The 125,719-nt window shown below is 45.7% G+C and overlaps 1 protein-coding gene across 1 annotated transcript; it reads left to right on the top strand.

Annotated features, from left to right (window-relative positions):
• Positions 1 to 36,152: 36,152 nt before the first annotated feature.
• Positions 36,153 to 123,272, top strand: PPP1R21 (protein phosphatase 1 regulatory subunit 21). The gene is made up of 22 exons (XM_044289913.1): positions 36,153 to 36,447; positions 42,671 to 42,739; positions 42,815 to 42,961; positions 44,055 to 44,153; positions 47,497 to 47,661; positions 55,097 to 55,155; positions 64,695 to 64,789; positions 72,921 to 72,973; positions 77,801 to 77,950; positions 79,027 to 79,128; positions 79,223 to 79,311; positions 81,149 to 81,285; positions 84,700 to 84,792; positions 89,038 to 89,165; positions 91,812 to 91,964; positions 99,508 to 99,600; positions 102,029 to 102,244; positions 107,615 to 107,650; positions 109,362 to 109,478; positions 110,927 to 111,025; positions 120,858 to 120,986; positions 122,627 to 123,272. Exons 1-22 carry the CDS (start codon positions 36,391 to 36,393, stop codon positions 122,654 to 122,656), a joined length of 2,316 nt encoding a protein of 771 aa, XP_044145848.1. The 5' UTR covers positions 36,153 to 36,390; the 3' UTR covers positions 122,657 to 123,272.
• Positions 123,273 to 125,719: the final 2,447 nt, after the last annotated feature.

The raw sequence follows: 125,719 nt of genomic DNA, 5'->3' as shown, positions 1-125,719 counted from the left end.
CTGACTACTATGTCTAATAATAGGTGGCACTTTTTGGTTTGTAGAGATCACTTTACTGCAGTTAACTCATTTCAATCCTGCATGTAATGATATCACCTCTGTGTACAGATAAGACAGGATCCACCATAGGTAATTGTCAAATCTTATCTATTCTTTCCTTGTACAATGACCTCTGCACAGGTCACAGTACATGCCCAGAAAACCCTTCCATAGAAGTCAATTATGCCCCCTCCTGACCATTGTGTCTATGGCCTATGGGGCTGCCGTAAAGCAATTTTCGCATTTCTTTCTAAACGCTGTTAGGAACAGCTCAGGCAAGATGGTCGCCCCATAATCATGTTTAGGAAATAGAAAAAGTAAACAAAAGAACAGTGGCTCACCAGCAGGTATTATCTTGGAAAGGTGCTCACTCCAAGGGCAACACCCCAAGCCCTATGTGGCTACAAAATTGAAAATGAAAGGTTGGAGGGCACTCGGATCACTAGAGTTTACAAGGAGATATAGTACATTATTTTCCTATTAAAATTATATTTTTTATTTCAAATTGCAAAATTAATTAGTCTAAAATCAGTTACTATTTCAAATTGCAAAATTGATTGGTCTCAAAACACAGTGGTACACTGTTGCAGATTATTTACTAACGCAATACAAATAAAAACATAGCTTCAAAAGGCTTATGAGCATCAACTTATCAGCAGCAACACTGTAGTCCTTTTTGCAAATAGCTAATCATGTGATCCAACAGCAAAGCTGTAATAGACTAATAGTCTTTTTTCCCCTACGTCCATGACAGCACCCTTGAGACAGTCTCCTTCATCAGGACAGGAAACGGGAACGTTTGTGGAGAGCTTCATAAGGAGGGGATTGCCTATATAGCCTCAGTTCCTGTTTCCTGTCCTAAGGATAGGACATACTGTGGAAAGCTTAAAGGGCTTCTGTCACCCCACTAAACAGTTTTTTTTTTTGTTTACTTATAATCCCTATACTGCGATTTATGCATACATAATCTAATTAATCATTTCGCTTCAGTAGATTCTGTTAAAAACGTACTTTAAAATATGCAAATTACCTTGCTACCAGCAAGTAGGGCGGCTACTTGCTGGTAGCAGCCGCATCCTCCTTTCCTAAAGACTCCCCCTCCGCATGTTGATTGACGGGGCCAGCGAAGGGGATCGTCCTCTGGCTAGCCCTGTCTGCTATCAAGAAAGTCAGGGTGAATTTCTGTTTTGGTTCAGTTCTAGATGACCTCTTGGAAAAAGCCTCTGATAATCAGAGAGGTTTTCCTGTGTCTAATCCCCCTAGAAAGCAGCAGTTTTTTCGGAAAAATAAGAGAAGTTTCGATAAATCAAATTAAAAAGCATAATGGGTGGAGAGATAACAAGGGTAGAAGAGATAGAGGTTTCATCTTTAATTCCAAGTCCTCTTCAGGCCCCAAGTCTAGTCAACAATGACTGTTACTGTGGGGGGAAGATTATCTCATTTTTTTTTTTTTCTTGGCCTTGGGGAAAAATTTCTGCAAGCCCCTGGATAAATGATATTGTGAAAGACGTTTTTTCATCTAGAATTTATCTCTCCCCCTCCGGCAAGGCTAAAAATGACAAGTTTAACTCAAAATTCAGCAAAAAACCTAGCTCTAAAAGAAGTGTTTTTTCTCTTTTAAAGAAAAATGTCCTAGTCCCTGTCCCAGACTCAGAAAAAGGAAAGGGGTAAGTGCTGGAAGTGGTAAACATTTTAATAAATCTCGGATTGCAGATAAACTGGGAAAAAACCAACCTAAACCCTTTCCAACAATGTGTCTCCAATGTGTTATCCAAGATTCAGTAAATCTACGGTGCATCCTCCCTCAGCACAAAATATACAGATTAAGAGAAGACGTGCGAGTCTTGATGGCTTCAAAAAATCAAACTATCAGGCAAGGGATGGCAGTTCTTGGCAGAATGACCTCCACAATTCCGGCAGTAGGTTGGTCCCTGTTTCGCTCCAGGTTGCTGCAGTGGCAGATCCTAAAAGAATGGCAAGGTTTATTGTCCCAACTGGACACCCCTTTCCCTCTCACCCCACCGGTAATACAGTCCTTAAAATGGTGGCTCCAGTCTTCAAATCTGTCTCAGGGCTTCCCCTGGATTCTGCAAGAACAAATGACCATAACCACGGATGCCAGTCCAACCGGTTGGGGGGCCTTCTGCCAGTGGGAGTTGCTGCAAGGAGTTTGGAGTCTAACAGCCAAGATTCCCAAAATATCAGTGAACTAAGAGCGATGCTGCTAGCCTTAAAAGCTTTTCTGCCCAAGTTAAAGGGAATAGGAGTAAAGATATTGTCGGACAATGCTACGGTGGTCTCCTACCTAAACAGAGAAGGAGGGACAAGATCGGGACATCTTTTGTCCTTAACCCCAGAAATTTTCTATTTAATCATTCCTTTCATTCCTTTTATCAAAGCAGTACACCTGAAAGGAACAGAAAACAAAGTCGCAGATTACCTAAGCAGAAACCATTTAGATCAAGCAGAATGGTGCCTGAATCAAGAGGTCTTCAACCAGATAGTTCACCTTTGGGGTCATCCTCAGACCTTTTCGCAACCAAGCAAAACAGGAAATGCAGTCTTTTTTTTTTTTTTTTTTTTTTTTCCCTGAATCCAAGAGATTCTCCCACCAAGCACCTATTTTTTATTCAGTATTTGCTTATATCTTTGTGAAGTTGACTAGCAGTGTGCTGTTACCTGTAGTTCTACTAATTCCAAGAGATTTTCCATCAAGGATAGACTCCTTCTCCCTTCCTTGGCCGGATCAAATTCTGTATGCCTTTCCTCCTCTGGGACTTCTTCCAAGGGTATTGCAGAAGCTGAGGCAGGAACAGACAAGACTCATTCTAATTGCACCCTTCTGGCCGAGAAGGACCTGGTTCTCTTGGCTAAGCATCCTATCCCTGACTGATCCTTGGATTCTTCCGGACAAGTACGATCTGTTATTCCAGGGACCTGTCTATCACCCAGAAGTAAAAAACCTTCACATGGCAGCTTGGCATTTGAGGGGGAAATATTAGAACGTAGAGGTTTATCCAAAGAGGTCATTTCCACCCTATTATCCTGTCGTAAGGAGGCAACCTCCACTATTTATCTTAGAGTATGGAAGACTTTAATATTTTTGGGGACTCCCGTTGATCCTTTGAGTCCTCCCCCTATGCCTCAGGTTCTGGATTTCCTTCAAGAAGGCCTCAATGAAAACCTTAGGCTTAGTACCCTTAAGGTACAAGTCTCTGCTTTGAGTGCCTTTTTTGATTGCCCAGTCGCCAATCATCCTTGGATTAGGAGTTTTTTTTAGGGCAGTTAGTAGGATTAAGCCTTGGATCTGAATCTAGTCCTGTCTAGGTTAATGGAACCTCCTTTTGAACCATTACAGGATTTACCCATTAAAATATTATCTTTTAAAACTGCCTTCTTGGTGGCCATCACCTCAGCCAGAATCCTGGGGAAGATTTCTGCCTTTTCAGCTTCCCCTCCTTATACTAACATCTTGGAGGATAGGGTGCTTATTAAACCGGACCCAGCGTTTCTGCCTAAAGTGGTCTCTATTTCATAGGTCCCAAGATATTGTTCTCCTTTTGTGTCAATCCCCTAAAAATGAAAAAGAAAAACTGCATTGTCTAGATGTCAAAAAATGCCTGTCACATTACCTGAATGTCACCAGTCAGTGGAAGAAATCCTCTAGGCTGTTTGTACAATTTGGGGGCAAAAATAGGGGTAGTACGGTTACATCTAGGACTTTAGCCAGGTGGATAGTAGGGGCTATTGTTTTGACCTATTCCTCAGCAGGGCAGGTCTCCCCTTTTAGGTTTCGTTGCTTATTCAACCAGATCCGTTTCAGTTTCATGGTCAGAAAGGGCCAATGCATCTTAAGAGCAGATCTGTAGGGCTGCCACATGGAAGTCTCCAAGTACCTTTTTTCGTCACTACAAGTTAGATTTAGACTCTGATAGTCTTTCCTTCAGTAGAAAAGTATTGCAGGCGGTAGTCCCCCCCCCAACCCATATGGAAAATAAAAATTATACAGTACAGACCAAAAGTTTGGACACACCTTCTCATTCAAAGAGTTTTCTTTATTTTCATGACCATGAAAATTGTAGATTCACACTGAAGGCATCAAAACTATGAATTAACACATGTGGAATTATATACATAACAAAAAAGAGTGAAACAACTGAAACTATGTCATATTCTAGGTTCTTCAAAGTAGCCACCTTTTGCTTTGATTACTGCTTTGCACACTCTTGGCATTCTCTTGATGAGCTTCAAGAGGTAGTCACCTGAAATGGTCTTCCAACAGTCTTGAAGGAGTTCCCAGAGATGCTTAGCACTTGTTGGCCCCTTTGCCTTCACTCTGCGGTCCAGCTCACCCCAAACCATCTCGATTGGGTTCAGGTCCGGTGACTGTGGAGGCCAGGTCATCTGGCGCAGCACCCAATCACTCTCCTTCATAGTCAAATAGCCCTTACACAGCCTGGAGGTGTGTTTGGGGGTCATTGTCCTGTTGAAAAATAAATGATGGTCCAACTAAACGCAAACCGGATGGAATAGCATGCCGCTGCAAGGTGCTGTGATAGCCATGCTGGTTCAGTATGCCTTCAATTTTGACTAAATCCCCAACAGTGTCACCAGCAAAGCACCATCACACCTCCTCCTCCATGCTTCACGGTGGGAACCAGGCATGTAGAGTCCATCCGTTCACCTTTTCTGCGTTGCACAAAGACACGGTGGTTGGAACCAAAGATCTCAAATTTGGACTCATCAGAACAAAGCACAGATTTCCACTGGTCTAATGTCCATTCCTTGTGTTCTTTAGCCCAAACAAGTCTCTTCTGCTTGTTGCCTGTCCTTAGCAGTGGTTTCCTAGCAGATATTCTACCATGAAGGCCTGATTCACACAGTCTCCTCTTAACAGTTGTTCTAGAGATGCGTCTGCTGCTAGAACTATGTGTGGCATTGACCTGGTCTCTAATCTGAGCTGCTGTTAACCTGCGATTTCTGAGGCTGGTGACTCGGATGAACTTATCCTCCGCAGCAGAGGTGACTCTTGGTCTTCCTTTCCTGGGGCGGTCCGCATGTGAGCCAGTTTCTTTGTAGCGCTTGATGGTTTTTGTGACTACACTTGGGGACACTTTCAAAGTTTTCCCAATTTTTCTGACTGACCTTCATTTCTTAAAGTAATGATGGCCACTCGTTTTTCTTTACTTAGCTGCCTTTTTCTTGCCATAATACAAATTCTAACAGTCTATTCAGTAGGACTATCAGCTGTGTATCCACCTGACTTCTCCACAACGCAACTGATGGTCCCAACCCCATTTATAAGGCAAGAAATCCCACTTATTAAACCTGACAGGGCACACCTGTGAAGTGAAAACCATTTCAGGTGACTACCTCTTGAAGCTCATCAAGAGAATCCCAAGAGTGTGCAAAGCAGTAATCAAAGCAAAAGGTGGCTACTTTGAAGAACCTAGAATATGACATATTTTCAGTTGTTTCACACTTTTTTGTTATGTATATAATTCCACATGTGTTAATTCATAGTTTTGATGCCTTCAGTGTGAATCTACAATTTTCATAGTCATGAAAATAAAGAAAACTCTTTGAATGAGAAGGTGTGTCCAAACTTTTGGTCTGTACTGTGTGTGTGTGTATATGTATGTGTGTGTGTATGTGTGTGTGTATATGTGTGTGTAGTGTATATATATATATATATATATATATATATATATATATATATACTCTCAACTAAAGAATTATTAGGAACACCTGTTCTATTTCTCATTAATGCGATTATCTAGTCAACCAATCACAAGGCAGTTGCTTCAATGCATGTAGGGTTGTGGTCCTGGTCAAGACAATCTCCTGAACTCCAAAATGAATGTCAGAATGGGAAAGAAAGGTGGGCTACAACAGCAGAAGACCCCACCGGGTACCACTCATCACTACAAATAGGAAAAAGAGGCTACAATTTGCACGAGCGCACCAAAATTGGACTGTTGAAGACTGGAAAAATGTTGCAATCAACTGCAAGATGCTATCCTATCAATATGGGCCAACATTTCTAAAGAATGCTATCAGCACCTAGTTGAATCAATGCCACGTAGAATTAAGGCAGTTCTGAAGGCAAAAGGGGGTCCAACACCGAATTAGTATGGTGTTCCTAATAATTCTTTAGGTGAGTGTATGTGTATATATAATATATTATACACACACACACACACAATCCAAGAAAATCCATGGCACTTCCTTAAGTAAAAGAGTGGATTGTAGCTATTTGGAAGCCTGGATCGCTTCATCAGCAGCTGGCACCCGCCATCATAGAACACTGCTGTGCTGTTCACACTTGTTGGACATATTCATATATATCTCAAAAAGTAAAGAAAAATTAAAAAAATTTAGGACAAGTTTTCGCATATTAACTGAGGCTATAGTGGCAGAGCCCCTATTTATGAAGCTCTCCACAAGCGTTCCTGTCCTGATGAAGGAGGCGGTCTCTCAAGGGTGCTGTCATGGGCTCATGGAAAAACTATTACCGGTAAGTAATCCTGAATTTTCAACAGGCCCAGTATAGCTGAATACACAGTTGATTATAGTGGGAAAAATTTGGTTGAATACAACATGTAGCAGATTCAGTGTAGCTGAATACACAATTGATTATGGTGGGCACAATGTGGCTGGATACAAGATGTAGCAGATTCAGTTTAGTTGAATATAAAGTTGATGTGGCAAATTCTGTATAAATGAGTACAAAGTTAATATAAAAAAATGAATGTGGCTGAGTACAAAGTTTGTGGCAAGTTTGGTACAGCTGAGTATGGAGTCACTGCAGTGAACTCTGTATGGCTGAATACAAAATTTATGGTTGCTGCACTAAGTACAGAGTTGCTCCAATGACCTCAGTATGGCTGAATACAAAAGTAAGGTGTTCTCAATTATAACCGTTCGGAACACATATAGCAGCACCTGAATATATTTGTGTCTACGTTACCACTCCTCGGAGGCTCGCTAGGTTGCAGCAGTCTGTTTCCCGGCGGCTGGGTACAATCCGCACGCTGATACAGTGTCCCACGTGATGTTGCAGCGTCCAACGTGACCGGGAGATGATTTTTGATTGGTCGCGGGGCGTCCCAAGTTTTTCCCAGTACGGAGTGTTTGAATAGGAGAGGTATCTGTAATCTGTTTCGTGGTTCAGATGGTTCTTCATCCAAAATGAGGTGATTTGGATCTGTACTTTTATCTTAAAATCCCGAATCTTATGCTACCATTTATAAAACCAAACGCGTTTCGGGACTTGCGTCCAAAGTCCATATTCTTATTGGCGAATACGTCCAGCCTATAATGTTTAGTAAAGGTATGAGCCCTTTTCCAAGTGGCTGCCCTGCAAATTTCGGCCCAAAAGGTGGACACTGCTCTCACTCAATGGGCTCTAAGAGAAGGGGGAGGTTCTTTACCGGAGGCAGAATATGCCTCCGTAAATGCACTCCTTATCCAACGCAAAATGGAGCTCTTAGCCGCTTTTTTGCCTTTGTTAGGGCAAAAAAACTGTATAAACAGATTCTTGTCAATCCTCCATTCTTTAGTAACTTCAATATAATGAAGAACAGTCCTTCTCACGTCTAGATTATGGAATTTCTCTTGCTCATTCCTAGGATTGACACAGAATGAAGGAATGACTATATCTCGGGGACTGTGGAAAGTCGTTACTACCTTAGGTAGAAAATTGGGGTCTAGTTAAAAAATTTGCTTATCTTCTAAGACCCTAAGGAAGGGGCTCCTGGATGGACAGGGCCTGGAGCTCACATACTCTCCTAGCAGAAGATATTGCTACTAGGAAAATGGTTTTGAGAGTAAGCCATTTGATAGACAGGGTATTAAGGGGTTCAAACAGGGAATCAGACAACCCTAAAAGAACCGTATTTACGTTCCATGGAGCCACCATATTCTTAATTCTAGGCTTCAACCTGTCTGCTCTTTTCAGGAATCTAAAAATCCAGGGAACCTCATAAAGACTAGTATTATAGAGGGCACCCAGGACAGACACCTGTACTCTTGGCGTGTTTGGGGAGAGATCCATATCCAACCCATCCTGGAGAAATTCCAGAATGAGAGGAATATTGGTTAAACCTGTCACCACTCCACGAGGCAAACTTCTTCCAGACCTTAAGATATGCTATAGAGGTATTTGACTTTCTGCTGAACATTAAGGTATCCACCACCCTCTGGGATAGACCTCTACCTAGGAGGGTGAATTGTTCAGTAACCAAGCTGATAGTTTGAAAAGCTTTGGGTTCGGATGGTAGATTGGACCCTGCGTTAGGAGGTCTTCCGTCTGCAAAAACAGGATCTTCGCGGCTGATGAATCTCAGAAGACCGAACCAGCCTCTTCTGGGTCAGAAGGGAACCACCAGAATCGGGGTACATTCTTCAGTCAGGAATTTCTGTAGAACCTTCGGAATCATCGGAATTGTTGGAAAAGTATAAACAAGGCCTGACGTCCAATTCTGGACGAAGGCGTCTACCGCTACGCAGGGATCCCTTGGATTCAGGGAGAAGTAATGCGGCACCTTGTTATTTTTGTTTGAGGCGAACAGATCCAGATCTGGGCTGCCCCAATAAAACTGGATCCTCTGAAAGGCTGTTTGAGAAAGACTGTTTGAGAAAGAGACCACTCACCTGGATCCAATCTCTGTCAACTGAGAAAATATGCTCTTAGGTTGAGAGAGCCTTTTAGGTGCACTGCTGCAAGTGATCTTAAATTCTTCTCCGCCCACGAGAATACAGTTGCAAGAAAAAGTATGTGAACCCTTTGGAATGATATGGATTTCTGCACAAATTGGTCATAAAATGTGATCTGATCTTCATCTAAGTCACAACAATAGACAATCACAGTCTGCCTAAACTAATAACACACAAAGAATTAAATGTTACCATGTTTTTATTGAACACACCATGTAAACATTTACAGTGTAGGTGGAAAAAGTATGTGAACCCCTAGATTAATTACATCTCCAAGAGCTAATTAGAGTGAGGTGTCAGCCAACTGGAGTCCAATCAATGAGATGAGATTGGATGTGTTGGTTACAGCTGCCCTGCCTTATAAAAAAAACACACCCCAGTTCTGGGTTTACTTTTCACAAGAAGCATTATCTGATGTGAATGATGCCTCGCACAAAAGAGCTCTCAGAAGACCTACGATTAAGAATTGTTGACTTGCATAAAGCTGGAAAGGGTTATAAATGTATCTCCAAAAGCCTTGCTGTTCATCAGTCCCCGGTAAGACAAATGGTCTAAAAAAGGAGAAAGTTCAGCACTGCTGCTACTCTCCCTAGGAGTGGCCATCCTGTAAAGATGACTGCAAGAGCACAGCGCAGACTGGTCAATAAGGTGAAGAAGAATCCTAGAGTGTCAGCTAAAGACTCTGGCATATGCTAACATCCCTGTTAACAAATCTACGATACATTAAACAAGAATGGATTTTATGGGGGGATACCACAGAGGAAGCCACTGCTGCCCAAAAAAAACATTGCTGCACGTTTACAGTTTGCACAAGAGCATCTGGATGTTCCACAGCAGTACTGGCAAAATATTCTGTGGACAGATGAAACCAAAGTTGAGTTGTTTGGAAGAAACACACAATGCTATGTCTGGAGAAAGAGGCACAGCACACCAACATCAAAACCTCATCCCAACTGTGAAGTATGGTGGTGGGGGCATCATGGTTTGGGGCTGCTTTGCTGCGTCAGGGCCTGGACGGATTGTTATCATCGAAGGAAAAATGAAATTCCCAAGTTTGTCAAGACATTTAGCAGGAGAACTTAAGGTCATCTGTCCTCCAGCTGAAGCTCAACAGAAGATGGGTGTTGCAACAGGACAACGACCCAAAGCATAGAAGTAAATCAACAACAGAATGGCTTAAACATAAGAAAATACGCCTTTTAAAGTGGCCCAGTCAGAGTCCTGACCTCAACCCGATTTGAGATGCTGTGGCATGAACTCAAGAAAGGGATTCACACCAGACATCCCAAGAATATTGCTGAACTGAAACAGTTCTGTAAAGAGGAATGGTCAAGAATTACTCCTGACTGTTGTGCAGATCTGATCTGCAACTACAGGAAACGTTTGGTTGAAGTTATTGCTGCCAAAGGAGGTTCAACCAGTTATTAAATCCAAGGGTTCACATACTTTTTCCACCTGCACTGTGAATGTTTACATGGTGTGTTAAAAAAAAACATGGTAACATTTAATTCTTTGTGTGTTATTAGTTTAAGCAGACTGTGATTGTCTATTGTTGTGACTTAGATGAAGATCAGATCACATTTTATGACCAATTTGTGCAGAAATCCATATCATTCCAAAGGGTTCACATACTTTTTCTTGCAACTGTATCTGTCTTGAGAGACCCTGAAAATGACTGTCCCTTGTTCCTCCCTGAAGATGGCCACTGCTGTGGAGTAGTCCGAGTGGACCAGTACATGACTGTTTCGTGACCCTGTCTGTGATGCTTTTAGACATTCCCATATCGCGCAAAGTTCCCTGTAATTGAAAGTCATCCTTCTCAGAGGTTCAGTCCAAGTCCCCTGCAAGGAGATTGTGGCTGTAAGAGCACCCCAGCCCCAGGAACTAGTGTCTGTTGTCAGTGAGAAAACCTCTTCCTGATTCCAGAAGACCCCCGTCTGTAGATTCTTGTCTCTGAGCCACCACTGTAAAAAGCATCTTACCTCCCTGTTTAACTCTATTTTCTGGTCCAGGGTGAATTGTGACTTATTGTTCCTGAGAATAAGATCCTGTAGAGGTCTCATGTGGTATTGTGCCCAGGCAACCGCAGGAATGCAGGATAAGAGACGTCCTAGCATCTTCATGCCTTCTCTGATGGAACAAATGGGACTCTTCAAGAATTGTTGGATTCTGAGCTTCAGGTCCTGGACTTTTCGAAGAGGTAGAAACGATTTCTGTAGGACAGAATTTAGAAGGATACCCAAAAATATTCTTCTGTTGTCGGGAAGGAGGTTGGACTTTTACCAGTTGACTATCCAGCCCAGGGCCTGAAGATGAGAAAGTACCATCTGAAGATGGGAATGAAGGAGATCCACATTTACTGCTATGATTAAAAGGTCATCTAAGTATTCCTTTCTGGCTTAGGGAGGCCACTACTTCTGCCATGACTTTGAAGAAGAAGCGAGGGGCAGAAGATATTCTGAAAGGAAGGCATTTGAACTGGTAATGATTGATCTTTCCCTCCAGCTGAACTGCGAATCTTAGATATTTCCTTGACTTTGGTTGGTTTGGAATGTAGAAATAAGCATCCTTGAGGTCTATTGTGGCCATCATAGCCCCCTTCTTGATGAGATTCACAGCGGATCTTACGGTCTCCATCTTGAATCTGCGATAAGTGATAAATTTGAGTGGCTTCAAGTTTATTATAGTCCTGAATTTCCAGGTTGGTTTCCGGACTAAAAATAATGGTGAATAGTGACAACTCCTTTTTTCTCGGTTGGGAACACATTCCACTGATCCTAGTCATAATAACTCTTATGCCGTCGGACAGAAAGGACATTTGAGATGAGGGGTGCCAGGTTAAGGTGAATTTTTGTGGAGGAAGAGATTCCAATTCTATCACGTAACCCTCTGTTATAATTTTGACAATAATGGGGTCTGTGATCTGCTCCCAGGTGTGTATAAAAGAGCTGAATCCCCCTTATTAAGATTGAAAAGGAGATTCCTTCCTTTCCCCCTTTTGTATAGCTCCACCTTCCTGATTTACCTTTATCTGTTTTGGAATCCTGATGTTGTGGTCTATTCCGAAAAAAATGCCTCTTATTTTTGGATCTGTCTACAGGAAACCCTCTTTTGCGGTCAGGTGGTGTTTTCCAGGATTCTATCCAAGTCGGGGTCAAAGACCTATTGGCCATGGAACGAGAGAGAAATCAACTTATTCTTGGATGTCATATCACCTGACCAGGCCTTCAGCCAATGGACTCTTCTAATGGTATTGGATAGGACCACTGTACGGGCAGATGATCTTACGGACTCCGCTGAGGCGTCTGCTAGGAAGCTTAGTGGCCATCTTTTATAGGGGACGACTATCCAAGATTTGCTCCCACTGGGTTTTATTAATTAAATGGAACTCTAGCTGCTCCAACCAGACTTTTAACGTACGGGCCACACATGTCGCATCTTCTCCCACTTTTAAAAGAGCTGCCGTAGCTCCCCAAGTTTTCTTTAGGAGACTTTCCGCCTTCCTGTCCATGGGTTCTTTCAATTGTGTGGTGTCTTCAAAGGGAAGAACCGTGCGTTTTGCGACTTTCGCCACTTGAGCATCGACTCTAGAGATGGACTCCCAGTCTGCGCAATCTGCTTCGTCAAATTCTAGGCGCAGACCATTAGTAAATCTGGGACACTGTTAATTTTTTTTTTCTCCCTAAATATTAGAACTTCACAGACTTAACCTTTTCACTGCTAGACCGGCTCATAACATTGTTTCTTGCCCCTTTTCTTGGTATATGCATGTGTATACTTTGTTACTCAGAGGATATTAAATATTACATCACCTCCGGTCAATCAGGACATTTTCAGTGGAGGAAGTCTTCATCCCTTTGACAGAAATCGAGTGAGTGGCGGCCGCTTCCTCCTCGCAGCTGTCGCTAAGCAACAAACAGGAGTCATCTCTTTCTCTGTGAATTTAACCCTCCGGATGAACAAATGTTATTTTTATTCCGTCTCCAAATCGTCTGTCTAAAATTAGGCATTCCATTATCTGATCACACCAGTTAATACGAATTCAGATGAGATGATGCGTGACATTAATTTTTTTTCTTGCCGGTATCTTACCATCTAAGGAACTCCTTTTGTTTTACAGTATCTTCAGAAAAAGTACAAGGCTGCACTCTAAGCAATGCCTGTAGTGAAAAATACCCATTATGGTATATTCACACTGCAGAATCCTTCTGGGGTCCCTGAGGGGCCACATTAAGCTCCTCCCCATCAGCCCACTAAGCTCCACTTTCAGCAGTGCAGCCTGGGCACTTCTGCTACTGGCTGTACAGCCAGGAAGGGCCCCCTAGGCCCGTGTGCACCTGAACCACCCCTGTAGTAGTTTTTTATTTTTTTTCCAGCCAACTGCTTGTAGCCAGCAGATGGCCGCCTGATCTGTGGCGGCGGCCCCAGGCATTGTCTTGAATTGCTTGGCAGTAAAATCCTCCACTGCTCCCAGTGCATATGTTAAATGGACCTATAGGCCCACATTCAACTGACGGAGGCCAAAGGAGTTTTATATATATGTAACGCACCAAGACCGAGTTGTTGGAATGGACTAAAACTTTCTATGTGTGAATGTAATGATGATCTATGTGATTACTAAAACCTCCTTTTTCTCTAATATTATAATGTCCTGTTGGGCCGCCTGTAGTCTGGATACAAGGTGAGAGGTGGGCACGGAGGCATACAGGTTCCATATGGCGGTGTTCCTCAACTCCAGTCCTCTGGGCCCACCTAATGGTCGTGTTTTCAGGATTTCCTTAGTATTGAGCAAGTGATAACTAGTGTCAATGCATCAGGACTTGCCACAGGTATTCATTCTGTGGGATATTCTCAAATCGGTAGGTGGTCCCTGAGGACTGGAATTGGGGAACACTGCCATATGGTAAACTGCAGCACCTTTGCCCATTGAGGTTGCATCTGGGCCTGTGGAGCCTTTAAACTCATAGGTTACTGAAGCTGGAGTCCCAGCTGGTCCCGTAAATGCTTGATTGGCGATAGATTTGGTGACTGGACAGACCAAGGAATTGTTGTAATGTGGTGGGGACATTCCTGGGAAACCCTTGCTTTGTGTGGGCGAGCATTATTCTGCTCAAATATGCCAGTTGGAAGCTCTGCCATGAGAGGAACACATGTGGCCGCTGGATGTCCTGCACATACTGCTGAGGTGCTAGTGTCTCTCCTACCACTACTAGGGGTGACCAACTGTCAAATGAGATGGCTCCCCAGATCATCCCACCTGCAGTTGGGGCAGTGTGTTGCTCCACAGCATAGGCAGGATTGAAGCATTCACCATGAGGACTCCATACTCAAACCCTGTCGTTGGATCCTAAACAGAACCTGGATTCATGGCTAAAGGCGATATGGTTTCAGTCCTTAGCAGACCAGATTTCATGTTCACGAAACCACTGCAAACAAAGGTGACAATGGCAAGTAATAGGCACCATGAAACCAGATTTCCTTCTGAAAAGCACCTGGAAATGGTCCGGATAGAGACAGGTATGTAATGCAGGTGCCACCTATGTCTGGATGGTGGAAAAACAAAAATGTGGGGGCTGCTTTTGCTTGTTTGCAGATCAAATGATCCTCTCTACTGGTGGTCTGTCTGGGCCTGTTTGCCCTCATGTAAACACTGCTCCCAACACCTCCTAACCGCTAGGCCAGAATGGGTTAGATGGCAGGCAGGTCATCAAAATAACCATCCTGCTTCTCTCGGTTAAATGATGCATCCCGTGACTTGGTGCAAAATGGCTTGGTGTAAGATGTAGAGGCATGTCTAGCATTCAACAATCTATCACTAAGAGGTACATTATCCAGAAGTAGCCTCTGAGAGTCTATTTATAGGGCAGCTGGGAAGCATTTTTACGCCCTCTTGTGGTAAGACCCAGTGTCGAATCTGACCACACATTTAATCATGTAAAACATGGGGGTGTATGGGTGACCATAGCCCCTGAGTTAGTGCATACGTTTAAGGTTCCTGATTACCTGTACGGAGCTCTGGTCCCATTCCATTGGTGACCTTCATTGGATAACGTTGCACACAGTACTGCACATAGAAGCATAGAATGTGTCGGCAGATAAGAACCATTTGGCCTATCTAGTCTGCCCAATATACTGAATACTATGGATAGCCCCTGGCCCTATCTTATATGAAGGATAGCCTTATGCCTATCCCATGCATGCTTAAACTCCTCCACTGTATTTGCAGCTGCCACTTCTGCAGGAAGGCTATTCCATGCATCCACTACTCTCTCAGTAAAGTAATACTTCCTGATATTACTTTTAAACCTTTGCCCCTCTAATTTAGAACGATGTCCTCTTGTAGCAGTTTTTCTTCTTTTAAATATTCTCTCCTCTTTTACCTTGTTGATTCCCTTTATGTATTTAAAAGTTTCTTTCATATCCCCTCAGTCTCGTCTTTCTTCCAAGCTATACATGTTAAGGTCCAGTAGTGGCAGAGTTGATGCGGGTTTTTCAGATCCTTTATCTCCCAGGTATGGTACAGAGTGTGAGAATCCAGTGTGTCATTACGTATTCACAGCAAGCTTTTATGCATCTGAATAGCATTTGAAGGCGTGATGAAACCATAATTAAATATATGCTGGATATTTCCATGATCTAACACACCTGGTACTACTGGTTGATCCATGCATGTGATTTGATGTGCAGCACGTCTGAGGGAATTATGAGCAGGACCTACTGCTATTCATCTGATGGCTGACTGCTAATTTAAGGGACATCTGTCAGCAGGTTTGTCCCTATGACACTGGCTGACCTGTTACATGTGCACTTGGCGGCTGAAGGCATCTGTGTTGGTCCCATGTTCATATGTGTCCTCATTGCTGAGAAAAATGATGTTTTAATATACGCAAATGAGCCTATAGGAGCAACGGGGGCGTTGCCGTTACACCGAGAGGCTCAGCTCTCTCTGCAACTGCTGCGGTCCTCCTGCACTTTAATTGACAGGGACAGGTGGTGTGGTTATTTCACCTCCTGGCTCTGTCAAATTGGAGAGTGTGTGGCAGTTGCAGAGAGAGCGGAGCCTCTAGGTGTAATGACACTGTCACCCCTCTTGCTAATAGAGGCTCATTCACATATATTAAAACTTAATATTTCTCAGCAATGTGGGCACATATGAACCTTGGGACCAACACAGATGCCTTCAGCTGCCAAGCGCACATGCAACAGGTCAGCTAGTGTCATAGGTACAAATCTGCTGACACATGCCCTTTTAAAGGGTTTATCTGAAAATTTGATATTGATGGCTTATCCCCAGAATAGGTAATCAATATCAGATCAGCGGACTGACACCTCTGCAAATCAGCTGTTCAAAGAGGCCGCAGCGCTCCGTGAGAGCTTAAAGGGGTTGTGTCACCAGCAAATAGCATTTATCATGTAGAGAAAGTTAATACAGGGCACTTACTAATGTATTGTGATTATCCATATTGTCTCCTTTGCTGACTGGATTCATTTTATTTCATCTCATTATACACTGCTCGTTTCCATGGTTACGGCCATGAAATCCATAAGCACACTGGTTTACTGCAGACCCTGACTCTCTGCACTTATTTCCCACTGGGGTGCACCACACCTTACCATCCTTTCTGGCGGGCATCAACACTTTGTGACACCTCGACCCCAAACCCGGCCACTGTAGGGGAAATATGAAGCGCAGGACACACAACTTTTTTTTTTTTTTGCTTTGCTTTGCTTTTGCTTATTGTGTCTTTGTTAATCAGTTGTGTGTTTTTTCTTTCTTTTCAAAAATGTAGCATGCTGTAGCAGTTGGCTTTTTTTTTTTCAGGACTTTTCACATCACCTTCTCTACAAGAGAAAAATGCTCCAAAGAAAACGCTAGTGGTAAGACACCCTGGGCGAAATTTATAAAAAAAAAAAAAAAAAAAGTAGCCCATAGCAGCCAATCAGGTTCCACCTTTCATTTTTAACAGCTCTTTTGGAAAGGCTCAATCTGATTGGTTGCTATGGGAAACTAAGCCAGTTTTCCTTTTCACCAGTTTTGATAAATCTCCCCCAGTGTGTGCCAAAAACATCAGAAAAACTCCCATAAAAACAAGGCAAAAAATGAAGGTGACAATAAAAAGAAAAACCAAAAAAATGTAGTTATCCTGTTGTTTTTCAACTGGTAAAAAAAAACAAAAAAACAAAAAATTCATATGTGCGGGGTCCCAGATAACTTCTGTTCTCTGCTGAGGAAACCAGGCTCTGATCTCCTGATTCAAGGTCTCAGTATGCTCAGATCTGCTGAACTCAGACCGTCCATTTATCGGAGCACCCGGCCCCATATCTGCTTGGCAAAATCAGACCCTCTAATATTATAATGGAGGTCTTACATGCCCATGCCATGACCCACATTTAGGCCTCATGCACACAACCGTATTTTTGGTCTGCATCTGATCCGTATTTTTTTTGCGAATCGGACGCGGACCCATTCATTTCAACTCTGTATGCATCGTATGTCAGTGCTGCTGTCCCGCAAAAAAAAAAAAAAAAACCCACCATGTCCCGTTTTGTGGACAAGGATAGGACATTTCTATAGAAGGAGAAAATAAAATGGTGGCAAGCACGTGGTCGGTATCCGTATTTTGTGGATCTGTGGTTTGCGGGCCAGCATTTCGTACTCCAGTTTAAAATAGATGGACTTAACCGCTCCAAATTTTTTTTTTAAGGGTGCATGCCTATTAGTAAATGTGGAGCATTTTAAACAGTCCTAACGTCATGAATAGTTGTGACAATTTGCACCATTATCTGGCACCACGTTGCATCGGGAACGGTCGTATCCATAGGGCACCGTCATCTGGAGTGGACCGAGTACTGCATACGCCCATGACCTCACAGAAGGTTCCTCTCCTGGGAGCTCCCACTACTGCCATGGCTCTACTGTACAGATTGATGGTGCAATTGATATCATTTCTGTATACTTCTTGCTGACGTACTCTCAATTGGGTGAAGAGCTCATTTCCGAGGCGAGAGGAGCACATACAAGCTGCACCGGGCGCTTCTGATAAAGTGGCCGTGACATCGTAGAAAGACTTCTACACAAAGGGGGCATCATTATTTCATTCCATCCATTCAGATGTGTGGAGAGTGAATACAATGAGAAGAAATATGGGCTGGGAACGTTGCGCCGTGCACCTCATAGTCATCCATCACTCCGCACAGTAGCCTCAGGTACTTCATCCTCCTCCTGACTCTTAAAACCTGCCACTTGGAAAAATAGCGTTGCCATCGATTAAGTCTCTTTCTCATGTCAGTGAATTACGGACGTGTGCTGTTTGTGGTCTCCATGGATGGCTCACTTAGGCCTTATTCACACTTCAGTAATTCACGGATGTGTGCCGTCCATATCCTCTCTTTGCTCGCGCTGCGGTGGAAGCTCAAGACAGGACCTGAGCTCTAGCAGGCACTGTCCTCCAGTCAGCAGCACAAGCAAATTTTTTTTTTTTTATTAACACGGGGGAAAGGGGTTGGGGTAAAGGCTGCACTAATGAGCGCTCTGCAATGGAAGTGCTCATTAGTAACAGTCAGCAAAGGAAAATAATACTGGCAATTAATATTGCCGGTAGGAAAAAATTACCGACATCGGCAGGGCCACTAATATACCGGCCGGGTGGCAACTCTTCTCACAGATCATTGTTCGTAGATACTCTGAAAACTAATTTTCAGCCTAGTGGTGTCTGTGGAATACGGATGACACACGGAGGGCAAAAAAATGTCTGGGATTCTCAAGGACGTGGGGTGGGGTGGCACTACAATGCAAGAGCTGAAGGACCTGTGATCAGTTCAGGAGAGGATGGAGCTCAGCAGTGAAGAGGAGAAGTGGTAAAGACCTGTGATGATGTCAGCATCATGTGATCAGTTCAGGAGAGGCTGGAGCTCAGCAGTGGAGAGGAGAAGTGGTAAGGACCTGTGATGATGTCAGCATCATGTGATCAATGCAGGAGAGGCTGGAGCTCAGCAGTGGAGAGGAGAAGTGGTAAAGACCTGTGATGATGTCACCATCATGTGATCAGTTCAGGAGAGGCTGGAGCTCAGCAGTGGAGAGGAGAAGTGGTAAGGACCTGTGATGATGTCAGCATCATGTGATCAATGCAGGAGAGGCTGGAGCTCAGCAGTGGAGAGGAGAAGTGGTAAAGACCTGTGATGATGTCACCATCATGTGATCAGTTCAGGAGAGGCTGGAGCTCAGCAGTGGAGAGGAGAAGTGGTAAAGACCTGTGATGATGTCACCATCATGTGATCAATGCAGGAGAGGCTGGAGCTCAGCAGTGGAGACGAGAAGTGGTAAGGACCTGTGATGATGTCACCATCATGTGATCAGTTCAGGAGGGGCTGGAGCTCAGCAGTGGAGAGAAGTGGTAAGGACCTGTGATGATATCACCATCATAATATCATTACAGGCGAATGCAGACTAAGGGTACTTTCACTTGCTTTCTAGCGACAGCACTGCAGCGCACGCTGAGAGGCAGCCGGACTAAAGGTACTGCATGCAGTACTTTTAGTCCGGCCGCCTCTCGCGTGCGCTGCCGGCGGAACTCCGCCACTGTCCCCATTATAGTCAATGGGGATGGAGCGGCAGTCCGGGGGCACACGTGAACTGGCATCAGGACGGATCCGACAGACTGTTCACCCGCCGGAACAGCCTGAGGACGGCGATACAGATGACTGGAGATGAGCGCTTCCACAATGGAAGCGCTCATCTCCCTGCCGCATATTACACTGCGAGCTGTCGGCTGCCTGGCGCCCCTGTTGCTATGGCGCCCTGTGCGGCCGCACAGCCCGCACACCCCAAAGGCCGGCCCTGAACAGGGGTCATCAAACTGTGGGGGGCGCTAGGTGGCCATAATACTGCATGGGGAAGCACTATGGAGGCATCGTATTGTGTCTGAGTACGAAAGAGATATCATACTACATAGGGGACCCCCAAGAGGGCATCATAATGAATGTGGAGCCCTCAAAGGGGGGCATAATACTGTGTGGGGGCATGGTATTAGTTAAGAGCCACTAAATGGCATAACACAGTATGGAGCAAATGTTAGCGAGACTGAACATATTCTCTAAATAATATGAGCATGTAAATTATAGCTGGTAATACTGTAAACAACTTCATAAAAGTAAAATAATCCTCTATTTTCATTGCGTGATTTCTTTCATTAATTTTAATATCCAGCTACAGAGGAAAAAGTTGGACCTGTGGAAGTCTAATGGCTGAAATCCCCACCAATCAGATCTTTATTTCATATCTAATTGATATATCATAGTTTATAAAGAGGGGAAACCCTTTCAATGAACATCATAAGCCAGGTGCCTCCAGTTAATGTGATCTTATGCTCCCTCTAGTGGCATATATTACTCATTGCATGTTAAAAAATACCTGACATTAGTGTGGTATAGAGCTCCCTCTAGTGGACAGTTAATGTATAGGCTTATAATGTTACCTTTTCGGGAATTCGGGAAAAAAGGTTTTTTTTCTGTGAATTAAAAATATTTTTGGGACTAAAACTTAAAAAAGTAATTGTGTAATCTGTACTAAAATAGTACAGTACAAGCAAAGCATAGGAGATTACACAAATCTCATGTACACTTTGCAGATTTTTACTGTGCGGAAATACCTGCTGTACGGATTTCCAAATTTGCAGCATATCAATTATGTTTGTGGTTTTAGCTGTGGATTTCACCATTTTCCACTGAAGGGTGAGATCTGGGGCAAATATGGTGCGGATATGGTGCAGAAATGCACATAAATCCACATGGAAATCTGTGCAAATCTTATGTGCAGATCACCCGCACTTGTCTGTAGGCGGCCTAAGGGTAGGAACACGCAAAGAGGCCACACTGCTGTTGGGTACTGCTTGGCCGTATGATCCGCAGCTGGCAGGGCTGCCAACCAGAATTTTTTCTTTTTTTCTGGACAGCTTTTCTCAAAATTACTGACAGCCAACATTTTTTACGGACAAATTGGAAAACTATTGTCACGAGGGTGTCTAGAACCACGCCTGACTCCGTTGTACCCGGGGTCAGGAGGTCGCAGCGGTTGGCTGCACGCTCTATGTAAGGTAGGGATGTTTCCTTATTGTAGCTTTCTGGGTTTGCTTTGCAAACCCTTTTGGCTCACTCAGGGATCCGTAGCTCCTTCTCTCAGCTGTTCCTTGTCCAGCACTCCCATCCTCCTTATATTCCCCTCTCACACTTCTCTGGTTGCCAGATATAGAGCTTCCTGCCTGGACATCTATCCTGACCCACTGGAGCTGTGTTGCTGCGTTCTGATTGTTGCTTTAGAACGCTACCCTCCGGATCCCTGTTGGACCTTTGTGGACAGTTGTTGTCATCCACCTGGGTGTTTGTGTTTGTCTGTCCTCTCCCTGGTGTTTCCCTCTTAGTGCAGTGGTGAGGACTAGCGATCCCACCGGCCCGTTCATTATCTAGGGTTCATTTCAGGGAAAGCCAGGGTTTAGGCACGTGATCGCCGCACGGGTGAGGAACCCGTCTAGGGACGTCAGGGCAGTCAGGTGCCAGCCGCAAGGAGAGTTAGGGGTCACCACCCAGGGCCGGCCTTTGGGGTGTGCGGGCTGTGCGGCCGCACAGGGCGCCATAGCAACAGGGGCGCCGGGCGGCCGACAGCCCGCAATGTAATATGGGCAGGCGAGCCCCCCCCCCCCCCCCCCCCCCCTCCTGTACTCAGCAGGGGGCGCCCGGCGCCCGTTGCGGTAAAAAAAAAAGTTGCTTATATAAGTTGGGGGCGGCTGGCGGCGCCCCTCATTCTGCGCCGCCTGAGTGGCTTGCCGCTCTAAAGAATCCTGCCTGCGCCTGTTAGTGTAGCGTGGCCGAGCTCTGTTAGGTCCGCGGTACAGGAGCTTTTGTTTCCTGTACCCGGCCGGACTGACAGGAAGTGCTCACTTAGTGTGCACTTCCTGTCAGTCCGGCCGGGTACAGGAAACAAATGCTCCTGTACCGCGGATCGAACAGAGCTCGGCCACGCTACACTAGAGGTACACTAGAGTGACAAGGGGGGAGGAAAGAAAGAGAGAGTGACGAGGGGGGAGGAAAGAAAGAGAGAGAGTGACAAGGGGGGAGGGAAGAGAGAGAGTGACAAGGGGGGAGGGGGGAGGAAATAATGAGAGTGATGGGGGGGGGAGGAAATAATGAGTGATGGGGGGGGGAGGAAATAATGAGTGATGGGGGGGGGGGAAATAATGAGAGTGATGGGGGGGGGAATAATGAGAGTGATGGGGGGGGGGGAATAATGAGAGTGATGGGGGGGGGAATAATGAGAGTGATGGGGGGGGGGAATAATGAGAGTGATGGGGGGGGGGGGGAATAATGAGAGTGATGGGGGGGGGAATAGTGAGAGTGATGGGGGGGGGAATAATGAGAGTGATGGGGGGGGGAATAATGAGAGTGATGGGGGGGAAATAATGAGAGTGATGGGGGGGGGAATAATGAGAGTGATGGGGGGGGGAAATAATGAGAGTGATGGGGGGGGAATAATGAGAGTGATGGGGGGGGAAATAATGAGAGTGATGGGGGGGGGAATAGTGAGAGTGATGGGGGGGAATAATGAGAGTGATGGGGGGGGAAATAATGAGAGTGATGGGGGGGGGAAATAATGAGAGTGATGGGGGGGGGAAATAATGAGAGTGATGGGGGGGGAAATAATGAGAGTGATGGGGGGGGAAATAATGAGAGTGATGGGGGAGGGAAATAATGAGAGTGATGGGGGGGGGAATAGTGAGAGTGATGGGGGGGGAATAATGAGAGTGATGGGGGGGGGGGGGATAATGAGCGTGACAAGGGAGGGCGGGTGGAATAATGAGTGACAAGGGAGAGGGGGGATAATGAGAGTGACAAGGGAAGGGGGGGGGGGGGAGAGAATGACAATGGAGTCCCCAGAGCCAGACTGCAGCCAGAGTCCAGATCATCTTATTGTCCTGGTGGTAAGTAGACAATGCAATATGTTTATTATTTAATTGTTTAGTTATTAATACTACATTGGAAACAAATTTTCTCAGCTGGACACCGGCCGACACTGTGCATGCGCTGGGAGCCTCACCAGCGTTTAGGGTAGGGAAAAAGCACTGGCCCGTACGTAATTTTTCCCTTCCCTAACCGCTGGTGAGGCTCCCGGTGCATGCGCAGTGTCGGCCGGTGTTCAGCTGAAAACATCCATCCGATCACTGCGCATTGGCCCATAGTTTTTCCCTACCCTAACCGCCGGCGAGGCTCCTGGCGCATGCGCACTCTGCTGTGAAATTTCCCTAACCTGTCGTTGTGCGCCTGCGCGGCGCTGCACACCTCCTCACGTCATGTCCGGTGCGACCGGAAGTGACGAGGGTAGGGAAATCTCACGAACTAGGGAAGTATAACATTACACCGGCCTTTGGGGTGTGAGGGCTGGTAACTACTTGGTTGGATAGTCAGCCAGCCTATGCCATGATGCCAGCAACAAGCAGTGTTTTTTTTTTTTTTTGGGGGGGGGGGGGGCGCCACAAGGTTAGCTCGCACAGGGCGCCTGAACACCTAAGGCCGGCCCTGTCACCACCTTTCCCTCTCCCTTGGGCAGGGCTTTCCCTGTGTTACTCCCTGTGCGTGACGCCGGTCAGTACATTATATCTGGCCCTTATTTTTGTGTAGGTAAAAAAAAAAAAAAAATTTTTTTTTTTTTTTACCTACTTAGAATCCAGTATGGATCCAATTGCTGCTCTGTCCGAACAATTTCATGGCCTGTCTTTGGAGGTGGCAGGATTGAAGGCGTCGATCCTCCAGCAACAGCAGCAATTACAACAGACCGCAAGCCCAGCGGTTGCTACTGGTAACCAGGTTGTTGCGGAACCCAAGGTCCCTCTCCCTGACAGATTTTCTGGGGGAAGGGACAAGTTTTTGACTTTCCGTGAGGCCTGTAAATTATACTTCAAACTGCGCCCTTACTCCTCTGGTAATGAAGATCAGCGGGTGGGGGTTGTTATTTCCCTGCTGCAGGGGGACCCGCAGTCCTGGGCGTTCTCTTTACCTACTGATTCTCAGGCGCTTCGGTCAGTGGATGAGTTTTTCGGGGCCTTGGGTCTCATATATGACGACCCTGACCGAGTCGCACTGGCTGAATCAAGATTACGGAGACTCTTACAAGGAGAGCGGCCGGTAGAGGAGTATTGCTCTGACTTCAGTAGGTGGGCTACGGATACCCAATGGAACGACCCGGCTCTCAGGAGTCAGTTCTGCTCTGGGTTATCCGAAAGGGTTAAGGATGCGCTTGCATTGTATGACACCCCCTTTTCCCTTGATGCAGTTATGTCCCTTTCTATCCGTCTAGATAGACGCCTTAGGGACAGGTTGAAAAAACCGGAGCCATTGGTAACCCCTCCCAAGCAGCAGTTAGTCTGTACGGACTTAGACGAGCCTATGCAGCTAGGAGGTACTACTTGTCAGGTCCATCCTCCTGAGGTTCGCCGTAAGCGTGGGGTTTGTTCTTTTCTGTGGGGAGAGGGGTCATTTCATTAATGTCTGTCCTTCTTTCCTCAGAAACAAAAAACCGTCGGAAAACTACTAACCCCAGGCTGTGTGGAGGATGTCAGCCGGGGGGTATACGTCTCCTCCATACGTACATCGCAATTTGTGTTGCCAGCGGTTATTGTTTTTGGTGATAAGACGGAGACTATTTCTTTCTTTCTAGACAGTGGAGCAGGGGTAAATTTGATAGATGCCCATTTTGCCCGCACTATGGGTTTGTCTCTCTGTACGCTACAGAGACCTATTCCCATATTTGCAATTGATTCTGCTCCTCTGTCTCAGAGAAATCTCACCCACATTGTTCATAATTTACACCTTCGGGTAGGGGATCACCATAACGAGATGCTCTCATGTTATGTTCTGGAGGGGCTTCCCACTCCGGTAGTGCTGGGTCTTCCCTGGTTGGTAGCGCACAATCCAGTGGTAGATTGGCAGGCCAGGGAGATATTGGAGTGGAGTGAGCCGTGCAGAGAAAATTGCTTAAATAGTAATTGCTTAGTCGCCTCCATAACTACCCTACCTACATTTGTTTCGGACTTTGAGGACGTTTTTTCTGAAAAGGGTTGTCAGAAGTTACCACCTCATCGTCCTTATGATTGCCTGATTAACCTTATTCCCGGCGCAAAATTACCCAAGACCAGGTTATATAATCTTTCAGGTCCAGAGAGACAAGCCATGAAGGATTATATCTCCGAGAGTTTGGCTAAGGGACACATCAGACCCTCTTCTTCACCCGTGGCTGCAGGGTTTTTCTTCGTGGGGGGGCCTGCGTCTTTGCCTAGATTTTCGTGAATTAAATCTGATAACCATGCGAGACCCATACCCTCTTCCTCTCATTCCTGACCTGTTTAACCAGATTGCGGGTGCTAGGTGGTTCTCCAAACTCGATCTTAGGGGGGCCTACAATCTGATTCGTATTAAAGAGGGGGATGAGTGGAAAACTGCTTTTAACACCCCTGAGGGGCATTATGAAAATCTAGTTATGCCTTTCGGCCTGACCAATGCTCCTGCCGTCTTTCAACATTTCGTTAATTACATTTTTAGTCATCTAATCGGCAGGTTTGTGGTAATATACCTAGATGATATCTTAATTTATTCGTCTGATCTGAGAACACATGAGGAGCATGTCAGACAAGTACTACAGGTACTACGGACGAATGAATTATATGCTAAAATTGAAAAATGTGTTTTTGCCGTTCAGGAAATACAGTTCCTAGGTTATTATTTATCTGCGTCAGGTTTCCGTATGGATCCTAGGAAGGTCCAGGCAATTTTGGATTGGGATCTTCCTGAGAACCTCAAAGCACTACAACGGTTCTTGGGCTTCGCAAATTTCTATAGGAAATTCATTAAAAATTATTCGGTGATCGTAAAACCTCTTACTGACATGACTAGGAAGGGGACTGATTTTTCTAAATGGTCTGACGCCGCTAAAGTTGCTTTTGCCTCTCTAAAAGAGAGGTTTACCTCAGCACCTGTACTAGTCCAACCTGATGTCTCTCAGCCTTTTATTGTTGAAGTCGATGCATCAGAGGTGGGAGTGGGGGCTGTACTGTCTCAGGGTCCGTCTCCTGGCAAATGGCGTCCTTGTGCTTTCTTTTCTAAAAAACTATCTGCAGCAGAACAGAACTACGATATTGGCAATAGGGAACTGTTAGCTATTAAACTTGCGTTTGAGGAGTGGCGTCACTTTTTAGAGGGGGCAGTCCACCCCGTCACTGTGTTTACGGACCACAAAAATCTGCTGTACCTCGAATCAGCTAAGCGTCTCACCCCTAGACAGGCTAGGTGGTCGCTATTTTTTACCAGGTTTAACTTTGTGATTACCTATCGTCCTGGGGCAAAGAACACCAAGGCTGATGCACTATCTCGTTGTTTCCCTGGAGGGGGTAATGTGAGTGATCCGGTACCCATTCTACAAAGAGGAGTGGTTGTCTCTGCGGTACACTCTGCTTTGGAGGGGAAGGTGTTAGAGGCCCAGGGGGACGCCCCGGTCTCTTGCCCCTCAGAGAAATTGTTTGTACCGTTGAACCTACGTCTCGAATTATTAAAGGAACATCATAATTCGGCACTTGCTGGGCACCCGGGTAGTAAAGCAACCTTAGAGCTATTGTCTCGTCGTTTTTGGTGGCCAAGGTTGCGTCAGGATGTATTGGATTTTGTGTCTTCTTGTTCTACCTGTGCGCGCGCAAAAGTTTCACATACACGTCCTGCAGGGTCTCTATTACCACTCGTCATTCCCAATAGACCATGGACACATCTGTCTATGGATTTTATCACTGACTTACCTTTGTCTGCGGGTAAAACAGTTATTTTGGTAGTAGTGGACAGGTTTAGCAAAATGGCACACTTCATTGCGTTACCCGCACTACCTAATGCTAAAACTCTTGCTCAGGTATTCGTCAGTGAGATCGTGAAGCTTCACGGAGTCCCCTCCGATGTTGTTTCGGATCGGGGAACCCAGTTTATTTCTAAATTTTGGAAAGCTTTTTGTTCCCGTTTGGGGGTTCACTTGTCCTTTTCCTCAGCTTTCCATCCTCAGTCGAATGGACAGACTGAGCGTACCAACCAAAACCTGGAGACATATCTAAGATGTTTTGTGTCTGAAAACCAAGAGTTGTGGTCGTCATATTTACCGTTAGCAGAGTTTACCATAAATAATCGCCGTCAGGAATCCACTGGCAAGTCACCATTTCTTGGTGCATATGGTTTTCATCCCCAATTCTGTACTTTCAAAGAGGGGGGGTCTTCTGGGGTTCCCGAAGAGGAACGGTTTTCGTCATCTCTTTCATCGTTATGGCAGAAGGTGCAAGCTAACTTGAAAAATATGGGAGGTAAATACAAATGCATGGCTGATAAGAGACGGTCGCCAGGTCCGGACCTAGGAGTGAATGACTATGTGTAGTTGTCTACTAGGAATATCAAATTGAAGGTTCCCTCTTGGAAACTGGGTCCTAGGTTTATTGGTCCTTACAAGATTGTAGCCATCATCAACCCCGTGGCTTTTCGCCTGGAGTTACCTCAGACTTTTAAAATCCATAATGTCTTTCATAAGTCGTTACTCAAAAAATATGTTCCACCTCTAGAACTGTCACCGCTGCCACCCCCTCCTGTTGTCGTGGATGGTAATTTAGAATTTCAGATATCCAAAATTATTAATTCTCGTCGGGTCCGCCGCTCTCTCCAATATCTGGTGCACTGGAGAGGTTACGGTCCCGAGGAAAGGATGTGGGTTCCTGCGTCTGAGGTAAATGCCGACAGGCTAGTTCGGATTTTTCATGCCTCTCATCCTGAGAGACCTGGTCCTGAGTGTCCGGAGGCCCCTCGTAGAGAGGGGGGTACTGTCACGAGGGTGTCAAGAGCCAAGCCTGACTCCGTTGTACCCGGGGTCAGGAGGTCGCAGCGGTTGGCTGCACACTCTATGTAAGGTAGGGCTGTTTCCTTATTGTAGCTTTCTGTCCTTGTCCAGCACTCCCATCCTCCTTATATCCCCCTCTCACACTTCTCTGGTTGCCAGATATAGAGCTTCCTGCCTGGACATCTATTCTGACCCACTGGAGCTGTGTTGCTGCGTTCTGATTGTTGCTTTAGAACGCTACCCTCCGGATCCCTGTTGGACCTTTGTGGACAGTTGTTGTCATCCACCTGGGTGTTTATGTTTGTCTGTATTTGTCTGTCCTCTCCCTGGTGTTTCCCTCTTAGTGCAGTGGTGAGGACTAGCGATCCCACCGGCCCGTTCATTATCTAGGGTTCATTTCAGGGAAAGCCAGGGTTTAGGCACGTGATCGCCGCACGGGTGAGGAACCCGTCTAGGGACGTCAGGGCAGTCAGGTGCCAGCCGCAAGGAGAGTTAGGGGTCACCACCTTTCCCTCTCCCTTGGGCAGGGCTTTCCCTGTGTTCCTCCCTGTGCGTGACGCCGGTCATTACAACTATAGTGAATGATAAAGATTATAAGTTGTGCATGTCTACAGCTCAATATACTGATAAGAACTCATTACCAGCATTTACTGTGAGTTGGAAAATGGTGATAATTACCACCAAAATCATCTAGTCAGGTACCACCAGCCTCAAAAAAATTCCAAACATCTATTTTTTTCACGGACAGTTGGCAACCCTGGCAGCCTGCACTAATTAAACTAATTAAAACGGCACTGATGGTCTGTATTGTTAATGGCCACACGATACATTAATACTGTACAGCCATTACAACAATGCAACAGTGCCGTCCTAATTAGTTTAAGTAGAGCCCACCGTGGCTCACATGGTTATGTGGTACTGACGGGTTATTCGGTCATCCACAGGATTGGTCATCAATATCAGATTGGCAGAGGTCCGACACCTGGGACCCCCGATGTTAGAAGAGACCGGGCACTCAGTGAGAGCCGTCGCCCGTTTCTAGGCCATGTGACTTCAAAAGCCACGTAGGTGCAGCGCAGCCCCATTAAAGTGAATGGGACTTTTTTGCAGAGTCACGGAACAGACATACGGACGTGGACAGCACGCAGTGTGCTCATGTGGACCAAAACAATGGTCGTGTGCATAAGCCCTTAGAAAAAGGAAGAGCCAAGTGTATGCAGTTTCATTTCCTATTATCCAGGGACTCTTATGGATGTGTGTACCCGCTGGGGGCACTTGGTGGAGGGTCCTAGTCATCTGCCCCAATAATCAGAGTTTCATTGCATACCCAGCCAGGCGATATGCTATAGAAACCCTTTAGAAAAAGGCGCTACTTCAGAAACTGCACCATTCTAGTCCATAGGCTTTGTCTACCCCTGGAACTCCTTTGAATCGGTCTGAATTAAAGGGGTTGTCCAAGTTAAAAAGAAACTGAGGCAGACCCTGTAAATGGGCTAAAATAACGTAAGAATCGATAGTCAACACTTTCCTCCCCTGCTTCTTCCAGCGGTGATGTTCTGTGCACACAGGTGACCATGCAGCCAATCACTGGCCTAAGAGGTGTAAGGGATGCCACTGCTGAGGCCAGTGATTGGCTGCAGCGGTGACCTGTGTGCACTGAACGTCACCGCTGCAGCCAGGAGGACAAACAGCAATGGGGCAGCCTGGAGTATAGCGCAGGAGAGAAAAGGAGTTAGCAGGGAATCTAGACCTTTTACAGAGGCTGTCCTAGTTTTTATTTAACTCGGACAACCCCTTTAATATTTTTTTTTTTATAGGCTTTATGTCAGAATGCTCAGGTACAAAAGTCACACATTTTGGCCCAAGTCTAATTTACACGTAGGTTTGTTTTTCTAATGCATTCTTACTCCAGCGCAGTTAGGACTAAAAGGATAATGTATTAACGTGCCCCTTTTTTTTTTTGAGTGTCTGTCACTGGTTTTTATTTTTTTTTCTCACCAATTTACAAAAATTTGCACGCCATTTGTTACATGGAATACCAAAGGATTTTCAATCTAAAGTCTAACCTCATTTATTATAGAGGTCTCTGACAGTCTACTCCCTCAGGGGACTGGGATACACTTGCAACTTTCTGGGGTGACTTGTGACTTTTTGGTAAAAAAAAAACTGCAATGATAAATCTGACTAAAAATTTAGCTCTGCCCACAAAACATCTGTCCAACCCTGAGTAAAAACAAGTGCATGATAAATTTGGCGTAAAATGACCAAAATCACTCCACAATTCTAGCACAGTGCACTTGATAGGTATGAAATGACGGTCTTAGGCTACTTTCACACTAACGTTAATATTTTCCGGTATTGAGATCCATCATTGGGTCTCAAAACTGGAAAAAATGCTTCCGCTTTGTCCCCGTTCATTGTCAATGGGGACAAAATGTAACTGAACAGAACGCTCCAAAATGCATTCCGTTCCGTTCTCATACCGGAGAGCATGCTGCGGTTTGCTTTCTGTCCTGGGATGTGGAGCAAGACAGATCCGGCATGACCCACAATGCAAGTCAATGGGCACGGATCAGTTTTCTCTGACACAATAGAAAACAGATCCGTCCCCTATTGACTTTCAATGGAGTTCATGACGGATCCGTCTTGGCTATGTTACAGATAATACAACCGGATCCGTTCATAACGGATGCAGACGGTTGTATTATCAGTAACAAAAGCGTTTTTGCCGAACCCTGCCGGATCCAGCAAAAACGTGTAAAAGTAGCCTTAGCAAATCCCTGCTATATCTTTTTAGGGTGAGAGCTCCAAATTCCTTGCTACCCCTTCACAAGCAATAGAATTTTTCAGGACCCGCTAAAACTGTCTCTAAAGAAAAAAAAAAAACATACCTTCTTAACCCCTTTAGGACACAGCCATATTTCACCTTAAAGGGGTATTCTCATCATAATGATCACTGTTAAAGGGTTTCTACCACTTCGGTGTCACATATTTAGCTGTCAGACACTAGCGATCCGCTAGTGTCTGCTCTGCCCAACCATCCTAATATAATTGCTTTTGGGGCAGCCGTTTTGCAAAAAAAAAGAACTTTTATTAATATGTTAATGAGCCTCTAGGTGCTATGGGGGCGTCATTAGCACCTAGAGGCTCCGTCTACCTTCAGAAACTGCCGCCGCCGAGCGCGTCCCTCCAGCCCGCCCATCTCCTCCTGAATGCGATCCTTCTTGTGAGCGTATGTATTCTGCGCATGCGCAGTGAATGTCTGACCGCTTCCTTGCTCAGACATCTCCACTGCGCCTGCGCGATGACGCCATAGTGCTCCGAGGAACAGGCGCACTGGAGATGTCTGAGCAGGGAAGCTGTCAGACATTCACTGCGCATGCGCCGAATACAGGCGCTCACAAGGAGGATCGCATTCAGGAGGAGATGGGCGGGCTGGAGGGACGCGCTGGGCGGCGGCAGTTTCTGAAGGTAGACGGAGCCTCTAGGTGCTAATGACGCCCCCATAGCACCTAGAGGCTCATTAGCGTATTAATAAAAGTTCTTTTTTTTAGCAAAACGGCTGCCCCAAAAGCAATTATATTAGGATGGTTGGGCAGAGCAGACACTAGCGGATCGCTAGTGTCTGACAGCTAAATATGTGACACCGAAGTGGTAGAAACCCTTTAAATCTTTTAATGATTTGATAGTGATAATTTTTGTAAATATACTTAATTAACAAATTCCCACTGTTTAGCATAAAATTCATCCCCACTTACCTCATTGTTGTGACTCGGTCTCCCCTGGTTACAGCCACCGCTCTTCTCCAGAATCCCGGTGGCCGCGCTTGCGCAGAAGACTCCTTCTTTTCTCCCGGCCGGGCCGCTCGCTGTCCTGAACGAGCATGCCGAGGCCGCGCATGCACTATGGTGATTTCTTCGCGGCCAGAATTGTACAGAGCTGCGAACGCGCACGCCGGCTCTGTACTATACTGGCCAGAAATAAGTCACCATGGCGCATGCATGGCGGCGTGCGCGTTCAGTCCAGCGTGCAGCCGGCCGGGAGAAGACTTCAATCAAGATGAAGCCCACCCCCAGCCATAATCCAGGAAGTGAACGGCGCGGTGGCAGCAGGTAAGTATAAAAAGGCGAAGTGGGAATACCCCTTTAAGGACCAGGCCATTTTTTGCAAATCTGACCAGTGTCACTTTAAGTGGTGATAACTTTAAAACGCTTTGACTTATCCAGGCCGTTCTGAGATTGTTTTTTCGTCACATATTGTACTTCATGGCAGGGGCGTAGCTATAGGCTCATTGGCCCTGGTGCAAGAATTCAATTTGGGCCCCCCCTACCCTCAATACCATTTCCTAACACCACCAGACCCCTGCACGCCCAACATGCCCATGCCCATATTGCTGATGATATAGCTGCCGCTTGTGCTGGAATCAGTCTATTGCCGAATGCACACAGCCGTGAACGGTTCGTGGTATCCCGGCCCGGATTCCTGCTGACAGCAGGAGCGCACTGACGCCGTGCGCTTCATGCCGCCACTGTACTTCAGTAATACACTCGTATAGATCATACGAGTGTATTACTGTGGTACAGTGGCGGCATGAAGTGCGCGGCGTCATAGCAACCAATGACGCCGTGCGCTCCTGCTGTCAGCAGGAATCCAGGCTGTGATACCACGGACCGCTCACGGCCTATATGTGTCATTCTGCAGCATGGGAGGTACATGGTTCTTAATTTTCCTTCACTTATCCTTTCAGTTTGCTTCATCATATGCCCGCCATTATTGCTCACACAGGGCTGGTCAGCACTGGAAATATGGGATTGCAACTGCAACCCCTATGGGTGCAGTGACTGTCACCATATTGCTGTGAGTGACTGATGATTATAGCTGCCGCTTGTGCTGGAATCAGTCACTCACGGCAATATGGTGACAGTCACTGCTTCCATAGGTGTTGCACTTGCAATCCCATATTTCCAGTGCTGACCAGCCCTGTGTGAGCAATAATGGCGGGCTTGGTGGCGATGTTAATAACCCTGCTGGCGTATGATGAAGCAGTGATGATGATGATATAGCTGCCGCTTGTGCTATGAATGTGATGGTCTATGGGCCATAGACCATCACATGATTCATAGGACTCTGCTGTGACATCTAACAGTACTTGTAGGATAGCAGTAGTGGGTCCTCTTACTTGCAGAGCTTATTTGCAGCTGCACATGTGGCTAGAACGGTGCTAGTAAGAGGACGCACTACTGCTATCCTATGTGATGGTAGTGTACTCTAGCTACTAGCAAGCATCCAACTGCCAGAGCAGAGACTGTCTCCGAGTCTCTGCTAGTCACGTCGCCACAGCCGCCCTCACCTCACTCACTCGGCACGCAGCTTCTCCTCCGCCGCTCCACTTCCGGACAGTACTGCCAGACCAACAGTCCTGGGAAAAAAAGTGTGGGAACTCACCCAAGATCCAGTGCCTGCGCGTGAAGTCACAACACGCGGCGTACGCAAAGGGCAGGGAAGGTCGGGAGGAGGAGCAAGCAAGTGCCTTATTTTTCGCCCTATAAGATGCACCTAGGTTTTAGAGGAGGACAATAAGAAAAAAATATTTTTTATTACACCTCAGGTCAGACCTCCAATGTTAATCATACCTCAGCTAACAGCCCCAATAAGATCCCCAATAATAAGAACCCAATAAGACCTCAGATCAGACCTCAGCTCAGACCCCAATATGAATGACCCCCAATCAGACCTCAGATAAGAGCCCCATGCCTTATAGCAGCCCCCAGTAGCCTCATAGCAGCCCCCAGTGCCTCTCGCTATGCCCCTCACGGAATACCTTGGGGTGTCTTCTTTCCAAAATGGGGTCACATGGGGTATTTATACTGCCCTGGCATTTTAGGTGCCCTAAAGCGTGAGAAGAAGTCTGGAATATAAATGTCAAAAAAAATTTACGCATTTAGATTCCGTGAGGGGTATGGTGAGTTCATGTGAGATTTTATTTTTTGTCACAAGTTAGTGGAATATGAGACTTTGTAAGAAAAAAAATAAAAATTTCCGCTTACTTGTGCTAAAAAATCTTCTATGAACTCGCCATGCCCCTCAAAAGTGATCTTTATAGTGCCGCAGCGATTTTACGGTGTTTTTGCAGTGATGAGAAAAAAAAATAATTCTGTCACTGCGGTGGGGCGGACTGAACGCAAGTGTGCGCACAAGATCAGGACTGATCGGGCGAACACTGCGTTTTTTGTAGAGCCTATAGAACATGTCCTATTCTTGTCCGCAATTGCGGACAAGAAAAGGCATTTTCTATATAGTTCTGGAAATGTGCGGATCCGCAAAATGCGGAAATCACATTGCCGGTGTCCATGTTTTGCAGATCCACGGTGTCCATGTTTTGCGGATCCAATAAGTGACCGGGGGGGTGTGTGTGTGTGTGTGTGTGTGTGTGTGTAGTGTAGTGTGGTGCTACTTATTACAGAGCTGCCTATGTCCTCTGGTGGTCGATCCAAGCAAAAGGGACCACCAGAGGACCAGGTAGCAGGTATATCAGACGCTGTTAACAAAACAGCGTCTGATAATACCTTTCATGGGTTAAAAAAATCGCATCTACAGCCTGCCAGCGAATGATCGCCGCTGGCAGGCTGTAGATCCACTGGTTTACCTTGCGATCCTGTGAACGCGCGCGTTCACAGGAAATCTCGCCTCTCGCGAGAGGACGCATCGGCGCCTCCAGGAGAAACAGCAGGGTCGCCGCCAGGACGCAATCCTGCGTGTGGCGGCCCAGAGAAGGTAAAAAAATTGTGGATTTTGGAAATTTCCTTAAAAATTAGCTTTAAAAAAATCTAAGCCTTCTAATGTCCTAAAAAATAAAATGACATTCAGAAAATAATGCCAACATAAAGTAGACATACGGGAAATGTGAATTCATTACTATTTTGTGAGGTATCGCTATCTATCTTAAAAGCAGAGAAGGTAAAATTAAAAAAATTGTGAATTTATTCACATTTTCAGTAAATTTGGGATTTATAAATCTGATAAATAAAGGTAAAACATATCGACTCAAATTTAGAAGAGATGCTTTGAAAAAGATTTTTCAGCCGCACAGTGTCCAGGAAAACACGGATGACACACTGACTACACACGGATCCATCACGGACATCTCCACCTTTTCACGGATTTCAGCACGGAGTTGTGAATGAGGCTTAAGTCCGTTCCAAAGTTACCGTAATACCACATAAAGTGACACGTCAAAAATAGGCCTGGCACGAAGGTGAAAAATGGCTGTGTCCTGAAGGGGTTAAAGGGATGGCCCATCTCATACATTGTATATGCCATCAACTTTAGGCTCCATTCACACGTCCGCAAAATGGGTCCGCATCCTGTCCGCAATTTTGCGGAAAGGGTGCGGACCCATTCATTCTCTATGGGGACGGAATGTGCTGTCCGCATCCACATTTGCGGATCCGCACTTCCGCATCCGTGCTTCCGTTTCCGCAAAAAAATAGAACATGTCCTATTCTTGTCCGCAATTGCGGACAAGAACAGGCATATTCTATTATGTCTGCAATGTGCGGTCCGCAAAATGCGGAAAGCACATTGCCGCTTTCCGTGTTTTGCGGATCCGTGTCTCCGTGTATCCGCAAAACACATTGCGGATGTGTGAATACAGCCTTAGGTAGGTGAGGGTCCCAGCTCTGGGATCCGGTCCTGTCTCCAGAGGTGGGTGCCCAAAGTGAAGGAACGCTCATCGTGCATGCTTGGCTATTCCAAAAATAGCTAAGCGAGTGCACTGGACTATTTTCCGGAGTCCCATAGAGGTGAGTGGCGAGCACATGCCCTCTCCTTCACTCCGGGCGGGACCCTCACCTACCTGACATTGATGACTAATTATCCCACTGATATACCGCCAATGTTTGAGATGGGTTTTTGCTGAGGTTACGGTTTTGCAGGTGAAATGCATAAATAAAATGTGCTCCACCCGTAAAACTGCAATGCGCAGAAAGCCACAGAAAAAAACGCATGACGTTTTTTCCAACGCATTTTAAACCGCAATGTCAGAATACACCTTTATCAGGGTTCTAGCAGGCCATACACCTGTTTGTCCATTACCAGGTCATATTTTATACCTGTGCAGTAAACAATGAAGGTTTCAATTGCATGACAGCAAGTGGTGATCTTGAAAAATGAGGAATTGATGCAGGAAGTATAGTGTAATATTTTTATTATACAAAAAAATGAACTTTATTCCCTGAACATACCCCAAAAAAGGTCCATTTACATAAAAAACCTCCATATTTAAGCAAAATTTTCCTAAAACATTACATTTTCTGTGACGAAGCAGAAAGCAGCTGAATGAAGCTGCACAGAGCGCCACTCAGTGACGCCGCCACCAATCACAAACCTTTTCACATATGCCGCCGGTCAGGCCACAGATGAAAGCTGGTCTGTCATTGGTGGACCACGCCGAGCTAATCGATTGGCTGCTAGTGACGGCTGTGGGCGGTGCCCACCGGGCATCAGGGAAGTGTTTTGCTATGTGACTTCCGGTACACACGGTATCCATCTATTCCACAGCGCCACCCACCGACCTGTACCGGCTCAGCGGTGAGGTATGGTCAGTACTGGAGCCCGGACCTCCAAGATACCGTATCGAGGAACCGCAGCCTCAGGTGTCGCGCTGTCTGTTGGGCAAGGGGCTTCATCCCACTGACACGCCTCCTTCCTTCATCCATCCATTCAATACACAGAGAATGGCCACTGGGGAGATACAGGGCAAGTACCAGAAGCTGGCACAGGAGTACTCCAAGGTGAGGAGGGCGCAGTGCCACCCCCTATACACTGCCAGGACCATTGGAACCGGTGTAATGCACCAGCAGGGGTTAATAGTCTGTATGTTAGGTGGTAGCTTCTGCTGGGTGCTGCCCCCTGCTGATGACAGCTTGCACGGTGTGACCTTTGCTTACATGACACATTGCAAGATGTTCTCCCTGAGAAGTTGGCTTTACTGGTGGGACAGTGGTGGTGCCACAGACAGCTTTATGTTCCTGGTGGTTCAGTGATGGCACCATGCCCTGCACTATGTTCCTGGTGGTTCAGTGATGGCACCATGCCCTGCACTATGTTCCTGGTGGATCGGTGATGGCACCATGCCCTGCACTATGTTCCTGGTGGATCGGTGATGGCACCATGCCCTGCACTATGTTCCTGGTGGATCAGTGATGGCACCATGCCCTGCACTATGTTCCTGGTGGATCAGTGATGGCACCATGCCCTGCACTATGTTCCTGGTGGATCGGTGATGGCACCATGCCCTGCACTATGTTCCTAGTGGATCGGTGATGGCACCATGGCCTGCACTATGTTCCTGGTGGTTTAGTGGTGGTGCCATGGACTGCACTATGTTCCTGGTGGTTTAGTGGTGGTGCCATGGACTGCACTTATGTTCCTGGTGGTTCAGTGATGGTACCACGGACAGCTCTATGTTCTTGGTGGTTCAGTGATGGCACCATGGCCTGCACTATGTTCCTGGTGGTTTAGTGGTGGTGCCATGGACTTCACTATGTTCCTGGTGGTTCAGTGATGGCACCACGGCATGCACTATGTTCCTGGTGGTTCAGTGATGGCACCACGGCATGCACTATGTTCCTGGTGGTTCAGTGATGGCACCACGGCATGCACTATGTTCCTGGTGGTTCAGTGATGGCACCACGGCATGCACTATGTTCCTGGTGGTTCAGTGATGGCACCACGGCATGCACTATGTTCCTGGTGGTTCAGTGATGGCACCACGGCATGCACTATGTTCCTGGTGGTTCAGTGATGGCACCACGGCATGCACTATGTTCCTGGTGGTTCAGTGATGGCACCACGGCATGCACTATGTTCCTGGTGGTTCAGTGATGGCACCATGGACTGCACTATGTTCTTGCTGCTTCAGTGATGGCACCATGGACTGCACTATGTTCTTGCTGCTTCAGTGATGGCACCATGGACTGCACTATGTTCTTGCTGCTTCAGTGATGGCACCATGGACTGCACTATGTTCTTGCTGCTTCAGTGATGGCACCATGGACTGCACTATGTTCTTGCTGCTTCAGTGATGGCACCATGGACTGCACTATGTTCTTGCTGCTTCAGTGATGGCACCATGGACTGCACTATGTTCTTGCTGCTTCAGTGATGGCACCATGGACTGCACTATGTTCTTGCTGCTTCAGTGATGGCACCATGGACTGCACTATGTTCTTGCTGCTTCAGTGATGGCACCATGGACTGCACTATGTTCTTGCTGCTTCAGTGATGGCACCATGGACTGCACTATGTTCTTGCTGCTTCAGTGATCGCACCGTGAACTGCACTATGTTCCTGATGGTTCAGTGAGGAGGCTGTGGACTGCACTATGTTCCTGGTGGTTCAGTGATGGGGCTGTGTGCATTATGCCACTGCTAACTGCACAGTTGCATGTGTGTCATTTTGCAGACTGCTGCCATCACTCATCCAACAAGGATGGTATGAAAACGGCCAGCACTCTACCCTCCAAAGCTAAGGGGTTACTAGCTGGAACCCATCTACCTGGAAGCGATGTGTGCTCTCTGGTGCTCTATATATAAAGGGCTAATCCATAATTCTGAATCTGCATGATGTAATTTCTCAAAGGTGGGTAAATATGCTACAGAGAGGACCTGTCACCTCTCCTGACACGTCTGGTTTTGCAAATACTTGGATTACCCAATAATTAATGATTCTGGAACATCTTTCTTATAACTGTTGTCACTGTTATTCCTTCTAGAAATGTATGAATAAATTGTGTGTTAGCAGTTCGGGCTATGTCCCTGCACAGTCTGACATTGTGTAATTGGTGCTTACTTTGTCAGATAATGTAGGGGCACACCCCTTTCATAAGAGAATGGTAACGCCCACTTCTTAATTTATTCTTACACTACCAGGAGGAATAGCAGAGGCACAGCGCAGAGTTCTAAGCAAAGATGCTCCAGAGTTTTTATTTTATTGGGAATACAAATATTTACCCAAACATTACCATAAATATTTGTATTTATGTGAAATAACAATTGGGGGGCATCTTTTCTAAGGGTACTTTCACACTAGCGTTATTCTTTTCCAGCATTGAGTTCCGTCCTAGGGGCTCTATACCGGAAAAGAACTGATCAGTTTTATCCCCATGCATTCTGAATGGAGAGTAATCCGTTCAGGATGCATCAGGATGTCTTCAGTTCAGTCTTTTTGACTTTTCAGGACTGAGATAAAAACCGCAGCATGCTGCAGTTTTATCTCTGTCCGAAATTCCGGAACACTTGCCTGAATGCCGGATCCGGCATTTTTTTCCATAGGAATAGCATTCAAAATACTGCAATGCCGGACCCGTCCTCATGCGCAGACCGAAAAAATGTGAAAAAAAATAAATGCCCGATACGTTTTTCCGGATGACACCTGAAAGACGAATCCGGCATTTCAATGCATTTGTAAGACGGATCAGGATCCTGATCAGTCTTACAAATGCCATGAGATGGCATATGTTTTGACGGATCCGGCAGGCAGTTCCGGCAACGGAACTGCCTGCCGGATCACGTTGCCGCAAGTGTGAAAGTAGCCTAAGATTGCCGCACTGCCTCTATTATTCCTCATGGAATAGTATGATCAAACTGACATCTAGGTCTTTCCCTTATACTGTTAGCAATGTGGACAGTTGGACAGTGTCAGGACACAGCCCCTCTGGTAAGACCCAGTTGTCTGTTGATTCAGAAATGTCTAGGAGGAATAACAGAGGAATGACGTGACTTAGGGATGTAAGAAAAGATGCTCCGAATTGTTATATTATGGGGAATACAAGTATTTAATGAAGCAGATGTGTAATGGGAAATCTCGGCCTGTAGTAAGTGAGTTGTGTCACTTCAGTAAATAGCATCTATTATGTGGAGAAAGGTAACACAAGGCACTTACTAATGTATTGTGATTGTCCATATTGCTTCCTTTGCTGGCTGGATTTATTTTTCCATCACATTATACACTGCTCGTTTCCATGGTTACGACCGCCCTGCAATCCATCGGGGTGGTCGTGCTTGCACACTGTAGAAAAAAAGCTCCTGTCTTTCTGCTGGCCGGGAATGTAGGCGTGCTCATAGGCTGGTGTTTTTTTCCTCTAGTGTGCAAGCACGACCACTGCTGATGGATTGCAGGGTGGTCCTAACCATGGAAATGAGCAGTGTATAATGAGATGGAAAAATGAATCCAGCCGGCAAAGGAGGCAATATGGACAATCACAATACATTAGTAAGAGCCTTGTATTCACTTTCTCTACATGATAAAGGCTACTTGCCGAAGTGAGACAACCCCTTTAAGGCAGGCACCTCCATTGAGAACTGTGGCGGCAGCCAAGCTGAACGAGGCACTTTGGTTAGTCAGTGAATCTGAGTTTAGTTAATTCTTCTACAAAAGAGTTAATTGTTAACCATAGAATGTCCACTGAACGTTTTGTGACTAAATATAAAATCTTTGGTTAATTTCAAGCTGCTGTTATCCCATCAGGTCGGCTCCAGGCGATGTGCCCGATCAGGGTCTATGGCGGGCTCTGCTGGGCAACAAGCTATTGGCACGTGGCAGCCATGGGTTATGTTATATTCATGTTTAGGAAGGCTCGATGCCATGGGTGTTGCCTCCCCTTTCTTAGGCCAGACACACGCGGGGGAGTCCTGGAATCTGCTGAATTAGGGCTCATGCACACAAACGTATTTTTTTTCCGAATCTGATCCGCATTTTGTGCGGGTCGGATGCAGACCCATTCAATTCAACGGGGTCATGTGCTGTCCGCATTTGTTTCTGTTCCATTACATCCGTAAAAAAAATAAAGCATGTCTTATTCTTATCCGTCTTATGGACCAGGATAAGACAGTTCTATTAAGGGCTGGACCTTCCGTTCGGCAAAATGCGGAACACACACGCCCGGTATCCGTGTTCAATTTTCAGATCTGCGAAACAGGCTTGTGCATGAGCCCTAACACTGACATAATGCTGTCAGTGTAAGGCTATATGCACACGACGACTGTATGAGTTATTTTTTTCTTATTTTTTTTCGCGGATCCATTGTAACAATGCCTAAAACGGACAAGCATAGGACATATTCTATATTTTTTTTTTTTTTTTTTTTTGCGGACCCATTGAAATGAATGGGTCCGCATCCTATCTGCAAAAAAAACTGAACTGACATGGAAACAAAATACGTTTGTGTGCATGAGGCCTAAATCAGTAGACTCAAGGACTCTCAGGGTCACACAAGAGGTCAGAACGGGACCTGTCACTGACGCACGCTGTGAGTTAGGCCTCATGCACACGACCATTGTGTGTTTTGCGGATGCGCAAGACACGGATGACGTTCATGTGCGTTCTGCAATTTGCGGGAACGGCGCGGACAGCCATTCATTTAACTGCCTATTCTTGTCCGCAAAATGGACAAGAATAGAACAGGTTATATTTTTTTTTTTGCGGACAGCACACGGAGTGCTGTCCGCATCTTTTGCGGCCTCATTGAAGTGAATGGGTCCGCACCCGAGCCGCAAATACTGCTGCTCCGATGCGGACCAAAAAAACGGTTGTGTGTATGAGGCCTTTCTCACATTGGACTCACTCGTGTGTTTGGCCTTAGCGTTTTTGGTGCATATTTTACGGTAAAGATGTTAGATGTTAGCTGACGGTCTGCAGGAAATATGAAACGCAGGCCTTTTTTGCTACTAGTGTGGTGGCATTTTTGGGTCTCTGCTGTTTTGACATCCCCTCTATAGGGAGAAAAAAATGCAATAAAAAAGTTTTTTTTTTTTTGATATTTCTTTCCTTTAGCAATCAACCCCAGAGCGCATTGTATGTGAAGGGGCCCTTAAAGCGGTAGTCCAGCAGGGCAAATTATTTTTTTCCGTAAAGTGATTAGAGCAGTTAAAAAAAAAAAAGTAGGAGGCTCAATACCCGTCCTGGCTGATTCCCGTCTGAGGCTCATGAGGTCTCCGCTTCCTGGTCTGGGCCCAGGACACAGGATATGACAGATGACTGCTCAGCCAGTGTTTGGACGGGTGGGCCTTTCCTGCATGTCGAGACCAGACGAGGAAGGGCAGACTGGTCACTTGCTGCTTAGAGACATGTCACCGCTGAGGCCAGTGAATGGCTGCAGCAGTGCACATGACCATGGATGAAACATTGCACTTTCAGCTCACTGGGGACCGAAAAGAGCCTTGGCGCTGGAATGGAACACTTTCCCAGCCCCAACTAAAAATGCTTTTGGGGTCGGACAACCCCTTTAAGGAGCAGTACGGGAAGGATAATGTATCACTCACTTCCGGTATGGACGCAGCTGAATCTAACTTCTTCTAACTGGAAAACCCCTTTAAAACTAGAAAACAAAGTCTATGCCTGCTATGAGCATTGGAGTGCGATCGTCATTAGATAGCTGTCGTATGATGATGCTGTTACTGGAAGAGAGCAGCCATCTTTTTCTAATCCTGGAATAGCCCTTTAACTATCTTTATTTAAAGGGCTAGCTCAGTTTTGCTTGCCTAGACCCATGGGTTGCAGCACATTTTTGGGATATCAGGTCCTGTGATGGCAGTCATCCTTGAACTGTTCCAGATCGCAGTGCCCCTATAAGAAAAGTCCTCCCCCCACACTTCTCTCTGTTATTCCACCAGGAACATGCAGTTCTGTACCCAGTCTGCAGCCCTATATGTGTCCGGGCAAAGAGGTCCTCCAGCCACGTGTCCCCCTCATTTTTTCCCCCCTCTGACTTGCTTTCTAACTACATACGGACTTATTTGCAGACAGGCATCCAAAAAAAAGCTGCCCATGTGCGTCTATGGAAATGCAGAACGCAATTGAAGTTGAGCAATCGCAACGCTTCTGTCCGTCCTGAGGTGTGTGATGCTCTTGGACCGGACGTTTTACGGTAGAGTCCGGGCCTAAGATGCGTCAGCACCGGAGAGCACACATGACTCCATCTGAGATATTAAATGCATAATCTTCGGTGTTTTTCAGCTCAGGGCGCAGAACCAGGTGTTGAAGAAGGCGGTGGTCGATGAACAGGCGAATTCGGCGGCGTTAAAGGTACTGGTTCACTATTAATTGTACATAGACGCGCACGTGTGGTGCTGTAGTAACGCTGCTGGCTTCTTCCACCAGGAGCAGATGAAGATGAAAGAGCAGTCCCTGAGGAAGCAGCAGCAGGAGATGGACAGCCTGACCTTCAGGAACCAGCAGCTAGCCAAGAGGGTGGAGCTCCTGCAAGAAGAACTGTCAGTGATGGAAACCAAAGGCAAGAAGGCCAAGGTGCTGAGATGTTACCTTGTGACCTGTGTTCCCTATAGTAGTAATTACTGTCTGTCCCATCCCTATCATGTCGCCTGTCGAAATTTAGAAATTCTCCTGTTCGCCGTGGGAGCTCTTGAAATCATGCATACTGGTAGTTTTCCCATGTAAACAGGACCTGTCGGCTCTCCTGAGGTGTTTTAGTAATGTACGGTAATAATGATTCTGGGACACGTCTTACAGCCCTCCTGTGTGCAGTTCTTCTGTTATTCCTTTTGGAAATATATGAATACATTGATTGTTAGAGTTCCCCTTGTCTCTAGGGAGAGTCGTTACACCGTCTGCCACTACCAGCACTGATTGGACTGTGGCAAAATCCGTAGAGAAAAGCCCCATTGACAAGAGGAATGGTGACACTCAGTTCTTATATTTCCAGGAGGAATAACTGAGGATTGCTACAATGCTCAGTGGTAAAAATAGATATACACCACCATTTTTATCATGTAGGGGGCATATACTCAGGACATGGCGTGCTGCCCAGACATGCTCCGCTAAAGGGGTTGTCCCATCTGACACATTGGGGTCATATTTCTAGGATATGCCACCAATGTTGGGTACGGGTCCCACCTCCGAGACCGCACCTGTCTTCAGAACGGGCCTCCAAAAGTAAAGGACTGAGCACCGTGCACTGTGAGGCTGCGCTTTCACGGTGCGCTCTCCATTTATTTCTATGGTAATTCCAAAAATAACCGATCAGACAAACTTGGCTATTTTTGGCAGTCTTATAGAAATGAATGGAGAGCGCACAGTGCCAGCGCAGCCTCTGCTCCGCGCACTTCTGTGGGACTGCTGGAGATGGCAGAGGTAGCGCTCAGATATTTTTAGCAGTTCCATGTAAAAGAATGGCGAGCGGCTGCTCACTTCAAGGGCCCCTTCCTGGAGATAGGAGTGGGTCACCTATCTGACATGTCACCAATGTCTCATAGGAGACAACCCCTTTTGTGTTTACCATTAAAATAAATGTAAGGAAACTTTTTTCCAAAGGTTTTTTTCCACCACGTTTTTTTTTTTTTTTTTTTTTTTTTTTTTACTCTTGTGTCGTTTCGTTCTCTAGAAACACGTCGAGTCCTCTCAAATGAGTCAGGAACAAAAAAATGTCTTTGATGAGGACCTTCAGAAGAAGATCGAGGAGAACGAGAGGCTGCACATACAGGTGGGTAAGAATTTGTACATTTCTACAGCTTTTACTTACTCGTGAGACGGTCATTAGTGCAGCCTGCCGCGTTCGTACGGTGCTATGACGGCGCACCGGTGACAGCTGTGTTACACTCTCTCACCTTATTAGCTCCTCCAATATGCGATCTCAGGGTGCAAAGTGGTTGCTAGGGCTGCCTGGTGTGATGGCTCCCAGACCTGCCATATAACGCCCCAAAATAGGTATTATATCATTTAATACAGTAACTGACATAATGCAATAAACTAGAGAAGTTTTTATATGAGTGATTGTAGGATCGCATGTTCAAGTACCCAAGTGGGACGTAGTCAGAAAGAAGGTAAAAATGTTTGGAAAACAAACAAAAAAAAAACAAAGAAAACAACGGATCATATGGTTACACAACATAAAAAATAAAAAAATATACATAATTGGTTTCGTCTCTAATGACACGTTTTTGGTGAACAGCATAAAAAATGTATAAAAAAAAATGACAAAAGTTCATTATTCTTCATTCCACATTCCAAAAGATGCAATAAAATACAATCAAAAAGTTGTAACACAGTTTATAAAGCTAAAAAAAGACATCTGTCCATCCTGTCATCCTGCAAGTTGATCCAGAGGAAGGCCAAAAAAAACAAAACCCTTTGAGGCAGAAGCAAATTTCCTCACTTTAGGGGAAACGACCCCTCTTTAGTGACTATAACCTGTAATACTATTACACTCCAGAAATACATCCATACAAGTTGTAAAAAAAATGAAAATATACGTCGCTTTGCAAAAACAAGCTTTCTCCCAATACCATTGATGGGGAAATAAAACTGCAGCAATGTGTATAAGTAGCGATATTGATGCCTTTCTAGGCTTACATAAAAAGAAAAAAGGCTCCAGCACCAGTGGCAGACGTTTCAGCAGTCCCGATCTTTATTCACCAAAATTGTTCAGAGTAAATACAGCATACAGTGGCACTGATTCCCACTTAATCCCAGTAGATTAACGCGTTTCGAACAGTAGTGTCCTTAGTCATGCCACTGGTGCTGGAGCCTTTTTTCTTTTTATGTGGACTTACATCGGGACTGGCTTGGGTCCGCCCCGTGCACCGCTACACAGGATGATATAGGTGAGCTGGCTGTAACCCTCTTTTCTGCCTTTCTAGGCTTCCCCATTTGAAAGCGTCAGTAATGTTTTTATGAACCTTTTTATTAGTAAATGATAAAAACAAAACAAAAAAACACTAGGTTCATTTTATGGCTAAAATCTATAAGGGTCCATTCACACGTCCACAAATGGGTCCGCATCCGTTCTGCAATATCGGGAACGGTTGCAGACCCATTCATTCTCTATGGGTCCGGAAGAGATGCGGAGAGCACACTATGTGCTCTCTGCATCCGCATTTCTGGAGTGCGGCCCCGAACTTTCAGGCCGCGGCTCTGCCAAAAAATATAACATGTCCTATTCTTGTCCGCAATTGCGGACAAGAATACGCAGTCTAGTGGGGGTGCCGGCCGGGTGTATTGCGAATCCGCAATACACTACGGACGTGTGAATGGACCCTTAGAGACTGGTTGACTATTAGCACAGGGAATATAGACCAAATGTGTTACTCTGCGATTCTATTTATTACTTCTAGTTGGCTCAGGGCGCTGCCGCACATTCAGGCTTTTTCTTGCAGTTTTTGAAGCCAAAATCGGGTGGGATCATAACAGGAAAGAAAGTGTTAAGGACAGATAACCGGCTGAACTGGATGGACAGATGTCTTTTTTTCAGCCTTATAAACTTCGTTATGTTACTATGTTATGACGGATACTACTTCTCCACTTTTCTGAATCCACTAATTTTGGCTTCAAAAACTGCATAAAAAAACCTGAACGTGCAGCAGCCTAAGCCCTAATTCAGACAACAGGAGAGTGCTCGCCCCGACCCCTGGACCGGCACTGGAACCTATTCCTATGCTACCTATTGCCTCCTACACGCTTGTTTGGTCCTTCCTCCTACTCGTTTCACCAGCACATCAAGCTGACGCGTCAGACAACTGGCAGCGTGAAGACATATTGTTAGTGCCACAGGCAGTGGCCTGTAGGAAGAAGGGCCAAGCACATAGGGTGCAATAGCAGTTCTTGAATGTATTAGATGACACTGACCTAACGCTGTCAGTATTATCCAATACATTCCTGAACTGTAAGGGTTACACAACATCATAAATCAATATAATGCTGTGTGACTCCGGCAGTGATGGAAGTTCAGGCCGGGTGCCTCGCTGCGAGACACACTCGATCGTCTGAAAGGGGCCTAAGGGTGCACCCACAGATGGCAGAAGATGCCACCAGAAAATCTGCAGCTGTGGATTATATTGCAGATTTTAAGACACAAAATAGGATGTGGATTACTATGTGAATTTTGATGCATATTTCTGTGCGGATTACATCCCCCATTGAAATGAATGGAGACGTTCGGCTAAAAAAATTTATTTACGCTGCGGAATTAACCAATGGAGGAATTGAAGCTTTTCAGCGCCATAGGATAACATGTGGACATATTGATGCTGTGGATTTTCTGGCCTAGTTTCCTGCCATGTGTGAGGCACCTATATAGATCTGTGAACCTGGTGTTCTTTTGATCATAAACTTAAAAAGGTTATGTTTTAGTCCCCCCCCTGATTTGACTTTTTAAATCTTTAAATGCATTGACACAGTTTTGTCACTTAAACTGGCATAAAAACCAAAGCCAAAAAAACATGGTGGAACCTGGACCTTTTTGTAGATTGCACTAAATTTGATGTAATTTGGAGCATATGGTTTTAGAAAAATCCACTGTGCCTGCGGCTTAAGACGTCAAGATCATGACACAATTCTGTCTCAAAGTAAGCCAGCTAATAGTCGGTATAGAGTCGGAGAAGAGTGTATATCCCCGCACCACATGTATCATCCAGCCCGATCCCCTGTGATAAATCGGATGCAGGTCCAGGCGGCCGGTCTAAGTGTACAACATCCATAGGTGTACAGGTAAATCTTCCCCAGTGTGTCCACTACTATATTACATAGAATATCAGCGGGTACCTCAGATGTCTCCTTACTGCGACATGTACCTAGAAGCTGCTGGGCCCTAAGTGCAAGGTCCAACAGAGATGCCCAATTTCCATGTGCCATTTATAATATTGGTGTGATTTGGCAGATGGTGCCAGGACACTTGTTGTGATGGCTGCCTCTGAGCTCCTGGCCTCCTGCTTGTATGTGGTCATGGACGTGGGCAGCCTTGTATACCCTATAACACTATTGCTTTGAAAGCTTGTCTCAGTTTGTGGCTTTCTTAAGAACATTTTTTTGATTACTTTATGTGGTTTCAGTTCTTTGAGGCCAGCGAGAAGCATCGGGAGATAGAGGACGAGTTGAGGAGTCGGCTACAAGTCTTGGAGTCGGGCGCTGCCCAGCACCAAGCTGTGGTGGAAGGTCTGAAGCAGAAATACATGGAGACTATTGAGAAGTTGCAGAGCGACAAGGCAAAGCTGGAGGTAAGCAGATCCGGAGGGGAAGCTCTACTTCCTTCCCTGAGCTCGGGTTCATGGTATGCTGCTGACTGCAGTGATTCTGGGAGAGAGGAGATGGAGGGTTACTGTTTGGCCTGGTGCATATTAGTTATTTCATACTTAATTACAGAGAGAGATCTTAAATATTACAAACTTGTGACCCTTGAAGACACTATATATGAAAGCTTCCTTGAAGACACTGTCTCCAATGTGAGAGAGTGGGCTCAGACAGCCTTTACTAAGTGATGGCCTATGCTCAAGATAGGCTATCATTAGCTGATTGACAGGATCATACACCCCTCCGATCAGCTGATCGGGCGTAGCTCCATTGAGGAAAGTCGGCGCCGACACTACACAGCTCTGTTACTACAGCACTGCTCCCATTGCAGTCACCACTAAGGCTGGACAACCCCTTCAAACCCTCTGTCACCACATGCCTGTTGCTGAAACCTCTATAGATCTGTGCTTGTCGGCATATTCTGCTGATATTTTTCTCATCTCAGTACATGCCACCATGCCAGAGAAGGAAGGCCTTTTTATGTTTTGCAAATTAGCCCCTTGGTATACGAGGGCATTGCTGTTGCACCCAGAGGCTCCCCTCATTTTCCCTGGTGGCTGCATCCCCACTGTTATGACTGACAGGGCCAGGTAGTGTAGACGTAGTCAAGCCTGGCTCTGAAGCCTTGTGCCTGCGCATTCGCCACACGTTTAGTGTATAGCTGAGGATCGCCGGGCAGATGCTCAGATACTCTAGCCATTTACTGTGCGTATCAAGATGGGACAAATATCATTACAATATGCTGACAAGTGCGGATCCACAGAGGCTGGTGGTTTTAGTTACAGAGATGTGGTGAAAGATTCCCTTTAAGGAATTACTATTTTACAACTTTATTTTATGCTTAGAAGCCATTAGCATACTCCTGTATGCTCACACATTATTCTCTGTTTCACTATGAGACAGGCTGCTGTAAGGGCAACATGTAGTGTGACCTAACAGCAGGATTATTAAACAGACAGCCCTGGGGTCCTTTCTAGAGCCCAAGGCTGAATGCAGATGGGCCCCGCAGATTCGGATGAGGATACTGAGAAACACATTGACCCAATCAAATGCGTAAGTTGTCTTTGATTGTGCTGCAGTCATGGCCCTAGGTAATCAAATGGTTAAACAGCCAGGATTGGAGCTTCCTCTAATCACAGGGGCCTGTGTTATAAACAGGATCTCTTAAGCGATTGGCCAGATAATCGCTATTGACCGTTTGTAGGAAGGCTCCTTAGTGATTATCTGCCTGTGTAAAGGTGCCACCGATTACCCGATAAACCCGAAACGCTCGTTCATCAGGCAATATAATCGTTTGTGTGATCACCTACAGTTGCAAGAAAAAGTATGTGAACCCTTTGGAATTATATGAATTTCTGCACAAATTGGTTATATAATGTGATCTGATCTTCATCTAAGTCACAACAATAGACAATCACAGTCTGCTTAAACTAATAACACACAAAGAATTAAATGTTACCATGTTTTTATTGAACACACCATGTAAACATTCACAGTGCAGGTGGAAAAAGTATGTGAACCCCTAGACTAATGACATCTCCAAGAGCTAATTGGAGTGTGGTGTCAGCCAACCGGAATCCAATCAATGAGATGAGATTGGAGGTGTTGGTTACAGCTGCCCTGCCCTATAAAAAGCACACACCAGTTCTGGTTTTGCTTTTCACAAGAAGCATTGCCTGATGTGAATGATGCCTCGCACAAAAGAGCTCCCAGAAGACCTATGATTAAGAATTGTTGACTTGAATAAAGCTGGAAAGGGTTATAAAAGTATCTCCAATAGCCTTGCTGTTCATCAGTCCACGGTAAGACAAATTGTCTATAAATGGAGAAAGTTCAGCACTGCTGCTACTCTCCCTAGGAGTGGCCGTCCTGTAAAGATGACTGCAAGAGCACAGCACAGACTGCTCAATGAGGTGAACAAGAATCCTAGAGTGTCAGCTAAAGACTTACAAAAGTCTCTGGCATATGCTAACATCCCTGTTAGCGAATCTACGATACGTAAAACACTAAACAAGAATGGATTTCATGGGAGGATACCACAGAGGAAGCCACTGCTGTCCAAAAAAAACATTGCTGCACATTTACAGTTTGCACCTGGATGTTCCACAGCAGTACTGGCAAAATATTCTGTGGACAGATGAAACCAAAGTTGAGTTGTTTGGAAGAAACGCACAACACTATGTGTGGAGAAAAAGAGGCACCGCACACCAACATCAAAACCTCATCCCAATTGTGAAGTATGGTGGTGGGGGCATCATGGTTTGGGGCTGCTTTGCTGCGTCAGGGCCTGGACGGATTGCTATCATCAAAGGAAAAATTAATTCCCAAGTTTATTAAGACATTTTGCAGGAGAACTTAAAGGGGTTATCCCACCTTCTAATTTCATCGCAGCGTCTCCTGTTCGCTCTGTGTACTAACGCCTATTTCCTGGGGCGTTGTCCTTTCTATTGATGGGCAGCTCGTCAGCGCTCTGCTGATCAGTTGACTCCACCTCCCTTACTTGCGTGCGCTCTCCCGTTATAGCCGAACTTCATTCCGGGAGACGCCGCAGCGCTTTCTCTACCCTCTCACGTCCTGCATTCCGGACCTGCTGGCACAATAATTACTACCGCACAGAGTATGCGCGGCTCTGTTTCAGAAGCAGCACAAGGGAATGAAGAACCGCGCATGCCCGGCCGGCGGCGTGCGCGTTCATGGAAGAAATGCAGCCACACACTGGATCAAAGGGGTTCAACTTGCCCCCCATGCGCGGCCATTGCATTCGGCCGGCGAAGGGTGGCCGTAGCTAAGGGAGGACACAGTACATCAATGAGGTAAAAGGGGGAGGTTTTTAGCGAGAAGGGTAGGAATTGGCTTAAACATTATATTTTGTAAAATGATCATTGTCGCAGCGTGGACAAATTAAACTATGATCCTTTTGATGGGATTAACCCCTTTAAGGCCATCTGTCCACCAGCTGAAGCTCAACAGAAGATGGGTGTTGCAACAGGACAACGACCCAAAGCATAGAAGTAAATCCACAACAGAATGGCTTAAACAGAAGAAAATACGCCTTCTGGGGTGGCCCAGTCAGAGTCCTGGCCTCTACCCGATTTGAGATGCTGTGGCATGACCTCAAGAAAGCGATTCACACCAGACATCCCAAGAATATTGCTGTAAAGAGGAAAACAGTTCTGTAAAGAGGAATGGTCAAGAATTACTCCTGACCGTTGTGCACGTCTGATCTGCAACTACAGGAATTGTTTGGTTGAAGTTATTGCTGCCAAAGTGTCATGGATGGTGTAACAGAAAACAAGAAGTTACAAATAAGGATCCGACTGGCTTGATCCGAAACTAAGGAACAAAAGGGTGACCCCTATTTAAGCCCTGAAACTCTCCCTGTCTTCTCAGCCCATGCAAAGATCTCTATGATAGAAAATTGCATGCCCTCGTGCCTCGACTGTATGACACCTGAACACCCTATATAGTGAGGGGACACGACCACCGGCTCCCTACACTTAATATGGAGGAAGTCAGGGTCACCTAGGATCAAGCAAACAGGAAAACACAAATCAATGAACACTTATCTGTAGAAGGATCAGTTGTAGCATCCAGCATGTACACACTCCAGGAAGTTGTATAAACCGCAAAGTGATGCAGTATGGGAAGGGATATAAAGGGATGCAATCAGTGCAACTACATAACAGCTGAGAGAGGCTAACGAGATGACAAAACGAAAGAAAAACAAAAGAACCTCAAGCAGGAGGTTCTGAAGAACGTCTGTCAGAGCTTCTCAGATGTCTGGTGGTGACAGTACCCCTCCTTCTACGAGTGGACTCCGGACACTCAGAGCCCACCTTCTCAGGATGGGACCTATGGAAAGCCCTGATGAGACGAGTGGCCTTAAAGGGGTTATCCCATCATAATGATCACTGTTAAATCTGTTAATGATTTGACAGTGATCATTTTTGTAAATATATTTTATTAACAAATCCCCACCGATTAGGATAAAATTCATACCCACTTACCTGATTGTTGTCTCTCGGTCTCCCCTGGTTACGACCACTGCTCTTCTCCAAAAGCCGGAAGGTCGCGCTTGCCCAGAAGACTCCTTCTTTTCTCCCGGCCGGTCCGCTCGCTGTTCTGAACGCGCACGCTGCCGCGCATGCGCGACGGTGACTTCTTCCCGGCCAGAATAGTACAGAGCTGCGAACGCGCACGCCGGCTCTGTAGGAATAAGTCACCATTGCGCATGCGCGGCGGCGTGCGCATTCAGTCCAGCGCGCGGCACGGCCGGGAGAAGACTTCAATCAAGATGAAGCCCGCCCCCAGCCAGAATCCAGGAAGTGAACGCGCGGTGGCAGCAGGTAAGTATAAAAACGCTAAGTGGGATAACCCCTTTAATGTCCGTCACTGGGACCCACATCCTCTCCTCAGGACCATAACCCTCCCAATGAACAAGGTACTGGAGAGAACAGCGGACAACACGAGAATCCACAATCCTAGAGACCTGAAATTCAAGATTACCATCAACCACAATCGGAGGAGTAGGCAAAGACGAGGGTACAATGGGTTGGACTTAAGGTTTTAATAAGGACTTATGAAAAACATTATGGATCTTCCAAGTCTGAGGAAGATCAAGATGGTAGGCAACAGGATTGATGACGGACAAGATTTTGTAAGGCCCAATAAACTTAGGACCCAACTTCCAGGAGGGAACCTTCAATTTGATATTCTTAGTAGACAACCATACCAGATCACCAACATTCAGGTCCGGACCAGGCACACGTCTCTTATCCGCCACACGCTTATATCTCTCACTCATGCTCTTTAGATTATCCAGAATCTTTTGCCAAATAGATGACAAAGACGAGGAGAATCTGTCCTCATCAGGTAAACCAGAAGACTCCTCTCCAGAGAATGTCCCAAACTACGGATGAAACCCATATGCACCAAAAAATGGTGACTTATCAGAGGACTCCTGACGACGGTTATTTAAAGCAAACTCAGCAAGGGACAAAAAAGAACACCAATCCTCCTGATTCTCCGCCACAAAACAGCGCAGATATGTCTCCAGATTCTGATTAACGCACTCCGTCTGGCCATTCGACTGCGGGTGGAAAGCAGAAGAGAATGACAACCGAACCCCCAAGCGAGAATAGAAAGCCTTCCAGAATCTGGAAACAAACTGAGTGCCCCTATCAGAGACTATGTCTGAAGGAATACCATGCAATTTGACAATGTGATCAATAAATGCCTGCGCCAGCGTCTTAGCATTGGGCAGGCCAGGAAAAGGAATGAAATGCACCATTTTGATAAAACAGTCCACCACCACCAGAATCACAGTCTTCCCCGAGGAACGAGGCAGGTCCATAATGAAGTCCATGGACAGATGTGTCCAAGGACGGGAAGGAATGGGTAACGGAAGGAGAGGACCTGATGGCCGTGAATGAGGGACTTTGGCACGAGCGCAGGACTCGCAGGCTGCCACAAAACCCTCAACCGACTTACGAAGCGCCGGCCACCAGAATCTCCGAGCGATGAGATCCACTGTGGCTCTACCCCCCGGGTGCCCAGCAAGGACAGTATCGTGGTGCTCCTTAAAAACCTTGTGTCTTAAAGCGAGAGGCACAAACAACCTCCCAGGAGGACAAAGATCAGGAGCCTCTGCCTGGGCTGCCTGAACCTCTGCCTCCAATTCAGGATAAAGAGCAGAGACCACCACACCTTCAGCCAAAATGGTACCCGGGTCTTCAAAATTCCCACCTCCCGGAAAACAACGTGACAGGGCATCCGCCTTCACATTCTTAACCCCAGGGTGGAACGTGACAACAAAATTAAACCTTGAAAAGAACAAAGACCATCTGGCCTGTCTTGGGTTGAGACGCTTGGCTGACTCCAAGTAGGCTAGATTCTTATGGTCGGTAAACACGGTAATAGGGTGTCTGGCTCCCTCTAGCCAATGGCGCCATTCCTCAAAAGCTAACTTGATGGCCAACAACTCCCTATCTCCCACATCGTAATTTCTCTCTGCGGAGGAGAGTTTCTTCGAGAAAAAGGCACACGGTCGCCATTTGGCAGGAGAGGGACCCTGAGACAAGACCGCACCCACTCCCACCTCAGAAGCGTCCACCTCAACTATCATGCGAGTGAGCACACAATTTCAGTCAGTTTTGACTGCGATTGCGTTGCGTGGTTCAGTTTTTTCCTCGCGAGTGCAATGCGTTTTGCACGCGTGTGAGAAAAAACTGAATGTGGTACCCAGACCTGAACTTCTTCAATGAAGTTCAGGTTTGGGTTAGGTGTTGTGTAGATTGCTATTTTCCCATGTCATAAGGGAAAATAATACATTCTTAAAACAGAATGCTTAGTAAAATAGGGATGGAGGGGTTAAAAAAAAAAAATATAATAATTTAACTCACCTTAATCCACTTGTTCGCGCAGCCCGGCTTCTCTTCTTTCTTCAGGACCTGGGTAAAGGACCTGTGATGACGTCACTTCTCTCATCACATGGTCCATCACATGATCCATCACCATGGTGATGAGCGCAGTGACGTCACCACAGGTCCTTTTCCTCACAGGTGAAGACAGAAGACAGAAGAGATGCCGGCTGCGCAAACAAGTGGATGAGGTGAGTTTAATTATTATATTTATTTTTTTAACCCCTCCAGCTCTATTATACTATGCATTCTGTATTAAGAATGCTATTATTTTCCCTTATAACCACGTTATAAGGGAAAATAATATAATGATCGGGTCCCCATCCTGATCGTCTCCTAGCAACCATGCGTGAAAATCGCACCGCATCCACACTTGCTTGCGGATGCTTGCGATTTTCATGCAGCCCCATTCACTTCTATGGGGCCTGCGTTGCGTGAAAAATGCACAAAATAGAGCATGCTGCGATTTTTCATGCAACGCACAAGTGATGTGTGAAAATCACCGCTCATGTGCACAGCCCCATAGAAGTGAATGGGTCCGGATTCGGTGCGGGTGCAATGCGTTCAACTCGCGCATTGCACCCGCGCGGAAATTTCGCCCGTGTGAAAGGCCTTAGTAAGAAACATTTTAAATGGCACAATAGTGGCTGAAATTTTTTAGGCTGTTTTTTAGTTAGACTTGGTCATAAAAAAACATTTATATACAATTTGCAGATTCTGAAAGCGTGAACCACTCCATGCCATGATGGGGGATAATTACATTGAGTAGTTTATTTTTGCATGGACTATAAAGAATTCCCTACTGGTTATTACAACTGCTGATTTCTTGACATCACAATATTTTTCGCTCATGTATTGCTCACATTCCTCGTTTATTGCACTCTGGGTATGAGCTGTGATGTGAATCATGACAATGCACTTTCTTGTAATTTCTACCACCTAGGTAAAAGCTCAGAGCCTGGAGAAAGAGGCCAAGGAATGCAGACTGCGCTCAGAAGACTGGTAAGTGTTTAACCAATCTGGAGCAGAGATCAGATGTCTGTTTTAAGTACAGGGTAAGGGCTCATGCACGCGACCGTATGTATTTCTCGCCCAGTTTCCTTGGGGGACACAGAAGACCTTGGGTATAGCTCATCTCCATAGGAGGCGTGACACTAAGTGAAAACTGTTAAGCCCCTCCTCCACAGCTATACCCTCAGCCTGGAGAGAGAGGCTGCCAGTTGCGTGTCCAAGTTTTTGCTTAGTGTCCAAGGAGGCAAGACACTCCCTGCTACTGCAGGGCTGTTTTCTCCTTTGTTGTTTTTAAAATTTTTTGATTTTTACTTTTTTATTTTCTTTTGTTCCAGAATACGGGACAACAGAGACGCACTAGACCTCTCTGTTTCTCCCGGGGTTGAGCTGCGCCAGTGCCGGCATCCGCACTGCTGCCTCCCCCACAGAAGGCAAGGTGGACCAGGGCAGCCCAGCTCCCCTGCATCCCGCCAGCGTAAGGGTCGCCCGCACGCCAAGTCCCTCTTCCAGCGTCCTGCCACTACGGTGCCAGTAGCTGAAGGGGCGACCCTGCTGGAACGGACCGAGGGTGAAGACGGCTGTGGTGAGAGAGTGGCTTCTCCAGCCCTACGACCCCCTCCCCCCCACCCCGGTCTCCTGCTTGACTGACCCCCATACTGGTCTGGCCATCCTAGTTTGTTTTATTAGTTCCCTCTCCTCCCCTCCACTATAGGTGCATCCACTGAGGGGTTATGCTGGCGTCCCTATCATGCCGCCCAGGGAGCTGCCTCTCTCCTTGCAGGGTCCCCCATCCCCCCCTATCGCTTACCGGTGCGCAGGCATCCCTCCTTGAGACGGCTCAGGGCCAGGGCCCTCTCCTGACTGCTGCGGCGTAGGGCCCTTGTTTCCGGTCCGCGGGGTGGGCTCCCGCGGCCGGCATGACTGCGGTGTTCAGCGGACCCCGGCCGACCGCAGGTGCTCTCAGAGAGGCTGTCTTCCGGTCGGTCGGGCGCCGCAGAAAGGTTCTGTCCCGGGCTCCTTCTCCGGGCCCCCTGATTCTCCGGCCCGCGGGGTGGGCTCCCGCGGCCGGTATTATACATGCGCCGCTTCGCTCCCTCCAGATCCCGGCCGGTACCTCCGGGCACCGCAAACTTTAGGCACCGGCTTCGCGGCCTACTAGGCCGCAATATTCCGGCCTCGATTGGAGGGGGCGGGCATTCGCAGGCGCGAATTCTTCCCGCCGGAGGTCCCCCCGCCCCCAGGGGATCGCTGCACCGCCCTCAGGTCCGATCTGTATTAACCTCTTGGACGCTGACGGCTGCCATCTGGAGGAGACCCTAGGATGGCTAGCCTCTCAGTGAGGCTGTGCTCTTATATGGTGGCCCCTTCCTGCCTAAAAGAGGCTGTGTTTTACAATAATAAATAGAAAAAAAAAATAAAAAAAAAAAAAAAAAATATAATACTAATAGTGAAGTGTGAATATATATCATATATATGAAATATCTGTATTTTATGTTGGCTGCGCAGGATACTGCAGCCTGACCTTAGAGCGCTGGCCGTATGCCTGCCCCTATTCTATAGGTGGCATGTTGCGCTCCGTGGCACTGGCCAGGTATACATGTTTCCCTTTCTAGGCGGACCCTTGCCCTCTCCTGGGGTACGGCGCTGGCCAGGTGCAGGCCGCCTTTTTCTATAGGCAGAATTAGTCGCCCTCTCCAGTCGCGGTGCTGGCCATGTGCATGACCCCCCATTATAGGCGGCATACTGCACTCTCTCTGGCTGCGGGCTGGCCTTGTGCATGACCCCCTTTCTGTAGGCGGAATACTGCCCTTTTACCGCATACGATGCTGACCATGTGCACGACCCCCTTCCATAGGCGGAACGCTGCACTCTCGCTGGCTTTGCTACGGCCATATGCGTGACCCCCTTCCATAGGCGGAACGCTGCACTCTCGCTGGGTTCGCTACGGCCATATGCATGACCTCCTTCCATAGGCGGAACGCTGCACTCTCGCTGGGTTCGCTACGGCCATATGCATGACCCCCTTCCATAGGCGGAACGCTGCACTCTCGCTGGGTTCGCTATGGCCATATGCATGACCTCCTTCCATAGGCGGAACGCTGCACTCTCGCTGGGTTCGCTACGGCCTTATGCATGACCTCCTTCCATAGGCGGAATGCTGCACTCTCGCTGGGTTCGCTACGGCCTTATGCATGACCTCCTTCCATAGGTGGAATGTTGCACTCTCTCTGGCTTCGCTGCGGGTCATACGCATGACCTCCGTCCAAAGGAGGACTGCTGCGCTCTCTCTCTCTCTCTGGATTCGCTGCCGGCCATATGCATGACCTCCGTCCATAGGCAGAACGCTGCACTCTCGCTGGATTCGCTGCCGGCCATATGCATGAACCGGCCATGTGCATGACCTCCTTCCATAGGCGGAATGCTGCACTTTCTGGATTCGTTGCCGGCCATACGCATGACCTCCGTCCATAGGCGGAATGCTGCACTATCACTGGATTCGCTGCCGGCCATGTGCACGACCCCTTCCTTGGATGGTGTGCTGCACTCACTGGAATCGCTGCCAGCAATGAGCATGTATCCTTTCCTCAGGCGGCATACGCACAACACCGCTGACTGTGGTTGTTTTCTCGCCAGTGCGTTGCTGGCCATGTGCATGTCCCTCATCCTTGGCGGGGTGCTTGCATTTTTGCTGGATGCGGTGACAGCCGTGTGCATTACCCCGCCCCTTTCTGGGTGGAATACTGCTCTTTCGCCGGATGTGTTGCGGGCCATACACGGCCCTCCTCATCCATGGGCGAAACTTTGCACCCTCACGTGACCCATGGCTGTCCGTGATATGCTGTGCGGGATTCTTGCATGTTCTCCTTCATTGTGGAGTAGTTGCACTCTCACAGTATTCGGTGTTAGGTGGGTTATTGCGCACTCGCTTAATGGTTGGATAACCCCGTGCATGTCCCCCTTTCCCTGGGCGGACCTCTTGCGTTCCCGCTGGGTACTGTGCGGCCATGTGATTGGTCACCTTCTGGGCAGACTATGGTATGTTCTACTTCTCTGAAGTTGTTACTGGCCTTGGGCATCCCCCCTTTGGGACGGGCCTTTGCATTCTTACCAGCTGCAGTGTTGCCAGATACGTTTCCCCCTTTTCTGGGGGGCCTGCCTGCGTTTCCATCGCATGCCATACTGATGTCTTGTGCATAACTCCCTTTCAGGTTGCACTTTGCACTTCCGTTGATACTGTTGGACTCTGTGGCTGATCTCCTTCACTGGGTGACTATTTTTTTGCAGTGAGCGGTATTTCTGGTGCGCTCTGTCCGTTGTTTGGGCCGTGTATGCCTTCTCCTCCCATAGGTGGGTTGGCCTTCTCACTGCTTGCGGGGCTGCTCGTACGTATGCCTCACTTCCTCCTGCGACATTCCCTTTTTTTCTCTTGGGATGTGGTGCTTGTCACGGGCCTTGCGCTCTTCTCTAAAGAGATCATTCTGTCCACCTGTATAACCCTTGGGTGCTGTCATACAAGCATTAAAGAATGCCATTGTATTCAAAGGTGTATTCTTTAGATATGAGTAGATGGGCTCTACTGCTCTCTACTTCGCCGAGCTGGGTGGTGCTCGTTCTCTGGTTTGGCCTGTATATTGTGGTCCCGTTGGTCGGCATCCACCATGTCCGTTGGCCTTTCCACCTGGGGAGTGTTCGTGGTTCTCCCGTGCACTCGCTTCCCGGCGCAAGTGGTCACTGGGTCGAGAGTGCCGTTTGCAGTGCCACTCGATTTCGGCGTTGGCTCTGGCGGGGCTGCTGTTCCCTCGCCTGCTACTGTTTCCTCCTCTTCGGGTGTCGTGCAGTATGGGTCTTTTCTTTTGGCGCCCCCTCTGCGCTTCAGGCTGGTCCGCTACCGGGTTCGGGCCGCTTTTCTCGGGATGGTCACCCAGCTTCTCTTGGGTGCTCGCTTACCCAGGTCCGTAGGACCTCCACCTTGGGTTCTTCAGGGTACTCGCCTTCTGCGTGGCAGTGAACCGGGCGTCTCAGTGAGCGGGGTTCTGCCTTTGAGCTGTCCTATGGCTTCCCTGTTGCCCACTCCTCCTTTCGGTTGGAGGGTGTTATGCCGGCCTCTGTCTCGACTGCCTTTTCTCGCCGGCTCTGCTTCGCTCCCGCTCGGTTCGGCTCGGCTCCCTCCGGTGTGGCTTTTGCCCCGGCCGCGCTTCAGTGGCGGTTCCTTCACTGTCCTCCCCTCTGGGGAGAGGAGAGCTTGGTTGTTCATGTGGATGGTTCTGATGTTCCTCTTGGCCTCGTACTGTCTCCCTTGTTCACTCTGGCTGTAACTTGGGAGGTGCCCCCATTCGGTCGAGATTGTCATTAGATCTCCCACACCGGGACTGTGGGACGTCTTCCTGTGGTGGCTACGTCGACATGGACTTTAGCCTGTCTTGTCCTGGCGGTTGCTGGGCGGACCCTTCGGTTCCTTTCCGTCTGTCCTTCTGCTCCCCCACTCCGGGTGGTTACAGGACAACGTTGCTCGGGGGCCGACGGGACCAGTTTTTGCCGACCGTTCTGCCCGTGTTACGGGTCTGCGCCTGTTCGCATTGGGTTTTCACCCGCTTGCCCAGGCGACTCTTGCGGGCTCGCTAGTGTTCGCTCCTAATGGTTCTGTCTTTCTCCAGTCCGACCTAGATCTGGGACTGGGACTCTGTTGCTTGAAGTGTCAAGTGTCAGCGCTGTCCTTCCCCTTTCAGCGTTCCCCGGCCCTCTGGGCCTGTCAGGACCCTCTTCCATGGAGCGGCTTTGGGGTTCCCTTGTACTGCCCCTGGGTACCGCCCTGGGCATTGCATTCTGGGCTCTTGGCACTCCAATCTTTCCCTTGGAGCCGTTACAGTAGTTCTCTCTACTCCTTCTGTCCTGTACGGTTATGTTTCCGTAGCCGTCGTGTCTCTGGCGGGTGCCTGGGTGGCGGCCCTTCTTGTTCCGGGCCTTCTCTTTCCTCAGGACAGGGCTGTTCTCCATCCCGTCTCTTCCTTCCTTCTGAAGGTGGTGTTTGTCTTTCATTTTGACGAGGCTTTCGTCCTCCCCTTCGACACTTCTTCCGATTTGGGAGTTGTTTGGGCCTTGGGGTTTTTACTTGGAGATCTCCGGCTCTTGTCGACGTTAGGTCACTTGGTTTTCTAGGAGGTCCGCGCAACGGGTTGGTGGCCTCCGGGGTGGCTTTCCTCCGCTTTCCCACTGTGGTTATTGCTGTGGTTACCGCACCAAGGGCAGGGTTCTGCTTTTGGTGTCTCCGTTCATTTCACCAGAGTTGTCGGTGCCTCCTGGGCCGGAGGCATTTGGCTTCGGCCATGCGTCTGTGCGAGGCGGTCACTGGTCTGCCTTACAGCGTTCTACAGGGTGCATACTCTGGCTTCGGCAGGTGCTGCCTTGGGCCGCCTGGTCTGCGGGCGGCGGTTTCTTGATGCCTTCGGGTGCTTCGCCTTGGTGCTGTGGTCCCTCCCCCTTTTGGACTGCTTTTGAACGTCCCAAGGTCTTCTGTGTCCCCCAAGGAAACTGGGCGAGAAAACGAGATTTTTGTATAACTTACCAGTAAAATCTCTTTCTCGCTCTTTCCTTGGGGGACACAGCACCCACCCATTCTTTGGTTTTTCTCTACACGGTTTCCGAGTTGTTTTACCCGTTGGGTAGTTGGCTTGTTGGTTCCACTTTTGGACTTTGCCTTTTTTCACTACTTGGACATGCAACTGGCAGCCTCTCTCTCCAGGCTGAGGGTATAGCTGTGGAGGAGGGGCTTAACAGTTTTCACTTAGTGTCACGCCTCCTATGGAGATGAGCTATACCCAAGGTCTTCTGTGTCCCCCAAGGAAAGAGCGAGAAAGAGATTTTACTGGTAAGTTATACAAAAATCTCGTTTTTCCGGTCCGCAAAAAATACGGATGACATCCGTGTGCATTCAGTATTTTGCGAAACGTGAACAGCTGGCCCCTAATAGAACAGTACTATCCTTGTCCGTAATGCGGACAATAATAGGACATACGAAAATAGAATGCACATGGAGTAACTTCTGTTTTTCTTGCGGACCCATTGAAGTGAATGGTTCCGCATACGGTCCGCAAAAAAAAACGGAACGGACATGGAAAGAAAATACGTTCATGTAGATGAGCCCTAACGGGGTTTTTTTTTCCCTTAAAAAAAAAAAAAAAAAAAAAAAAAAAGTCAAATAAGATTTTTTACTACTGTGCTGTTGAACAACAGTGGAGCAATACTGCTAGAGATTAGAATCTTAGCTTTAAAATGAGATCAAGAACATGGCTCTAGTCACAGTCTACCCTGAATTAGGGTAACATCACACGATGCGGATTACGTGTTGTTTTTCCGCCCTGATTTTGGTGCAGAAAAACTGCAGTGTAATACGCATCATGAGTTATGGATCAGCAAAAACGCTTCCGTCATAATAATACAACCATCTGCATCCGCTGTGAACGGATCCGGTTGTATTATCTCTAAAATAGCCATGACGGATCCGTCTCTAAAACCATCAATGGGGGACGGATCCTTTTTTTTTGTTTTTTTTTTGTCAGAGAAAGCGGATCCGTGAGTCATGACGGATCAATCTTGTTCCGCATCCCAGGACGCACTCAAAAACGCTTCTGTTTCTGTGTGCGTCATGGGAACGGAATGCATTCTGGTGCACTCCTTCAGTTGAGTTTTGTCCCCATTAACAATCCTATCAGTTTTGTCTCCTAATCCTATGACGGATCTCAATAGCGGAAAGGGAAAGCGCAGATGTGAAAGTAGCCTAACACGTCTGCTTTTTTCTTGTGTGGAAATTAACCTGATGTGCGAATTTAGAAATCCGCAGCCTGTCACTTCTTTGTGCGCTTCCGCACCTTCTATAGAGGTTTTTTTTTCTCATAGACTTCAATAGGGTTGTTAACATAGATAGAAAATCTGTACAAAAATTTACCAAAAATACAATAAACATACGATTAATGGTTTTGTTGCAGATTTCTTCTGTATACAAATCCGCACCGTGTGCAGGTACAATTAAGCGGGTTGAATTGATCGCTGTACTTGCTGCTGTCACTGTTTGCAGCTTTTTAATGTGCGGCGGCGGTGCGATCGGGTCTCCATGGGGTTGTGGGGGGGACCCGATGGCATGGAAGGCAGCGTGATGCCTTCCTGAGGCATCTGCGCTGCCTTCCGGTGAAGAGCCTGTGAGATCCAGCCCCCTGGATCTCACAGGCCCCGGAAGCTGTATGAGTAATACACAGTATTACTCATACAGCCAATGCATTCCAATACAGGATTATTGGAATGCATTGTAAAGGAATATACCCCAAAAGTCCCAAAGTGGGAAAAAAATAAAGTGAAATTTTGTTTTGAAAAAATAAAGTTTCCCCCCCAAAAATTAAAAGTTTCAAGTAAAAATAAACAAAAACGTCATTTTCCCCAAATAAAGTAAAAAAAATTGGTAAAAAATGAACACCATAAAAAATAAAAACTGTGCTAAATAAACCATTTTTTTTGTTACCTTACATCACAAAAAGGCGTTTGCCCACCAAAATAGTACTAATCTAACCTTCACCTCATCCCGCAAAAAATGAGCCCCTGCCTAAGATAATCGCCCAAAAAATAAAAGAACGATGGCTCAGAATATGGAGACACTAAAACATAATTTTTTTTGTTTTTAAAAAAGCTGTTATTGTGTAAAACTTACATAAATAAAATAAAAAGTACACATATTTGGTATCGCCCGGTTCTATAAAAATATCACATGACCTAACCCCTCAGATGAACACCATAAAAAATAAAAACTGTGCTAAATAAACAATTTTTTGTCACCTTACATCACAAAAAGTGTAATAGCAATTGGTCAAAAAGTCACATGCACCCCAAAATAGTGCCAATAAAACTGTCATCTCATCCCGCAAAAATCATACCCTACCCAAGGTAATCGCCCAAAAACGAAAGAAATTATGGCTCTCAGACTATGGAAACACTAAAACATGATTTATTTAAAAAAAAAAAAAAAAAAAAAAAAAAGATACATATTAGGTATCGCCGCGTCCGTGACAACCTGTCAGATGAATGTTGTAAATAACAAAAAATAAAAACTGTGCCAAAACAGCTATTTCTTGTTATCTTGCCTCACAAAAAGTGTAATATAGAGCAACCAAAAATCATATGTACCCTAAACTAGTACCAACAATACTGCCACCCTATCCCGTAGTTTCTAAAATGGGGCCACTTTTTTGGAGTTTCTACTCTAGGGGTGCATCAGGGGGGCTTCAAATGGGACATGGTTTTGTTTGGCTGTTAACCCTTTCTTTGTAACTGGAAAAAAAATATAAAAATTGAAAATCTGCCAAAAAAGGGAAATTTTGAAATTGTATCTCTATTTTCCATTAATTCTTGTGGAACACCTAAAGGGTTAACAAAGTTTGTAAAATCGGTTTTGAATACCTTGAGGGGTGTAGTTTCTTAGATGGGGTCACTTTTGGGTGGTCTCGCAAAGTGACTTCAGACCTGAACTGGTCCCTAAAAATTGGGTTTATGAAAATTTCTAAAAAATTTCAAGCCTCGTAACATCCCCAAAAAATTTAAATATCATTCCCAAAATGATCCAAACATGAAGTAGACATATGGGGAATGTAAAGTAATAACTATTTTTGGAGGTATTACTATGTATTATAGAAGTAGAGAAATTGAAACTTGAAAATTTGCAATTTTTTACAAATTTTTGGTAAATTTGGTATTTTTTTTATAAATAAAAAAGATTTTTTTTTACTTCATTTTACCAGTGTCATGAAGTACAATATGTGACGAAAAAACAATCTCAGAATGGCCTGCATAAGTCAAAGCTATTTTAAAGTTATCAGCACTTAAAGTGACACTGGTCAGATTTGCAAAAAAGTCCGTAAGGTGAAACAGGGCCGAGTCCTTAAGGGGTTAAAGGGGTTGGACCCATCTCATACATTGGAGGTATATCGCTAGGATGCAAGACCAATGTCTGATAGGTGCGAGTCTCACCTTTTGGGACTCGCACCTATCTCTAGTGAAGGAGAGCCCTCTATTCATTTCTATGGGACTGACGAACATAGCTGAGCACTTGCTTTGCTTTTTTCGTCAGCCCCATAAAAGTGAATGTAGTGGTGGCCGCACTTACGCAGTGCACTCCTGATTAATTTCCATGGGACTTCTGAAAATCGCAGAACGCGCCGCTCTCCTATTTTTGGCAATGACATAGAAATGAATGGAGGGCGTCTGCGCTTGCACAGTCCGCTATCCTTCACTTTGAGGGCTCCGTTCTAGAGATAGAGGTGGGGCTCACACCTACCAGACAGTGATCCTAGTGATATGCCACCAATGTATGAGACGGGTCACCCCCTTTAAGTTGCACAAATATATACATCTGCTTTCATTGTAGGGAAACGGACGTCGTTGAGAACCACACCGTGTCTTCACCACCTTATCTGTCACATCCGGAGGCTTTATGATGCAATATTAAAGGTTTGTGTTTCCCGCATCTGACTTTTTATTTGTCTCATCAGCCAGAGCCAGTTGAAGACGCTTCATTTAGATCTGAGCAGTAGACTGGAGGAGTCTCTGGGTATCATCAATGAAAAAGTGCCATTCAATGACACAAGTAAGTAGGAGCGTGCTATTCAGTGCTGGTGACAGAGCGGTTTTCTTCTCCAGCGCAGCGCTTCATCGATCTCCAGCTGCTATAAATGCTGCTTTTCTAGTGATGTATAACTTGTTTAAGTAAGCTGTGAAAAGGGAACTGTCAGATTCACGCTGAGCAACCGCCAGTATGCCTAGGCTTGGATTTAACATCGCGTTGTTTGTGTTAAAGGAAATATTAATTATTATTTTGTGTTAATATCAACAAATTAATATTCCTAAATAGGCGAGTCGTCTATTGATGACTCTGCCTATTTATTCCTTTTAAAGAAACGACCTCTGTTGCACTTACACTTTTTCCCTGAACTGCGTGCGCTATATTATTACGGCGGCGACTACTACAATAAATTACTATACGCAGTACTTTGAATAATAAAGGAATTTATTAAAACAATAACACGTTTACAGTCTAATTATTGCTATAACTATATATATTCATATAAATAGATATACTTCTAGTCGCACACAGTAATATATTAACAACACTACAATACACCTAAACTACGCTGCACACAGCACAATATTCTAATATTCCACCCCAAACTGTACCTAAACATTAATAATTACATACACGCATCAATAGCATCGACCCGACCAACCTGGCTGTACACTCGGTCCCCATGGGGAAACAAGGGGTTAAACACAATATTTGCTGTAATGGTACAGCAGTCCTCCCCTGTCAGTGGGGAGGGCTGGACTTGCAAAACTAGATTTTTGATATTACAGGCTCATGAACAGAATGCAAGCTCTACAGTGAGGACTGACACACTGGGCATGTCATTCCATGTGCTCTTATTGCATAATGATATCAAGGAGTAGAGGGGGGTCCACACTTATGAGCCACTTTAAGAGCTGCTTTGGCAGACCCGACCCGTCCATTGACTACATAATCGGCCGTTCATTTCATTGGCTGACATTACGGTATATTTTCCCTGCAGCAGAGACTTGTGGCTTACTGCAGCTTCCTTCGGTGGAAACAGCCGAGGCCAGACGCATACTTACCCATGACTTGTAGACCCCCTAGTTTTGGTCTTCTGAATGGTGTTTCACAATAATTAAAGGGCTTCTTCTGCAGGGCAAAATTGTTGGGAAAAGGCTCAGAGTGGGTTAAAACATAAAAGAATTGATCCCCACGATCCCCTGCATTGCCGGTGTGACCAGTGATTGGCTGAGCAAGCGTTATATGGCCTGTCCTGTGTGCAGAGATGAGACCAACAGGGACCTGGTCAGCATTGGATCAAGAGTGGAGCGGATTAGTCAGGTATCAGTTCTTCAGTTTTTGATCACTTTCAAAATAATTTTCCCTACTGGGCACCCCTATTTAACCCTTTTGCTACCAGCGCTGTACATGAACAGCGCTGGAGCGATAGACAAACATGGCGCCCGCTTGCACGTGCAGCGGGCGTTATGGCCGGCAGGTCACTGCTGTTTGAAACAGCAGAGACTTAACGCGACCGGCAATAATGCCGATTGCAGTAATTAATGCCTTTAGATGCCGTGATCAAATGAGATCATGGCATCTAAATGGTCAAAAGCCTGTTACCGGCGTCCCCTGTGGCCAGTGAGGATACCGGTAACTTATTTAAATGCACTCAGCCTCGCAGTGGGAACAAAACCCTTAAAACGGTGTAGGAATTGCGTTTTTTTTTTCCAATTCCACACCATTTGAATTTTTTTTTATCGCTTCCTACTACATTTTATGCCATAATTAATGGTTGCATTAGAATGTAAAACTTGTCTCCCCCCCCCCCCCCCCCCCAAAAAAAAAAATAAGCCCTCATACAGCTATGTGAACCAACATATAAAAAAGTTATGGCTCAAGAAAGATAGGGAAGAAAAATGAAAATGCAAAAACGAAAACACCTCTGGCATCCTATGGGTTAAATTTTTTCTTTTTTTTTTTTTCTTCAAGATTTTTGAACTGACGAGCTATCTTCTTGATAGGTCATCAGTATATGATCACTGGGAAGGTCTGACACCAGGGACTCCCACCGATCAGATGTTTGCGAAGGCACTAACGCATGCAGTAGCACAGCGGGCTTCTTACAGCTTTGCCGATGTCACGTGGCCTAGGTGCAGCTTTGGTCCATTGAAGTGAATGGGGCTGAGCTGCGATACCAAGAACAGCTGCTATCAAAGCGATGGCTGAGTGCTTGGTGAGCAGAGAACAGGAGCACTGCTGCCTTCTCAAACAGCTTATTGGTGGGGGTCCTGGGTGTTAACCCCCCCCCCCCCCCCTTCCCCAATTGATCAGATACTAATGCCTCCTTTAAGTTCACATGTAAACGTGTAAGGGACAGGTCAGAAAGCCGCTGGCTTCCGGTGGAAATTGTGGGACAATATCTGCGTGAGATATAAAAGGAGCACAGTTTCTGATCTGTGGGCAGCATGTTATAGAGCAGGAGGAGCTGAGCAGATTGATTAGTTCTATATTGTGCTCAGTGGCCTAGATCCATTAAAGGGGTTATCCTGGAAAAGATAATGGATAGGTCATCATTATCACATCAGCGAGGGTCCAGGTCTTGGCACCCCCGCCCATCAGCTGTTTCAGGGCGCCGCTGCGCTCACCGACGCTAAGATCAGTGGTGCAGGCTCCCGGCAGCTTTCCAAGTACAGCGCCGTACATCGTATAGTGGCTGTGCTTGGCATTGCAGCTCGACTCCATTGTCTTGAATGGGGCTGTGTGGCAACTAGGCCAGGTGACCTAGGTACAGTGATGTCACTGGCCTAGGAAGATGCTGCGGCGCTCAAGGCTGATCCGCAGGGGTTCCGGGTGTCGCACCCCCTCAGATCTGATACTGATGACCTATCCTGTGGATAAGTCCTAATTATCTTTTTCCTGGATAACCCGTTTAAAGCAGACTTAAAGGAGTTGTCCGGTTACGGATATTGACTACCTATCGTCAGGATAGGTCATCAGATCTGCAGGGGTCTAACTCGTGGGACAGAGGGTGATCAGCTGTTTGAAGGGAACGCAGCACTCCTGTGAGCGCTACATTTTCTTTACTTTTTACCTGCTCGCCGTCACCGTTGCAGCAGATGTGATTACAGATTCTTCATCCCAGTCTTATGAGTCCAATCTGGGACTGGTGGTTATTTCTGTATTCACCCTACTACAGAGAAGGCTGACAGACTCTGAATAGGATCGCCTACTGGACCCCTAAGCCTAGAAAGAGCAGGGAACAAAATGGAAACATTTACAAGTTATACTGAACCTTCTCTAACAGAACTATAGATCGATGTGCTCTGCTCCTCCTGCTCTACAGATTGGATAGCATGCTCATCATCACAGCTTCCCTTTTAAAGCAGATCCTTCGGCTTAGTATGCCGCTCTGTGTAAAAGCAGCTACAGGTCCGCAGGAAAAGGGCCACAAAAATTATTTTGCTCCCAGGAGCACTGGAAGAATATACTGATGAGCTAGTTTAAGCCTGGTTATATTCATGAGCAGCGGTGTGCCCCCCACTATTCAAGGCTGTGATTGACAGGCCGAATGCAGCCCATTAAAGGGGAGTTCAACATTTATGGCCGATCCTCAGTATAGATCATTCTTAGGATAGGCAATCAGTATGGGGGTCTGACTCCAATCAGCTGTTTGAAGATGAGCTTCTCGGCCTCTTCCTAGGCCGATTATTTCACGTTCATCGGTCACGTGACCTATTTGCAGCTCACTCCCATTCCAATGAGCGGGCCTGGGCTGCAGTACCAAGCACAGCCACTATCAGTGTACGGCGCCCTGCTTGGTATGTTGCAAGGAGGCTGCAGTGTTCACCGGAGCGTCGCAGCGTCTCCAATTGTCTGATCAGTGGGGTTGCTTGGGAGTCTGACCCCACCCCACCGAACAGACATTGATGACCTTGCTGAGGATAGGCCATCCTGGAAAACCCCTTTTAAGTCTTCTTTAATGGGTCTAGAACAGAGAGCACAATGAAGTAGTATTCAGATGAACGTATCTCCTGCCTGTAATGCATATATAATCTCGTTTATATCCTATTTCTCCTGCCTTGCAATGGAAGTAAAGAATAATTAACAATTTATGAGGCAAGTCACATAAGGTCTATGAGGACACACCGCGCAGTAGAGGTAGAAAATAACAATCCATCAGTCCCTCTCTTGGCTGGAAGGCTCCATTTCCTTAAAAAAATAAAATCCAAAAAAGTCCTGCTGAATAATTCATGCCCCTGTCTCTAAAGCACATACCCCGCTCTGGATTATAGAAGTAGAGTATGACTCAGGGCGTACATACTGCATTTTTTTTTTTATACTATCTCATTATAGGGTTAACCCCTGAACGCCAGGCAGGCATGCAGGCAAACAAGAAGTTCTTACTGCTCTGAGGTGGAAGCAACCTTAGCAGATGAAATGGCGCATCAATAATTCAGGAGGCTGCGAAATTGGCATTTCTCGCCTCTGCCGCCATTTATATTTCAATAAATCTAGCATTAACTATGGACTTTTTATATATATTTTTTTTTAGTCCTGCTCTCGCTCGTATCATACAGCAGTAAGTCTGTGGCGGAGACTGCACGTTCATTACCGGTACAGCGTCTGTGGACAGGACCTGAGCAGTGTGACAGCCATGCATAATACAGGAGGACACGCACATCCGTGTTTGTCTCCGAACTAATCAGAGAAATCAAAAGTAACATAAACCTATGAGGGATTCAACAAAGCTAGCGACCAATGTAATAACACAAACCTGTCCATCTCTGAAGTTGCCTTAAAAGGGGTTTATCCCATGAGTACTGTAAAAAAACTAAAACACGGTATCTTAGAGAACATGACAATTCTGACAAACTTAGAACCAGCCCTGCACCTCACACGGATCCAAAGATCTCCCCATCCATTGCTCGGCTAGATTTATATCAAGCTGACAGCTCAGGAGGTGTGCGCTTAGGGTACTTTCACACTAGCGTTATTCTTTTCCGGCATAGAGTTCCGTTCTAGGGGCTCTATACCAGAAAAGAACTGATCAGGCATATCCCCCTGCATTCTGAATGGAGAGCAATTCGTTCAGGATGCATCAGGATGTCTTCAGTTCAGTCTTTTTGACTGATCAGGACGGAGAAAAAAACCACAGCATGCTACAGTTTTAGGCCTCATTTACACTTGCGTTGTCCGGATCCGGCGTGTACTCCACTTTCCAGAATTACACGCCGGATCCGGAAAAACGCAAGTGAACTGAAAGCATTTGAAGACGGATCCGTCTTCAAAATGCGTTCAGTGTTACTATGGCAGCCAGGACGCTATTAAAGTCCTGGTTGCCATAGTAGGAGCGGGGAGCTGTATACTTACAGTCCGTGCGGCTCCCGGGGTGCTCCAGAATGACGTCCGAGCGCCCCATGTGCATGGATGACGTCATCCATGAGCGCCCCGGGAGCCGCACGGATGGTAAGTATGCTGCTCCCCCGCTCCCCACTACACTTTACCATGGCTGCCAGGACTTTAGCGTCCCGGCAGCCATGGTAACCATTCAGAAAAAGCTAAACGTCGGATCCGGCAATGCGCCGAAACGACGTTTAGCTTAAGGCCGGATCCGGATCAATGCCTTTCAATGGGCATTAATTCCGGATCCGGCCTTGCGGCAAGTGTTCAGGATTTTTGGCCGGAGCAAAAAGCGCAGCATGCTGTGGTATTTTCTCCGGCCAAAAAACGTTCCGTTCCGGAACTGAAGACCTCCTGATGCATCCTGAACGGATTTCACTCCATTCAGAATGCATTAGGATAAAACTGATCAGGATTCTTCCGGCATAGAGCCCCGACGACGGAACTCTATGCCGGAAGACAAAAACGCAAGTGTGAAAGAGCCTATACCTCCAGCCCAAAAAACTGAAGACTTGCCTGAATTTTTTTTCCATAGGAATGTATTAGTGCCGGATCCAGCATTCAAAATACTGTTATGCCGGATCCATCCTTCCGTGCGCAGACCGAAAAAAAGGTGAAAAAAGGATGACACCGGAAAGACGGATCCTGCATTTCAATGCATTTTTCTGACTGATCAGGATCCTGATCAGGGTACTTTCACACTAGCGTTTTTCTTTTCCGGCATAGAGTTCCGTCACAGGGGCTCTATACCGGAAAAGAACTGATCAGTTTTATCCCCATGCATTCTGAATGGAGAGTAATCCGTTCAGTTTGCATCAGGATGTCTTCAGTTCAGTCGTTTTGACTGATCAGGCAAAAGAGAAAACCGTAGCATGCTACGGTTTTCTCTCCGGCGAAAGAAAACTGAAGACTTGCCTGAATGCCGGATCCGGCATTTTTTCCCATAGGAATGTATTAGTGCCGGATCCGGCATTCAGAATACCGGAATGTCGTTCCGGCATGCGCATGCGCAGATCGGTAAAAATGAGAAAAATGTACAAGACGGATCCGTCGGTCCGCATGACAAGCGGAGAGACGGATCCGTCCTTGCAATGCATTTGTGAGACGGATCCGCATCCGGATCCGTCTCACAAATGCTTTCAGTCAGCAGCAGATCGGCGGATCCGGCGGCCAGTTCCGACGGAACTGCCCGCCAGATCACACTGCCGCAAGTGTGAAAGTAGCCTTAGTCTTACAAATGCCATCAGCTGGCATGCTTTTTGCCAGGCAGTTCTGGCAACGGAACTGCTTGCCGGATCACTCTGCCGCAAGTGTGAAAGTATCAGAGGACGTGTCCCTACTGCAGCCGGTGGCAGTTGAAGGATGGAACTGAGCATGTGCGTCCATCTCAGTGAGCAGGACACAGAAATTAGAAAATGAGCAGGAGGCGCTATACAGATAGATTTCAGTGAATAAATCGGTGGCTATGCTACATTTTTAATTACATGCAATTACATAAGTAGTCAGATCCAGGCGTGGGTTTGAAAAATGGAGAATATTTTTCGGACGACAGCCCTTTTAAGTATGCAGTGGATTATCCATTACTACACCTCACGGAGGAACCTCACTGCATCTGCGTGCCACGTTCTGACAGTCATGTACATACAAAAGACATGTGGATTTTGTATGTATCATGCATATGTCATTGTGATACCAGGTCATGAGACAGTTGCAATGGGTGTTCCACCAGTTTCGTGACTTAAAGGGGTTTTAAATATCGATGATCATGGGGGTCCGACACCCAGCACCTCCGCTGATCAGCTGTTGGAAGTGGTCTGGAGAACGCTGCAGTCTCTTCTTTAACCTGTGATGACATATCCATCTGTCACATGGCCGTTGTGCAGCTAAGTCCTATTCTAGTAAATGGGATTAGGCTACAATACCAAGCACAGCCTCTATACCATGGATGGCGCTGTGCTCGGTATGATATGAAGAGGCAACTGTTCGCCAACAGTGACGGGTGTCGACATGTCACTTCTTGGTGCAGTCGCGGCTTTAAACCACAGCACGACCGCCGCAGGAAGACATCGTGTGAACAGGCCCTTATAGAGCCCAGCAGCCGAATCATTTACCTTTGCGTTCTATTGAGTGAAACAACCATGAAACTTTATGTGTAGGTTCTTGCTACTGTTTAGGGGGGAGGGAGGCAGCGACACAGTGAAAAGAGGTGCAAAGTTTACGTATTCTAATTTGATCTTTGTTCATGAAGTCGCTGATGACCCCCTGAAGTGTCCATCAAGGTTACTCCATGTCCAGTGTACCTAAACCGTGTCTTGTGGCCACACACATTAGATGAGGATCAGGCAGATGAATTTCAGCTTGACCGATCCTTTTCTTCCTCGAGAAGGAGTCTGACAGCAGCGTCTAATCAGGAGTGATAGCTGTCGGCCCAACAAGCATTTGCCTGACGGCTGTCTTATGCGTACGACCGCCCTTGTTGTGAGAAATTTGGGGAATAAACGCGTCTTGTGCAGCCATATAGTGTTTATTAGTAGGAACGCCGCTGTCCCATTTTGTCTGGAGGATGTGTTCACGGCTCGATCAGAGTAGGAGTTCCCATGGTCGTAGACCGCTGTGAGCTCTTCACCGATGCAGCGCCGCTTTTATTGTCATCCCTTCACATCTTGCTCTTGTGCAGTAATTGACCTTGCGTCTCCACACCGTGTATCTGATTGCTAATGTGTGTTCCTTTCTTTAATAACCTATATAAATGATGTCTCTTCTCCACTAGGAATTAGCGATTTCAATGCCCTGAATGTACCGTTACACAGCAGGAGACAGCAGGTTAGCGCTTATTTCTTTTCCCGTCTTGTTTGCACTTACCACTTGTGCATTACTTTTTGAGTGATTTAAAGAGGACCTGTCGCCTCTCCTGACATGTCTTTTTTTTATTAACGACTTGCACTCCCCATGTAATAACAATTCTGGAGCATCTACGGTATCTTATAAAAACCATGTTGTGCCTGTGCTCTATTATTCCTGCTAGAAGTTAGGAATGAATTCCTAGCAGTGGGCAGTGGAGGTCCACATGGGTGTTACCAGTTGGGTGTCCGTCCTTGCACTGTCAGCGCTGATTGGATGGTGTCACAGATTGTGCAGGGATCACACTAGGGATCGACCGATTATCGGATTTACCGATATTATCGGCCGATATTCAGGATTTTGAACGTTATCGGTATCGGCATTTATTTTGCCGATATTCCGATAACGTCCTGGGAACACAGATCGCGCTGCTGACAGCGCTCTCCGTGTTCCCTCAGCAGCAGCACAGGGGAGAAGGAGCAGTGTCTCCTCCCCCTGTGCTGCTGCTGCCGCTCCAGCCAATGGGAGGACAGGGGACAAGAGGAGGGGAGGAGCTATGGCCACTGCGCCACCAATGAAGCTTAATCTCACATTAATTCATATACAGGAGACGGGAGCTGCAGGATCACATAGCCAGCTCCCGACCTCTATGAGCTGTAGCTGCGATCTGCGGTAGTTAACTCCTCAGGTGCCGCGGATCGCAGCTACAGCTCATAGAGGTCGGGAGCCGGCTATGTGATTTCTGCAGCCAGCTCCCGCCTCCTGTATATGAATAAATTAGAGATTAAGCTTCATTGGTGGCGCAGTGCGCCCCCCCAAGCCCCCCGATATCAGACATTGGTGGTGCAGTGCGCCCCCCCTCCCCCCCCAATATTAGGCATTGGTGGCGCAGTGCGCCTCCCCCCCAAGCCCCCCCAGTATTAAGCATTGGTGGCGCAGTGCGCCCCCCCTCCCCCCAGTATTAAGCAGTGGTGCGCCCCCCCCACCCCAGTCGCAGTGCGCCCCCCACAGGATTCCCTCTCCCCTGCTCCTCCGATCGGAGCCCCAGCAGTGTAATGCTGGGGCTCCGATCGGTTACCATGGCAGCCAGGACGCTATTGAAGCCCTGGCTGTCATGGTAAGCTCCATGCTGCTGTGTGCACAAAGCACACAGCAGCAGGGACAGTGTGAGCTCCTATTCACCCTGATAGATCTCTATCAGGGTGAATAGGACAAGGGTTCTAGTCCCTAAGGGGGCTAAAAGTTAGTTTAAAAAAAAAAAAAAGTAATAAAAATAAAAACACCAAAATATTAAATATAAATGAAAAAGAAAGATTTACAAAAAAAATAAAAATACACATTAACAATAAACATTAATTTTCAGCAGATTTGTGGGAATTTTTTTTTTTTTTTTCAAAAATGAAAATTCCCAGAATATCGGTATAAATTATCGGCTATCGGCCTGAAAGTTCACAAATTATCGGTATCGGTATCGGCCCTAAAAAATCAATATCGGTCGATCCCTAGATCACACCTCCCCCGCCCCCGGAAACCCACATTTTCACCTTCATCACAAACTGCTGGCAAACTTCTAGCAGGAATAATAGAGGAATGGCACAAAATAGAGTCATAAGAATAGATGCTCCAGAATTGTTATTACATGGGGATTGCAAGTAGTTACTAAAAGCAGAAATGTCAGGAGAGGTAACGGGTCCTCTTTAAAGGTAAATGAATGTTTTTGCCCCTACTTAGCTGGGTAAAAAGTTGTTAAAGGGTTTTCTGAGATTTTTTCTACCTGATGACCTATTCTCAGAATAGTTCATCAGTATCTGATCGGTGGGGTCTGACACCTGGGACCCCCCACCTATCAGCTGTTTGAGAAGGCACTGTTGCCCACAGTAGAGCTGCAGCCTTATCTCTGCTCTCCAAGCACAGCGCCACATTTTGTATAGTGGCTGTGCTTGGTATTGCAGCTCAGCCCTATTCACTTCGCTCAACACTACATGTGACAAATGGACTTGACATCACACGTGCTGTTGAGCGAAGCCGCTTTGTTCAAAACTTTGTTTGAATGCTGTACAGAGACCCGTCTCCGTACAGCATTCAAATATATGGGCTTCGCGGAGGTGAAATTCATTATGTCGGAAGTCTTATGAGACATTGTTGGATAACTTCAGACTTTAATTACTCAAATGGAAAACCATTTTAAAACTTGAATCCGAACCTGGCTTCGGTTCCAAGGTACAAACTGCAACCGAAGCAAAGTTCAGATCCAAGTTTTAAGATAGTTTTCCAGTTTAAAAATCAAATACCGAAGTTCACTTCGGACATAACGAATTTCACCTCCACGAAGCCCATACATTTAAATGTTGTACGGAGACGGGTCTCCGTACAACATTAAACCAAAGTTTTCGGTTAAAAAAATCTTGGAAAACCCTATTAAGGGGGGTCCATTTGAAAAACATGGCTGCTTTTATCTAAAAATATCGCCATGTGTGTTTGGTCTTACAGTTCGGTCTCATTCAAATGGGACTGATCTGAATCTCCACTAACACAGCTTGTGGACAGGTATGGCACTCCCTGGGCCCCCTTTAGGGGCAATGTAACGTGAGAAAATCTCACCTATAGTTTTATTTTAAGCACATATATAATTCATATACGGTAAGTGGGTGTTCTTGTGTTGTATGGATGGCCCAAGTCCACCAGAGTAGAGCCGTACTTCCCTGGAAGAGGAGTAATTGTCTATGATGTCCATATGCTCTCTTTGGGTACATGTCCTGATGGGACAGTCCCTTTAATACATTTTTCCCAATGTTTTCATGCATCGATCCAGTACTCGGTATTCTGAAAGTTTCATTATAACAAATCCCTGTGTGTAAAATAAAAGGATATTGAAAGCCATTTCTCTGCGTCCTCACATATGTGCTCTCAGGCTTTTATACGGTCGTAAATTTCCATGCTGAGGTTTCTTATCTTCGTAGTTTACATTCACTATTGAATAATTAATCAATGGTTGGTAAGGGAATGCACATTAATCTCCATGTTATCATCACAGTAGTATTTGATGTTACTAATGCTATCTGAGCTTTTAAGTTCTAAATCAAATTTTCTGAGAGAACATATCTAAAAAAAAAAAATCTGTATTTATATAGCATCAACATATTCCATATTCCACAGCGCTTTACAACTTAGGGGTTCATGTACAAACAAAATCAGTACATAAGGAACATTACATAACAACAAACAAGTCAACAATTAAAATGAGGAATGAGGGTCCTGCTCACAAGAGCTTACAATCTATAGGAGATAGGGGTGACAGATAAGGTATAAGTGTGTGTGTTATAAAGTGGTCCGGCCATCTTAACCAAATAGGGGAGCAGATATAAGGCTGCATGAGCCGTCACCAAACAATCTCTGTAGTGCTTCTGAGTGCATGGGTTGTAGAGGATAGTGTTTGATAGATCAGACTCTGAAGATTGAGGCTGAAGGGAGGTGGGGTGAAGGGAGAACAGTTAAGGTGGATTTAGACAGGTAGGTGGCTTTAGACAGGTTCCCGACAATCTGCCCATCTAAAGGGGCAGCCAATCACCCGATGAACTCGCAAAATGCTCGTTCATTGGGTGAAACTGTATTTCGTGCAGGCACCTAAATGATTGTTTCTGGGCAGCAGACAGTGCTGCTGAAACAGCGATCTGCTGCCCAAAAGCAATGCAGCTGTATGAGGACGAGCGGAGGTGATCGTTGCTTCATCTTCACTGAGCGACCAGCCAAATGTCTGGAAGGAATGCTTCTTTCCCGACAATCGGCTGCTACTCGGCCCATGTAAATCCTGCAGAGAGTCAAATGCTGCAGAGAGATCCAGAAGAATAAGTAGAGAGTGGTCACCGTTGCATTTAGCAGTTGTCACTTTGGTAAGGGCAGTTTCTGTACGAGTACTGAAACGAAATTGTATGGGGTCGAGAAGAGAGTTAACAGAAACATAGTGAAAGAGGTGAAAGTAGACTGGGCATTCTAGAAGTTTAGAGATGAAGGGGAGATTAGAGACACCTTTAAAACAGCTCCAGTTTCTGTGTATAACTAAGGGTGCATTCACATCACTGTTTACCTTTCCGTTCTTCTGATCTGTCAGAAGAAGAGAAAGAGAAAAAATAAAAAGGATTCTGTAAAAAAAAAAAAAAAAAAATGGTTTCTGTTGCATCAGTTATGCATAGGATTGCAGTGGATCAGTTTTTTTTTTTACAGGATTCAGTTGAAAAAACTGTTTACTCCGAGAAAGTCCCCGGTGCATACATCAAACGTATCCATAAGCCCACATTCATTCAAAAGAGGTCTCCGTTGGGCTGGTATACATTTTTATTTTCTCAGCTGTATGGCATGATGCAGTCTGCTGCACTATTCCATACAGAGGCATGCAGTGAAAGATACTGCATGCTATGCAGTTTTTAACATAGGATTCAGTGGGCAACTGATGCCACTGCATGTTGGAGGACAGGGCTGCTGGATTTTAACATGCCTAACCCTTTTGTTTTCAGGGAGATAGGCCGCCATCTTATGTGTCTGGAAGCAGCTTTCTCCCTGTCCTCCTGTGTATGGAGAGGTTGGGAGAGACTGTTCAGCAGACCACTGTATATTGTATGGCAGATCTTAGATTTTCTGTTGACCTTTTTATGTTTTCTGGTGACCTATGTAAAGCTAAGCTGTTTGCCCACTAGGTCACTGGCTGGCTGTATTTTACACTGACGTCACGTGTACATGACATTGACATCTAGAAAGTTCTCCATGTTTATCTTGCTGATGAACCAAATTGTTGAGTCTGCTTTCTTTTTCCAGCTGAAAGCCCGGGAATTAGCGGGTCAGGCTCTGGCCTTTGTCCAGGATCTCGTCACTGCCCTCTTGAACTTCCATACTTACACAGAACAGAGAGTCCAGATCTTTCCCATAGACTCTGCCATCGATGTCATCTCGCCATTAAATCAAAAGGTACAGCTGACACGTGCTGCGTTTACTCCGGGGGGGACACTGGCTGTCATTGAAGAGAACAAAAGTTATTTCATAGTTCTCTTTCCTGATAAATGCCCTGGATTTAGTTGGATCTAATTTTTAGGACATACTTGCTGTATAGTACCTTCACTTTGTAGCTATTATTTTTTAAAATAATTGTCGGAACTATAAAGAAAATTCTTTATATAAAAGAAAGGATCAAAGGGAAATAATCCTAGAGGTGAACATATAAAACACCTAAAAAAGACGGGTTGTATCTGGTATTGCAGCTTAGCTCCATTGAAGTGAATAGGGCTGAGTACTACCAGGTGGACAGGTGTGGAGCTGTTTTTGGTTAAAAAAGAAAACAGCCGTCTTTTTCTAAACCTGGACAACCCCTTTAATTTCTAAGAAAGATTTGCATTTAAAAATCATCTGTAAATCAAACCTGAGATAGCAGCCATTTTCTTATTCATACCGTCCTGGGGGTGCAGCATTATGGCATTAGGGAATGTATCACTGCATAAATAGACAGTTTTGCCATTTAGGAGTCTGGGACAGCTGTGTGATGGACGTCCTGGAAGCTTTAATGGCAGCCATATTGGTTGTCACCCTCCATACCCAGAAGCTAAAAAAACAAAATCTAAATTAAAGCCTTTGCAGTTTGACAGACGAGGACGCCTCAATCGCTTATCTTTACTGCTCTTTTTTTATCTTCTTTATTTTTATAGGTAACTGAATTCAACAAAACTTGCCTCGCATTGTGTCAAACTCGCCAGTAGATGGCAGTGTTTGCTTACAGCTGAATATTTCCCTCATTTCTTTGTGTGTTCCTATGACCATAAGATTTCATCTTCTTACCCGTTAATCCCATTACATACTATGGGACCTATTTTCTGTGGAAAACAATGCAATTATTACACACGCCTAAGCTGAGTTTGAGCAGAATTCTTCTGCAGGATTAGTGCCGTCCGCGATTTCAGTTTGATGCACGTACTTGGGCAGTGTAACTGGCAGTGCTGGTGCAAGGTGTAATCGTCCTCAATTGCATGCACTAACGCCCCGTTTTTTTGCAGTTCTCTCACTACCTCCATGAAAATGCCTCGTACGTGCGTCCCCTGGAGGAAGGCATGCTCTTGTTGTATGAAAGCATCACTGAAGGCGCCGTTACAGTCCTGGTAAATATCTCCAGCCTCATTATTTTGCTTCCCTCTCGACCACCTTATAAGTCTCTATCCAATTTACATGTCAGATTTCCAATTCCTTTCCCAGGAAACCGCGGTGAAGCTGAAAATGTTTTCTGAGCACTTTACAACCTACGTCTCTTACCTGCAGAAGATCCTTCCGTACCAGTTACAGAGGTATTCTGTCCAGTTCACACCCATTACATTTATAATGGAGTTTGCCTTGCCCATGTTAGAAGGATCCTCTGCCTTTTAGCGGTACGATTGCCTTGGTTTGCCGCCATTGTCACTGGGAACATGGCTTGCCTGATTGTTTGCCCACAGCAGAGAGAACGTAATTAAACCATTAAACCTATTCCCACCGGCTCTATACGAAAGCTTTGCCCAGCATTGTAATGTGGCAGCAACTGTGAATGAACCTTATTTTATTTTTTAATTTCCACGCCCGCCTTTCGAGGTTTTAGACGCAGCTATCCATCCTCTGACAAGATCCTTTCAATGCAATCCGTCAGCTTTCGGTAAGGCCTCATGCACACGACCGTTGTGTGCATCCGCGCCCGTTCCGTCATTTTTCACAGTTTAGCGGAGGTCCTATTCATTTCTATGGAGCTGTGAAAAAAAAACTGATAGTCCTCAGTTTTTTTTTTCTCCGCGTCCGTGAACCGTGTCTCCAGTCCGTCAAAAAAATATAACCTGTCCTATTCTTGTCAGTGGAAAACGGAGGACGGACCCATTCAAGTCAATGGGTCTGTCAAAAAAAGGCCTAAGGCGGACGTGGAACACATTTCCAGTCTGTACAGATCCACTGGCGTCCTCGGCCAAAATGGTGACAGCGGATGAAAGCAAAGATTGACGGCTCTGACAGTTACTAAACGGGAATGATTAGATGTATATAAAATAGGACACATGACCGCTGCAGGTATATCAAGTAGATAAAGGCCTAAGGCAATAGAAACTCTGAGCATCTGGTAATCCTGGAATTTAGAAAGCCCACCATATACCAATCAGAATTTTCACGAGGTCAGATACAGAAGACTGAGCACAGTTAATGGGGTTATCCTATGATTAATGTAAAAATTGAAAATCATACATAATCTAGTACATGAAAACCTCTTTCTAGCAAAACTAGAACCAGCCCTGTACCTCGCATGGATCCAGAAATCTCTTGAGTTGTTCTACTAGATTTATTTGAAGCTGTCAGTTTAGGAGGGCGTCCCCTTTCTCAGGGGTGTGTCCTGTCTGCTGCAGCTGGTGACAGTTGAAGGCTGGATCTGAGCGTGTGCTTCCGTCTCAGTCAGCAGGACAGATAAATTAGAAAAAGAGCAAACAGCAGGTGGCGCTATACAGATAGATTTCAGGGAATAACTCAGTAGCTATAATAAGTTTTTAATTCCATGCAATTGCAAAATTAATCAGATCCAGGAGTTGGTTTGAAAACTGTACAACATTTATCTTTTTCGTGGGACAACCCCTGTAATCAACTCTGAGGCTGATCTGATCAGGGGGTGTCTGAAGATATCATAGGGCCACAAAGCAAAACTCAGTAATGGGGGTCCTTACTAAGTTTTGATATGGGGTCCTGGCAAATCTGTGTACGCCCCTGATCAGATGAGCCTCAGAGTTAGTCATCTATATCTGACCTTGTGAAAATTCAAATTGGTGCAGGTTTCTGGATTATCAGATGCCAAATTAAGACTTCTATTCCCTCAAATGTTTATTAACTTATACCTGCGACTGCCATGTACCATTTAATATAATGTTGGAAATGGGGGAGTAGGTGCTACGAGGTCAGACCCTTATTGGTCATAAAGTGATGGTATATCCTATCAATAGGCCCTCACTTTATGAAATAGGAATTCCCCTTTAAGTGCACTGGAGAGATTGATTGGTAGAAACCATATCTCGCTGGCCTTGACCCTGAAGGCTATAAGATATGTAAGAAAATCTTTGATAGAATCTCCTTTGATGGAATCTCGGTTTTGTTTTTCCCTTTTTCCATTATTTCCACCGCAAGTTTGGAGGAGGAATCAGCCATTTCCCCTTGCACAACAGCTTTACGGGAACGCAATGTGGAGCTGCAGCGGGACATAAGGAGAATGTCCGCACTGTTCGAGAAGCTGAAGACTTACATTGTCCTCCTTGCCTTACCCAGTGAGTACAGATACTAGAGAAGAAGCGAATGTTTAGAAGATCCACGATCCATGTTCCCTGAGCTTCACGTCTTATCCTAAAAGACACAGTGCACATCAGGCCTCCCATGGATCCCCTGTGGAGGGATTGTTTGGGGGGGAATGGTAATTGAAGGGTTATGACATTCTAATGAGCACCCCACCCCAGCATCATCTTTCTAGCCATGAATGCACCCCTACATATTATATCTTCTTTTAAAGTGAAAGTCCAACCATTTAAAGGGGTTAGCCCATCTGGGACATTGATGGCATATCTCTAAGACAGGGATCAACAACCTCCGACTCTCCAGCTGTTATGAGACTACAACTCCCAGACTCCTCCTTTCACTTTTTTGGGCGGTTCAAGAACAGCCAAGTAAGTGTGTATTCTGGGAGTTGTAGTTTCACAGCAGCAGGATATGTAGAGAATAGGGCCTCCGAAGGAAAAGCGAGTGCACCGTGCATGCACAGCTGCAAGTCTGTTCACTGCTGTGGGACCGCTGGAAATAGCCAAGCCAGTGCTCAGCTATTTTCAGAACTCCCATAGTGGTGAATGGAGGGTGGCCATGCAGGTGCGGCTGCTCTCTGTTCGCTTCGGAGGTCCCGTTCTGGAGATAGTTCCCACGTCTGGGACCTGCTCCTATCTGACATTGATGGCATATCCTAGGGATATGCCATCAAATGTCCCAGATAGGAATATAAACTGTCAGGCAGGCAGTGTGTATTCTTTTAAGGGCTCATGCACATAAACGTATTGTTTTTGTTTTTGCGGCCCATATGCTGAACCACTCGCTTCAATGGGGCTGCAAAAAAATATATGGAAATGACACTGTGTGCATTCTATGTCCGCATGGCCGTCCAGTAGAAAAATGGATCGGGTCCTATTATTGTCCGCATTACAGACAAGAATAGGACTGTTCTATTATAGGCCGACCGTTTTGCAGAATGCACACGGCCGGTACCCGTGTTTTGCAGATCTGCAATTTGTGGACCGCAAAACAACAGCAGTCGTGTGCATGAGCCCTAAAGAAAAGGTTGCTGTAGACTTGAGCTATATATGTAAAATAATACACATAGTAGACCTCTCATTGGGGATGGGAAATTTGACATTCAGTAATCGGGGAAAACTGGGTGATATCTTCTCTGACCTAGCAGAACGGGAACACAAGAGCATACAGTGAGGAACAGAAGTATTTGAACACCCTGCGATTTTGCAAGTTCTCCCACTTAGAAATCATGGAGGGGTCTGAAATTCACATTGTAGGTGCGTTCCCACTCTGAGAGACCGAATAAAATAAAATAAATCAGGAAATCACATTGTATGATTTTTAAAGAATGTATTTGTCTTGCACTGCTGAACATAAGTATTTGAACACCTGAGAAAATCTGTGTTAATATTTGGTACAGAAGCCTTTGTTTGCAGTTACAGAGGTCGAACGTTTCCTGTAGTTCTTGACCAGGTTTGCACACACTGCAGCAGGGGTTTTGGCCGACTCCTCCACACAGATCTCCAGATCTCTAGATCTGTCAGGTTTCGGGGCTGTCACTGAGCAACACAGAGTTTCAGCTCCCTCCAAAGATGTTCTATTGGATTTAGGTCTGGAGACTGGCTAGGCCTCTCCAGAGCCTTGATATGCTTCTTACGGAGCCACTCCTTGGTTATCCTGGCTGTGTGCTTCGGGTCGTTGTCATGTTGGAAGACCCAGCCACGACCCATCTTCAATGCTCTGACTGAGGGAAGGAGGTTGTTGCTCAAAATCTCACAATAAATGGCCCCATTCACCCTCTCCTTAATACAGTGCAGTCGTCCTGTCCCCTTCACAGAAAAGCACCCCCAAAGCATAATGTTACCACCCCCATGCTTGACAGTAGAGATGGTGTTCTTGGGATGCAACTCATCCTTCTTTTTCCTCCAAACACGACGAGTGAAGTTTAGACCAAAACGTTCTACTTTGGTCTCATCTGACCACATGACTTTCTCCCATGCCTCCTCTGCATCATCCAGATGGTCATTGGCAAACTTCAGACGGGCCTGGACATGTGATAACTTGAGCAGTGGAACCTTCCGTGCAATGCATGATTTGAAACCATGACGGCGTATGGTTCTACCGACAGTGACCTTTGAAACTGTGGTCCCAGCTCTCCATGTCATTGACCAGCTCCTCCCTTGTGGTTCTGGGCCGATTCCTCACTTTTCTTATCATCAGTGATACCCCACGAGGTGAGATCTTGCATGGAGCCCCAGTCCGAGGGAGACTAACAATCGTCTTTAGCCTCTTCCATTTTCTAACAATTGCTCCAACAGTTGATCTATTTTCACCAAGCTGCTTGGCAATTGCCCCGTAGCCCTTTCCAGCCTTGTGGAGGTCCACAATTTTGTCTCTGGTGTCTTTTGACAGCTCTTTGGTCTTGCCCATGGTAGTAGTTGGCGTCTGACTGACTGTGGGGTGGACAGGAGTCTTTAAAGAGCTCAGACAGGTGCTACTAAGTTAGATTAATGAGTGGAGTAGAGGTGGACGTTTTAAAGGCACAGTAACAGGTCTTTGAGAGACAGAATTCTTGCTGTTTCTCAGGTGTTCAAATACTTATGTTCAGCAGTGCATGACAAATACATTCTATAAAAATCATACATCGTGATTTTCTGAATTTTTTTATTCTGTCTCTCAGAGTGGGAATGCACCAACAATGTGAATTTCAGACCCCTCCATGATTTCTAAGTGGGAGAACTTGCAAAATCGCAGGGTGTTCAAATACTTCTTGTTCCTCACTGTACATTTACTGAAGGGTATAGAGGACAATGTAATTAAAGTTTATTGAACTTGGCATCTGTAATAAGCCTTATGTACCACATTGCTAATTTGTTTATACCCAGGGCATCCATAGGCGAGCAATGCATGAATATTTAAAGGGCAGCAAATTTTATAATTGTCTTCTAGATCCCACGGCATTCCATACATAACCTACATTTTCTATTCTGGGCTATTTAGCTCTTATTGTCCGAGTGTCTGTAAAATGAAACATAAAGCAGCTTTGCAATCAGTGGTGATTACAAAATTCCTATCATTTTAGAAGAAAAGGGGACATTTCATACTATTATCCACCTTTTTCCTATGCAGCTTATATGAAAATATCATCTTAGTGACACGTCCCCTCCAGCCATAGCAAATGAATTCTGTTTGTTCATAGTCATAAATGTTCTCGGAGTATTATCTGGCGTTAATATTTCAGTCCGCCTCACATCGCGGTCGGCGCCGCTGCCTCACTGTCCTTAATTTGCGAGCTACAATGTCTGCAGTCTTTCACCAGAATGAGGATTTCTCCAGGGTCTCTCTGCAATATTAATGACCTGGTTCACATTTTAATATAATCTATTATTATTTTTTACTAATTACTCCAGGCACGAAACCAGAGGGTTTGCTGAAATCCAACTACGGTTCCATACTGACACAGATCTCTGACTCTCTCCGTGGACTTCATGATATTATAAAAGGTAATGTACAGCAAGCCCCTTGATGCTCTCTAGTTATCATCTTCAGGGCCTGGTTTCCAGAGAGAGATATTATTATTTTTTTTAGACACCAATTATCAGCTCATAATCCCTAAATACATCACTGTCCCAAGGCTGTAGTTTCTCTTCTCGTCGCTCAGTGACTAGTGGATTTTCCAGCGAGACTTGCTGAGTATAGAACGGACTTGTTGCAGTCTATAGCTTATGATACAATGGTCTGGCATTTGTATACGCCGCCAGATGAGACCTTGATAAAGGATTAATAGGTCAGGCTGAGTTTACACGCAGCAGTTTTGGCCCCAGTCAGACATTTCCTGGCGTGCGTCCGAGCTCTATATTTACAAGAAGCAAGGATGGGAACAGGAAAGACGTTTTCATCACAGCCAGAAAAAAATCCCTACTAGTGATAAAAGGGTTTCCGATCTGCGGTGATTTATAGCTGTGATCTGACTTGTTTGAGCAATGGCAAAAATGACAAATTTCAGTCCAACGATGATCAAAAAAATGGTTGGGACGCATTCTCATACTAAAGCAAATATTTTTATTTTTGTATATTGTTTTTATTTTTCAGTTGTAGATTTTTATTTTTATTTTATGCTGGGGGAAGCCATCCTTTATGAGCTGCAACTGTGGACAGCAGTTCAGAGATGTATTTTACAGCAGCTATGTAGACATGAGAAATCTCAGGACACAACTCTATGGGACTTATATGGGGGATTGTTGTGGGCATGTTTTTGCGACCTGTGCAGAAGTCACTGTGCAGGGAGGGGGAGGAGGTGAGCTGTGACCATCACCTAAGATCAGTGTGTTATTTGCCTTCAGATTGTGGCCTTTCCTTCAGGAAGTGTCAGCCTTTTGACAATGATATTATCGTGGCCAATTGGTTTCTCTACAGTGGGGAAAATAAGTATTTGATACACTGGTGATTTTGCAAGTTTTCCCACCCACAAAAAGAATAGAGAGGTCTGGAATTTTTATCCTAGGTACACTTTAACTGTGAGGGACAGAATCTATAAATAAAAAAATTAGGGATCGACCGATATTGATTTTTTAGGGCCGATACCGATAATTTGTGAGCTTTCAGGTTGATAGCCGATAATTTATACCGATATTCTGGGAATTTTCATTTTTGAAAAAAAAATAAAAATTCCCACAAATCTGCTGAAAATTAATGTTTATTGTTAATGTCTATTTTTATTTTTTTGTAAATCTTTCTTTTTCATTTTATATTTAATATTTTGGTGTTTTTATTTTTGTAACTTTTTTTTTTTTTTTTTTAACTAACTTTTAGCCCCCTTAGGGACTAGAACCCTTGTCCTATTCACCCTGATAGAGCTCTATCAGGGTGAATAGGAGCTCACACTGTCCCTGCTGCTGTGTGCTTTGTGCACACAGCAGCATGGAGCTTACCGTGGCAGCCAGGGCTTCAATAGCGTCCTGGCTGCCATGGTAACCGATCGGAGCCCCAGCATTACACTGCTGGGGCTCCGATCGGAGGAGCAGGGGATCCTGTGGGGGGGGGGCGCACTGCGACTGGGGTGGGGGGCCCTATGCGCCACCACTGCTTAATACTGGGGGGGAGGGGGGGCGCACTGCGCCACCAATGCTTAATACTGGGGGGGGCTTGGGGGGGGAGGCGCACTGCGCCACCAATGCTTAATACTGGGGGGGGAGGGGGGGGCGCACTGCGCCACCAATGTCTAATACTGGGGGGCTTGGGGGGGCGCGCTGCGCCACCAATGAAGCTTAATCTCTAATTTATTCATATACAGGAGGCGGGAGCTGGCTGCAGTATCACATAGCCGGCTCCCGACCTCTATGACAAGTAGCTGCGATCCGCGGCACCTGAGGAGTTAACTACCGCAGATCGCAGCTACTGCTCATAGAGGTCGGGAGCCGGCTATGTGATCCTGCGCAGCCAGCTCCCGCCTCCTGTATATGAATAAATTAGATATTAAGCTTCATTGGTGGCGCAGTGGCCATAGCTCCTCCCCTCCTCTTGTCCCCTGTCCTTTCATTGGCGGCAGCAGCAGCAGCACAGGGGGAGGAGACACTGCTTCCTTCTCCCCTGTGCTGCTAAGGGGAACACGGAGAGCGCTGTCAGCAGCGCGATCTGTGTTCCCATACACTATCGGAATATCGGCAAAATAAATACCGATAGCGTTCAAAATCCTGAATATCGGCCGATAATATCGGTAAATCCGATAATCGGTCGATCCCTAAAAAAAATCCAGAAAAATCACATTATATGATTTGTAAATAATTAATTTGCATTTTATTGCATGAAATGAGTATTTGATACAATAGAAAAACAGAAGTTAATATTTGGTACAGAAACCTTTCTTTGCAATTGCAGAGGTCAGACATTTCTTGACCAAGTTTGCAGACACTGCAGCAGGACTTTTTGGCCCACTCCTCCTTACAGATCTTCTCCAGATCTTTCCGGGCTGTCGCTGGGCTACATTGAGTTTCAGCTCCCTCCAAAGATTTTCAATTGGGTTCAGGTCTGGAGACTGGCTAGGCATCTCCAGGACCTTGAAATGCTTCGTACGGATCCACTCCTTGGTTATCCTGGCTGTGTGTTTCGGGTCATTGTCATGCTGGAAGACCCAGCCACAACCCATCTTCAATGCTTTTTCTGAGGGAAGGAATTTGTTGGCCAAAATCTCGTGATACATTGTCCCATCCATCCTCCCTTCAATACAGTGCAGTCGTCCTGTCCCCTTTGCAGAAAAGCACCCCCAAAGTATGATGTTTCCAGCCCCATGCTTCATGGTTGGGACGGCGTTCTTGGGGTTGTACTCATCCTTCTTCCTCAAAACACAGCGAGTGGAGTTGACACCAAAAAGTTATATTTTGATCTCATCTGACCACATGACCTTCTGCCATGCCTCCTCTGGATCATCCAGATGGTCATTGGCGAACTTTAAATGGGCCTGGACATGTGCTGGCGAGAGGAACTTGCGTGCCCTGCAGGATTTTAATCCATGAAGTGTGTTACTAATAGTAATTTTTGAGACTCTGGTCCCAGCTCTCTTCAGGTCCTCCCGTGTAGTTTTGGGCCGATTCCTGACCTTTCTCAGAATCATCCTTACCCCACGAGGCAAGATCTTGCATGGAGCCCCAGACCGAGGAAGATTGACAGTCATCTTGTGTTTCTTCCATTTTCTAATAATTGCGCCAACAGTTTTTGCCTTCTCACCAAGCTGCTTGCCTATTGTTCTGTAGCCCACCCCAGCCTTGTGCAGGTCTACAATTTTGTCCCTGGTGTCCTTAGACAGCTCTTTGGTCTTGGCCGTGGTGGAGAGGTTGGAGTGTGATTGAGTGTGTGGACAGATGTCTTTTATACAGGTAACTAGTTCAAACAGGTGCAATTAATACAGGTAATGAGTGCAGAGTAGGAGGGCTTCTTAAAAAGAACCTGTCACCTGGATTTTGGGTATAGAGCTGAGGACATGGGTTGCTAGATACCCAGTCCCCATAGCTCTGTGTGCTTTTATTGTGTAAAAAAACAGATTTGATACATATGCAAAATAACCTGAGATGAGTCAGAGCTTGAAAATATGTCTCTTCTCTGGTCACACAAGTAAGATGACTCTAATGTTAATTTGCATATGTATCAAATCAGAGCTATGGGGACTGGGTATTGCGGATGTGCTAGCGGCCATCTAGCAACCCATGTCCTCAGCTCTATACACAAAATCCAGGTGACAGGTTCCCTTTAAAGAAAAACTAACAGGTCTGTGAGAGTCCTAATTCTTGCTAGTTAGTAGATGATCAAATACTTATTTCATGCAATAAAATGAAAATGAGTTATTTAAAAATCATACAATGTGATTTTCTGGATTTTTTTTTAGATTCTCTCTCTTACAGTTGAAGCCCACGATAAAAATTGTACCAACGATAAAAGTTACAGAAAACTTGCAAAATCGCCAGTGTATCAAATACTTATTTTTCCCACTATACGCTTCCGTTTTTTTCCATTTATGTTGTGTCTTTCTTGCTGGAAAAGTAGAATATCGTATAAGGTGATCAGATACTGCAGTATGTAAGCTTTTCCTCTCGCCCCATGGGCTAGTGTATAACACACAATTGGGCTCTGTTGGTAATACATAGGATCTTTGAATGATAACTATATAATATCTGTCACTTCCCATAGTCATAGTGCTCCTTACACGAGAGGGCTTGCTAGTTTATGTCTATTTTTACTTATTTATGTCATTGCAGAGCTTTCCAAGCACTACAGTCATAAAGCTGCACTCGAGCAGGAGCTGCCAGGAGCCACCGATAAACTTAAAACCACAAATGATTGCATCTTGTCTTCGCTCGTTGCTCTAACCAATGCAACAAGCAAGGTATGTGATATTGCTGCGGTTATTACGGCGGTTTCCATTTTATCACTGGATAGAAACTTATAGTTAAAGGGCTTCTGTCACCCCCCCTAAAGTCATTTTTTTTTTGTTGGCTACTTAAAATCCTTATACTGCGATATATCACTAAATAATGCTCTTACTCATTTTTGTTTAGTAGGTTCTTCAAAAAACTGACTTTTATACTTTGTAAATTACCTCCTTTCATAAAGATGCTCCCTCCTCATGTTGATTGACAGGGCCTGCGAACACGCTCGTCCTCTGGGTGGCCCTGTCTGCGTTCAAAATTTCGCACCTGTGCCGTACCGGTCTTCAGTCGGCTCAGGCACACTGAGAGGAGGACGCTCGCTCGCCGCTCCTTCCTCAGTGCGCCTGCGCCAGGTGTAGCTGTGACATCATCGACGCAGGCGCATTGAGGATGGAGCGGCCGAGCGAGCGTCCTCCTCTCAGTGCGCCTGCGCCGACTGAAGACCGGTACGGCGCAGGTGCGAAATTTTGATCGCAGACAGGGCCATCCATGGGACGAGCGCGTTCGCTGGCCCTGTCAATCAACATGAGGAGGGAGCGTCTTTATGAAAGGAGGATGCGGCTGCTACCAGCAAGTAGCCGCCCTACTTGCTGGTAGAGAGGTCATTTACATAATATAAAAGTCTGTTTTGTGAAGAAACTACTGAACAAAAATGAGTAAGAACATTATATATGGATAAATCGCAGTATAAGGATTTTAAGTAGCCAAAAAAAAAATAATGAGTGTCATACTTTTATTTTTAAATGACTGTGCCACATGGACTTTAAGTAGGTGGGCATCCTCTTCGTTTGACTATTTCTCTCACTTTCTTTGCTAACAGAGCCGTACAGCCACACTATCGCTGTAGAGAGACATTAGCCATAGTACCGGTGTTAAGGCCTCATGCACACGACCGTTGTTTTGGTTCGCATCCGAGCCGCAGTATTTGCGGCCTGAATGCGGACCCATTCACTTCAATGGGGCTGCAAAAGATGCGGACAGCACTCTGTGTGCTGTCCGCATCCGTCGCTCCTTTCCGTAGTCCGCAAGAAAAATATAACCTGTCCTATTCTTGTCCATTTTGCGGCAATGATATCAATGGCTGTCCGCACCGTTCTGCAAATTGCGGAATGCATACGGACGCCATCCGGATACACAATTTGTGGACCGCAAAACACACAACGGTCGTGTGCATGTAGCCTAAGATGGTCAGTTACTGTTCGTCAGCTTCTTGAATTCCCCGTACACATGCACACTGCTCATTGGGGAGAGCAGAATTGGCTGCGGGCAGACACCGCTTTCGACAACTTATTTCCCATGAGAACAAAGCATCAAGCTTTTTAAAATGCAAAATGCCCAATCGTATATACACATTAGGTGCTTGCCGATCCTGCCAACATTGGTGGGCTCGGCTGAGATCTATGTATAAGAACTTTTTGTGAGTTCCTCATCAGTAAGATTCATTGCTCACTCTCGCTGTTTTTGTAAATTCTATAACCTCTATAACCTAAATTCTATAACCTATAATGGAAAGCGAACACATATGGTTGGCTAAGCAAACGGGAACAGGAACCCCCATTCTCTTAATTGAAAAGAGCCCCAGCAGTTCTACCTTTTTTCTGATCAAACATTTCAATGTAGACGTGCAATAAATATTATTGGAGGATAGAAGAATTGGACAAATGGATGTTTTTTGCCCAATCCTTCTGTTCTGTCGGGAGAGAAGCAGCCACCGGAAGTCTCATCTAGACATTTATGGCATTTTGATAGAGTATGCCATAAATATCTGATAGGAATAGACCCCAGAGGTGAGGCCGCCACCTATCTGGGGTGCCGTGAATGGACAGCATAGTGCAAAGGGCCCCATTCTTGAGATAGCAGCGGCTCCCAGTTGTGTGACCCACATGACATATCTTGATGTCCCAAATGGGAGTACTCCTTTAGGTATCAGGTTGCTAGATCTTTTTGTTCTTGGTGAGAAGGGTTGCTGGCAGAGGTGTTCGGCAGCAGCTTTCTCCCCAGTCAAGTCACAGGCTGTGCTCTGCCAATTTTAGGTACTGTATTAATCGCTCTATAAAATGCATTAAGGTTTTAGAGGAGGAAAATTAAAAAATATATTTTTTATTACATCTCAGCTTAGACCCCAATTAGACGTCGGATCAGACCCCAGATCAGAACCCCAGTGTTTATTAGACCTGAGATCAGACAAAAAAATAAAAAAAATTAACTCGCCTCTCCTGTTCTGGATGCCGCCTCTCCTGATTTCCAGCTCTCTTCCTGCTGCGCTGTGACAACCTGTGACGTCACCAGGGAGCAGTGAGTGTAAAGAACACTGTACTCGCCTCTTCCGGTCGTCTTGTACGGAAGCGCTCATTAATATTCGCCCTGTAAAGTGCACTGACCATTTTCCCTCGCTTTTTAGCGCAAAAAGTTTCTTATAGGGCTAAAAATACGCTCTATTTGGTCTCCAGCTGTCTGAAGTTACTGATAGCAGGGGACAATGGCTTGTATTCCCCTGCACCGCACATACAGATATGTTCTGTACATTTAGTGCCCCCCGTGTTACAGTGTGTAACGTTTTGTCTTCTAAAAAGACCTGTTTTTTACATTTCCTTCTCAATTAGATTGCAACCTTTTTCACCAACAACCTGGACTACTTCATGACATCCCTAAGTTATGGACCAAAAGGAAGGCCAGGCTTCACCAATCCGCTCTCAGCCGAAATGATGCTTCAGTACAAGCAGAAAGCCACCCAGTACATGAAAGCTTTAAAGACGGTTTGTATACAAAGTGCGGTCTCTTCCCTCCACGTCTTTAACCCGCATTACTTCCTGATTAGAGAACAAATATTGTCTCTTCAAAAGCCGACATTGCGTTTCAGGCCGGTAGTGAGACATCCACCACGGGTCATTAAATATTTAGATCTCCAGCAAAGCGGATACTGCTGACAATTTGTGCTGAACAAGTCTAGTCCGCAGCATTAATTTGTTTTCATGCCAGCAAAATGTCGGCTATAGAACCATTCTGAGCCTTGTGATATTTAAGGTTTTCATTATAATTGGGTAGTGTCAGCCGAGAGAGCCGCTTTTTACCTAGAAACCGTGCAGCCATTAATTGTCGGAATGAGTCGATTTTATTTTTAGGGCCCTTATCTTGGATAATATTTCTTCATCCTTCCCTATAACGATCAGGTTTTGAGCTCCATTTTTTCTTTTTATATTTTGCATGTGTGGTAAGTAGAGAATGAAACTATTTTAGAGATGACGGTAATTGCGCAGGAGTTCAGTGTTGCGCTTAGTTTAAGGTCAGATACAGTTTTTAAAGAGCTTGAAGCTTGGCTGTGGATGATGAGAGTGGCAGTTATGTAGTCCTTACGCGTTTTCGGAGCAGTTGCACCCATAAAATATTGATATGTGGTTGCCGTTAGCATCCTTGTGCGAGTATGTCATCAGGCTTTTTCTATTCTATGAGCAAAATCTTCCTGAAATAAATTTTTCACGGTCAGTAACAAGACACTTCATTTAGACCTGTTCTGGGTAGGGCTTTCTCGGGTCCTGTGTGCCGGGTGGAGATTTTAGTTTCTTCCTACCACAGTAGGGGGTCATTTGTCAAGCTGAAGAACACCTAAATTAGGCGTATTTCAGGCGCAGATTGCGGCGCAACCGCAAGGTGACTTCTCCCTGTGCACGCCAGGTCTAAAAAAGTGGACGGGAAAGGGGACGGGCCAGGGGGCCCTTCTCATTCACCATTTTGTACTCCTGTTTCAGACTAGATGTAAGACAGTTCGGAAGCTGTCTTACATTTAGAAGCGGTGCTGGATACGCTGAAGTTATGAAGAGGCCGGCGCCTCTTCATAACTTCGGCGATACACCGCCCTCGATGGGGCTTTATTTAGGCTACTTTCACACTTGAGTTTTACCTGATCTGGCAGGGATCATCAAAAACGCTTCAGTTTTTGATAAAATCACCATCTGCATCGGTTATGAACGGATCCGGTTGTATTATCTTTAAAATAGCAATGACAGATCCGTCATGAATTCCTTTGAAAGTCAATAGGGAACGCATCTGTTTTCTATTGTGTCTGAGAAAACGGATCAGTCCCCATCGACTGGCATTGTGGGTCATGCCTGATTTTGCTCCGCATCCCATGGCGGAAAGAAAACCACAGCATGCTGCGCTTTTGCTCTCCGGTATGGGAACGCAACCAAACGCAACAGAATGCATTTTGGAGCATTCCGTTCTGTTCAGTTCTGTCCCCGTTGACAATGAATGGGGACAAAACGGAAGCGTATTTTTTTTTTCTCTCCGGTATTGAGATCCTCTGCCGGATCTCAATACCGGAAAACTTAAATGCTAGTGTAAAAGTAGCCTAAGACCGGCGTCTAAAACGTGCCCTGTGTTTTATAACTGATTGGTGGGATGATGCAGGTCAATTGGATGTAGGGGGTTCATCTGCCAGGACGCCGTCCTACCTGGAGTACGTGTTCATTTTAGTCCCCGGAGGAATGCAGGGTATGGTTTCACTAAGTTGAATGGAGTTTGCCGAAACCTGTGTGCTTATAAACAAAATAACAGTTGCGATGAATGAAACAGATTTTCAGTTGCAGAAACTTTTGCAAAAAATCTACCGTGTGTGGATATGCCCGACTTCTCGAGTATGCCAGGGTATTCACCCCCTTGACTAATGTCTTCCTTTGTGAAACGACTGAGGCAGAAGTGTAGGGGACGTGTCCTCAGTAGTGCCACTGCCACAGTGTAGTGTGTGTGGCTGGGTAGATTGCCATTGGATTACAGAGCACTATAAGGCTACCCGCACATGGGTGCAGGTTTCCGTACCAAATCCAAACCAAAAACTGCATGTGTTACTTGCAATTTTTTCAGTGGATTTGTGGCAAATCTCACCTTTGCATTGCAAATAGTGAAATCCGCAAAACAAAACGCACAGTTGCGGATTTCTATATCTGCATGGAGGGTCCGTTTCCGCACTGAAAAAAATGCTAAGTGTACATGGGATTTGTGTAATCTCATTCACTTTGCTGTTACTGTATTACGTAGCGCACGTTTGCCCACAGATGTTGCAGCTGGGACTGTAGATCTCGCACACTCCTAGGTTGCCGAAGCTGGTGTCCCAGCTGGTCCCATAAATTGGAGATAAATCTGGTGAACGGAGAGGCCATGGAAGTTGTGTAATCTGCCGGAGACATTCCTTGGAAACCCTTGCTGTGTGCGAGCGAGCGAGCATGATCCTGCTGAAGAATGCCAGTTGGAAGTCCTGCCATAAGAGGAACACATGTGGATGCAGCATGTCCTGCACCTATCGCTGAGCTGTTAGTGTCCCTTGTATCACTACTAGAGGTGACCGAATGTCATATGAGATGGCTCCCCAGATCATCCCACTAGAAGTTGGGGCTCCACAGCAAAGGTAGGACTGATGCGCTCATCACAAGTCTTCATTCTAAAACCTGACCGTTGTGAGAACCAGGATTTGTTGCTGAAGGTGGGTTTCTCATTCATGACACCACTGCAAACTATGGTGATGGTGGCTGGCTGTCAATGGCAGGACACTTAATGGGGGCCGTGACACCAAATTCCCTTCTGCTGAGTGCCTGGAAATGGTCTGTGCAGAAACAGAGGGGCCACCTGTGTCTGGATGGTGTGCTTGATCCTCTATACTGGTAGTTTGGGCTGTCCGGAGCCTGTTCGCCATGTTCGTGACCTCACTGTAACCACTGCTCCCAATATCTCCTAACAGCTAGGTCAGAACAGCTTAGATGGTGGGCAGTTTGTCAAAACAACCACCCTGCTTCTGAAAGTATGTCAACTGGGTAAAGTGTAGTGTGTAGTAGAGTTGTGTCTAGCAGTCAACGGTCGCTCACCATGAGGTACACGACCCACAAGTAGCCTCTGGGAGCCCTTTTAAGGTACAGTGGAGGAAGCACTTTTACCCTCTCTGGTGGCAAGACCCAGTGTCTAATCAGACCACCACTGTAATCATTTACATAAGCTGCCCGAGGCATTACTACATACTGAGTTTTGTATCAGTTCTACATGTCTGGGCGCATAAGTTTTTTGTCAATCAGTGTAATAATCAAAATGGGAAAAGCATTTTGCCAGCAGGATGAATCCTGTTATACCAGACACAGTGCCTGGTAAGGTTAATCCTGCTGATGAAATGATACCTGTCTTGGAAAAATTGGTTGCAACGTTCCCTAGAAAAAAAGACTGTTATTCTTTATGCAAATAAGGCCTTCAGTGCACGGAGGGGCGGAGCCTAGCCCTTTGGTGCATAGTAGCCTTGATTTGCATAAAGAATAAAATTATTATTATTATTTTTCTTTCTCGGGAACGCCATAGGTATTATTTAACCAGCAGGATCAACTCTACCAGGCAGAGTTCCTGGTGCAATAGGGTTGATCCTGATGACTGATGGCCTTTAAATGCTGGATGTTTCTGTTTACATAAAGGGATGTGTAAAGGATCCATTTAAGCGATACGCATATGGATACGGTTTGGCAAGAAACTATTTAGTATATTATAGGAGCAGCATGAACCATTAGCAGAAGACGGGATGGATCCATAATGTGGTTTACACCTAATGCAGCAGAAGTCCGCTTTGGTGAAACTGTGGCCTTTTTACTTGTTTTTAACTGAAACCGTAGCCTGATGAGATGCAACCAATCCCTCCATTCATAGATGTCCTGCATACCAGTGTACAGCCTTAGGGCTCATGCACAGGACCGTATGTATTTTGCAGTCCACAATGCGGATAAGAATAGGACGTTCTATATTTTTGCGAAACGTACTTGCGGACATGTGGAAATTTAATTCACACGGAGGTGTTTCTATTTTTTTGGCGGACCCAAACGGACACGGAAAGAAAACACGGTCTATGGGAGGCCTTTCTCCACGGCCACTCCTATAGCCCGCTAGCACACTCAGGTCCTGGGCAGCGGCTCTCATGACCCTAACCCTTCTCCCTCAGCGTCAGCTGGGTACCTTTTAGGGCTCATTCACACACCCTTTTTTCAGCTTTTTAAATTAAAATAGAAACTAAATGTCATGCCTTTTTCACAAGACTTTTTTTTTTTTTTTTTTTTTTTTTTTGTGTCTGGCCTTCATATAGAGAAGCCTATAGTGCATTTCGGGGGGAAAAAAAATGCATAAAATACCTCAAACCAAAACGCTTTGTACGTAGTGCATTTTATATTTCAATGTAATGTCTCATTTAATGTAACTGCAGCATTTTTGGCCCAAAAACCCCCAAAAAATGAACGCCTTTTGTAAAAGCAATCCAAAGTTTAAAAAAAACAAAAAAAACGGTTTTGCGGTCTGTCACTGAGATGCTATTTTCCTGGCCTTTGGTCTGCCGGCTGCCGCCTGATTTCTTCCATTAGCCAGCAGATTTCTGCGCCTAACTGACTGTAAGTGGCCACTAAATGTACAAAGGGAGACTAAAGATTAAAGGACCGGTTGCAGGCTTCTTTTCTGTGTCCGCAGTCTTGTCGTACCTTAGCGTCTTACCTGATCCCTTAGCTCATTTATTTTCCTGGTTTTATGGCGCGTTGTTTCCAGCCTCCTTCCCTGTTGCGCGGTAGTCTGTATTATTCTGTAACCGGGCTCGTTATGTCTATATTTCCAATTAACTCCACAGTAAATTCACTGACTGGAAATCCTGTCGCATCCAGATGCCGCACACCGTCTCCCCCCTCTGCTTCCCTGACATTAGGCGGGCGTTATACGCCGAGCCCTGATGTACACTGCCACCTCCGTCCTCCACGTGTCACCCCACCTGTCACTTGCAGATGATTAATGTTTCTATAATTTTGGGTTCCTAAGAATATCTGGTTTCCCTGCGACGCATTTACTAGTATTGCCCCGGTATGTGTTCCCCCAGAAGTATTGTATTCCTGCTTCCAATTGGTTACGGGTTTGTCACTTAGATTACACTTGTGTCTTACCAGTTTGAGGGGTTTTGCCATGATCGATGTAAAAAAAAAGATCAGACATCATATAGTACATGACGATACCAGCCCTGTACCTCACATGGATCCAGAGATCTCCCCCATTCACCGCTCCAATTGCTCTGCTAGATAATCTTAAGCCTGGCAGCTCAGGGGATGTGTCCTTTCTGCTGCCGCTCTCTCCCTGTAACTGCCACAGCGTCTAACAGAACATATGGCTGGTGGCAGCTGAAGATTTAAACTGAGCGCGTTCAACCAGCTCAGTGAGATGGAAAATTCAAACGGTAAGGGCTCATGCACACGACCGTATGTATTTTGCGATCCACAAAAAATACGGATGACGCTCATGTGCATTCAGTATTTTGTGGAACGGAACAGCTGGCCCCTAATAGAACAGTCCTATCCTTGTCCGTAATGAGGACAATAATAGGACAGGTTCCATTTTCTTGTGGAACGGACAAACGGAATGGACACGGAATAACTTCAGTTTTTTTTGCGGACCCTTTGAAATTGAATGGTTCCGCATAGAGTCCCCAAAAAATAAATAAAAAAAGGAACGGACACGGAACGAAAATACGTTCCTCTGCATGAGCCCTAAGGATGTATTAGACCAGCAGATGTGGCTGATGATTGTCGGAAGGGAAGCGTTTCTTCCTGGCAATCGCCTGCTCATCAGCGGAGGAGACCACTGCTATTACATGCAGCTATCTCCTCCACAGTACGTGGAGTAAAAATCGCTAATGCCATCGCTCGTCCCCATACAGAATCATTGTTTGTCAGCAGCAGACCGTGATTAGACGGCGCGATTTTTCAGCACTTGCTCATTGATCGGGTAATCGGCAGCACACAGGCAGATCTTCGCTAACGAGTGTTCCTATGAACAATACAGCCCTGAGTGACGCTGTACAGATACATTTTATTGAATCACTCACTGATTGTGCAAAATTTTTAATTATATGAAATTACAAAAATATTCCTATCCAGGTGCTGGTTTGAAAAATGTAGAATATGTTTTGAGACGCAATCCCTTTAAAGAGCTCACGTCAGTTTTAGTAAACACTCGGGCACCTATAGACTTTGTCCCTTTCCTCTGTTATTTCCATTTTTTTCTCATTGACAACCCCTGTAAAAGTGGTGAAGGCAAAGAGATACGGACATTACTTCATTAAAGGAACAGTAAATGTAGAAAATTCACCCAAAAAATTTAAAATAAATCCCAGCACTTTCTCATTTCAAGGGTTTGTGCCACAAAATATATTCTACATTTTTTTAACCGTCACTTCGATCTGAATACTTTGATAGTTGCATGTCATAAAAAATTTGGTATAGCAACAATAAAACAACCCAACTTTATATCATGCATCAGGCGTATTTACCACCAACTAGGATGTTCAGAATGGGCAGAGCCGCGTCCACGGCATGCCCGCGATGTGGGCAATTGGAAGCAGGCTTTCTGCATATGATGTGGAGCTGTAATCCGATAGCTACGTTTTGGAAGGAAGTCACTGATTTTCTTTCCTCTCTGTTGCCGGCGCGGGTGGATGGCATCCCTGCTGGGGGTATGGAACGAAGAAAATTGGGATCCCTACATGACTGTATTCCTGAGGGAAGCAAATGCATTGCTCTGAGATGGTATAGTCCCAATACACCAATCAATCAGATCTTACCATATGTGACACTAGTATTCAAACACCCTAATAAGCCACAAAAATGTTAGAATCTGGGGTCTCTGGTGTGAGTGACCACAGGCCCTACTGTCGGCTCGCGGTAACTTGGGTCAGATGGACTAGAGGGCTTGTCTGATCGTACAATTAGTTGCCACGCTAGACAGGGAAATAAGGGGTTGGAGGAAATGCATTGGCTGATTAGCATTAATGGCCAAATGTTTATGTATTTATGACGGAACAAAAAGAAATTGAGAAAATGACATAAGTTCACCCTGTATTTGACATTGAGAGTGTTTGCTATCATTGTTCATTTCACTTTTTTTAAAAAAAAATTAAAATTTGGTATAGCCATTGAGCTATTCAATAAAATGCTGGTTTGTTCTGGTTTCCTTGTTTATTTGTCCATCTCACTGAGCTGGTCGAACGTGCTCAGTTTAAGGCTCCATTCACTGGAATGAATGGAATTGCGGACCCATTTATTTCTATGGGGCCGCACAATGGGTGCAGGGTGTCTGGACCCCCCCCCCACCGATCAAATATTGATGGCTTATCCTAAGGACCGGCCGTTATAAAAATCCTGGACAACCTCTTTGATGTTTAGATATGGATTCTTTGGGAACATACAGGAGGCCAAAATAAGATCAGAAAGTGCAGCTGCTGCTGTTGTCCTGATGTCCTGTCTTCTCTTACAGCCTTGTCCAGACTCCGTGCCTTATGAGGAGGCGTTGGTGAATCGCAGAGTGCTCCTGAGCTCTACAGAGAGCAGAGAAGGCCTCGCACAGCAGGTACGTCCAAAATCTGTGCTAAAGCTTAATGTCCAGTGATCCTATCACTGGATGTAGGTGGTGGAGGTCATGATCACATCGTTATTGGAATACCTCTTCATCTAAGAGTACAACATAAGGCCGTATTCACACAGTGCAATCATATTGCTTTTTTGGCTTTACATTGCCTCAACCAATTTAACCTTAATTTCAGGAAAAATTACAGCAAAAAATGCTATTATGAATACAACCTTATAGTGGTAGTCCCTACTTTTAATGCCAGGATATTGCCAGTGTGACTGCCCCAGTAACAGGAGAACAGGAGGTCTGTAGTCGGAAGGATATACAGTCTGATATATGCAAGCCTGATCCCACAGAGGGGGGGGGGGGGGGGAGAGCCACAGCTCATGGTAGACCTTTAGCCAAGAGCCTTGCTGCCAGGGTCTCTTCATGGTCAAATAATCATGTAGTCATCAAGCACATTTTAGGTCCTCATCAAGCAATCTGTCGCCATAATCGTAGACTGTTATCCATAGTAATACATGAGTAGTACTGCAGGTAAGTTCATGTCACTATTTTTTATTTTCCTACAGACTCAAAGCTGCTCTGAAATATACAGTAAGGACTGCTGAGCCACGGCAGCATAATGGAGAGGACTTCTGGGCAGGTGCACTGCAGTCCTGACGGTGTATTTCAGTGCAGCCAGCATTACATGCTGACAGCGAGGGAACAGTAGGAAAATAAAAAGTAGACTCTATCTGTAGTACTACTCATGAGTAACTGAAGATACTTACGCAAGATCATGGTGACATATTCCCTTTAAGGTGGCCCTACATAGGATATAACAGCTGAACTTTATTTTCTGAATTGAGGTGACCATAGGTAGCTGATTTCTGAACACTTGCAAGCTGGTTTTGGCCAAGTATGCATGTGTTCTCGACGGGGAAAAAATAGGCTGCTGCCAGACACCTCTGATGGAAGATTATCTGGCTTTAGAACAAAAGATCTGGAGAATAGGGGAGCAGAGACCCCCCTTCCCCCATACACATTAGAGGGTCAGCTCTTAGTCAAATGTACGATTTAAATGACAAAAATACGTAGTCTCAAAAGGCAGGAAATGCTCAACCCCAAATGTAGTGGAGCAGATACTGCGCTTGTGGTCTGTTGCTAAGGGCGATCCCCAGCAAAAGAGGCATACAGTGGAGGATGCCCGCAGCAGACCAAAAGTGCCACAGAGACCTCCTACACCAGATGGTAAAATGTGTGGATGTGGAATGATAAATGGAATAAATAGTTACAAGAATAGGTGCACTACTGTGGTGGATGCAAACAGTAACATCTGACTAAACCCTCACACTGATGTTAAAAATGAGACTTTAGCCAGTATATCCTCATATTAAGGACATACCTGAGCCCGCGCACCACGCCAAGGTTTCTCAAGTGGCACGGGACCTAGCGCTAAACCTACCTGTACCGTATGGGTAGTAGCAGGAGCCAGTGGGCAAATTTCAGCAGCGTAAGGTCTGACTCACAGCAAACAGGGCTTAGGTATGTCCTTAATATAAGGATATACTGGCTAAAGTCTCATTTTTAACATCAGTGTGAGGGTTTAGTCAGATGTTACTGTTTGCATACAACACAGTAGTGCACCTATTCTTGTAACTATCTTAGTCTAATGCGCCAGAGTTATTTCAGTAGAAGTACCAGACAGCGATCTGTGTTTCCAGTGACCATGGTCAGCCTTGCTCTCATGCTTTAAATTGTCAGCATACTGCCTGGTAGGGCTCATCATGCTGATTAAATTGGTACCTCTCTTCTGTCTGTATACTAAACCGCTCCAGAGATATTGCCTTTATATTCATATACAAATGAGCAGGTTGGAACACCCGGGGGTAGGTCTGAATCCTCCGAGCACTGCTTTTTAACACCCCCTGTGCTCTGCACACTCCCTCTTGCTGTGTCCTAGCACGTACAGTACACATCATATACACTACATACTGTAGCTCCAACTTGCATATGAATAAAATGTTTAGCAGACAAATGAGAGGTATCATTTTAATCAGCATGATCAACCCTACTAGGCAGTATGTCTGATTTAGTAGGGTTGATCTGGAGACTTTTCCTATGCTCCAGGTCTGAGACTGGAACATTGATGTGGGTTATACCTGTTGCTAAATATGGTTGAAGGATCACTAAAGCTTTTGCTTGCCACTTTCTGGGAAGAATGAGAGGCCTTCTTCTATTCAGGACATGCTAGAGCTAGACCAAAAAGACCAAGCATCACCCCTTGTATAGTCACACTGGTCGTACATGTAGGAGCGTTGCTGGCCAAGGGATTTTTTGGCCAGTTCTTTTCTGAATGTGCATGTGAATCTCCATGAATATGGGGGGCAGGTTGACCTCTCCTGCTTTCTGCCACTTGGTCTACACCACTGTGATGTCTCTGTAGGTGCAGCATAGTCTTGAGAAGATGAGCAAACTAGAGCAAGAGAAGGAGCACTGGATGCTGGAGGCGCAGCTGTCTAAGATCAAGCTAGAGAAGGAGGTCCAACGGATATCGGACATAGTGAAGAATGTGAACAAAGGACAGCTGGCTGACCCTGCACAGGAAAATGCCTTGTTACATGTGACAGACAATGCTGTTGAATTAAAAACTACAAGTTTGGTAAGAAGTAATCTGCTCTTATACATTCCGCAGGTGACAGTGGGGTAGATATACTGTCTAACTGCGAACTTAGTGGTTATCTGAATTCTAAAGGTCCCCCCCCCAATGTCTGGGCCTGTGGTATACATTATACTTACCTGCTCCCCGGCACCCGCGTCTCTCAGGATCCATGCACGGCCTCTGCTGTATCTTCCCATCACGCGGAACAAAACATCCGTCGACGGGCGGGAGCAGCCTATAGCAGGCCGTGCCATTTTAAATTGGAATCTGAAGTGGGCTTTTGATACCCAGGTACCAGCCAGTACCAAAGCCCACTTGAGATTTCTATTTTAAACTGTAGTAAGTCACCGAAGTCTCAAGCGACTTCGGCGGATACAAACCTTGCCTACACTGAGCCAGTCAGGGGCGTAACTAGAAGTGACTGGGCCCCACAGCAAATATTTGTAAGGGCCCCCCCCAGCGCACTTCGCATCTCCCTCCTCCTGTGTAAATCCCACTCCTTTGGCACAGTGTAGCGGTATACTGTATATTGTGGGGCACAGTGTAGCGGTATACTGTATATTGTGGGGCACAGTGTAGCGGTATACTGTATATTGTGGGGCACAGTGTAGAGGAGTATATTGTGGGGCACAGTGTAGAGGTATACTGTATATTGTGGGGCACAGTGTAGAGGCATACTGTATATTGTGGGGCACAGTGTAGAGGTGTATATTGTGGGGCACAGTGTAGAGGCATACTGTATATTGTGGGGCACAGTGTAGAGGCATACTGTATATTGTGGGGCACAGTGTAGAGGCATACTGTATATTGTGGGGCAGAGTGTAGAGGTATACTGTATATTGTGGGGCAGAGTGTAGAGGTATACTGTATATTGTGGGGCACAGTGTAGCAGTATACTGTACATTGTGGGGCACAATATAGCGGTATACTGTACATTGTGGGGCACGGTGTATGCTATGTGTGTATAACATAAACATATTTCATATGAACACTTACAGTTACTTGGCTTTGCCCTTGGGGATCTCGGACGCCACTTCCACACTTTGGCCGGGGGCTCGGCGGAGCTGATGTTGTGTTTTATCCTAATGAGAAAGATTTTATAATAAGGATTTGGAGAAGGGGCAGAGGGATAGCAGAGCAGGGAGAGGCCGGTGCTGCTACTAGGGGGCTCATACCAAGGGGGAGTAATAAAGCCCACCATAATACCCCCCCAGTAGAAATAATTCTCCTTATAATGTGACAGTGCAAAAATACCCCCTTGTAATGCCCCCAGTTGAGCTAATGTCCCCATAGTGCCCCCATAATGTGCCAGTATAAACTACCCCTATATAGTGCCCCCAGTAAATTCCCCCATAGTGCTCCTCTCCCCCCTTCCTGCTAGTGCCCCCCATAATGTACCAGTATAAAATGCCCCATATATAGTGCCCCGGTAGATGCCCCTCAGTGTCCGGCCTCTGATAGGCTGCCTGCCTAGTGTCCCCCATAATTCCCCCCAATAATGTGCCAGTAAGTGTCCCCATAGATGCCCCCCCATCATGTGCCAGTATCAAGTGCCTCCCCCCCCCCACATGTCCCAGTATCATAGTGCCATCTCCCCACATGTGCCAGTATCAAGTGCCCCCCCCCACATGTCCCAGTATCATAGTGCCATCTCCCCACATGTGCCAGTATCAAGTGCCTCTCTCCTTCCCACCTCCCATGTGCCAGTATCATAGTGCCAAACCCCCCCATGTGCCAGTATCAAGTGCCTCTCTCCTCCCCCCATGTCCCAGTATCATAGTGCCAACTGCCATCTCCCCCCCCCCCCCAAAAAAAAAGTGCCAATATCAAGTGCCTCTCTCCCTCCCCCTCCCCATGTGCCAGTATCAGGTTCCTCTCCCCCCCCCCCCATGTGCCAGTATCAAGTGCCAACCCCCCCTCTCCCCTCCAGGTGCCAGTATCAGGTGCCTCCCCCCCCCCCCATGTCCCAGTATCATAGTGCCACCCCCCCCCCCCACAAAAAAAGTGCCAGTATCAAGTGCCTCTCCCTCCCCACCCCCCACCCCATATGCCAGTATCAGGTGCAAACCCCTCTCCCCCCCCATGTGCCAGTATGAGGTGCCTCTTCCCCCCCCCCCATGTGCCAGTATCAGGTGCCAACCCCCCCTCCCCCCCCCAGGTGCCAGTATCAGGTGCCACTCTCCCCCCCCCCCATATGCCAGTATCAGGTGCCACTCTCCCCCCCCCCCCATATGCCAGTATCAGGTGCCACTCTCCCTCCCCCCTATGCCAGTATCAGGTGCCACTCTCCCCCCCCCCCCTATGCCAGTATTAGGTGCCACTCCCCCCCCCATATGCCAGTATCAGGTGCCACTCTCCCTCCCCCCATGCCAGTATCAGGTGCCACTCTCCCTCCCCCCATGCCAGTATCAGGTGCCAACCCCTCTCCCCCCATGTGCCAGTATCAGGTGCCTCTTCCCCCCCATGTGCCAGTATCAGGTGCCAACCCCCCTCCCCCCAGGTGCCAGTATCAAGTGCCAACCCCCCTCCCCCATGTGCCAGTATCAGGTGCCAGTATCAGGTGCCACTCTCCCCCCCCCCCCATATGCCAGTATCAGGTGCCACTCTCCCCCCCCCCCCTATGCCAGTATTAGGTGCCACTCCCCCCCCCATATGCCAGTATCAGGTGCCACTCTCCCTCCCCCCATGCCAGTATCAGGTGCCACTCTCCCTCCCCCCCATGTGCCAGTATCAGGTGCCAACCCCTCTCCCCCCCATGTGCCAGTATCAGGTGCCTCTTCCCCCCCATGTGCCAGTATCAGGTGCCAACCCCCCTCCCCCCAGGTGCCAGTATCAAGTGCCAACCCCCCTCCCCCATGTGCCAGTATCAGGTGCCAGTATCAGGTGCCACTCTCCCCCCCCCCCCCCATATGCCAGTATCAGGTGCCACTCTCCCCCCCCCCCCATGCCAGTATCAGGTGCCACTCCCCTCCCCCCCTATGCCAGTATCAGGTGCCAACCCCTCTCCCCCCCATGTGCCAGTATCAGGTGCCTCTTCCCCCCCATGTGCCAGTATCAGGTGCCAACCCCCCTCCCCCCATGTGCCAGTATCAGGTGCCACTGCCAGTATCAGGTGCCTCCCGCTCCCCCATGGCAGTAACAGTCGGGTATTAAAAAAAATAATAATAAACACTTCTACTTACCTCCATGTCAGCGATGCGATGCGATGCAGCCTCTTCCTGTGTCCCGCCTTGTATTCTGTCCCGCCCTGTATGTCCTTATATGGAGTCAGTGCTTGTATTTCAGAAAAAGCTTCTGCTGGGATTCAAACCCACGACCTTCTGCTTCAGAGGAAAAGCAGCTAACCACTAGACCAGACCAGCTGCCTTGCTCCTCACTGAAAAAAATATGAGACTTCTACTGTTATAGCTGGCTCACATCTATACACATGACAGCTGCTCATATATAGAGATATAGCAGAGCTGAATGTGCTGAGACAGCTGTCATATACAGATATAGCAGTATCTCAGATATATCTCTATATGACAGCTGTTCCAGCACACTCAGCTCTGCTATATCTCTATATGATAGCTGCTCCAGCAAACCCAGCTTTGCTACATCTATATATCTCTAAGTATTGCTATACAGTAGATAGATATATAGAGATATAGCAGACCTGAGTGTGCTGGGGCAGCTGTCATGTGTATAGATGTAGCAGAGCTGGGTGTGTTTTGGCAGCTGTCATGTGTATAGATGTAGTAGAGCTGGGTTTGCTGGGGCAGCTGTCATATATAGAGATATAGCAGAGCTGATTGTGCTGGGACAGCTGTCAAATAGAGATATAGCAGTGCTGGGTGTGTTGGGGCAGCTGTCATGTGTATAGATGTAGCAGAGCTGACAGTTTTGGCAGCTGTCATGTGTATAGATGTAGTAGAGCTGGGTTTGCTGGGGCAGCTGTCATATATAGAGATATAGTAGAGCTGAGTGTGTTGGGGGCAGCTGTCATGTGTATAGATGTGGCAGAGCTGGCTGTGTTTCGGCAGCTGTCATGTGTATAGATGTAGTAGAGCTGGGTTTGCTGGGGCAGCTGTCATATATAGAGATATAGCAGAGCTGAGTGTGCAGGGACAGCTGTCATATAGAGATATAGCAGTGCTAGGTGTGTTTGGGCAGCTGTCATGTGTATAGATGTACAATTAGCCAGCTATAACAGTAGAAGTCTCATATTTTTCAATGAGTTGTAATGCAGCCTTTATGGCTGTGAGGGTAAATGCTTTGCCACTGATACACTGCTAGATTGGAGGTTGTGGGTTCGAATCCCAGACCAGGAGACTTTAGCAGACAGTAAAATTAGATCACACTAGCGGCTGCTGTGAAGGGGCCCTGAACACGATATTTAACTAACTTGAAAATAAAACTGTCACACACGCTGGCAGCCCGGGCCCCGAAGCAGCTGCTTCCCCTGCTTACCCGGTAGTTACGCCACTGGAGCCAGTACATTTTAGTACTGTACGGAAACAGCATTAAAAACGACGTTTTTGAACGAATAGACTTCTGATCTATGATCCAAAGCTTGATTCGCTCAGGCCTAATCTTTTATTGCAGTTCAGCCCTAGTTACTTGAAAGAGGATGAGTTGTAATGCCAGGCCCAACCCCTGGACAAGGGTGGCGCTGTTTATGGGAAAAATACAGACTCCTCCCCCCCCCAAGGGTGTGTATAAGGCCTCATGCACACTGTATCCATTTTGTGGTCTGCACTCCCCGCCCGCACTATTAGAATAGGACATGTTCCATCTTTTTTTTTGTGGGGCCACAGAAAAGACATATAGATGCTGACAGTACAACATGTGCGGTCTCATAGGAATAACTGGATCCGCATCTGATCCGCAAAACATGCGGATTGGGTGCAGACCAAAAATACGGTCGTGTGCATGAGACCTAAATCTCATATCTGCAAAATACAAATGTGGTCTATGTGCCGTCCGCATTTTTTTGCGGATTCATTGACTTCAATGGATCCATGGCCCACATTTTGTGGACATATTCTTTTTGCAGAATAGACAGATGCGGAAAGTACATGGCTGATCTGTCTGCTTTCCGCATCCATATGTTTGTTCCACAAAAACACAGAAGGTGTCCTTTACTTGGCAGAAAAATGCGGACCACGTACCTGTTGGTCAGTGGGTCTGCAAAAAACACGCATGCAACATGTATGGTATCTGTATTTTGCGGATTCGCAATTTGCAGAATGCAAAATGTATACGGTTGTGTACGTTAGGCCTTAAGGTGGCAGTCCAGATTTTACCTGCTTCCGTTTATTTTTTTATATTTTAATTTAATGGTTTGAAAACTGTAATAAATCTCTTATCTGTTTTTCTCTTTCTTTATAGATTGGCATGTTAACCATGAGTAGCGATAATCTGCAGGTACGGAGCATGACTTTACTTCTGTCTAAATTTCTCACATCACGTTAGAGCCTTCCATCAGACGTGCGTGTCGGGAGGCCAAAGGCTGCTTTCACATGAGCAAGTTTCAATGCATTGAACTCGCAGCATGTGTGTGCGGCAGCTCCCGTCCTGCCCTCCCAGCACTGACTGGGTCGCAAGGCATTATATGGATTTATGATGCTATGTAACCCTTACAGTTCTGGATTGTATTGGATAACACTGACCTAATGCTGTCAGTGTTATACAATACATACCAGAACATCATAAATCGATATAATGCCTTTGCGATCCCATCAGTTCTGGGAGGTTAGTACGGGAGCTGCCGCAGACACACGCTGCCAGTTCAATGCGTTGACCTCGCTCGTGTAAAAGCGACCAAAAGGCCTTTTTTTTCCCCTCATTTGGGTGAATGGAGCACTATGGATACATGCTGACATATACAACAATTGTAGGGCTCAGACGCAGTGTGGCCATAACCCAAGTGATCTGTTCACTGCTGCCATTACAGGGGTTGTTCCCATCGGAGACATTTATGGCATATCAATAGGATATAACATATATGTCTGATTTACACTCCATTCACCACAAATACTTGGTTATTTTTGGAATTCGAAATTCCGTAGCAATGAGTGGAGAGTGTGCCATCTCCCTTCATTTTGTCTGTTTTTTTTTTTTAAATATTTGAATTCCTCATAAAATAAGTTATTTAGCATCTTTTTTTTTTTTAACTCTGCATTGTGTCATTCCACTGTTATTCCTTCTGGAAATGTAGGAATAAATACCCAACTGGTTGTTACCCTGTTGTCAAAGACACACACCCTGACATAATTTGATCAATCCGGTCTGATGGTCTCAGACAGTGTAGGGACACACCTTATTGTCCAGGGCAATGGTAACACCCATTTGTTAATTTATTCATATGTTTCCAGCAGGAATAACAGAGAAATGGCACAATGAAGAGTTCTAATAAGGGTGCATTCACACGACCGTATAAATGGATCCGCATCCGTTTTGCAATTTTGCGGAACGGGTGCGGACCCATTCATTTCAATGGGGCTGCAAAAGATGCGGACAGCACACCTTGTGCCGTCTGCATCCGTTGTTTCGTTCCGTGGCCCCGCCAAAAATATGGAGCATGTCCTATTCTTGTCTGCGCTTGCAGACAAGAATGGGCATTCTTTATGAAGTGCCGGCCATGTGCGGCCCGCAAAATGCGGAATGCACACAGACAGAATCCGTGTTTTGCGTATCCGCAAATTGCGGACCGCAAAACACTTACGGTCGTGTGAATGCACCCTAAAAGTCACTCCAATGTTGCAGTACCTGCACACTGATCTTTCCTAGAGGTTAAATGGGTTATGCCTTGATTGACGCAAAAAATTAAAATCAGACATCATATAGTACATGTGAGGTACAGGGCTGGTTCTAGCTTTGTTAGAAAGGTATTGCCATGTACTATATGATGTCTAATTTTAATTTGTCACATCAATCATGGCATAACCCCTTTAAGTAGCTTCTTTCCTAGATACTTGCACACACTGTGTTTCTCCGTGCGGCACTCATTACGGGTAAGCTGGCTGCTCTCGCCAGGGGTTGGTGCCAGCAGGAGGTTTGACTGACAGTTTAGATGTTGATCAGCTCCGAGACCGACTGGTCATTCTCAAAATAATTCCCTTATTGTAATGGACAGGTTCCAGATCATGACTCGAGGGAAGGTCTGATAAAGAGCCATTACATGACAAGAATAGCAGAGCTTACCACGCAGCTGCAGCTGGCAGACAGCAAGTCCGTTCATTTCCATGCTGAGGTACGTCTGGGTACTTGGAGTTGTCGGTGCTGAAATTCTCCTGTGTATAGCATGATGGCTGCCGGCAGGAAGCCGGGGAAAGAGTTGGAAGAATTTCTCATTATTTCATAAGGAAATCAGCATGTAATGACCAGGTCTGGAGATTCTGCGCCATGTCTCCGTGATGCTACTTGCTGCTCATATGCTGAAGAATAACATATTTGTTAGGCTACATTCACACGACTGTCTGCAAATTGCGGATCCAGCCGTGCGCGTTCTGCATTTTGCGGACCACACTTGGCCGGCGCTATATAGAAAATGCCTATTCTTGTCCACGATTACAGACAAGAATAGGACATGCTCTATATTTTTGCGGGGCCGCGTAACGGAGCTACGGATGCAGACAGCACACGGTATGCTGTCCGCATCTTTTGCGGCCCTATTGAAATGAATAGGTCCGCACCCGTTCTGAAAAATTGCGGAACGGATGCGGGCCTGTTCATACCCTCGTGTGCATGTACCCTTAATTGCAGTTACCAAACATAGATCACAATGAACTGATAAAGTGGATTATTTTAAATATTCTGTTAAATGGTGACCAACCCTGCACACTTAAAAAAAAATTAAAAAAATCAAAAAAAAAAAATCTCTGTTCTCCTGACATGTCCGTTTTAGTAAATACTTTCCTTCCCTATAGTATAACGTTTCTGGAGCATCGTTACTTATAATTCTGTGTCTTGTTGCTCCTCTGTTACCCCTCCTGGAAAATTTGATGACTGGGTGTTACCATGCCCTTTGCTAATGGGCTGTGTCCCAGCATACACTATCCAATGGGGGCTGACATGTCAGGGCGATGCCAGATGGTGAGGGTGGCTGCGTGACACAGGCCACTTTTTCCACTGTTAGCAAAATTGTGTGGTCCTTGGCTGCGGGTGGGTGAGGCTTGCTGTGTGCAGCCATCTGCACTGTCCAGTCTCTCCCTCAGACTATGTAAGGGCATGCTCCAATGACTAGTGCAGTGGTATTCATACACTTCCCTAGTGGAAGGGTATTCATACACTTCCCTGAGGAATAACAGAGGGACAGCACAATAGAGAGTCCTCACTTTGAGGAGTACAGTTTTTACTAGAACAGACATGTCTGGAGACATAAAGCAGTCGCCTCCTACAACACACTGTGATATCAGCAGTTTGACATAGGACTGCAGGTCAGTTTGTTGTATAGAAGGCGAGTAGTGAGGTTCCATGAAATAAAATTATAAATTCAGCTCTGCTACATCTGTATGTAAAACAGCTGGTGGATAACTAACGCGTTCCTGGTCACTACAGACTATAACAGTCTTACCAAAAAACAAGTGAGGGGTTTTGGGGTAGTAATAGCATCATGCTGTGCGCAGTCCTATCCCCTTCTAGGAATACTATGACCGTCCATTCCAGCCTTGCTATATCATTCATGTCTTTGTTTTTCAGTGCCGTGCTCTCGCTAAGAGATTAGCATTGGCAGAAAAATCCAATCAGAGCTTAACAGAAGAAACCAAATCGGCCAGTCTGAGCATCAGCAGATTGCAGGTAAGGTCGGCCAGCTGGCAGGTCACTTCTCGCACTCGTCCATTGATCTCTCACATTGAACGTCCTGGGGGAAAGCGGTTATTCGATAAATACAAAGGCCTCCGGCATGCCCCATATTCTCCATGGTATGAGGCGCAGAACGTCCGGAAATGGATGAAGACACACTTTTAATGCTATTTGTAGGTATACAGTTTTTATGTTCCGCACTTAAGCCTTCTGTATAAAATTAGCACAAAATGAATACAACCACAAAAATATATATTTTAATCTGCTTAGCTCTTCTTGCAGATCATCATGGGGGGGGATTTTTTAGGACTGGTATTTCTTAAATCAGTCTTCATTAAAAAGAAAAGAAAAAGGCAAAACACTGACAAAATTTGGGTACGTTTTCGGGAGGATTTTGCGCCAGAAACAGAAATCTACGCCAACAAGGACCTGTCGTAGATTTCTCTTGTATGTAACTATTGTTAAAGGGACTGTGCAGTGTCAGGATACTGATGACCTATCCCGCAGTGTCAGGATACTGATGACCTATCCCGCAATGTCGGGATATTGATGACCTATCCCGCAGTGTCGGGATATTGATGACCTATCCCGCAAGTGTCGGGATACCCATGACCTGTCTCGCAAGTGTCGGGATACCCATGACCTGTCTCGCAAGTGTCGGGACACCCATGACCTGTCTCGCAAGTGTCGGGACACCCATGACCTGTCTCGCAAGTGTCGGGACACCCATGACCTGTCTCGCAAGTGTCGGGACACCCATGACCTGTCTCGCAAGTGTCGGGACACCCATGACCTGTCTCGCAAGTGTCGGGACACCCATGACCTGTCTCGCAAGTGTCGGGACACCCATGACCTGTCTCGCAAGTGTCGGGACACCCATGACCTGTCCCGCAAGTGTCGGGACACCCATGACCTGTCCCGCAAGTGTCGGGACACCCATGACCTGTCCCGCAAGTGTCGGGACACCCATGACCTGTCCCGCAAGTGTCGGAACACCCATGACCTGTCCCGCAAGTGTCGGAACACCCATGACCTGTCCCGCAAGTGTCGGGACACCCATGACCTGTCCCGCAAGTGTCGGGACACCCATGACCTGTCCCGCAAGTGTGATTAGCTCAATAGGGCTATTCTGGTGAGGGATAAGCCCCCGAAACAGCTCTCTATGGATGGATATTTGGATTATCTTTTTTTCCCTTGTCATGTTCCAAGGCTTGTTAAAAAGTCATAGGAGACACTTCCAGAAGGTGAAGTTCCCTGGGAGATGCTACTTTCTTTACCATGGAGCATTGCCAATAGGTCTCCTTATCATGGTGCACTGCTAGAAAATCCCCATGTACAGTTGGTCTCTTTAAGGAACGCCAGCACCCTGCCTAAGTTCACAAAACGAGAAGAATTATTCTTCGACCAATTTCCTTTTGTTAATGTGCTTTGAACGGTTCTAACATCAGAATTTGCAGCCATTGTTGATTAGATGAAGTGTCATTGTCTTGGAGACAAGAACATCATTGATTATTTATCTGATCAATAACAGAAATGAAGGCGCCTTTCTGTGGCAGTATTATTCCTCCAGAAGAGAGAAATATTGAGCAGAGCAGATCGCACACAAGTGAATTATGATTGAACCGTTTTGCTGCTTGGCATGCAGAACAGTGTCTCTACAGGTTGTCTATGGAAAATATCAATACCTTTTCTGAATACATTAATGAAGATTTTATTTGCTCCCTAAAATACATTTACATAACTTTCTAAATAGTCTTTATTAAGAATTGCATTTTACTGTTGTGGAGTCTGTGAGTCTAGGACAGGAAAGTATACAGGGGGGAGAGTGTCTATGTAACAGTATACTGTACAGTGAGAAGAGACCACCCATGGCAGATCCTGCAGGGGCAGTGTGAAATGACATGACCCTCAGAGGAGATCCATCATGAGATGTAGAGGGAAAAATCCATCTAGGAATGAAACTGCAGCTTCATGAGAGCTAGTGAAGACAGCACCATCCTGGACAGGACATATCCAACATGTATTACTGGAAGGGACCGGCTGCAAACTGTATATCCTGTCTTTCATGGGACCAGTTGTGCCTTTTTCCGTGTTGTCACAAATCTAATAAGATCTCGGTTTTACCCGGCACCCCCGTCGACCAGCTGTTTGAGGAGACGGCACATGCAGTGCGCGAGTAGGAAGAGAGAAAGGAGACAGTACGTGTGCACTGACTCCTCAAACAGCTGATCTGTGGGGGTGTCGGGTGTCAGACCCCCGCTGATCCGATATTGATGACCTATTCTGAGAATAGGTCATCAATATGAAAAAGCCCGGAGAAGCTCTTTAACTGCTGAAACAGGGTATTGCAGCTGACATTTTATTCTTTGTATGATGACGCTTTAACCCTTTCATGACTGGGCCTGCAAATGCTTTAATGGGCAGCACGGTGGCTCAGAGGTTAGCACTGTTGCCTTGCAGAGCTGGGGTCCTGAGTTTTGGGCTAAATTTTTGCAATGTTTATGCGACACCTACAATTTTTTATTGATGTGTTTTTAGAGATTTTTTTTTAGCTTTTTTTTTAGGTTTGATTTGAGAAAAATTCTTTTTTTTTTTTTTCTAACTATAGCTTTTTATTTTTTAAATATGCAAACTGACACAAAAATAAATTATTGCAATGGGTTCCCTAATTTGTGTCGATCCTTTTGATAAATAACAAGTATAGTTTTGCATGAACGGCGTGACTATGGCAACGGTTTTGGTTGGCGTGGTGTTTTCTTTTTTTTTTTTTTTTTTTTTTTTTTACACTTTATTTTTATTTTTTGCGCTATTTTCCCTGTAACTGGGACATCCACAGCAGCTCCAGTTACAGTGGAAAGCATCCCCCCCATGGGGGCATGGCACGCTGCTGGAGCTGATCAGGGTCTGCAAAGAACCTGCTGCTCTGCTCTGGCCCAGAGACACCCGGCAGTCACGTGATCACTGGGTCCAATAGAGGAAGCAGCCCAGCCCAGCAGCCCACCCGGCACAGGAGAAGGCAGAAGCGGGAATAAACGTCTTCGGTCTTCTCCTTTGGGTCTTCTATCACTGACAGCCGGGGACCCAACCTGCTCCTGCTGGATAGCTATAGGCTACTTTCACACTGGCGTTTTGGTTTCTGTTTGTGAGATCCGTCATGGGCTCTCACAAGCGGTCCAAAACAGATCAGTTTAGCCCCAATGCATTCTGAATGTATAAGGATCCGCTCAGAATGCATCAGTTTGGCTCCGTTCCGCCTCCATTCCGCTTTGGAGGCGGACACCGAAACGCTGCTTGCAGCGTTTTGGTGTCTGTCTAACGAAACTGAGCCAAACTGATCCGTCCTGACACAATGTAAGTCAATGGGGACAATATGGCACAATAAAAAACGGATCCGTCCCCCATTGACTTTCAATGATGTCAATGATCCGTTTTGGCTATGTTAAAGATAATACAAACTGATCTGTTCTAAACGGGTGCAGACATTTGTATTATCTGTGCGGATCCGTCTGTGCAGATTCATGACGGATCCACACCAAACGGCAGTGTGAAAGTAGCCTTACAGTGCGAGGATTTAAGACCGGATGACACGTGTATATACGTGCTGACTGCTTGTGGCATAGGCAGTTAGTATATATATATATATATATATATATATATGTCGTAAAATGTTCATTGCCCCATCTGCTTCATTGGTCTTTCATGTAATGTCCAATTTAGACAACCCATTTTTTGCAGAAACAGCTCCACTCCGGGCTCCAGGCTGTGTCTGGTATTGCGTCCCAGCCTCATTCAAGTAAAAAGAGCTAAGCTGCAATACCACACATCCCGTGGACAAGAGTGGTGCTGTTTCTGTCAAATTCTGGATAGCCGTTCTGGAAAAGAATTTTGTAGGTGCCCTTTAAATAAAGTTTTCAGTATATTTTCTTCTGAAAATTGCCTTTTCACCCTTGCTGACTGTGTGACACTTTTACCACCATGCCAGATAAGTAGAAGCTCTTTGTAGCCAGACATTTTTGATCTCATGCTAATTCGATCACCACGTAGCGAAGAATATTAGAAGTCTCTGGCGAGTTCCTCTTTGGTTCTTACATCAGGCCTGATAGCTTTATAGAAATGTCTTCTCAATAGCATTTCATTTTTCCTCTGTGTATTATTGCCTTTCATCCCATTCTCCCCTCCTCTTATCTGAATTCGTTCCCTGTGCGCTCTATTCCTTGATGACCTTTATGTTGAAGAATACAGATTGCCATCAGCGGTGCTCCGGTCCCGTGTTTTGGACATGAATAATGTAGTCTGCCATTTGTGCACTGTCAGGAAGATGCATGGACATTTTAATAAGAATATAAGGCATCTTACGTTTTGTCTTCATCCTTCCTTAGTTTATATTAATTGGATTACTTTTAGTTGCATTTTTTTATGTGCGTTTTCATTTTGATTTAAAGAAAATGTTTGCTTTTTAACACCATGATGGGTTTTTTTTTTTGTCCAAAATTCTGCGCAGAATAACTCGTGGATATATCGCTTTAGCAGTTGGAGCTCTAATTCCCTTGCATAGACAAAGAGAAATACGTTTTCTACTACCTGCAGCCGCCTCTAGAGGGAGCTGTGATTGCCTATTCTCAGTATCACATTGGTGGGGGTCTGACAACCTGCACCCCTGCCGATTTAGATGTTACTTGGAGTTCTAGCTCCGGACACGACTTTGTCTACTGTGTAGTGAACTATGCCAGCAGTTATGGCTGAGTATTAAAGGGGTATTCTGGTCAGAAGCAATTCTCACCTATTCAGAGAATAGATGATAACTGCTAGATCGGTGGGGGTCTGACCATCAAAACAAAAACATGGTACCTTGTTCCCTGCAAGACTGTGGCTAGGAGGAGTTAGAATTGAGCAGCATTCACCTGTCGCTCCATTCAAAGTCTATGGGACACATAAAAACAGCTGACCCTGAGTGATCTAGCAGTTATTACCGATCAGCTTCTGACTGGAGTACCCCTTTAAGACCCATATACCCATTCTCTTATTACATTCCATCATCATGTAGTACATGACCATCTCTTTCTAGAACCAGCCCTGTACATAGGTCTAGAGCTCTCCCCCCCCCCCCCATTCATTGCTCTGCTAGATTTATTTCTGGCTGGCAGCTCAGGGGCGTCTCCTTTCTCATGGGTGGCATGACCTTTCTGATGCTTTCAGATTCTTTCTACTTGAATAACTCAGCGGCTATGGTAATTTTTTTTATTACATGATATTATAAAAGTATTAAGATCCAGGTGTTGGTGTGAAAAATATAGAATAGGTTTCGTAGGACAACCCCTTTGTTTTACAAGAGATATTCTTATATTAAAGGGGTTGTCCAGTTTCCTATATTGATGGCCTATCCTCAGGGTAGAGCCAAACAAAGAAAGCCTCAAGCCGTAATGTAGGGCAGGGGAAAGACAACCATATAAACCTAAAGTGTTGTTATACAAACAACAAATGAATGCCCAATGTATTAAAAAGAAAATATATACTTTATTTCATAATAATAAACAAATCATGGTTATTAAAATATTGGAGATAACCTCAGGGTAGGTCATCAATATCAGATTGGCGGGGGTCAGAAAACCAGAAGCAGTGAGCAGTGTAATTGGGATGGCGGAGTTGTAATTACACTCCGATGCCAACAGTGAGTAGATAAACAGTGGAGAGAACGCAGGGCTCGCAGGAGCGCAGCATCATCTTCAAACAGCTGATCGGAAGGGGTGCAGGGAGTCAGACCCCGGATCTATCCTGAGGATAGGTCATCAATATAGGGAACCGAGTAGCTACCAACCAAAATTCTAACAATTCCATCTGATACGGCGCGTTTTAAACATTTCTCATGTTCTTCTTCTAAGGCTTCGTTCACATCACCGTTCAGCCTTTCCGTTCTCCTGCTCCGTTTAAGAGCAGGGGAATGGAAAGGACAGATTCGGCACATAACTGAGCCGAACTGGACCTAAGGACCCCTTAGACTAAAATTCTTCCTCTGAGCAGAAACCTAACATACCCCATTATAGTCTATCCGATCCTTAGGTTCCGTTCGGCTCAGTTATGTGCCGAATCCGTCCTTTCCATTTCCCTGCTCTTAAACGAAGCCGGAGAACGGGAAGGCTGAACGGTGATGTGAACGAAGCCTTATATTGCTATTATTTCTTTATAAATCTTGTCAGAAGGAGGAATGTTAAAGGTTTCCTTAGCAAAAGTAGTTTTATCTATCTCAGCAAATGTCACACACAGTTGTGAAATATACAAATGGGCAGAAGCACTGCTCGGAGCGCTCTGCTCCTTCATCATTTTCAGTGTGTGGAGTACAGATCCATAGAATGTATATGGCAGGGATGGCCAACCTGCGGCTCTCCAGCTGCTGTAAAACTCCCACCATGCCCTGCTGTAGGCTGATAGCTGAAGGCAGTCGAGGTATGCTGGGAGTTGTAGTTCTGCAGCAGCTGGAGAGCCTCAGGTTGGCCACCCCTGGTATATGTGATCTGTACTCCACATGCTCAAAAACCCCAAGTCCATGAAAGCTGAAGCAACGCTTCTGTCCCTTCATGTTTTTTTTAATTTTTTTTATTATTATACAAAGGCTTAGACCAGGGGTGCACAACGTTTCCTGGTTGGGGGCCACATTGCCTGACTGAACCAATGACGAGGGCCGAAATTAAAATTTAAAGGTGTATTAACAACTGAAATTTTGTACTTATGGCATATTTAATACACTATATATACCATTAATGTCTAGTTACAGTTCCAGGACCCCCATCTAATGGGAGAAATACATGAAAATTACATGTGAGCAACCACAATACATAGGCATACATGTCTGTTACCAGATGGTTGGGGGCCGCACAGAATGGTATCAAGGGCTGCATGTGGCCCCCGGGCCGCAGGTTGTGCACCCCTGGCTTAGACCCTTCAAAGGGGAAGTCTTATCAAGGCAACCCCTGCTTGAAATAAAGCCGTACCAGCGATCCTCAGGTGATCAGCTTTGTTCAGCTGCTGCAGGGGAAAAATATAGTATTGTATTACATGCCAGCTATTCAAATGAACGGCAACCTATGTAATACTATGATGTAGAAACAAATAGATGTAATACTAGCGCTCCCGCCACCAACTGGTAAGCAATCCTTTTATTAACACTTATTGATGCCGCTGCTGGGTTTGTACGGGTGGATTGCCAACCTCCGAAATGTTATATAGGTACAGTCAGGCCCATAAATATTGGGACATTAACACAATTCTAACATTTTTGGCTCTATACACCACCACAATGGATTTGAAATGAAACAAACAAGATGTGCTTTAACTGCAGACTGTCAGCTTTAATTTGAGGATATTTACATCCAAATCAGGTGAACGGTGTAGGAATTACATCAGTTTGCATATGTGCCTCCCACTTGTTAAGGGACCAAAAGTAATGGGACAATTGGCTTCTCAGCTGTTCCAAGGCCAGGTGTGTGTTATACCCCTCATTATTCCAATTACAATGAGCAGATAAAAGGTCCAGAGTTAATTTCAAGTCTATTTGCATTTGGAATCTGTTGCTGTCAACTCTCAAGATGAGATCCAAAGAGCTGTCACTATCAGTGAAGCAAGCCATCATTAGGCTAAAAAAACAAAACAAAACCATCAGAGAGATAGCAAAAACATTAGTGGTGGATGACCGAAGAATTCTTTCCCTGGTGAAGAAAACCCCTTCACAACAGTTGGCCAGATCAAGAACACTCTCCAGGAGGTAGGTGTATGTGTGTCAAAGTCAACAATCAAGAGAAGACTTCACCAGGGTGAATACAGAGGGTTCACCACAAGATGTAAACTATTGGTGAGCCTCAAAAACATGAAGGCCAGATTAGAGTTTGCCAAATGACATCTAAAAAAGCTTTCACAGTTCTGGAACAACATCCTATGGACAGATGAGACCAAGATCAACTTGTACCAGAGTGATGGGAAGAGAAGAGTATGGAGAAGGAACTGCTCATGATCCTAAGCATACCACCTCATCAGTGAAGCATGGTGGTGGTAGTGTCATGGCGTGGGCATCTATGGCTTCCAATGGAACTGGTTTTCTTGTATTTATTGATGATGTGACTGCTGACAAAAGCAGCAGGATGAATTCTGAAGTGTTTCGGGCAATATTATCTGCTCATATTCATACAAATGCTTCAGAACTCATTGGACGGCACTTCACAGTGCAGATGGACAATGACCCAAAGCATACTGTAAAAGCAACCAAAGAGTTTTTTAAGGGAAAGAAGTGGAATGTTCTGCAAGGGCCAAGTCAATCACCTGACTTGAATCCAATTGAGCATGCATTTCACTTGCTGAAGACAAAACTGAAGGGAAAATGCCCCAAGAACAAGCAGGAACTGAAGACAGCTGCAGTAGAGGCCTGGCAGAGCATTACCAAGGATGAAACCCAGCGTCTGGTGATGTCTATGCATTCCAGACTTCAGGCTGTAATTGACTGCAAAGGATTTGCAACCAAGTATTAAAAAGTTAAAGTTTGATTTATGATTATTATGTCCCACTACTTTTGGTCCCTTAACAAGTGGGAGGCACATATGCAAACTGTTGTAATTCCTACACCGTTCACCTGATTTGGATGTAAATACCCTCAAATTGAAGCTGACAGTCTGCAGTTAAAGCACATCTTGTTCGTTTCATTTCAAATCCATTGTGGTGGTGTATAGAGCCCAAAATTTTAGAATTGTGTCGATGTCCCAATATTTATGGACCTGACTGTATATGGAAAAAAGAGCTGTAAACCATCGCTGACTAAAAGTGCTTCAATATGTCTAATGTTCCTGGTTAATATATGTTATTAATTAGTCACAATTACAGTTTTTACCTGCTCCAGATGTGCTCAGGTAAGCCGGATTACATACAGGCTGGTTGGTGCTTGCGTCCTCTTGCAGTCATTCCACGGTAGATTTGCGATGTCTTCAGGCTTCTGTCACTCATGTACGCGCGGCTTCGGCCGGTAGCTCACGCGTGTGGGTAGAAGCCGCTTGATGTTGTCAGGGAGACGGCTTCTTCTGTGTGACGTCACACTATGCTTGCTACGGATGCCTCCTAGGTCCACACTACTGCCAACACGTTTCGAAATTCACTGATTTAGGAGGCATCCGTAGCAAGCATAGTGTGACGTCACACAGAAGAAGCTGTCTCCCTGACAACATCAAGCAGCTTCTACCCACACGCGCGCGTACGTGAGTGACAGAAGCCTGAAGATATCGCGAAGCTACCGCGGAATGTCCGTGAGAGGACGTAATACTATGATGTGCCTGCGCTGCCAGTGCAAGAGTTGCTTACGGTCCCTTTAGGCTGCCAGATTATGGCTAACAAGGATTCGTACGAATGCTCGTTAGCGATAATCACCCATTGTCAAGGTGCAGCAGAATACCTGATGAATTGGCAAAACGCATATTTATCAGGTAATAGGATTGTTTAAATAGACACCTCAATTATCGATCGCTGGCAGCATTTTGCTGCCGGCAAACAATGATTCCATATGGGGCGAGCGATAGCATTGGCGATCGTTCCTCCCCATAGTGTGGAGGAGATCACTGCATATAAGTGCAGTTCTCTCCTTCACCAACGAGGAGGCTATTGTCGAGTGGAGCGTTTCCTTCCTGACAATCGTAAAGGGGCTCTACATTCCGGCTCATGGAGGAACATCCGAAGCAAGTAACCCCATCTAACAGGATTTATGGAAAGATACGACCTTAGTGACAAGACCTCTTTGATGTTACAGACACTGACAATAGACCTTAGAAAAATGCTTAATCCATTTTTTTCCTTGTAGGATGAATTAATTACAACCAAGAGAAGTTATGAGGATCAGCTGAGTATGATGAGCGATCACCTCTGCGTTATGAATGAAACGTTAACAAAGCAGCGGGAGGAAATAGATACATTAAAGATGGCTAGTAAGGTAAGTGAGCAGACCACAGGACATGGTATGAGCTTTGTTGGCTACGAAATGCCTTCCTAATCAAGGAAGTGAGAGACAGTTAAACATCCCCCTGGTCAGGGCATGTCGTCATGCTCCGGCACATGCAGAGAAGCGAGATGTTCTGGCCTTGGCTTCATCCGTGCAAGGCACCTACACCAGATGCTGCTCGAGCTGCCTTGTAATGTCACACCTCGGCCATAGGACATCAGTCAGATCATGATTACAGTCAGGACTCTTCACCACAATGGCCCCACCCACATGACTCCTAGTGAGCAATTTACATATAGCACATGCAATTTTAAAACTTCTTTATACCTAATGCTGAAGCAGCTGATTTTGAGAGGGACATGTCTATTAGAGGTATTATCTGCAGTACAACAACATGATGGTGGGTTTAATCTCCTGACGTCGAGTGAGTGGCAGGTTCCCTTTAAAGGGATGGTTCTTGGTATAAAAATATACAGTATAAGGGCTCATGCACACCACCGTATGTATTTTGCGGTCCGCAAAACACAAATCCACAAAACAATACGGATGACATCCGTGTGCATTCCGTATTTTGCAAAACGGAACAGCTGGCCCCTAATAGAACAGTCCTATCCTTATTGGTAATGCAGATAATAATAGGACATGTTGTCGTTTTTTTTTTGCGGAACGGAAAAATGGACTGCTGACGGCTCCTTAACTTATCTCTGCTGTCTGACAATATAAACTCTCATTATAGCTCAGTTTGTCTCATCACAGACAATTGGGATATATATCGCTAGGATATGCCCCCATTGTCTTATAGGTGCGGGTCCCACCACTGGGACCCGCATCTATATCGGGAATGGAGCCCTTGCAAAGTGGTGGCTGGAGGACTCCAGTCCGGCCTACACCAAGAGCTCTCCCCATAGAAGTGAATGGGAGCGCAGCGTGCATGACCGGCCGGCGCTCCCATTCACTTCTATGGGCCCGATGTAAATAGCTGGTCGGCTATTTTCGGCGGCCCCATAGAAAATAAGTGGAGGGCAGCTGCGCATGCCCAGTGTGCCCTCCACCACTTTCAGAGCTCCGTTCTTGATATAGGTGCGGGACCCTCACCTATAAGACAATGGGGGCATATCCTAGCGATATGCCCCCATTGTCTGTGATGAGACAACCCCTTTAAATAAGTGTTTATGACCTCTTAGTAAATTAGAGATAAGGATTATTAGATGACGTGCACAAAATGAAAGTAAAAAATACCATTCACACAACTAGAAAAACAGTTAACCCTTTGTGACAGAACGGCTCAATATTTTTTTTAATAAAGACCAATTGAAAAAATGATTTTTAGCCCAAAGTGAGTAAAACGCAATCATAAATTATTATTTTTTTGCCTCCGAAGGTGTGCATAGCCTTTAAATATTATTAACGTAAATTACAGTTTTTTTTTTAAATTTTATTCAGCATAAGCTAATTAAATTCCTAGAGTGATGTGAGATAAATGAAGAAGAGCTCCTCAGACACCGGCTTTATTCCAGTTCTTCCTCTTATTGAGGCAATCCGATGAGATGATGGCAGGCTTATTACATGAATGGGAGTTGGTGTAATGTAGATTTTAATTTATTTCCTTGTTATTTTCTTTGTGACCACAGGGAAATTCTAAGAAGAACAAGAATCGATAGTTAATGCAGATGCGGGCAGATAGCGCTGCTGCTGTATAAACCCTGCAGGACGGTCTTTGCTAGACGAAGAATTCTGCCGTCAGCCTATCCCTGTGATATATGTGAACCGAATCCATTCTCTACTGGAAAAGGATCTCGTGAAACATGAAATGTGTCAACCTTCCCCACGTCCTGACAAACACCTGTGACCCGACTGGAAAGTCATCCAGAAAGAATATTTCCACTTCATCATTTTACCTCCTTTTGAACATTTTTACGATGCACTTTTTTGTTTTGTTTTGTTATGTTTTTTAACCAGATTTTATTGCGTTACACTCTACAGCTTTAAAGTGGGTTTTGTTTTTGTACTTTTTTCAGGCTTCATTTATAAAACAGCACATGAAATGTCTGTAATTGTACCTTCTGTTTTGTAAGAGACTTGTATTACTACATCGTTTTTTCTGCTCTGTGACCTCATACGACAGAGACGTAAAGGGAATATTTTGTTCCATTCAAAGTCTGTTTACCGGCAAAAAAAAGACACCTCCAGTTGTAAAACCGTAATGTCTGAACATTGAACAAAAAAAAAAAAAGAGAAAGAAATGACTAAGTTTATCAATAAATTCTTACAAAATCAGATAATGACTCCATCGATGCCTTAGTTTAAAAGATTTGCATCATTTAAAGGGGTTGTGTCATCTCAAGCACTGGTGGCATGTTGCTAGGATATGCCACCAATGTCTGATAGTTATGGGTCCCACCTTTGGGACCCACACCTATCTTTAGAACGGAGTCCGCACAATTTCTATTGGGACTGCTGAAAATAGGCGAGTGCTGGCGCTGCAATTTCCGTCGGCTCCATAGAAGTGAATGGAATGGTGGCCATGCTTGTGCGGTGCACTTCCCATTCATTTCTATGAGACTTCTGAAAATAGTCCATAGAAATGAATAGGAAGCACACCGCGCAAGGGTGACCACTGCTCCATTCACTTCTGGGTTCCGACATTGGTGGCATATCCTAGCGATGGCCCAACACCTTTAAAGGGATTGTACACTTTAGATAATCCATACTTGTAGCAAATCCACCATGTCAGAATATGGGGTAAGAAAATCGTCATCAATCACAAAATTAAAATTAATTAGTGGTAGCGACTTAAAAAAAAAAATGTATCCCAAGAATCCAGAATTATTTAATGTAAGGAAAAATTTCCCCTCCGATATGAGGGGTTAAAATAATCTGTATGCAGGTAGTATTTCAGTTGTATAAGTGAATGGAATAAAAGGGCATCCATTTATAAATCTCAGAAATTGTGATTACCTTTGAATGGGGAAAAAATCAATCTACCTTACAAAATTTGACATTAAATTAGGTCATTACCTGGAAAATTCTTGGTGTACCTGTCATCGCAGAGCGCACTGGCCTCCATTCAATATTCATGTTCTAATAGTCATGAGAATTGAATCTCCAGGGTAGTTTGGAGCAGGAGAAATGAAATAAAATAATGACTTGATATGGTGCCGGTTCTTAGTGATAAAAGACAGATATCTTACATACTCAGGCTGCACATCCAATTATAAAAGTCAATCGTTTATTGGTAAACGCAAAGCCCAAAAAGATAAAACCATTGTATACAATTACAACATTGTGTTTGGATCAATGATAAGTCCAACACACATACCCACAAACGCCAAGTTCAATATGAGAACATAAGTAAAACCGCCAAGAAAATATATATATATATATATATATATATATATATATATAGATACAGAATATTAGTAGATAATAGATGTCACCTGTTCAGAGTCAATTCACAGAGGCAAGGGGGTGTAGTATGGCTACGTTCTCGATGCAGAGACCATGTCTAAACATGATGGCGCCGCACGATATAGACAGGCGTCTTGAGAATGTAATCCGCGCAAGCACAAAAAAAACTGAAGTGTATTCGCAATGTGTTCCAATTCATTGGCATGTTAAAACCAGCGTAAATTATATGTGAACTGGGTATCTTTAAAACATAGCTTTTACTAATTTATTTAAAATATGTAGAATACCACTAGGTGAGAGACAACGAAATGAACATCTCTACTGTTTCAAAGATCACAATAAAGTGAAGAAAAAGGGTGGATCTTACCACGTCTTGTGGATTCCACATCCAGTGGAGGAAGGTCCTGGTAATCGGTTATACAGGAACCAAGGTGACCATGGTGATTGTGTCTGATGGCATGACATAAACTCCTAGTATACCCTGTTACTGGGTTCCCTACCTGTAGGAGGGCTAGGAGCTGTGCTTTACACCTGCCTAACAGACACAGAGCACCCGCCCCGACAGGGGCGACCCCATACGAAACCTTACCCTCAGTATGGGCCTAGTACTGCACCTTACCCTGTTTACAAAGCCCGACACATCATGTTTCAGTCTTGTTTCTCAGACATCATCAGGGGACTTCACACAGTATTCAGGGATAACTAGAGAAAAATTACAGAAATATACTAAGTATTGATCACTTATACTTCTGAGTGGCAGATAAGAAACTCAGAATATTTACTACCTCAAATAGTGGTGATTTGGGTGAGCAACTAATAATAGTCACCCCCCTCCTTATATACCTCCACTCCTGTCTGTAGCGGCGTGAGTTGATGTTTCTGCCTGTGGAACGTACGCCGCTCGCGTGCGCTCCACCAGACCGGAAGCCGGGATCATCTGGTGCGGACTCACCGGAAGCGAGGTGGGGACCTGCGTCTGAGCGTCGCTCGTTGCTTGGCAACGTCACAGCTCACACACAATGGGCCCGTTGCTGCTGCAAATGATGATTTGCCTGCTATTAAACAATTGCTCAATCGCTACATGTGACTGTGGAAAAGAATATGTGGGAAAAGCTACCAGAGACCTTAGGAGGAGGATAGGAGAACATCTGGGCGACATAAAAAACAAAAGAGACACATCTGTATCCCAACATGTCAACACGGAACATGGAGGGAGAACTGAATGTCTTTCATGGGAATAGAAAGGATTAAGCCAGGGGTGAGACGGGGGGATGTAGACAGGAGGATCCTCCAGTGTGAGGCGAAAAAGACCGTCC

Source organism: Bufo gargarizans, chromosome 4, assembly GCF_014858855.1.
Source record: "Bufo gargarizans isolate SCDJY-AF-19 chromosome 4, ASM1485885v1, whole genome shotgun sequence".
Lineage (NCBI taxonomy): Eukaryota > Metazoa > Chordata > Amphibia > Anura > Bufonidae > Bufo > Bufo gargarizans.
Note: the sequence above shows the minus strand (reverse complement) of the source record. Positions and strands in the feature narration are given on the sequence as shown.

Coding starts and splice junctions, on each gene's coding strand:
- PPP1R21 (XM_044289913.1), top strand. CDS start 36,391: ATGGCCACTGGGGAGATACAGGGCAAGTACCAGAAGCTGGCACAGGAG. Junction 79,312..81,148: donor CTTCCGTACCAGTTACAGAG/GTATTCTGTCCA, acceptor TTCCACCGCAAG/TTTGGAGGAGGAATCAGCCA. Junction 91,965..99,507: donor ACATGAAAGCTTTAAAGACG/GTTTGTATACAA, acceptor CTTCTCTTACAG/CCTTGTCCAGACTCCGTGCC.